Below are 129,637 nucleotides of genomic sequence, written 5' to 3' on the forward strand. Positions count from 1 at the left end.
GCCTGATGCATCGGGCGGACGTCCAATTGATACTATAAAAGAAGGGATTCATATTCCACTAATTTTTTCTATCACTTTCTTTTATGAAGTTAAATAATTTATTAAGTCAGAACATATAAGAGCATTCACAGTGTGACGGAATACTATAAAAGAAGGGATTGATATTCCACTAATTTTTTCTATGACCAGATATCTCCCTCTCTACGCTCTATTCTCTTATATGAGCCCCACTGTGAATGCTCTTTTATGTTCCGCCCCACTGTGAATGCTCTTATATGTTCTGACTTATTAAATTATTAACTATCGGACGGGCTATCGTCCGCCCACTGTGAATGCTCTTATATTTTCTGACTTAATAAATTATTTAACTATCGGGCGGGCTATCGTCCGCCCCACTGTGAATGCTCTTATATGTTCTGACTTAATAAACTATTTAACTTTATAAAAGAAAGTGATAGAAAAAATTAGTGGAATATGAATCCCTTCTTTTATAGTATTAATTTCGAAGCCAGTCCCACTGTGAATGCTCTTATATGTTCTGACTTATTAAATTATTAACTATCGGACGGGCTATCGTCCGCCCACTGTGAATGCTCTTATATTTTCTGACTTAATAAATTATTTAACTATCGGGCGGGCTATCGTCCGCCCCACTGTGAATGCTCTTATATGTTCTGACTTAATAAACTATTTAACTTTATAAAAGAAAGTGATAGAAAAAATTAGTGGAATATGAATCCCTTCTTTTATAGTATTAATTTCGAAGCCTGTCCCATTGTGAATGCTCTTATATATTCTGACTTAATAAATTATTTAACTTTATAAAAAAAAGTGATAGAAAAAATGAGAATTCCACCTTTTATAGTATTAATTTCGATTTGATGTTGTCGACAATCGCAAAATGAAATGAATTACGGCGTAGTATTTACTTGCAAGAGCTCAGGTGCTTCCATATTTTTCAATAATGCACACCCACTAGAGAATAAACCCCCAATCAGAAACGGATTTCATCACTCTCTCCTTAAAAAGTTGGTGTAAATTTAGGGATAAATACATATCTAATACAAAATGTTTCACATTTGTTTCATATTAGTATAAAAAGTTTGAAGTTTACATAATCATACAAAATATTTCACCTGTGTTTCAATTTAATATATTCCGTTACATGTATTTAAACGATATTAACTTTTCACTTATGTGACGTACAAACCATAAAACAATGATGAATTTTTTTGTAATAATATGAAACAATGATAAAACTTTTTGTACTATCATGAAACTATGAAACATTTTGTACTTCACATAGACAAAGAGTTAACGACATCCAAACAAAAATAGCGGAATGTACAAAATTGAAACACGAGTGAAACATTTTGTATGATTTATGTAAACTTCAAACTTTTTGTACTAATATAAAACAAATGTGAAACATTTTGTAAGTGTTATGTATTTACCCCGTAAATTTACACTTTGTAAATTCATACTCCCTCCGGGGTGCGTGGTTACTTGTTACTAATTTTCTTTTTGGTCCGTTTATCAATACTTTTTTTTAAAGGAGGATCGACGGTGGTTCCCCACCTACCCCCCGAAGTGACTCGGACCCCCGGCCTAACGGTCGGAGGAAAAGCGTCTTACCAAGACGCGCTTCGTTGTCAAGGTGGGACCCAATGGGTCCACCAGCCCCGCAGGAACGGGTCAAGGATTTTTCACCTCCCACAGCTCCTGGGTCCAGGCACGGGTACAAGCTTAATCACCTCCCGAAGCTCTGGAGTCAGGCCAGTGAATCCACTAGGATTCCCAGGGAAATTAATCCCCAAGATGCGCCTCCCAGGGGTCAAACACGCGACCTCTAGGATGACGCAGTATCCTTGCCTCCATTCTCAACCAGTTGAGCTAGGAGGCTTGGATGTCCGTTTATCAATACTTATCACACTTATATTTTACAAATTTTGGTAGTGAACCCCACTATCTATTATCTTATTTTCCCTCACATTTTATTACACTATAAAACTGGTGTATGCAGAAGTAGGATTCACGTCCCACTAACATTTTCAGCTCATTTTCCATAACATTTATTTAAACTCCTGCCGACAATTACTCCCTCCGTCCCACTTTAGCAGTCTCAGTTACTTTTTTATATTCGTTTTGTAAAAATGTTAATAAATAGTTAAAGTGAATAAATGGTAAATTAAGAGAGAATAATGTAGATAAGACTCTTCTCTATAATATTCTCTCTCTTCCTCGGGTCCAGGATTTTTCACCTCCCCCATTCTCTCTCTTCCTCGGGTCCAGGATTTTTCACCTCCCCCAGCTCCTGGGTCCAGGCACGGGTACAGGCTTAATCACCTCCCGAAGCTCTGGAGTCAGGCCAGGCACGGGTACAGGCTTAATCACCTCCCGAAGCTCTGGAGTCAGGCCAGTGAATCCACTAGGATTCCCAGGGAAATTAATCCCCAAGATGCGCCTCCCAGGGGTCAAACACGCGACCTCTAGGATGACGCGGTATCCTTGCCTCCCTTCTCAACCAGTTGAGCTAGGAGGCTTGGATGTCCGTTTATCAATACTTATCACACTTATATTTTACAAATTTTGGTAGTGAACCCCACTATCTATTATCTTATTTTCCCTCACATTTTATTACACTATAAAACTGGTGTATGCAGAAGTAGGATTCACGTCCCACTAACATTTTCAGCTCATTTTCCATAACATTTATTTAAACTCCTGCTAACAATTACTCTCTCCGTCCCACTTTAGCAGTCTCAGTTACTTTTTTATATTCGTTTTGTAAATATGATAATAAATAGTTAAAGTGGAGAAATGGTAAATTAAGAGAGAATAATGTAGATAAGACTCTTCTCTATAATATTCTCTCTCTTCCTTTGTCATTTCTCCACTTTAACTATTCATTATCATTTTTACAAAACAAGTGCATAAAAATAACCGGGACTGATAAAGCGGGACGGAGGGAGTAATTAATAGTGGACAGATGAGTATATATAGAATTGAATTATTGTTTCGAATTCCAGAAAAGAGATGTGGTGAAGGAAGGATTGTCATTTCAAAAACTAAAAATGGTGATTCAAGAAATAAAAAAGAAAAAGGAGGTAGGAAGCAGGTGTATATAAGTTGAGTTAGTTGTAGAGGGAGGTGGGAGTTGGTGGTGGGGTGATGGCTGAGTTTGGGAAATGTAGAAACATAAAAGCCTGCCTGCCACATCAAATCTCACCCCAAACATGGCAAAGCTTAGGAATTGACCATACTTTTCCCATTCCCATCTGCCCCCTCTCTTATAGTGTCCACTATAAGGCGGACACGCCCAATAGCCCCGCCCCAGTTTTTGTCAATAGCCCCAATTTTGTTGTCCATAGCCCCAAAATTTTGTGTCCGCCACTATGGTGGACACCTCCAATAGCCCCAAAATTTTATAATCAACTTTTATTTTATAATATTTCAAGTAATTATGAACAACTTTATCGGGCTATACGTAATTAGAAGAAGCCGACTATACGAATTAAAAATAAAAATAAAAATAAAAAATAAAAATAAAAATAAAATACAAATTAAAATTAAAATTAGGATTACACACTAAATTATATTTAAAATTAAAATCACACACTACATTGAATCTAGTACAAATCACTATCAAGTTTACACAACGCCACCACCTCCCCTACGTGCCCACACTTCTTCAATCAAATCGGCCTGCATTGTGTTATGTGATGTGGTCCTGCGCATATCAGCGAAGCGTTGGATCAAATATTCATTGCTCCGTGGTACGCCCATCTGGATCGGCGCGGAGGCGACACCGTGACTTGTACTTGCACCCTCTTCCGGCGCCCATCGCTCTGCCGCAAATCCTTCATCTTCTATTATCATATTCCGGCGCCCATCGCTCGGCCTGGTGTTGCACCTGTTGAATCAGAGCATTCCAGTTGTCTCTCCACAAATTGTTCATTTCCGACCCCAAATTGTAGTGAGAGAAATTTGTATAGATGTTGTGTTTGAATGGTGTGAAAATAATGAATGGAGTGGGGTGTATTTATAGGTGAATTGAAGTGAAAAAAAAAAAAAAAAAATCGCATGCAACCGCCGCGGCTAATGTCTCCACTATAGGCGCCGCGCCTATAGGCGCGGCTATTGCACCCCCGCCGCGTCCTCGCCGCGCACACGGCTATCGCACGTCCGCCGCATCTCGCCCCACTCGCCGCGTCCACCCCCGCGCCGGACACCCTTCCCACTATAACCCGCCCCGCTTCCGCCCCGCTTTTTCCCCCAGCGCGGCTATAGCCGCGCCTCATTATAGTGGACACCCTTATATTTCTCTCTCAAATACTCTTATACACACACACACACACTGCTTGAATTTGTCGCATGGGGCGCCACAAATGACTCTCATCGCACTTGTTCTTTCCACTACTATGACCAGATATCTCCCTCTCTACGCTCTATTCTCCTTCTTCTGCTTCTTTTGTTTCCATGGATTCTTCTCTGCAAATCACCACCACACTTCTTCGCTTTCAGGTCAGATTTTCATCTCTATATGTCAGATCGCCGCCAACCTAATCCTTTTCCCTGCCTTTTTGCAGACATCAATTTTCTATTCAATCTTAAAGCTGATGCCAATCTCTTCTTCAAGGTAAGCAAATCCCTCATCTTCTCCGTTTCAATAAATTATGATTTTGATGCTTAATTAGTTAGACCATTTTAATTTAAATCCCTATCTTGAATTGTCCTTAATAACTTTCCACTTGCTAGCTAATTTGCTCAAATATACATGTGTTATTTGATTACTAAAATGCTCCTCAATTATTAGAACTTTAGCCTCCAAGTTTAATCAAGCATTAAAATGAGGAAAGCATGTGGTGGAGGTCCATCTAGGAATCAAGTGTTTTATACGGCTGAATTACATAGTCCTTTTATTTGATTTTGATTTTGATTTGATAGATATATGTATCGTCTTGTCAATTTCTCATTCACATAGCTATTTCACCTGGAAGAATACGTTAGAAATTAAACATTTCCTAGAAAAGCATAATCTAATGGAGTAAATTAAAGAGTGACGAGGTGAGAGTTTTTGTGATTACTTTGATTTTTGCGCCAACACTACAATCTTCTGATCTGGGGCCCATGCCCATGCGCCACCTAGCCCAACATGACTTTCTTTTGCTAGCGGGAGCAGGGGGGGTGCACGTTTGTCGTCATTGTAAATTTTTAGATACCGCAGCGCGTGCATGATTTTGCTCCATCCCCGTGAAACCCTGGCCCCGCTGCGCACGTTAGCTCCTGCCAATCTCTAAAATATCTGTTTGTTACAGCTTCAGCTTTTCAATTTCCCCTTCTTTTTCGGACCTACTCTCGTGGTAGTACAATTTTAGGTTTTTTTTTCTTGTTTTGAACTTTTATTCAATTTTTTCTATTTTAATTGAACTACTACTATTTGGTTCGCTCAGTGTAAAATGCACCATCATATTTGAGTGTGTGTTGGGTGAAATATTAATCAAAATTAATGGTCTTGCACGTTCGCACCAAACGATTTAAAATCTTTATCTACCAAATTAAGTATGCATACAAATCAGTTTATATATATATATAAATAAAACCGATTATATGAAAAATAAACTTATTTGGAAAAAGAATTTTAAAAAATAGATAATGAAGTAGTATAATAATTTGGTGCAGAATATAGAGAAAAGCAATATTTTGGAGATAGGTGGAGGCCGAGTGAGAGGAAGCAGCATAGGGCCGAGAAGGCTACTACTGGGAGGTCCGGGGTCATCGCCACCACGTTGCGCGTGGAAATGCGGTGGATGCCTGCCGTGCAAGCCGGTGCATGTGCCGGTGCCGCCAGGGGGCCGGGTGACGACGGAGTACTACCCGGAGGCTTGGAGGTGTAAATGTGGCAATAAATTGTACATGCCCTAACTAGCTACTGCCCTTCTTCGGTTAATTTGCCATTAATTGAACGTCGATCTACTCTGATTAGTTTCTACTAATATTTTTATTTGCTTAGAAGCAAGAGGAGAATATAGTATTTCTATTAATTATTCAAATCACAGTTCGAATTTGTCGTCGCCATATATTACGGAGTACTTCATTTTTTCACGTTGCTCATATTCTTTGTAAACTATATATAACAAGTCAGAGCAAATGTGACATATGTTACTATTTAAGACCAATGTTGGAGTATTTTTTATTTTTTATTTTTTTTTGGGAGGGGGGAATGAGTTTTCAAAATGTGGACCACATAAAACAAAATAAATAATGTTAAATGGGGATTAAATGAAAATGTCACTTAAAAATGGTATCTAAATAAAATACTACTCTCTCCGTCCCTAAAGAATATGCACTTTGGGGTCGGCACGGATTTTAATACAAAATTGAGAAAGTAAGAGAGAGGTAAAGAAAAAAAACAATTAAAATATTGTTAGTGGAGAATGTGCCTCACCTCATTAGAGTGAAAATAGTTTCCGAAATTGGAAAGTGCATATTCTTGTGAGACGGACTAAAAAGAAAAGAGTGCATATTCTTGTGGGACGGATGAAGTATGTACTAACATACTAGAGTAGCATTTAAGGTTGTGTTATAGGCAAACTAAGCATCAAGAGAGATCTAGAAAATCAACGCCCAAGATTTAAAAATGCGTGTATGGGACATCGTGATGACATGATTTATTTGATACTCCAATTTGGTTCGGTTGGTTCCGGTGGGGTAGATTTGCCCTTTGATACTCCGTATAATGTTATGGTATGGGATATATTATGATTTTGCTTGAAAATAAAAATGTGTGTGAAATACAACGGTATAAAACATAGTTCTAATAATTTGCAATCACGAAGTTTAATGACTTCCAACAAACATGAATTCATGATATTCACATATCATCAACCTATCATGTGAAATCGATAAAATTATTTGGAAATTTATTGCTTTTACAAATTACAATGTCATCATGAGATATTTAATTCAATACTATCAATGAACGTGGAATTCAAAATAGCAAATTAATAAAGAACTAATAATATTAGTATGCTTTAAATGTAAGGAACGCCCTCCATGATTTCAAACGTAGGAAAATAGATTAACAGTCAGTAATTGATCGAATGAAAGTATCAGGAATTCAGGATGTATACAATAATAGTAACTTGACAAAAAATTCAAGCCAAAATTATATGCTAATTGATCACATTTACCACACATAATAAAATTGCACTCCTTGTATTAAGGAAAAAAAATCCAAGGTCCAGCTGCAGGTGATAAAATTGTTAATTTCAAATCCAGAAAAAAAGTGAAGGATAAACGGTTGTACAAGAAGGCCTCCCAAGCACAAAAGCCCGCGAACAACTCAAAACCGCCAATCTCATCCCATTGAATCTCTATATAACATGAACATACCTTCAAATTCAATCATTATATAGTTTAGTATATATTCCATTCTTTCCCATAAAATTTCTCCGCCGAATTTTTCAAATATTATTTGAATCAATTTTGAGGTCTCTAGGATCATATACTAATCCAAGAGGCCTCTCCGGCTTTCCAATGGCTGCTCTGTCGTCGGAAACCGCACTGTTCCAAAAGTATGAGCTCGGCCGCCTCCTCGGCTGCGGCGCCTTCGCCAAAGTCTACCTGGCGAGAGACGTGGCCACCGGGCAAGAAGTCGCCATCAAGGTCATCCACAAGAGCAGGCTGAGAAACGACGCCAACCTCATTGCCAACATCAAGCGCGAGATCTCCATCATGAGCAAGCTCCGCCACCCCCACACCGTCCGCCTCTACGAGGTCCTCGCCACCCGCAACATCATCTACATCGTCCTCGAATACGTCAAGGGCGGCGAGCTCTTCGCCATGGTCGCCAAGGGCCGCCTCACCGAGGCTCTCTGCCGGAAATACTTCCAGCAACTTGTCGGCGTTGTCAGCCACTGCCACTCCCGCGGGATCTACCACCGCGATCTCAAGCCCGAGAATCTCCTCCTCGACGAGGATGAGAATCTGAAGGTCTCTGATTTCGGCCTTAGCGCCATCCGCGACCAGGTCCACTCCGACGGACTCCTCCACACGCTCTGCGGCACTCCGGCCTACGTCGCGCCGGAGATTCTCGCCAAGCGTGGCTACGATGGCGCGAAAATCGACATCTGGTCGTGCGGCGTGATTCTATTCGTGCTCGCCGCCGGTTATCTGCCGTTTAACGATCCGAATTTGATGAATATGTACCGGAAGATCTACAAGGGGGAATTCCGGTGCCCTAAGTGGATGTCGCCGGGGTTGAAGAGGCTGCTCTCGCGCCTCCTCGACACGAACCCGAGCACGAGGATCACGATGGAAGAGATCAAGCTCGATCCGTGGTTCGCCAAGGGTTACAAAAACACGAAGGTTAGGGAGAGCGATTGCTTCGCGTTCGCTGCGGCGGAGCAGGAGAAGAGGCCGGTGGATATGAACGCTTTCGACATAATCTCGATGTCGTCGGGGCTGGATCTCTCCGGACTGTTCCAGGAGAAGCACGTGTCGTTCGAGGACGTGGAGAGGGTGACGGTGGAGGAGTCGCCGAAGAAGGTGATGGAGAAGGTGGTGGAGGCGGCGAAGGCGGAGGGGCGGGTGAGTCTGAGGCAGAAGAAGGAGTGGGAGGTGGAGATAGAGGGGCAGAATGGTAATGTGTTGGTGGGGATGGAGGTGTATCGTTTGAGCGAGAAGTATGTGGTTGTGGAAGTGAAGACGAAGAGCGGTGAATCGAGGTTGTGGAGTGACAAAATTAGGCCGCTGCTTATGCAGGAGGCGGCCGTCGCTTGTTATTAGGGAAATTTTGCTTGTGTAAATGTAGGAAAGGGTGAAATCAATTCCCCTGGATCGACTGTAAATCATCTACTACTACTACTATTGTTACTATTTTACTGCAGCTGCTTAATCGCGTCCGCCACCGATCGCCACCGGACTGTCACCGTAGTCCCAACCATCGGCACTCGAGATGCGTTTGCTTAGGAAAAGGTTGATTTGTTATTTAGTTGGACGATGAAAATATTGTGTAAATTGCTGTCCGATAATATTTTACATTGTCAATATACTAGTATTATGTATGTGTATTATATATACTACATACATTATAATTTTATTATATATACTGGAGTACTACTATATGAGGTGCGAGTAGCTTCGGTTATATCTATCTATCTATTGCCATCAAATAAAGCAACAGAGTCGACCATTGATACGTAATAGTCACGAACGGAGCTACTCCATATAATTTTTATAAAATGGACAAACTTATTGCATTTAGAAAAAAAAATTAGACGGAAAATTAATTTACCATTTTATATACAAAAACGAAAAAAACCTCTGGAACCCTAGCTACGTCGACCATAATACCCACGATTTTCTCAAAGTTTATTTGTTGATTTTATTATTGTAGCACAAATTGAGAAATGTTTAGGAGATGAAACTCTTGTGTGCGTGGGCCAAAGAAATGTATGTGGGATATGGTGTGTGGATGAAATAGTGTTGAAGTTAGTGGCCCAGCCCAATACACCTTAAGCCCAAGTGTCCCTAATTTTAACTAGTGTCACGTTGTGAACGACCCATTTCATTTTTAATTTAACATTGTCAATTAATCAACTTAAATTATTAATATTATCTTTAAATAAGCTTTCAAAAAAAAATAACAATTTACTAGATCACGAAAAATAAATTTTTATAAGTTTGTAATTTAAACAGCACACATATGTATTGATTAGAAAGTGTAATATTGAAAAGTCAAAGTTAGTACACTAAAGAAAAATAAAATGATAAACTGCACAATAAGTAAATAAAAATATTAATAGAACTTAACATAATAACTCATTGCAAACTGAAACAAGCATAATGTATACTTCTGAAGCGTCTAGCAACATTGGGAATTATAGAAACTTTATTCCATATAATAAGCTCCGCTTTAAATATTAACTCATCAAATTAAATATACTTTCTTATTTTTTATTGCAGAGTGTAATCTTCACTAACATTTATATAAAGCAAAGATGAATTATTCTACCACCACACTATAACATTATTTGCTACTTGAATATTGTAGTATGCTAGTATTATTTATCTCACGTCTATTTACGAGTTCTTGTCTGCCATTGTATATCTTCTCCTTCCGCTCTTTCTTTTTCGTTTTCTTTTTCTTTTTCTTTTTCTTTTTCTTTTTCTTCTTCTTCTAAATCATCATGTTATAGGAATTCAGAATTCTGTGGTATGTCAATTAATCACACACCCACATATTAATAAATTTTACTAATAAATAACCAATTTACTAATATTTACTTAAATAAAAAGAAACCTTAAAAATACTAGACTAAAAGAAACATTAAAAATAAATTTAAGAAATTGACCATGCGTATAGGAGGTGCAGTTCGAAAGAAATAAAATTAGGTTTTTCAGTTTAAATAAATTTACTATATTTAAATCAATATTAGTAGGTTTTTCTATTGTTCCCTGCGCGGCAACATTGCCTTTTCTGGCGTTAGACTTCCGTGGAGACAAAATATACAGTAGTCCGACAGTATTTTAAGCGCTCCCAGCAATTCATCAAACAGTTAGTGTGCATTCTCCTTTCTTCTACTACTTGCCAATTGAATTGAATCCAACACCCTATTAAATCATTTGGCTTAAGGTTTTCTACTAAGATTCTCTCTTTCTGGTTATCGTGCTACACTTCTCATGACATTAAGTTTTTTTTTTCTCGTCACCCCTAACCATTTCGTACCAACGTGTGTAAATGGAAACGAAATGGCTCGCTTGACGTACTGTTAGAGTTTATATATACATTTCTCAGTTTATTGATCTTGTTTTATGGTCAGACGAATTTTGTTTGCTGTTCTAGGATGATATATACAGTGTTTCTGCTTGTCAATTGGCATATGACATTTTTTGTTTATTTGTGTATAGTACTCCCTCGAACAAATGCCTGTGAGAAGGAGTTCAAATGAAGGTTCTTTTAAAGTTAGTAGAAAACTGAGGGTTAGGACAGGGAACTCAAAAGGCTCTGAGGATGGAGTCAGAACCCCACGGTCAAGGGATACTGGTGTTGGTAGAGGCCACAGAAAAGCAAGAGTTGCAACTGAGGGGTCAGAAGGGTCCAGTGGGGGTGTTAGGACTGGAGAGGGCAAGAAGATAGAGAGTAGAAGGTTGCAAAGCAGAGGAAATGGCAGTGATGCTGTTGCGTATCACAGTGAGGATGGAAGATTGAGCGATGTGCGTGGCAGAGGAAAAAGAGATTGGAAAACAAGGAGTGGGAACGGGGGGCTTGAACCGTTCGTTGGTGGGAAGTCAGGTCTGAAGAGGAAGAGAATCAGTGCTGATCCTAGATTAGTTGAGCAGGGAACATTCAATGGTAATGATAGAAAGTTGAAGTCCCAAACTAAAACAAATGTGCTCAACTCAAGTATGGATAATGGAAAGAGGCTGTCAAGATGGAAGGATTATGAGTCTGCAGACTCTAGTAGAAACCAACGGGTAACAAAGAGTCCTAAATTCAGTGGAAGTGAATCACTTGGAAGGGATTATGAGTTTAAGGACTCTAGCAGGAACAAGGCAGTGACAGAGAGTGGTAAACTCAGGGGAAGTGAATCACTTGATAAGAGAGGGCAGAGCGGTAAGATGGGACGTGCTGATAAGCCGAAGTATGTTAGAGACAATGGCTTAGGGAATGTAAAATCAAAGATAAGTGGTGACAGGAAAGCACCTTTGGACACACAAAAGGAGTTGAATCAGAGAATAAATGCAGTTAGTTCTGTTGACAAGCGTTACAGTAGAAAGGATCAGAGAATGAAGGCCTTGATTAATGGTTCGTCTATAACAGAGGGACCACCTAAGAAGAAAAAACGAGGTATCCGGATAGACCCTTATGATACATCCAACAAGAGATTGGATGATAGCGCATCTGATAAAGGTCAGTGTGGTTTTACTTCTGAATGGTAGCATTATCTATGTACCAGTCTAATATATTATTATTTCTATATTGCATATCATTTTGATACCTGTTCCTTTTTTTTCCTTGGTAAAGGATTTTGAGTTTCCAGAATTTAGCAACATGGATGTTACATCTTAGTATTTGCTTACCAGTGGAATTTTGACTTTCATTATCATGAGCTTTTAATCATTTATAAATTCATGAGGCAAATTATCCCTGGATTCTATTAAACCTAGAGATGGCTCATTCGGCTCCTACTGTCTTAGAAAGAAGCTTGTGATTTAGGATTTTGATGGCCCAAAACATATCCAAAATTTAATGGTATGGTATCAGATTAGGGATAACATCAATGAAGAAATAACTGGCTTCCCTTTTGTAAAGATATTCATCACCAGAACAGGGGCTGGCACTTTTAGTTTAGTGAACTGTGCCAAACTGTATTCTGGTACAAAACCATATATGAACTCTTGGGATGAACTTTTGGCTCTTTTGCTTAAGGTTGATTTCTGTGCATGATATTCAGGTACTAATCAGGTGAAAATAGATGAGACAGAAAGCATTGGTTCTGAAATGTCAAAGAATGCTCAATTTCGTGCCATCAGTCCTAGCTCCTCCATCCTTTCCTTCGTACAGGACAATGTAATAAGCCATTCAACCTATATATGTCCTTGGAAACTCTTACAGTTTCATTCTCAACTGTTAACCGCGTGATTCTCTCTTTCTTTTCTGGAAAATCATTATCCAGTTATTAGGACGCAGGCGCGAAATTGATTTTAAGAGGGCGGGCTACAACATTGAGCTTCCTGCTCCTTTAGACAACTTACCCTTCTCAACAACTCCGGAAAGAGAACGCATTGAAGTACCAGTATGGAGTTACTCTCATCCTATTTTCAATTGTTTTTACCATTTTCATATATGATATTGAAGTTAACAAAGGCTGAATGGACATTAATGATGGATTGTTGGAATATAAGACTGGAATATCACCACTCTTCAGACGTTCCTATTATTCTTGATACCTACCATCTTTTGCTCAACATGGAATTGGAACTTCTCTTGCTAGACAAATTAAGATATTCAATATTATGCTTTTATTGCAATACATGTTCTCCTTTTTTCCATTTTAAATACCTGAAGCAAGACTACCTGACGTGGTTGTATAAAACTGTTTTTGGATCTTACATTGAGTCCTTAATCTTGTTAATTTGATTACCTTGCAGGCATTTAGAAACAAATTAGAATTCTTTGCTGCTGCAAAGATTTCCTCATCATTTCCCCCTCCTGATCTTCCTGAGATTGCATTTGCAGGTATAATAGTTAATACTTAATATTAGTCACCTCCCTTCAATATAGATAAGAGTGCATAGTTGGTTTCTTCGAATTTGCATTTCCTTTATCAAAGTCCTCCATTTTGTTTCTCTTATCTCTTAATAGTATTGGCAAAAGAAAATTGAATGTATGAAAAACCAAAGTACAGATAAAAGATAATCATCTTAGGCTTCTAGTATTGTTGTCTTTCTTACAAGATAATTTGGATTTCAAATATTAGACGTTCATCTTCATTTCAGAATAAGTTGCTAGTACTTACTTTGGACTTTGGATTACACTGTTAGGCCGGTCAAATGTGGGAAAGTCATCATTGCTCAATGCATTAACGAGGCAATGGGGTGTTGTACGGACGTCAGACAAACCAGGCCTCACACAGGTGCTGCGTGTGTAGTTGCAGCTCAAACTTAAAATATATTTGACATACATTCTAACAACTTATCATCCTTTTGCAGAGTATCAATTTTTTTAATCTTGGACCAAAGCTATGTATGGTGGATTTGCCTGGATATGGTTTTGCTTATGCTAAAGAAGAGGTGAAGGAAGCATGGGAGGAACTTGTGAGTATTCTAACAACCACTACAACTTTGTTCCTATTCACATATATACCTTCAGCCATTTTGGGGTTTCTCGTAACTTGTTGATGACTAGTCGGACGTTCGGCCACTCCTAGATCTAGTTAAGATAACCGGTATATCAATTTCTTGAAAAGCCAACTTAGAAAAAGAGTAGAAAGGGAAGTCATTTTAAACTGGATTTTTTTGGGAAACTAAATGTTAATCATAATGGTGGTCAGCCACGTATATCAGTAGAAGGAATGGGAATTTAGATCTTGCTGTCAATGGTGAATGGATCAGTAATCATAGCATGATATGACTTATTGTCCTTCAGATTTATGTGAGGTATGTGATGGTTTAGAACAAGCTCAAGAAGCAAGCCGAATCACACACTAAACCTTGTTCTCTGTATGGGCAATGAAGCCCCTTGTTTTAAATTGTTAGTGCACAAATCCTTTATTGTACCTTTATCTGCAGTATTTGAAACCAATTTAGATAGAATGATACAAAAAAAGAATTTGTATGTTTGGATGCCCTCCCTTGCATAGATTTTGTTCGTTTAGGGATTAGTTCTATGAAATAACTGAGAAAAAACGTCTTTAACATGGAAAACAAAGTTACAGTAGATGCACATTATACGTTTTAGGGAGAATCAAAATAAACAAAGTTACAACGGATGTACAATATGCCTCTTTTGCAAATTTGTAACAAAAGATTTCAACCATAATGATTTAACTTTTGTTAGTGGTCTGGTCTGATATGCTGGTGATTTCTCTTTGCATTGTTTGATATGTGTTGTCAAGATGTTGGTTACACGCTGTTTCTTATAGGGACCAATCATGCATCCTTTGTAGGTGAAAGAGTATGTCATGACACGTGTTGGTCTAAAGCGAGTATGCCTTCTTATAGACACAAAATGGGGTATGAAGCCAAGGGATCTTGAACTTATTGATCTGATGGAAAGGTAAATAGATTATTTGCACGAACTCTGCCTCTGTTAGTTTCGTTTTCTGTTCCAAAGCTGCCTTACTCTATATATTTTACCTTGGGAAACAGTCTTCAATGCTAGACAGGCCAACTGCTAAAATAAGTTCATTATGTATATTTAGATTGTGTACAATTGTTTTTAGAGATTTGATGAGCATCATTCTGAAAAATACTTTTTGCTTCTAGTTTCTGGTAAATTCCACCAATAATATTTTTTATTACCCTTCTCCATCTTAAATGTGCAGGTATGAGACAAAGTATCAAATTGTTTTAACAAAAACTGATTTAGTTTTTCCAATTGATGTGGCACGGAGAGCAATGCAAATCGAAGAGGTAAGTCTTGTAGGTGTGTATTTGTATAGAAATCACATCCATATAAACTTTTCTGACTGGGGCAAAATCTTTGATCTTACAGAACCTCAAAGCAAAGAAATCTGCAGTTCAACCCTTGGTATGAACATCGATAATCAATCTCTTTACTGATCGTTTTATCTATAATATGAATCATAATTACAATAATATTGTCTAACTACAGATGATGGTAAGCTCGAAAACGGGGGCTGGTATCCGAAGCTTAAGGACAGTACTAGCTAATGTTGCCCGGTTTGTGCCACGCTAGAAGGCGCTTTTTGAAAGGTATTTGCTCATGCTGGATTTAGACTTAGTTACCCCCCATCTAATTGTGGGTCGAGTTAACAATTTTTTTTTTAAAAAATATGAGATGCTATAATATTTTTATAGCCATATAGAAGATGGTAAGTCTTGTATTTGACGAGGTTGTGATTTGGAGTTGCGTGAAGATTTTAAAATCAAAGAAAATGAATGCATTGATTCACAATTCCAACTTAATCTTTCATCACTATGTCACTTTTGTTATGAGTTGAATTCTTCATCATCAAAGTCGCTGTGTGGTTGGTAAGGTTAGGTTTTTTCTTATTTTTCTTTTTAAATTCGCCACTTAATTATTTGAGCTATAAAAAATCTTATTATTCTCCTGTCGACCATAAATTTTTATCTTGGAGTCAGAATGTCTTCTAAAATATTGAGTTTTATTTCTAAATTTTGCCGACTTTAGGAGTGGAATATTATAATATGCATTCGATAATAACATAAATATATGCTTCTAAATTTTGCTGACTTTAGGAGTGGAATCTTATAATATGCATTCGATAATAACATAAATATATGCTACTATAAACAATGGGGATGGATCAATTGCTAACTACTCTTTTAATTGCTAACTACAACTAATTTAAGACCATATGATTTTAGAGATCTAATAGTCTATAAATTGTCATGTGTAATTTTGTTTTTATTTTTTAATATTAAAAAGATAATAACAGCTATCAAATTTAGGGTTTAAGAAAACAATGTCAATAAAATGTATTAAATATATCAACATAAAGATATGATAATGTAAACACAATTTCATATTGACATTGTACAAATATTATATTGACATATTATATAAGATGCATTAATATAAAACTGTTGTATCGAAATTATGAAAATATATGAATATTTACGAAAATTTTATCAAATTTTCACATCGAAACATATGCATGTAGGATCCCGTTGGAATCCTTATAATATTATCTTTAATTTAATATATGTTGTGTAAAAATATAATTAAAATTGAGATAGTTATAATCATTTAAATTTTTGAGATATTTTTTAAAAGTTAGTTATAACTAATTTTTTGTTAATTGTCACTAATATACTTATTGATATTTTTTTACACTATATAGATATTTGTGCTATTGTTGAAATAAAATTTAAAAATATGTTTACAATAGAGGAATTCAGTAATTTTAGGATATTTCTGAAATAAAATTTAAAATACTCTTTAACTTGTCTTATGTATTTTCGTGTATTGCATATATACACTAATTGAGTACGACTTGGTAATGAATGATATAGTCACTCCCCCACATATACTTTAAATACTGTAGCAATAGATAAAAAATTAATAGAAACTAAAATGGATTAGGTATTTTTACAACAGAGTAAAAGCAAAATGAGGAAATGGTTTTGACTAATACCATTTGCTGCCAAAACAAAGTGGGAAGCCAAACTGAAAAAAAGAAACACTAATCACTAATGCAATACAACTCATTATACAGCATGTCATTCTGCTTTGCTACGTTTTCAAGTCAAATAATATAATTTCTTTATTAACACGCGTTTACAATTCAAGAAGTACTACTCCACTATTTTTCAATATTTTTATACTAATATTGCAGTAATTGAATCCAATTACAAAACTTCTATTATCTCCACAAATAGTCAAATAAAAAAACACTTATAACTAAGTAAAATTCAATTTGAACAATTTTTATAGTACTAGTACCTCCCATTTTTTTAAAATAGAAACTTTTGAAACTACGTGAATTTTAATGCACAATTATAAAAGTAAGAAAAAGATTGAAAGAAAAAATAATTGAAGCATAGTTAGTGAAAAAAGTGTCCTACCACATTAGAAAGAAAAAGTTTATTAAAATAAAACAATCTCTAATTTTAAGGGACGGACCAAATGGAATAATTTCTATTTTCAATGGTTAAATGGTTAATAAATGAACATTTCATTTTAAGCACTCGTTTTGAAAAAATGATAATAAATGGTTAAAGTAGAGAAATAGTAAAGTAAGATAGAGAATAGTATTGAGAACAGTATTATCTACCATATTCTCTATCTTACTTTACTATTTCTCTAACTTAATCATTTATTATCATTTTTTCAAAATGAGTGCTCAAAATGAAATGCATTTATTACTTTATAAATTACAATAAAATGTTATTGACATACAAATTAACTCTTATTTCAAAGTATGTAAATTAATTATGATAAATGTGATGTTGGGCATATAAATTCAAAATTGAATAGCTTTTATACTTCCTCCATATAAATAAACAAGTTACTGAGATCGATGGGGAAGCAAATTGCTTCCCAGAAAATACTTAATCAACCAATAATGTGATTATTCGTTTCACGGCATTTTATATGTCATTTCCTGTGCTATAATATGTTATAATAATGTGGATGGCTTAGATGATCATGTTTTATGACAGCTACATAAAGTTTGAATTGATAAATCATGAACATTAGGTGTGGTGTGCTTGCTTGACATTTCGCACATTCTCCTTGCAATGTTTAGTGGATGAGCTTTGACTTTTCTTTCTTTATTCTTTATTTGTAATGCGGTGGTTACATGGATGAATCTACTTTATGTTGGGTTTTGGTGTGGCTGGACCAATCATCGGCCCAAGTCATTATTGAGGACCGAACTCGATTAAGCTCGGCTAACACCGAACTCGATTAAGCTCGGCTAACACCGAACTCGATTAACCTTCTCCAACACCGAGCTCGATTAAGCTCGGCTACCAACCGTTGTATTTGAACAGCTCGTTCAGTTACAACGACTAGTTTTTCAGTTTTCAGTTTCACATCTTGTTTTTCTCCATATATTCGTGTGATTCAAGAAACTAGATAGAGAAGTGAATACACTTTGTGATTCTTGAGCTAGCTAGATGAGTGATCCACAATCGAGTTGTTTTCTCCGATTGAGTAGCGAGCTAAGTGATAGTGTGTTGTAATCGCCTTCGTTTGCTTTGTATTCGTAATAATATCGTCCCACATTTGTTCGTGAATCTCGCGTCGATTCTGTATTTGATTCTTCAAATTGGCGCCGTCTGTGGGAAAGAAATCGGCGCGATGTCTACGGCGAAATTCGAATTGGAGAAGTTTACGGGCAAGAATGACTTCGGTCTATGGAGATTGAAGATGAAGGCCGTGATGATGCAACAAGGGCTTTGGGAAATCGTCAAAAATGGGGAGGCCGACACCGCCAAGGGTACGGATGAAAAGGTCGATCCAAAGGCTCAAGAACTTCAACAAAAGGCGTATAGCACTCTGATCCTGAGTCTCAGCGATCGAGTCCTGAGGGAGGTTTCGAAGGAGGAGACCGCTGCGGCAGTATGGAGGAAGCTTGAGTCCATCTATATGACGAAGTCTCTTGCAAATCGCCTTCATCTGAAACAGAAGCTTTTCACCTTCCAGATATCAGAGGCGAAGAGCATCTTGGAGCAGCTCGAAGATTTTGGTAAATGCATGGATGATCTGGAGAACATCGATGAGCAGATCAAGGATGAAGATAAAGCACTTATGCTTCTCAATTCATTACCGAAGAGCTTCGAACAATTCAAGGACGCTATACTCCTTGGAAGAGACTCCAAGATCACCTATGAAGAGGTGTATTCGGCCCTGAAATTGAAGGATTTTCAGAGTTCTTCAACAAGACTGCGTGATCAGGCTGGGGAAAGCTTGAACGTGAAAGCCAATATCAAGAAACCTGAAAAATGGAAGAGGCAGGGTTCTGAAAAATGGAAAGGAAAAGGCCAAATGGAGTGGGATCAGAAGGAGTCCAGGTCTTGCAACTATTGCAAGAAACCTGGGCACATCAAGAAAAATTGCTGGGCCTTAAAGAAGAAGCAGGCTGATGGCAATTCTGATCAGAACACTGCTGACTGTGCAGCAGATTTGGAGCCGGCTCAGGTCATGAATGTGACTGAGAGGCCCATTGTAGACTCTTGGATCGTGGACTCCGGGTGCTCTTTCCACATATGCAGCCACAAGAATTGGTTTGAGAACCTGACTGAAGCACAGGGATCAGTCTTGCTCGGCAACAACCAGGTGTGTGTTGTTAAAGGCATTGGTAATATTCGTTTTAAGGTGCATGATGGTTCTATTAAATTGCTGACTGAAGTAAGGTATATACCTACTATTAAGAGGAACCTTGTATCTGTTGGTGTGCTTGAAATGAAAGGATTTTCTTGTGTTTTTTCTGGTGGGAGTATGAGGATTATGAATGGTGGTGCTATTGTTATGTCAGCCTCTAGGATAAATAGATTATATTATCTGGAGGCTGAGGTCATTGTGGGAGATTCCTATGTTGCTGAGGAACAGAATCTGGTGTTGTGGCACAAGAGATTAGGCCATGTGGGTGATAAAGGGCTTAAAGAATTGATCAAGAAGGGCGTTTTTGCATGTGATGATAGGGAGAGTGTAAAAATGTGTGAGTCTTGCTTACTGGGAAAGGGAAAGAAATTGCCTTTTGGCTCAGGAAAGCACAACTCCACAAGACCTCTGGATTATTGTCACAGTGATCTATGGGGTCCTAGCCCGGTTAATTCCATAGGTGGTGGAAGGTACTTCTTGAGTGTAGTAGATGACTATAGCAGGAAGGTTTGGGTATGGATCCTCAAGGAGAAATCAGACACATTCAGCAAGTTCAGTGCATGGTACAAGGCAGTTGAAGTTGAGAAAGGGCATGGCTTGAAGTGTCTGAGGACAGACAACGGGCTTGAGTTCCTATCAAGGGAATTTGATAACTTCTGTGTGCAAAGGGGAGTGAAGAGGCATAGGACAGCTCCGGGGAATCCACAACAAAATGGAACCGCGGAGAGAATGAATAGGACTCTCCTTGAGAGAGTAAGATGCATGATTTTTGAATCTGGAGTGCCTAAGAAATTCTGGGCAGAAGCTGTCTCCACAGCAGCCAAATTGATCAATAAATGTCCATGCTCAGCCATTGGTTTTGATACTCCAGATGGCAGATGGTATGGAAGCCTAGGAGGTTATGAGAAGCTTAGGATTTTTGGTTGTAGAGCCTTTGCTCACACAAGGCAAGGAAAGCTAGAACCTAGAGCACTAAAATGCATTTTCCTTGGCTACCAAGATGGTGCTAAGGCATATAGACTTTGGTGCACAGAAGAAGGGAATCAAAAAGTCATCATCAGTCGAGATGTCATTTTTGATGAGTCAATTATGCCATTCAAGCCTACTCTGCAGACAGTGACAACTCCAGAACCTGCTGGGGTCAGTTTTGATCAACTTGAACCAGAACATAGAGCCTCAGATGCTGCTGATTTCCAAGAGCCAATGATGTCCTCAGATGAGGAGAATGAGCAGCCTACTGATAATACTCCAGATGTCTCTGATCCAGAGCCACAAGTTCAGCAATATGCTCTGGCCAGAGACAGAACCAGAAGGGAAATCAGACCACCAGCAAGGTTCAGAGATGCAGATTTTGTATACTATGCCTTGTGTGTTGCAGAGGAGTTGGAGATCTCAGAACCAAGCACCTATAAGGAAGCTATTGGCAGCAAAGACAAAGAGAAATGGAAAATGGCTATGAAGGATGAGATAGACTCTCTCATCAAAAACAAAACTTGGATCCTAGTTCTCAGATCACAGATTCAACAAAGACCTATCTCTTGCAAATGGATTTACAAGAAAAAGGTGGAGGCCTCTGAGAATGATAGTATCAGATACAAGGCTCGCTTGGTTGCAAGGGGTTTCACACAGGAGGAGGGGATAGATTACACCGAGGTCTTCTCTCCTGTGGTGAAACACAGCTCAATAAGGATACTCTTGGCAATTGTGGCTCGGAGAGATTGGGAATTGCAACAACTTGATGTAAAAACAGCTTTTTTGCATGGTGAGTTGGAGGAGACAATCTATATGGAGCAGCCACAAGGATTCATAAGGCCGGGAGATGAGGATAAGGTCTGTTGTTTGAAGAGAAGCCTCTATGGACTGAAACAAAGCAGCCGGCAGTGGTACCTGACTTTTGACAGACAGATGGAGAGACTTGGCTTCAAGAAATCTGCCTTTGATAGCTGTGTTTACATAAGGTACAAGGGAGGTAAAACTGTTGCTTACTTGTTACTTTATGTGGATGATATGCTTGTGGCAGGCCCTAGTAAGGCAGATGTGAAGCAAGTGAAGGAGGATTTGGAAGAAGCTTTTGAAATGAAGGACTTGGGAAATGCAAAGAGAATTCTTGGCATGGATATCATAAGAGAGAGAGCTGCTAGGAAGTTATGGTTGATGCAGCATAGCTACATCAAGAAGATGTTAATCAAATTTCAGATGATTGACTCTAGAAAGGTATCAACTCCAACAAGTCCACACTTCAAGCTCTCTGTCAGTCAGAAACCAGCTAATGATCAGGAAAGGAAGTTGATGTCTAAGGTGCCTTATGCAAGTATTGTTGGGAGTATTATGTACATGATGTTGTGTACTCGGCCTGATCTGTCACATGCCATAAGCCTGACCAGCAGATACATGGCAGACCCGGGTAGCACACATTGGCAAGCTTTGAAGTGGATAATGAAGTATTTGGTGGGCACACAAGATTTGGGATTGTTGTTCTGCACAGCAGACGGTGAGGATGAGCTCATAGGCTACTGTGATGCAGACTATGCTGCAAATATTGATAGCAGAAAATCCCAATCTGCCTATATCTTCAAGCTCTTTGGTACAGCAATCAGTTGGAAGTCTAATCTCCAATCTGTGGTTGCGCTCTCTACAACGGAGGCAGAGTATATATCCTTAGCAGAAGCGGTTAAAGAAGCTAAATGGCTAAAGGGAATATTGGGGGATTTTGGTGTGGTGCAAGAGGCTGTAACTATCTTGTGTGACAGCAACAGCGCCATTAGCTTGGCCAAGCACCAGACTTTCCATGAGAAAAGTAAGCACATCGACATCAAACTTCATTTTGTAAGAGATGAGATAAGCAAAGGCGTGGTGGCAGTCAAGAAGGTCCACACCTCTGAAAATGCAGCTGACATGATGACTAAACCCCTACCAAGTGCTAAGTTCGAGCATTGTTTAGACTTGGTTAACTTGACTGCAAGAAGATGAGGGAATTTTGGTGAAGGTGGAGTTTTGGCTGGCCGGATGGTGGATGCAGCCAAGGTGGAGATTTGTTGGGTTTTGGTGTGGCTGGACCAACCATCGGCCCAAGTCATTATTGAGGACCGAACTCGATTAAGCTCGGCTAACACCGAACTCGATTAAGCTCGGCTAACACCGAACTCGATTAAGCTCGGCTAACACCGAACTCGATTAAGCTCGGCTAACACCGAACTCGATTAAGCTCGGCTAACACCGAACTCGATTAACCTTCTCCAACACCGAGCTCGATTAAGCTCGGCTACCAACCGTTGTATTTGAACAGCTCGTTCAGTTACAACGACTAGTTTTTCAGTTTTCAGTTTCACATCTTGTTTTTCTCCATATATTCGTGTGATTCAAGAAACTAGATAGAGAAGTGAATACACTTTGTGATTCTTGAGCTAGCTAGGTGAGTGATCCACAATCGAGTTGTTTTCTCCGATTGAGTAGCGAGCTAAGTGATAGTGTGTTGTAATCGCCTTCGTTTGCTTTGTATTCGTAATAATATCGTCCCACATTTGTTCGTGAATCTCGCGTCGATTCTGTATTTGATTCTTCACTTTAGGTCATCCGCAACGCGGTTTCTTATCCGTCTCTTAACCATCTCATCCATTAATTATTCATGGGCCCCACTGTACTTTTCACTTCATCTCTTAACTAAGAGACAGAACCTGCAACCCTCCATCTCTTATCCGTCTCTTAACCATCTCTTAACTTACTATTCATTCAATTTCATTTTTTATTTTTTTTCCAACAAATTCAATTAATAAAAAACACACTTCATTAAATAAAATAAAAATACAACTTAAAATCCTAAAAATATATATATAATTAAATTTGTGGCAAAATAAATAAATAAATAACATAATTTAAAATACAATTTTATAGAAATAAAAAAAACTACTCCGCCGGCGAATCATCTCCCGAAGGCGGTGGCGGTGCACTCAAGCTACCTGGAGGCGGAATACCAATTTGTCTTGTCATATACTCAATTCCGGCAAGATAAGCTTGATATTGTGGAGGCGTCATGCGGGAAGTGTCCGTCATCGTGACGGTCAAGTACATGGACAATAGGGTGTTCGAGCCCGAGCCCGCCTGGCTTGATTTGCCTCGGCCCTTCCTCCCTTTAGCCGCCTTCGCCGCCTTGGTCCCTTGCGGCCGACGGCGCACACGGGAGGACCACCCCCGCATAGTCTGTCGTGCCCTCAACCTCCTGCGAGGCAGCCTCTTGTGCGGCGCTGCCCGAACCGTCCCCACTAGACGAGTATTGGCCACCCACCGTGTGCTTCGTGCGCTTTGAGGTTGAGCCCGAGCTGGACCGCACACCGCCGACCCACCTTTCCTCGTCTTTGACTGCCTCCCAGACATCGACATGTCTGAATTCTTTGCCGGTGTCGTCGAAGTAGACTCGCAAAGCCGATCTTAGATTGTCAGTTACGATGGCTCCGCTTTGGTAATGAGCCGCTTTGTTCTTGTAGATGCCGCAGAATATTTTGACCTCCCTGTCGACTCGGTCAAAGTGAGCGCGAAGCATCTTCAATGTGCAGCGGCGGGACCCTCTTGGCTGGATCTCGTTGTAGGCCTCGGTGACATTTTCCCAGAAGCACTTCCGGGATTATTGATTCCCGACGATGGGATCGTACGAGACGCTGATCCAGGCGTTGTACACCGCCATCATGTCCTTGCGGCTGTACGGATGTCGACCTACATCCTCATCCTCCTCGGCCGCCTCCGCCTCTTCCCCTACGGCGTCGAATGCCCTGGAGCTTCCACCGCCTCGTCCTCCTTCCGGATGGGGTTCATCCGGATAATCCTCCTGAATTTGGGATAATCCTTGCGAATACCTCGGGGCGGAGGGACGAGCGTATGCATCCACATCAAAATGGGGTGGTTGGTACCCCCAGCGTCGACGAGCCCTAGGTGCCCGACGTAGACGAACCAGAACCGGAACCACCCAACACGTTGTACATGCCCCCCAGTCGCCAAACACGTTGATGTTAAACCCGCAGGAGCCGCCACCGCCATAGTTTCCGTCGCCAAACATTTTGTGATGAGGGGTTAGATGAAAATTGGAGAGGAAATGGAGATGATTTGGAGGATTTGATGTGTATTTGTGTGTGAAATGAGGATGAAATATGAGTATTTATAGAGTAAAAAAAAGGAAAACGGTCAAAAAACGGTAATATTATTGTTTTCTATTATTTATTTATTTTTTTAATTAAATTTGATTTTTTTAAAATGATATATTGCGTCAACGTGACGAAGCCCATTCGCGGGCCGACGAGTGGGCGTCACGCATGGTGCCGGACGGGTGTGGCGAGACAACCCGCGAGGTGTCTCGGTGGGACGGGTGTCTTGGTGGGACGGGCGTCTCGGCGAGACCAGGACGAGACGGGGCGCTGCAACGCGTCTCGCCGCCGTCTCGTCTCACAGGAATGAGATACGAGCCACCCGCGAGAAGCGTTGCGGGTGGCCTTAGGGCATCCACTATAGGGGCGGCGCGCCGGCCGCCCCCCTGCCGCCGTCGCCCCGCCTAACTATAGTGCGGGTAGCGTCCGCCCCGAGGCGGACGCAATTTTTGGGGCGGAAGGCCCTCCGGCGAGAAGAGTGCGAGGACACGTCGAGGGAGATGCGCCGCACCGATAGGGGCGCCGGTCTATAGCACGGCGCGGCGGATTGGGGTGGACGAATTTTTTTTTCATTTTTTTTATAAATTCAATTTAATTTACCTATAAATACACCTCATTCCCTTCATTATTTTCACACCATTCCAACTCTTCACTCATACTTTCTCTTACTAAAATTTGTGGATTCAATTGGTATTAAAAATGAATGGTTTGTGGAATGACGCGTGGAATTCTCTGATTCAAGAGGTGCAGAACCAAGCCGACGAGGAGAATGCGGCACGCGCGGCGGAATTGGTGGAGGCCGCGATCCCTCGTGCGATTACTCGTCGTCGCGTCTAATTTTAATTTATTTAACTATAGCCGTTTTTTTCTAATTACGTATAGTCCGATACTTTTAATTATAATTGAATTAAAATAAATGAAAAATGAAATAAAATGAAAAGTGGCTAAAAAAATGTTCACTATAGCTGCGGACACTTTTTTTTGTGGGCGCGGACAAATAAACTAGGGTTGTGGACAAAAAAAATGGTGGGGCTATTGGAAGTGTCCGCCTTATAGTGGGGCATTTGCCCCTCTTATTTTCCAACACATGTATATATATTACCTATTATAAATTTTATTTCATTCAATCTTTAACTAAATACCCCTCCTCAAAAATACTTAAAATTCCTTAGTATAAAAATTTACCCACCTCTCTACAAATTCCTAGCTCAGCTATTGGGTGGTTATAACCTCTTCATCATTAGTCATAAAATTGAACAACATGTAATTAATTAGACAATGACAATTGACATGGAACACACTACGTTTTATTTAAATAAAAAGATGATAAAAATTTAATTAAGAGTTTCAACTTCATTTTGGCACTTGAGCAATGTATATAAATTTGCCCACTTTAGTGGCCGTGCTTGAACCAATAACACACGCACAACTAGTACTAATTAATTAAATTTACATATTTATGTCTGCCTATTTTCAAATATCTTGTAAACGTTACAAAATAATTAAAGGCCTGCTTTGTTTGATACCTCTAATTATTAAATTTCTCTGTTCGGAAAGCATGAAATGCAATGTAGGAAATAAATCTAATCTCAATCAGGTAAAATTTAAGGATTTTCCTGATTTAAAAGACCCTCTCTATTCATTTTCTTGTTCTCTTTTTTCGTTCTCTGTGATCTTTCTCTTATGCAAGTCATATGCAATCATTCTATGACAATCTAGTAGTAAGCTTGTTGCCTTTTTTTTTCTATGAAATTATTTTGTGTGTGCTACATGGAATCCATTCTCAAATATAATGAGAGAGAGCAGGGTAAATAAAAAAAAATGTGTAATTAGATATATTTACAAAGGCCATAATTTCACTAGAAGCTGAAGCGGCTACGCTACATAGTAGTAGTAGTATTTTATAAATAATTAATGGGATATAGTAGTACTATCTGTGACACATTCTCTTAACGAGACTTGGTTATTATAAAGATGACTTTGAGCATATCAAATATATGCATCAATGATATTTCTGTATCTTGAAAATGTCATGCTGTGATTAATATTGTACAATACTTATTAAAATAGGGAAAAGATAAACGTACATAAATTCTACGTACATAATACCCTTAATTTTTTAATCGGACCGAACCGGTTTTATTTAAATCGGTTTTATTATCTTTTGTATTATTTATTTACTAAATTACCCCTTATTATTTTTATATCTTAAAAAAGTAATTTAATATTCAAATATCGCATCCAACTAAATCTCGTATGATCGATCATATCTAATGCTCACATTTCATCTTAAGTATATACATTTGCTCATAATACTGCCCTCCACGTCAAATTTAAATTTTCTGTTTCTCCTTTCTTCTCAGTCTTATCATAGCACCATTCCTAATTTTTTGCAGCCATCTCTCCCAATTAGATAAAACTTTTTTAATTAGAAAAAAATATTATGCATTCGATATTAAAAAAATTTACAAAAATCTTATTATATTAAAAAAAGGTTTCATTTCGTAATTAGACTTTATAAGTAAAGAAAGCATACAAACATTACCCTTAACATAATTATAATTTTGAATTTGTCAGTATTTCAATTTATAAGTTGAACTAAATTTTATAATCTATTTTAATCTATAAACTTAATTTAATTCCTGCAATGTATGACAAAAAATTAAACACACGATCAATATACAATATCACACTTATAATTTGCAAGTATTTTAAATTACAAATTTAAATATATTTTATAACATTATAAAATGATAATAAAAAAAAATGTACCATGCGTTTTCATACTTGTATGTTAAAAACAGGATTTCAGCCCATGGAAAATTGTGGATGATGAAAAAGAAGTTAGATTATTATATACATAACCGCAAAAAATATGGAAGATAGAGGAGAAAACTCAACTGTACACACTATTATCAATCAATCTATTATATATTTGAACTTTGAGGAGAGAGGAAAGAAAAGAGGAGAGGAGAGGAGACTACTCTCAGAGTATGCATAACGGTGGACGGACGGCGTCTGTCCGTCCGTGCCGCTAGCAAGAACGAGACTCGCCGCCGCTGCGCTCGCGCCGCTGGCACGGCGCTGCTCGCTGCATCGAGCACGTCAGTGCCAGCGAGCAGGCGACGTGGCGAGCAGCGATTGGGCGGAATTTTAATTTTATTAAAAATTCGGTATTTAATTTTAAAAATCGATAAATTTTTTTTTTCCAAATCCCAAAAATATGGCCGTTTTTGCCCGTTTTCTGATTTTTTTGAATTTTTTTTATTTTATTTTTCCCCAAAATCATCTATAAATACAAACATTCATCATCCATTCATCACTTCAAATCATCTTTAATTCATAATTCTCATACAAACTATCTACACCTTCATCTCTCACTCAAAACCTCAAATGGATTTCACCCATCTTATGGCGGAAGTGGAGCGCGAAGAACAATAATACTACGAACAACGTCGTGCCGCTTACGAAGCATATGCCGCGGCGAATACCCCCGCTCTTCCTCCTCAACAAACTAGATCAACTCGCCGCTACATCCATCGTGACCGGGAGGGAGCCCACGAAAGGCTCGTTGCCGACTATTTTGCCGACCAGCCGCAGTTTCCGGCAGATTACTTCAGGCGCTGTTTTGGCATGTCAAAGCGCTTGTTTATGCGAATTGTCAACACATTGTCTGCACGTGTTGAATTCTTCCAAACAGGTCCAGATGCAACCGGCCGGCAAAGTATCACGCCGTTGCAAAAGTGTACGTGTGCCATCCGACAACTCGCTACTGGGCAAACTACCGACCTCTTCGACGAGTATTTGCATATCGGTGAGTCCACTGGAATCCTTTCTCTAAAAATTTTTTGCGATGGCGTTCGTTCAGCCTTCGGTGATGAATTCCTTCGGGTACCCACTATCGATGATTGCCAAAGGTTGCTTCGTCTTCACGAATCAGTCCATGGCTTTCCCGGAATGCTTGGCAGCATTGACTGCATGCATTGGAGGTGAAAGAATTGCCCGACTGCTTAGAGGAGGCAACACTTAAGTGGTCACAAAGGCGGCGGCCCAACACTTATCCTTGAGGCGGTCGCCGACTACCGCCTATGGATTTGGCATGCATATTTCGGCGTTGCCGGATCCAACAACGACTTGAACGTGCTCTATTCTTCACCACTCTTCAATGATGTGATGAATGATGTAGCACCGGCGATCGACTTCACCATCAACGGAAATACATACCTCATGGGTTACTATCTCGCCGATGGTATCTACTCAAGGTGGTCGACTTTCGTGAAGATGCTCAGCAACCCGCACGACCCGAGACGGGTTCTTTTTGCGCAGCGTCAAGAGTCCGCGCGGAAAGACGTCGAAAGAGCCTTTGGGGTCCTTCAAGCCCTATTCAACATTGTGAAGGCCCCGGCTCGACTGTGGTACGTGAATAATATTGCCGACATCATGTTCACGTGTATTATCTTACACAACATGATTATAGCCGACGAAGGACCGATGGCGGCTAGCTTCTATGACGAGGATGAACCCGGAAGCTCAACCGCGAGGTCTCCCCCACGCAGAGATGTGCATACGACGGCGGGCCAGAGGATCGAGACAAGGCACACAATGCGCGATACCCGAACCCACATTGAGCTACAAGAAGACCTAATCAAACACATGTGGGCAAAATTCGGCAACGAGTAATGGTTTTTTTTAATTTTAGGATTTTAATTATGTAATTTTTTATTTTTAGGATTTTAATTATGTCTTTTTAAATTTATTTGTAATTTGTTATGTTATTTCAGTTTTTTTTAATGAATTTTCATATTATGAAAATGTTTTTATTTAATTAAATTTTAAATTGAATTGTGCTCGTCCTTGCGGAAGAGAACAGCTGTGGGTGTTGTGCTCTTGCCAGAGAGCGGACAGAAAAAGTGGGGACGGGCCCACAACCGTGCTCGCTGACAAGAGCACGGTTGTGGATGCTCTTACGATTTCATAAAAAAAGGGAAGAGAGGAGAGAGAAATAAGATAAAAACGCATAGTATACCATTTTTTTCATCATATCTATTTTGACCTTTTTCAAAGGATACATAAGTAAAATACCAATTTATTTAAAAGTAATTAAAAATTATGAACCATTATAAATGTGAAATACGTGAAAACTCCAATTATGTACCTAGAATTTATGTACATTTATCACGTACTCTTAAAAATATTGCTTTACTTACATCTTTTGCACGCAATAAAACGGAGTAGTAAAATAGATGATATCTAAAATGGATAGAATTTTTTTAAGATAAAATCAATAGTCAGTAATCAATTCGTTTCAATTAATTCTTCTCATTTTTGGTAATAGATAAAATGAGATTAATTTAAAGAGGGAACTACAAAATTAGTCCCTATGTATGGCTGATCGAACGCTGGAGGTACTCATATTTCAAAAAATACACCAGACACCTCTACGTATGAGTATAATTTCATTTGAAGTCATTTTCACTATTTATGGTCTTCCATGTCCTTCTCATCCTCTTTTTTTCCCAAAATGCCACTAAGGGCATTTCGGCCTTTCCAATCATTCATCATTACATTTCATTAATATAAATAAATATGAAATTATAAGAATATTGTAAAATAAATTATTAAAATATTAATTTTTATATAAACATAATACCAATAAATTATAAATACTAGAAATATAATACACATATTAACTGAATGATTTAATGGTAATTAAATATATTTTATTTTCAAATTATTTTCCTTATGAAATAATAATAAAGATTAAAGTATACTACTACTAATATACAAAAATTATTTCCCCACACTCTCTTAAAACTAATTTATACTAGGAATATATAAAAATTCTTATTACTATAATATTATCATCGCTAAAAATGGCTAACGGCAAGAGGGAGAAGATTGCAACGACCCCCATTTTCAATCTATTTTCAACTTCTCAAAAGTGTTAAATAATGGAAAGACCGGAATGCCCTTGGGTGGCATTTCGGAAAAAAATGAGAGGAATGATATGAAAGACCATAAATAGTGAAAAAGGACTTCAAATGATATTATACCCATACATAGAGGCATTAAGTGCATTTTTTTAAATATGAGCACCTCCAACATTCGATTGGCTATATATTGGGGCACGTCCAACATTCGATTGGCTATATATTGGGGCTAATTTTGCAGTTAAGTAGTTCACTCTAATTTAAAAAGCTTTATTACTAATTTATGCAAAAAGTAGTCGGTAGAGCAAAGTGAATTCTTCTCCTCGAGGTTTGATTTAGTAAACTATTGCAATAGAAAAGTTCAAATACAGTTGATCAATTATTTATCTAGAAACACTACTACTTTTCTGCATTCTTGTTATAAATTGAATTGATACAGGCATCAATTCAGACAGATAGGATTTGACTCGTCTCCCTACAAAATTAGATACTTAACAAAAAGATCAAAATTAATTTGACTTAATTTTTCCCCAAGAGAAAAGAACACATTAGTTAAAAACAATAATTTGGAGAATATTATTGAAAATTAGATCACCTACTACCACCAATCATATAGTAGTATACTACTACTATTTCAATTCATATTCTTTTCTTCACTCATTCACAATCATCCACAATTCTCTCTCTCTAAAACCAGAAGAGAGAGAAAGAGGAAGAGGAAGAGGAAGAGGATTCGGAAATGTGTCCGCTCAGAATAATTTTGATCTTCCTCTCTGCAACCCTCGCCGGATTCTTCGTTCTCAGAAACCTCAACTCCTCCCCTGACCTTACAAACGACGCTGTCGAAGAAGAATCCGAGTCCTCTGATTCCATCCCCCTCTCTTCCAAGGTATAATTCAACCTCTATTTTCTCAATCCAATCTCCAAATTTCTTTTTTTTTTTTCATTTAATTGCTAGAATGAACAAAATTGTCTTCTGAGGTTGATGATTTGCGCACTATTTGCACGCAATTACAAAGTAAAAATGAAAATGCCATGGAAATTGAGCTATGTTATGCTCATAATTGTTATTTTTCGTATGCAATGAGCTGATTTCATGCGCTATAATTAGGTTTGCACGGCGGTTGGGAAGGGATTTTGGACTTGCGTGGACATGGCAAGCGGCAGGTATCTGTGGAGGAATTTGGTTTCATCGAGATCTTCGACAGCGGCCAAGCTTTCTGCCGATTAATTAAATTGGTAATGTTGTAATTGTCCGTAGAGGTGATTCTCTTGTGGTCATTTCTTGTGACTGTGTGTCGATTCTCGATGACGAACCCTTCAAAATTTATACACGAGTAGTAATTGTTTTTATAGAGAGCTCACCATGAATTGTACTACCACTGTGCTGCTGGTATGAAATGATGATTATTTGTATAGTTTCAGTGTATAAAATGTATATCCCTTTCTTATTCTTTCCCACTTTTATTCATATACTTGGAAATATAATCGAAATGTAGAATACATTTTGTGGTATTTGCAAGTGAAGTTCTTTCTGTGTTACAAAGAAGTTCTTTTTATGCTTATGTTAAAATATGACAATGGACTCTTACTGCTTTTTGTTTTATGTTCCTTGTTTGAATTTACAATCTTCTTGGGTAAAACCTTCTCTTGTTAAGGAAAGTGGCGATTCTCTCTCGAACACATACTGATACACACACATAAACACACTTGTTATCCATGTCCAAGCATTCGAAATTAATGGTCAGAGCTAAAAGTGTTTATGTGCTCTAATTCCTATGTTTAGAACTTAGAAGGTATGTGCAGTTTGAAGTACTACTTGTTATCCATTATGAGTTTGAAAGTGAGGAATAATGTTGTAACTGAGGTTACCAATCAATAGATTGTAAAGCTGATTCCATCTTTTGCCTTGTTTGCACTATAAGAGGTCTTCGAGGACAATCAACTTGTAATCTTGCAGTAGTGTGTCTTCTTCAGTTACGGAGAAAGCCCTTTGAGCAGACTGCATATAATAGGTAGTTATGTGAGCAACGATTATATTCGGTCCTCCACCACATGAAACTGTGGGACAGGGCTTTTATAAGGATGTTTTGCAATTCAGGTGTCATTGACAAGGATGCTTGATATGAATAGGTTTGTAATCTGTGGCAATACCAGTAGTACTCCATAATTTTTGAATTGATCGGTACAGAACACTCTTATGAAGTAACTGTGTCATGGTGGGGATTATCTGAGAACCTTAAGCATTGATCTAATTGCTGATTTTTGGCTCTGGTCTCTCTCTCTCTCTCTCTCTCTCTCTCTCTCTCTCTCTCTTACTAATAAACATCCAAAGTAGATTGGTGACTTTCTTTGTTTGTTCTGAGTCTACATTAATGGTTGAACCTTGCTGTTTGGGATTGCTTGTTACTGTTTTCCCAATTGTGAGAAAATTTTTGTTCTTTTTTAACTACTAAGTTGGAAATACTGGACTCATGTTTCTGCTTAATTTCCTTCTACATGGAGATTACTGTAATATAAATGTGGCTGAGATCTTTTTTCTAAACTTCGTAATTTAATATTACAATTTCAACAGTCATGGGATATGAATTTGACTAAATTTATTGTTTAAATGACTATTATCAAGTAGTAATAAAGTGAGAGTAACTTTATATTTAGTACTATGAAACTAAAGTAATTAATATGGAAAAAGGAAGATGTGACAATTTTTTTGGATGGAGGGGTAATAATTGGAATTTTAATTGTCTTTTCATGGCTAAATTTTACTATTAAAGTTATTGACACAGCTGAGAGATTCTTAATTCTAAAATGATCGATGCGTCTCGCCATGTTGCTTATTGCGATATCAAACATAAAGAGACGAATACCAACTACGTCGAAACTTTTGGTGAAAATGAAGATTCTTGGATTTTTATTATTTTTTATTTTTATATTTGCGTTCCAATTGTTTCATTTTAAAAACGATATCCTATATTAATGAATATTCGAGGCATTTAATTTTGTACTAATAATTTGAAAGGAGATAACCTTAAGTGCAGCATTTCAATGATTTGTGCATTAGTGGACAAGTAACCCATGCTTTATCTTTTCGATTCTAAATTATTATTCTACAATTGAATTGAATGGGGAGGTAGACAATAAAGATGGAAAATCATATACACTATATGGATAGAATTTAATTAGGCAAAAAACATCTACATTTCTTTCTACTAATGTACTTTGTTTGATTACGACATTTTATAAGTTTTTGAATTATTAGATCCTTGTAAAGTTGTACCAATGCATTTTATTTCATTAGTTTTTTTTTTACAATTTTTGTTTTGTTTTATTAGATCTTTATATTAATGTATTTTTATTCAAGAAGTTTTTATACTTTATTTTTAATTTGGTTAGATCCTTATTTAATAAACTTCATAATTTAATTAACTTTTCTTATGTTGATTAAATTTATTTATTTTTTCTTTACTCATATTTATTTTTGAAATGATCTCAGTTGCAATTTCGACTCAAGAATTATTGGGAAGAAATAAAATTTTTATTGATATTGCGCATTATCAACTTATAAATTTATCAATTTTTATTAATTTTTTAATAGGTATTGCACAATTCAAATAAATAAGAGAAGATGGAAAATAAAAAAAAAATTGAAAAAAAAATTCAATTAAATTATGAAGTCCGTTAAATAAAGATGAATCTCTTAAATCAAAATGCATTACTAAGGATCTAATGAAATAAAAAACAATTATAAACAGAAAAGAAAATATAGGTAAATATTGTATATTGGCAACGGTCATATTTTTTTACGATAGAAATGAGGGTATCGATCGGATGAGTTGGTCAGTAAGGCATGGGGCGAACAAAGGCAAAAGAGCCCCAAATCACTGCGGCGGATCAAATCGGCAAAAATGGTGATGAAGAAGATGAAGATGATAAGGGATCGGGCTTCTTCGCCTGCTACTTGCTCACTTCTCTCTGTCCCCGCTTCAAAGGCCAAACATACATCGGGTAGGATTCCGATTCCGATTCCGATTCCGCCCAATTCAATCTATTGATTATCTAAGCTTCAAACATAATTTTATCGATTTATTTCTGTTTCTGCAGATATACTGTCAATCCACGACGGAGAATACGTCAGCATAACGGCGAAATAGGGAGCGGCGCGTGCCGCACCAAGAAGAAGCGCCCCTGGGAAATGGTGCTCTGCATCTACGGCTTCCCTACTAATATCGCGGCTCTTCAGGTCCTTCTTCTTTATCTTTGGAGATTTTGTTTCTGCAATTACATTAAAGCGGAGTTTGGGGGTTTCGTCCTTTTTCCTTTATAAGCTTTCCAAATTGGTTAATTTGTTGTTTCCATATTCAAATCGCGAGTTATTTTGTTTCAAAAAACAGTTTAGATATTTCTTGATGAATAACTGATCATTTTGTGATCCATATAGTCTTCTTGGTGCCTGACTGATTAATTTATTTGTTGAAGGTTTTTGCAAGGGTATTGATATGTAATTTCATAATCTGTTGCAATATACATGTCTGCTTATCTGCTACAAGTATTTGAAGTAACAACACTACTAAATGAATTTGACTTGATGAAAATTGTTTTGTGGCAGTTCGAGTGGGCGTGGCAACACCCGTTAGAATCTCTAGCGGTCAGGAAGGCAGCTGCAGGTTTCAAATCGATATCTGGACTTGCCAACAAGATTAAACTGGCCTATACAATGCTAACCCTTCCTCCCTGGCAAAGGTGTGAAATTTGTTGCTTGTACATGGCAAATTCTGTTGCTAAACTTGAGAGTGTTCTTTGTTTTTGTTTTTAATCCCGTCTATATTCACGACTTTCTATGGTTTGTTTCACTTTGTCAGTACATGGCAAATTCTGTTGCTAAACTTGAAAGTGTTCTTTGTTTTTGTTTTTAATCCCGTCTATATTCACGACTTTCTATGGTTTGTTTCACTTTGTCAGTTTGGACCTCACGCTGAACCTGTTCTCAACAAAATACCGACAGCATACCTCCGGCTGTCCAGCCTTGCCCGAGCAGATGCGGACCCAAGTCAGTTCCATGGACGAGTTGCCATGCTACAATGAAAATGTGCGTATGAATGATGAATGGGATGATTTTGAAAGTGAGTGCATTTTGCATGAACTGAAAGATAAAGAATCAACTGGAGCAATGAGGGAACAAGAAGTTCACAATTCTCGTAGCTATCATGTTTCCGAAGAAAACTTTAGCCAGCAGACAAATCATGCTAGTCCTGAATCAACTGGACCAATGAGGGTTCACTATTCTCCTAGCTATCAAGTTTCTGAACAAAACTTCAACCAGCAGGTAAATCATGCTAGTCCTGAATCAAGTGGATGCCAGGCAAGAACATGGGTGGGATCTCAATCCAATTCGTCCCCTGCCAGAACGTTGTGTTCACCTTCTAGCTCCTTGTTTGCTGAAGAGAAACAGAGTCCCGGGTTGGGCAAGCTAACTACAGTATCAGACGAGCCAGAAATTGACAAATATCGAGTGTTGATCAGTACTGACATCAGTGGTCACGACGTGGAGGTCATTGATCTTTTCACGCCTTCACCTTGTTACATGGAAAAGTCAGGCAGCAAGAAGAGGAGAAAGCGGCCGAATCTGGGCCCTGAGGTGATTGACTTGACCAATTCTCCCATCTTTGTATAATTAGTGATGATGTAAATCCATAACCATAATGTATTATTCATCAAGGTTGTATTTCAATGAGCATGATTTGTGTTGAAAACTTGAAATGGCTTATGATAAAATTATAATATCACAGCTCGTATATTGCTTTATCGTTCAAACTTAGATTATTAACTATTTCAATAGCATGTGCAGATGTGACCAACCTAAGTACTTTTTTGGCGAATTAATGATGGTTTTTAACAAAACTACCTTAAAATTCGATCTCATAAATAAAACTATACTTAGCAATGATTTTTAAGGTAGTTTTATTTATGAGATCTCACAAAAAAAATCATTTCAATACTCACGAACCTTAATTCGCCAAAACTACCTTATACACGGGATCATGATTTATGTGTAGACAAAAAAAAATCATTTCAATACTCAATAGTTACCCGAGTGCTACACTTGAATAAAAAAAACTATCAGAAAACTTGCCAGTTGGTGAAGATCAAGGTAGTTGTTCTTGCAGCAGCACCAGCTGCTGCTGTAAGTGGTCTTGATTTGGCTGCTGCTCTGAATGTTGCTCCTGCGATGATGATGATGATGATGATGATGATGATGGCAGTAGGAGCTCGTTCTGTTGCCGGTTGGGCTCCGGTTGAGGCTGTGGTTCGCCTTGCCAAGCCCAAACAATGTTTTGCAGGCCAGGTCTAATAGACTCGTCAAACATATTCTGATACTCCAGCGAATCTCCACTGGTTTTCTTGATCTCAACCATATGAAAGTCCGGTGTGAGCATGAAGATCTCTGCATCAATCGACAAATACCCCTTTTTACCTTCCTCGGTTCCTTCGAACTTAAACAACCCGGCGTCCTTTTTACTTATCTTGAGCTTCATGCGCTTGGCAAGTTCTTCCAGCTTCGATATGATGACAGAGGCCGGCTGCAGTGAAATGAATCTAGCTTCTTTCTTTACAGAAGGCTCCTCAAACAGTCTAGATAGGTCGAACCCAGCAGAGAGGGATATGATATCGAACGCATTAAGGTTCGTGAGTCTGTTGTCTGGTGATGTACTGTCATGCTGGCTCGTGGATGTGCTGCTTTCAGCATCGTTGCCTTCTAAGTTAGAGCTCAATCCCATCTTGAACCAAGTGCTTTCCTTGATCTTCGCAATTGAAGTCCGAGTCATTGGATTCGGATCCAATATTCTTAAAAGCAGCCTTCGCGCCTCGGGAGAGATCCATTTAGGGCATTTGAAGTCGGCCTTCCCGATCTTTCTGTACAGCTCCATCAAATTTGAGCTATGAAATGGAAGATATCCAGAGAGCAAAACAAAAAGAATCACCCCACAAGACCAGATATCGGCTCTGGCGCCATCATAGCCCTTCCTGCTGATCACTTCAGGGGCGACGTAGGCAGGGGTCCCACACGTTGTGTGGAGAAGCCCGTCTTGGCGCCTTGATTCTGCTAGCGCACTCAAGCCAAAATCGGAGATCTTCAGATTCTCATTCTCGTCCAACAATATGTTTTCAGGCTTCAAATCTCGGTGGTAGACGCCCCTGCTATGGCAGAAGTCGACTGCATTTATCAACTGATGGAAATATTTCCGTGCTAGATCTTCCTTTAGCCTCCCTTTCGCGACTTTGTTGAATAGTTCGCCTCCTTTAGCGTATTCTATCACGAAGTAGATCTTTGTCTTGGTAGCCATGACCTCGTAAATATGAATTATGTAAGGATGCCGGACCAATCTCATAATCGTTATCTCCCTCTTGATTTGATTTATGATCCCCACCTTTGTAATCTTTTCCTTGTCTATAACTTTAATGGCTACACTCTGTCCCGTTTGTAGACTCCTTGCGTAATAAACTTTTCCAAATGTGCCTTGCCCTAATAGCCTTCCTAACTCATATCTATGCATCAACACATTACTCTTACTATCCATACTGAGAAACTACAGAAAAAACACTATAATAATCTATTCCTTATTCGCCTTTGAAGAGTTAAATTGTGAAGGCCGTGGAACGTGATGAAGGGCTCAACCATCTTCACCCAAGATGCCTATCAAAGAAGCGGGGAGTTTAGGAGTTGACAATAATCTTGAATAAAAAGCATGCATGCTGTCCACTCTATCTTCTTCACTCTCGTCCACATGAACGAACAGCAATTCCTATAAGGCCAAGTCTTTGTAATCCTTAGAATTATGAGTCCAGTTCTGCAAGAACATTTTTCAGCATACCCCGACTCCTCTCTTTAAGAAGACCAGTAAGGGAGAAACTGAAAAGTTCGGTGATAACTTAATCAACGTTAACATGTTGTTAGAAGAGGAATTTCACAGAATCAGTCAAGTTAAGCATAGACAGGAAAAACAATAAATTGCATAACATTATGAAGATTTAAAGCATGCAAGAGGTGGAAAGAGATTTGATTGTATTGATGATAAAAGCACAGATCATGATCAAGAAATCATTTATACTACATAGACAACATTAAAATCATAGCTAGTGACTCTCTTGAAGACCAACCAAATCTAAATTATGTGAAGAAGCTATCCTATTATCTTGTAAAACGTTAGCAACATCAAAGTGCCTTACATATTTAGATGCTAATCTAAAAATGGTAAACTTGATTCTGAAATGGAAGGAGAAAACTAAGCAAAAGCAGCATACAACAACACTAGCTCAGGAAAAAAAAAATACTATGCTATGATTTTCAGTCATTATTCCTTTAAACAATCGAATGTATGTATGAATTGAAGAAAGCCCTCAAACTAGTTTTTTTCCTAGTTTTTAACCTTCATATTCAATTTCTAACTCCACATTTTCCTCCCACCCAATTTCTTATTCAGAAATGAATTTAGGTCTAATAACCACTAACAAGAAATACCTAAATCATCATGGTGTCAATATTTATTCTCATCTGACGCAAGTACAATTAAAAACGAAGGAAAGAAAGCTGATATGGTTGGCTCCCTTTTTACAGTATCAAGAAAAAGGCTAGATTTTTTTTCATTATTGAGTATGAACAACGAATGGCGACCAAAAACATGAGAGGAAAGTCAATATGAATACACAGAATTCACTAAAAAATAAGACAAATTCACAAACCATTTAACAGAAAATATCAGAAAACACCCAAAAGAAGAGGCAGATATTGGGACAATTGAGAGAAAAAAAAAACAGAGGCGGCATTGGGAAGCTAAAATCATTCGCATTCGATCGCATCCATAGATTGTGAAGGAATCAACAAGAATCAATAATTGGTTACCTTGATTTGTGTTTCCCCCGCGCAGAGAGAGAGAAAGAGAGAGCTCGTGATGTTGGTGTAAAGCAACGCTGTGAGTTGTGATTGAAATTAAAAGAAGATCGAATCTGAGTTCGGTATTGTGTCCCCAGAACTGTGGATGCCACCAATTAAACAATCTCTTGTCTAAATAAAAACATCTTCAACTTTTTTTTTAGCTAATAATTTGATTTATTGTATTCGAATTATAATTAGATTTCATAAATTTATTCATATTTTAACTTGTCAGTAATTTGCAAATTAAATATTATTACAAAGATTCAATGTCCATGCCGCAGAAGAATATGTGACTAAATTAGGCGAAATTGAGTTCGAGGAAGATCTTGACTATTTATTATGATTCCATTTCCACGGGTACATTTAAACCTAACAAAACGACAAAATAGTATAAATTATTGTAGACTTGTACTATTCTACATTTAACCGGAATAGATAGGCCAAGGTAGCTCTAAATTTTCAAAGTTTGCGAGATCACATCATTTTTTTCACCTATCATTTTATAAATGTGAAATCATTTATCGATTTTTTAAAAAATGGTAACTTTTGAAACGCGTCAGAATATATAGATTACACATATAAATAAGCTTTATGGTACAGCTCCGATTTAAACAAGCCACTTACGTAATAATGCCACATGATATGCTATTTAACGCCTGTGTCTCTGTCAATTGTCATACACATGTACATTGGTGTCACTGTCACCTATCCTGGAGGATACCTGACTTGGGCTGGCCCACTGTAACATGGGCCCCTAATAAATCAAACTTATTGGGCTTTTCTGATGGGCTTTGGGACACACTATATATATCTCGAATTTCACTTAAATTCTCAATTTTCACAATGTAGTAAAGCATATTGATAGGTATAGTATGCGATACAAATACAATCAGGTTGCATAAATAATTGAATGAGAAACCTTCTCATAAATCAAACCACACGTACATAATAATACTATAACAACTAACAAGCATAACTATAATACAAATTGTTGCTTTCTTGAGCTTCCCGCTTCACTACATATATAAAATTAAAATCACTCCTCACTCATTCAAATCCCTTATTATTATTATAATTATAATTGAGTTGGCAATGAAATCGGATCAGTTGATTTTCCTGCAGTTGGTTCTGATCTGGCCGTCGGTTCCTGTGAGGGGGCTGAGGCCACCCATCTTGATCATGGCCGTGGCGAAATCGGCGAAGAAAGCCGGCGGATTATTGGTGTAGGCGGTGACGTGAGCGTCGGTGGAAGCGCTGCCGCCGAAGAGCTCCTGGTCGGAGTGCAGCAGGCCCCTGTTGGCCTGCAGATTCTTGAAGTAGGCAGTGTCGAACGAGACCGGGCTGGCGGAGTCCAGGGGGGAGAGAGTGTCGTCGCTGCCGTTTAAGGGGCAGTTGGATTTGAGGGACGTGGCGAATGAGGCGTAGATGTTGCTCTCGTTGTAGATACGCCCTCGGAACACCGAGCATCTTGCTTGCCCTATTGTGTGAGCGCCTGTTGCATTTGCATACATAATTATATATCTCATTCATTGAAGCGTATCTGGAGTTCAACCCAACATCTCAACATCAATTAGTGATAAAAGAGCGGCTCTTAAGTTGATATCTCTTAACATGAGAATGTTTCAATATTTTATAACTACTTTTTTTAGTTACTTAAGGATGTTATATGTTTTTAAATATACTACCTTTGATTTTTTTTTAAAAAAAGTCTTCAATATTGGTGTCCTAGAAAAGCACAAGATTAAGGGTTAGTGGGATTGTGTCTTCAATTTAAGGACGTTTCTTTGCGCTCTCAATTTTAGTTATTTTCAGTATTTGTAACGCAAGTCTCAAATTTTGTATCCTTATAATGGCAGTTTGTTGTCACCTGAAAGGGTAACCAGTTCTTTGGGTGTGAAGCCTTTGTTGGAGAAGGCGGAGATGAGGTCAGCGACATCCAAGGATGGCGACGGGATCTCTGAGTTGGCAGCGTCGTAACTGGCGGTGGTGGAATCCCTCCTCCCTAACTGAACAGCCCAAGAAGGTCCGCTCAGCTGCAAATACACACATATATATATATATATAGTTAGTTATTTTGTGCGGGGAAATTTATGATAGATAGATAGATAGATAGATAAATACAGCGACAACAGAATCGCGGGCAGCAAGGGCCAAAATATCGGCACAAGAAACGAGTTGAGGGCAGATGGCTTCGAGCTGGGACTTGATGGAGTCGATCACCTCAAAGCCCCTCAGCGAGTTGTTATTGGGGCCGGCCGTTTTCTCTCCGGTGAAGCTCTCGGTGTCATCTAGAAGAACCGATGCGTCGCATCCCTGTTGGTTTATTCAATGTAGTTAGTTAATGCATGGTGACCTTGGCAATTAGTAAGAAATATGGATGAGAGAGGGAGAGAGCGTGCATTGACGAAGCAGTCGTGGAAATGGAGGCGGAGCAAGGAAGCTCCGATGCCGCGGTCCTTGAGAATAGCGGTATAGACAGCAGCTTTGATGGTGGTTAGAGCTTTGGGGCAAGATGTGGCGTAGGGGTTGTGGGAGGATAGTTGGGCTCTACTTATCAGTATCTGCTGCTGCAAAAATAACATCATTACTATCATTACTGAGCAACGCTTCATTCCCATGCTTGATTCTAAAACTACCTGCTATTATCTATCTATTATTTGATGGAAATTTGGTTGTGCTAAATGCTCTACTTCAACATGGACTATATATAGTGGTTGCGGGCATCCCATTTCAGTGCCTTCACTCATCATCCCTTTTATTATTACTTCTATAATATACATGAGCCATTAATTTAATTAATTAGTTTTGGATTAATAACTCCTTAATGAAATTTAATTTACATATAGGGTTTCATCTGATTTGCAACTCCAACATACATTTATTTTGTAATCAGAATGTGGAATCAAAATTAAAGGAATTAAACACATGTTCAATTGCGTGACAACCATATAGGGAGTATAAATATTGATGCCGCCAACAAAACTATACTTATTAGATAATGATAAATAAGTTGAGCCAAATTTATGTGTTACTAATATTCAGGGTTAATTATCTATAAATACGTGAATTAATATTTCTGATTTTTAATCCACTCTATTTCTAGGTATGAGAAATACATGGTCTTATAATTATTTTAGAATTTGTACAAGTTCAAATTTCATTGGTCAATAGCTAATTTTTTTTGAATGGGTTGAAATCAAAATTTGAAAACAATTCTTGTATCAATTTATAGCTAGGTAATTAATCCTAAAACCTATTTCCATTGTCCCGATAATGATTTTGGAGATTAATATAAGGATTTATGATTTTTATGGTAAACTATACAAACATCTCCATCTCATTCAAATTGACACATTTTTATTCTTAGGTCATCTTATTCTAACTGACATGTTTTTTTAATTAAAATGAAATCACTGTTTCTACATTATTCTCTCTCCACTTAATTCATAAAACAATAGTACTCTTGGTGCCGGATAGAAAAAAGTCAAATACTCCACTTCTGATGGGATTGTGGGACGGAGTTAGGATGAGATGATTATGGGATCCTAGTTTTGTGTAAAATACATTACTGCTACATAACAACAATTTAATAGAATAATACAAATAAAAAAATAAAGATGCGTTATAAAAGTTTGAAACTTCAACCCAACAACTGAAGGTGATGGTCGTCGTTTTCATATTTTGACTTTACATGGATATACATCGTACTTTCTGCCTAAAATTTTATCATGTTGTGAATTTAGATGATACATTTGGCTTTCACTTTAGTTAGTTGGGTAATCATTGTATATTAGTATACACGAGAGTTTATTATGACTATAATTGAATCCCTTATGTAAATTAGCCACTGATTACATATAGAAATAGGAGTATTAACTACAGGTATCAGCCGTAAACACATTAACAGTAATATTAATTTTCCTTTCCTTGTAATGTAGTAGATGAGCAATGAGCATACATTCTCTTTGATGAGGTTTAAATATATTTTTGCATGATTAGGGCATTAGCAATAAGGCCGCATTTTGGGGACTTTTATTGCAGGTGTCAATATTTTGCGGCCACCAGAAAAAAAAACAGTCGCACCTGCAGCGGTCGGGCGCCCGGCATAGCGGCTATTTTTCCAGCATTATTGGAGGCCGTTTTCAACAGCAAAATCCGGTTGAAATCAAATTTTTAGTTTTCTGTTTTTAAAAGTTTTAATAGTAGTATATTATTTCATCTCTAAAACCTTCATTCTTCTTTTATTTATCAGGTGACAATTGAAGTTTAATTTATGAGGTTTAATCAAATAAAAATATTATAATGTAGTGTTTTTAAAATCGTATTGGTATTTTAATCTAGAGGGAACATCATTTTTTGGTCCACGAACTTTGCCAAAGTATCATTTTAGGTCCGTGAACTTTGAGTTAGTATCATTTGAGGTACTTTTTACTATTTCCAAGTTTTTTGGACGAAAATACCCTCAATACATTAAAGTGTATATATTTTTAATAAATTTATCATATACTCATATTTTTTTATAAATATCTTTACAATATATTTTTGGCAAATTTTCTAAATATAATTTGACCTTAAATATTATCACTTAATTTTGTGACATGCAAGTAAAATTGCTTCTTCAATTTTTTATATTAATTTTTTTAAAAAATGAATAAAGAACTTTCTTTAATAATAAAAAATTCAATAAAGATCTTTTTATAAATATCTTTACAATATATTTTTGACAAATTTTCTAAATATAATTTGACCTTAAATATTATCTCTTAATTTTGTGACATGCAAGTAAAATTGCTTCTTCAATTTTTTATATTAATTTTTTTTAAATTGAATAAAGAACTTTCTTTAATAATAAAAAATTGAATAAAGATCTTTTTATAAATATCTTTACAATATATTTTGACAAATTTTCTAAATATAATTTGACCTTCAATATTATCATTTAATTTTGTGACATGCAAGAAAAGATCTTTATTCAATTTTTTATTATTAAAGAAAAGTTCTTTATTCAATTTTAAAAAAAATTAATATAAAAAATTGAAGAAGCAATTTTACTTGCATGTCACAAAATTAAGTGATAATATTTAAGGTCAAATTATATTTAGAAAATTTGTCAAAAACATATTGTAAAGATATTTATAAATAATTATGAGTATATGATAAATTTATTAAAAATATATATACTTTAAGGTATTGAGGGTATTTTCGTCCAAAAAAACTTGGAAATAGTAAAAAGTACCTCAAATGATACTAACTCAAAGTTCACGGACCTAAAATGATACTTTCAAAGTTCACGGAGCTAAAATGATACTTTGGCAAAGTTCGTGGACCAAAAATGATGTTCCCTCTTTAATCTATGTTAGTATTTGTTTTTTAAACTGAAAATTAAAAGAATAAAATATGAAAAATGATGAAATAAATTGCAGGTGTTGTAGGTGAAATTAAAAATACTAACGTGATAGGAGAAATATGCTTGTGACCAGGGACGGAGCTAGGGATTCTATATAGGTGGGGCAAAAATACATATAAAGATATTTTCAGAATTAGAGAAAGGGCATATATAGAGAATATTTCAAAAAATTTAAAAATTAATAATTAAAATAGTATAAATAATTTTTTTCAGCTGGGGCAATTGCCCCTTGTGAGGCTCATATGGATCTGTCCCTGCTTGTGACTGATTTTAATGCCTTTACAAATAGTGAAAATCAATATTAAAACCGGAATATTGAATAGTAGATGAGCATCATAGCATGCATATATTCTCTTTGATGTATATTCATTTTGAGGGGTGCATTACCCTCCTTATCACTCCCTAGTATAAAACATATGACTAATATAATTCATTGGATCTATTAATCTAATGGCTTTGATTAAATGTCAGTCGGTACATTATGATACTAGTTTCGTACATCATAGGGCAAAATTGGATACAAACAATTATATAATTCAGTTTAAAAAATGCAACTCCATGATTTCAACGTAAATTATGATTCTGATTCTTAATATCAATTGACACCATTCTCTCTCCCCCATTTCATCTCTCACGTCTCCCTCAATTCTACTCTCCACCAAAACCCTAGCCGCCCTAAATTCGCAAAGAAAAACAGTTTTCTCCTCCATTTGTCGCCGTCAAGACGAAGTGAAATACACACTAGGCCGTAGTCTCTGTATATCTCGTCGGTTTATGGTTTTTTTTGTGACGATGAGCAAACAATCGTCTAGTCTTTCTGCAGACAACGAAAGCAGGTAATTTTCACTCTAATCACTCCCTCGATTTCTTGTTCCGTGAATCGTGATTTCGCTACTCACGATTGAGCTTCTAGTAATTAGTGTTTTTCTGCAATTTTCGTTTTGATTTCGTAGATTTTTGGCGTTTTTTGTTCTTTTGTTCAACATTGATTCGAATATTATTCATCATCACTTCATTCTGATGTTGTACATTATTTTTGGATTGTATACATTATTCACACAAATTGGTACATTATTGCACTTTGATGTTACATCATTTGTTTTTTTTTTGGGTTATAAAATGCCATGATATATTAGACGGTATATACATATTTTGCATACAAAAAATTTGTACATTAGTGTGTAAAACAATGCTACAACACACATGCATACTTGTATGACTTAACAACATCATTTAGATAGTTTAGTACATCAATTAAGCCTGATTTTATGCATCATGTTTTGTTACATCATTTAGTTACATCTGTACATCATGTTCCATTACATTATTAGCCATATATGTACATTAATTGATATTGCATTGTATGTGTTTCTGAATAGGTTCAACGAGTGCAAGAATCGATTACGAGGACGACTTGGACAACGACATGCTTATTGCATTAGCGCAACGACTGATATTAAAGATGTTCAAAGATGTGCTACATTATTATTGTGTTGTAGTATGTCATGTACGAAAATTGTATTTTAATGTATATGTCACCTACTGAGTAATGTAGATTAAAATTTGTTTGATGATGGGCAGAAGTTATATCCATTCCCCCAAGGTTTAAGTAGTCCATGGGGCTAGGGTGTAGTACCAACCAGTAGCACAACGTTCACTAAGGGCAAGGAGTTAGAGCCGTTCTCATATGGTTCAATTATTTATTGTTTGGTGTAGTAGTAATTGTACATTAATGTGTAGGGTTCATACATTACAAGACTACATTAAACTACTTCTTACGTACATTATTATAACATTTTCATACATTATTATACCGTTTACGTACATAAAAAAACAATAAAAACAGAAATTATAGACAAGCGTTGGTAATATGCCCTAACTCGATGGGTTACTAAACCCATAGGGGAAAGGATTTATCTCCCTACCCTTGGTGAATGTATCGTTAGTGAGTCGGTACTACAACCTAGCCCAATGGATTGCTAATCCGCAATGGTATGGATTCAACGTGCTGGAAGACATTAAACTACTTCTGACGTACATTATTATAACGTTTTCGTACATTATTATACCGTTTACGTACATAAAAAACAAACAATAAAAACATAAATTATAGACAAGTGTTGGTAATGTGCCCTAGCTCAATGGATTACTAAACTCAATGGGAAAGGATTTATCTCCCTACCCTTGGTGAAGGTTTCTTTAGTGAGTCAGTACTACAACCTAGCCGAATGGATTGCTAAACCCCAATGGTATGGATTCAACGTGCTGCAAGACATTAACCTACTTCTTACGTACATTATTATACCGTTTTCGTACATTATTAAACCGGTTACGTACATCAAAAACAACAATAAAAATAGAAATTATAAGCAAGCGTTGGTAATATGCCCTAGCCCAATGGATTACTAAACCCAATGGGAAAAGATTTATCTCCCTACCCTTGGTGAAGGTTTCTTTAGTGAGTCGGTACTACAACCTAGCCCAATGGATTGCTAAACCCATATGGTATGGATTCAACGTGCTGCAAAACATTGAACTACTTCTTACTTACATTATTATATCATTTTCATACATTATTATACCGATTACGTACATTATTATACCATATTCGACACAATCAAGCTAATGACGAAAATATGCTTAATTTAAACAATATTTATGTATAAAGATGCTGCAAAATCAATAAGATAATCAACTAAAATATTTAAAATTAAGAGAGAAAAACAAATCAATGCAAAATAACTACCAAATCATGGGAGGAGTGAATTATGGAATGAGAATAACTACTCAAAATGTCAACTTACTTTTCTACCCTTTTCACTTTTTTTTATTGTTTATATTAATTTCATATGACACAAATATAGACCATTAGAAGACAATAATCAATAGATTAAAAGAGTTTTCCATTTTAACAACTTTTTATACATTAATTTGAATAGATCCCTTCATTTTGATGTATATAGTTAATGCGGGGAAAACCAAATTTTATGAATGATCCCAAATTGCATGGTTAGTGGAGCCCAAACCAATTCTGGAATAATCATGCTAAAAATAGTAGCGTTTGACTATTCAATGTGAACAAGATGTTTGCAGGAATCTGATCTTTATACGTATGGTTATTATTGTTCTTTGTCTCTTTCTCCTCTATATATTGTGAAATTCCCCCCACTCCCGACGCTTCTAATATCAGGCAGAGCAATATATATTATTGATGAACTTGGAAATGTATAATTAATTTGTCCATAATTTATTTTAACGTTACGTCAATCATGTTAATTTGGTCACAACTTATTACTTACTACAACCAAGCTTGACTAAGATTTTCCTTCTCTCCAGTTAATCCTTTAAATATGAGATATATGGTTAAGGCATTCCTTAAATTGTTCCCTTTGCTCAATTAAAGAGAGAGAAAGAAGTAAGTTGTTATTTTCTAGCTCGCTCCAACAAAAGGGGGCAACCTACGCCAATTATTTAAGGTGTTTCGGTTAAATATGTTCTTGTGCAAATCAGTTCTAGTGCATGAACATGAAAAAGTTGGGAGTAAAACAATTCAAGTGTTCATCTTCTCTCGTAATCTGTTGGAATTTTTTGTACTATTACTTTTCTCGATTAAGTTTGTGGGGCGGGTGGGAGAGAGAAACTAGTCACAGGGTGGTCTGATATTTATAATAATTTATAGAGACAATGGAAAAAAGTCCAAAAAAGTTCACATTGAAAATAACAGAGTTGAAGTTGGAGAGGAACTAATTACGTTGAAAATGGCGTTAATGGTATCCAACTCTTATCTTGATATAAAGTAAATCACTAGTTTGTCAAAGTCAAACTCTGCCATGGATAGTGGAAGTGAATGCAAATATCAATCAGCTACCAATTGCCACTAAAACTTAAATCAAATAAAATAGAGAAGCAGATGCAGAAATATTAATCACTTCTTTAAAATGATGGTTTGCATTAAGCAATTTTTCTATCCAGTGAATGTAACTTATTTTACTGGTACAACATCTATAAAATACAATGAATTCAACTCAACATCATCATCCTGCTCACTGTGTTCTATGCTCTAACAATATGACATAAAATTGGCAACCATTAGCAGCATTTTCGCATCAAACTTCAACTGGCAAACTATTAATGCTAAAAAGTGACATTTTCAAATCAAAATACGAACTCCTCCTGCTCAGCTGATCCATTTGATCCCTTATCTTTCATAGCTCGTAGGGATTCTGCTGTTGAGTCGCTGATGTTCAGTAGATACTGTACTCTTGCTACTTTCTCAGGCGCCTGATCGCTTTTCATGTACACGAGGAAGAGGTCTGCCAGTTCCTCAGGCACCTCCCATGACACGGGGGTTGCGGGTACAGCCTTGTCGCAGGCTAACAAGTCGTTCAGGGAATTAACCTGCAATAAGACAGAAATTTAGTCAAGCAACACTTGTGTTGAGACTATTGTAAGATAGCAGAATGTAACTAAACTTGTGCCACTTACCACTCCTTGATTGTTTCTCTGTCGTAGCAGCGCTACTGCTTGAACAAGAGAATTCGATAATCTAGCCTGGGCAAGTTCATGAACAACTTGTTTGGCCTTCTCAGCATCGATGTTGAGATCCTTCGGAATTCTCTCATACACTTCCTCATCGTCAAACTCTCCAGTACCAGATGAGAAGATAGCATCAATAGTCTTTTTGAAGAGATTCTCCCGTAAGCTTCCAGTGATCATGTTGTCCACATCAACTCCATTTTCTTTCAGTTCTCTGATTTCCTTTATGCTAAGCCTTCCCCGGCCAACAGCAGTTTCAAGAGCTGCTGACAGTTTTGTTGTGGTTATATTTTTTATGATCTTTTGGGCATACTGAGGTGGCAATCCGACATTCTTCTGCAACTCGTTAAGTTGCTCAATCCTATTTTTGGTCAATTGTCCATCGGCCAAAATAACCTCAGCTTCCTGCCTGAAAGCCTGTTCAGCTAAACCCCGATGAACATCAACAATCTCCTTGTCAGTCAAACCAAGTATCCCACCGAGTTGGTTTAACAAAACATACTCTGAATCATCCTTCTTCGTAGTGATTTGAGCTCCAAATGGAATCCTGGTAACTTCACCGGTTAGACAATACATTAAGTATGTTTTGTAAAGGTCGTTTCTATCCCTTTCAGGAAGGTCATCTCTAAGATTTATCTCCTTCTGACTAGCTTTCCCAGCAGTGTTCTCCTTGCTTGGTCGTGCTTTTCGGAGTGACTGCAAGGATTCCCATTCCTCATCATCCTCTGTCTGTTGTTCCTCCTTCGCAGTTGGGTCTTCAGGTGGACTATCAGCAGACTCTGTCTGCTCCCCTTTGATATCCGCAACTAGTTCCGTGACAACCAAAGTATTGAAAGCTATCATCTTCTTTAGTTCTTTTGCAGATTCAGTGCGGCTACCAGCAGCCCTTGCCCGTTGAATGTAGTTGATGAAAATCCTGCGGACCTGAATGTAACCAATTAAAATAGACCACATCAGAGACATTCCACTATGTATGGTTAAGACTCAAGAAATCTTTTGAGAAGACATCATGCTCCCAAAAATAGTATGCAGCACCAAGGATCATGGACACTTACTGCTTTACCGGCAATAGACATTGCAACCTCCCTAGTCAAGCGCAAACCAAAGGCAGCTTTCCTGACAGCCTTCTTAGTCTCCGCATCATATCCATCTACACCAGAAGCAATTGCCTCCTTGACAAGCTGTAATATTCATGCAGCCGTGAAAAAAAGCAGAAAATTATGACATCCAAGAATTGGCAACATTCAATCGCATTGAACAATTACTTAGCGCCACAAAGTGTTGCTGGATAGCATAATTTATTATTTTGCAGATTCTAAGAAGAATTGAAGGAAATGAATAAAGAGAAATCACCTTCTCAAATACACCACCGCAGATATCTGCATGAGCTGCTTCTACTGTTTGCTTTGGAATGCAGAACATAATCTGTATCTGCTCCAAAGTTTTTACATCATCGTCACTGAGTTCACCTTTATCAGTTACCAGTTGCTGAAGTTTTCTCCGGTAAATTTCTACAGGTAAAGAAGATAAATTCTTTCAAAAACACGTTAATAAAACTTGTATAACAAAGGACTTTCACAAGTTATATAATCAACTAAAAATTATGAGAAACTAAACTATAATGCCTTTTATTATTAAAACTCAATATAAATAAACCTTCATGTATCTCTATGGCCTTCTCTGGATCAAAGTGCAGCTCTTCACAAAGATTCTGAAGATAGGCAGCTTTACTATCCGCCTCCATCAGATCACCACTAGATACGGCCTGCTGAAGACGTCTACGATAAACTTGGATTGTAACTTCTAAAGTTATTGACTCTGCTTCTCGTCTTCCTAAACCAAATATATTCTTCAATTGATTCAGTGCAGCAAGCTACAAAAAGAACAAAAAAGATGAGGTCAATAGACAGGTAAAACAACAAATTTGAAAATGAGTATTGCATGTAAAATGTTTATACCCAGAACATATGATAATCTAAAATCAACAGTATAATCATAACAGCAGGCAGCTGCTTATACAGCAATTATGGCTGTAAATACAGAACAGTGAACATTAGCAAGTTACTCTTCCAAGTTCAGGTTTTATTGAACTTAATAAATGCACCATCATATCCTTCACCATGCATAAACAAATTTTACAATTTTATGAAATAATATGAGACAGTAACTAACATCAGAAAGTATGTTAAGTTCTAATATGAAATATAAAAACTCAAACCAAGTGACCCAAGTAGCCCAAGTATACTGAGTCAGCCAATGGTTTGTTACTGCATCATATCTTCTTTCCAGTCCAGCGAATAAGAGAAGGGAAATATGAGAAGTACACTGAGGGCACTTTTGTCTTGCACGGGAAGACTAACTTTGGTTTTGGCAGTTATGAATATTTTAGCGTATCCTTATCCTATGTGTCCCTTTTCAGGATCCTAAAGGACATTCTTGAAAATCTAATTAAGGAACTTCTAGATGGACATTCTCATTCTCATTCTCATCTTGTTGCACTGGAGACCGTCACTAAATTGGACATTGTCAGTATGAGAAATATGGCGTTAGTCAAATGAAGGTGCACTTAGTTGCGAAAGTCTTTGAGAATCAAGTATAACAGCAAGAAAATAGATGATATACTTATTTAGCTTTTTATATGGCTTTTAGGAGCCTACACACCTTTTCATCTTCCATGCGACCCCCTGATAAAGCATCTGACACATATGCTTTGTATAGAAGCTTCAAGTCATCCATTTTCCGGTCACCATCATACTCCCCACCTGAACCAAACAAACATAAGCTAAAGTTCAACACTTCCGATAGGAAAAAGACTGTGTCACTATCACATTGAACTAAAGGGTTCTCATTTAAGCATATCAAGTGATGGATAACAGAAAAGCATAAAACAATGGCCTTAGAGAGGGGATGCGAAAAATTGCTTAGACAAACCTATTAAAGATATGGCACCAACCCCACGAGCAAAGCGACTGGCATCAGGGTGGTTCTTAAGTGAGATCAATTTATTATTAAAAGCTAGTATTTTATCAAGCTCCTCAATCACAGGTTTCCTGTCAAATGCACACACTAGGTTAGCAAAACATGTTTCGAAATTTTTGGTACTGTGACCAACCATAAAGTTATTTATATCCATACAAGGTTAACATAGTAACTATGAATATAATCATAAGACCACTGCCACCACCACTACAAGTATTTGGAGCAAATAAGACTGTTAACCAACCTGACCCACTAGAAGAAAATTTGCATCACCAATAAATATTGCAGATTTGTAGAGTTCAAATTTCTAAGTATATAAGATTGTTCATACACAGCTTTAGTTCTGGACTTCAATATGCTGACAGCTGCTGAAATACTTTTCTCCACAAGTTTTCTTGTATGCTCCCTAAACAAGTCTTCAGCAAGCTACAAAACAGAAGAAAGCACTAACAGTGAAACAACACATAGTTACATAAATCATGACATGTTAAATATCGAATAATTTGTATATCACTTTTTGGCACTCAATCTTTTACATCTATAATAAAGAATCAGAGATGTGATCAAAGACATGGAGAATGACATCATAAAAGAATGTACCTGATCAGATAATCGATAAAGGAGTTGCGCTTCCCTAAGGCTTATCAGTTGGCTCTCATCAACATCTAGAAAACAATCCAAGCCATCAATTGTTGCAATTTCATCAGCTTAGTACTTATTCTTAAGTATGTAACACAGCCAACAAAAAGGAGACCGAAGTGGAACCATATAAAGCTGTAAGAGGTCATGGCGAGAAAAAATAAACTACACGGTGAATAGATAACAATAATAACAAATGTATAGAACCACCCAGTTGAATAGGATCTACATTGAATGCCTTAATTATCAGAAAATCATCAGTTTCAGTTTTAATAGGACAAAGGGAGTATATGTTTTTCGATATGCTGCTTATCGCAATAGTCATGTCAGCATAGTCTAGAAACTTGAGAAAAATCAAGAGCATACAGATGGCAGGGTGGTAATCAAATAAAGGCTTTTGGCATAATGTAGCAAAAACTAAAAATAGTCTTTCCTTATTGACATTTTCAGAGATCTGCAAACCATATTGAACAGTGTGCTACCTTGGGAAATTGGTGCAAGCTTGAAAGCATACAATCTTTGGGCATTGTCACGGACAGCAACCTCTACCTGATACACAAGAATTTAAGGTTATATGATATAAAACACGAGAAACAAGTTTTAAACAACTGTGGTCAAGCGGATATAAAACTGGCATGACAAGACACAGTGTAGACAATTGACATAAAAAATAATGAAAACAGATGCTACCTGAGAATCAGTGACCTTGAACACACGTTTCCAAGGTAACAAGAAACCAGATGCTTCTCCAAACACAAGATTAGAGACATAAACCAGCTTCTGAAATGCCTGCACTAGAAACATTTAACTGGTCAAGCTCTATCCTTGCAAATTCAAATAATCATTATAGCTGTTATATTCAAGAGACTAAACTACACCATACCCGACGTTGTTCCATATCATCATCACGATCCCCAGTTTCAAGTCTTTGCCTGAAAATCCGCCTACCAATCTGAGAAACAGTGGATTAACACCTCAAAACAACTAAATCTCCATTTCCAATTAAGAAGCATCAATTGAACTGACGTTGGTAAATTCAAGCTTGGTTAATCTATTACCAAACCAGATCCAAGATTAATCTATCAAATATATTCAGCTTATGAGTTTGTCAAGTTAGGCCTAAACTTTGGCAAAGTATACTCAAATTAGATATTCATCCTATTATCCTATAGGCAAAACATTTGTGTGGTTCTTCAAAGCATACATATATACTAAAAATTCATCCCTTCATCATAAATAACTTTCTTATATAGCAATATTCTTATTAAAAAAAGTACAGAAATACATAAAATAAATATCAGACGACTCAGATTATATCTATATTTTGAGCTACCTAGTGAGTCATTGATGAGCTTGTTGGTGAGCTAAAAACCAAGGAATGTCAAGCCATACTTGACTTGTTTATGTTAACAAATCTCATTATACAAGACCAAACAATGTTCTAAACTGAAGCTTTACAAGTAGCTCGGCTCATTCACAGCCATAATTAACCATTGAGCGTTCTAAATAGCACTAGATGAAACACTACCTCCATGTGCATGGCTGCCGCATCCGGGTCATCAATGCCCAATGAGTTTTTGTAGTTAATAATGGTCTCAACTTCGTCACCTTTGAGATCTTCATTTCCAGGAGGAAGGACAGAAGATACAAATCTACAAAGCAAAAATTTGATCAATAAGCTTTTATATGGGTACTGAGTCTACTGACAGACTGCTCTGTGTTGTGTGCATCATAATGAGCAAATACTATTGCTTACCGACAATAAATATCACAAAGCTCCGCATTGAAAGACTCATTCTGTTTGCTAACACCATATCTGGAATATTTCAGAATTATAAAATAATTACAACAGAAGTAAGAAATTGAAATAATATAGTACTAACAAATTTCAGAAGCCAAACTGAGCAAGGAGGCAAGGATGAAAAGAAAGAGAGAACAGACACAAACCACCTTTAATGTGAATTAGTTTCTACTCTTATGCAAGACTATGTTGAAAACCTTACATGTGAGCATGCTTGATTGTATATCACATCCAACCTCAAACTCAGTACTACATCCAGTATCCATATGATTAGGAATAATTAGCCTTCAATAAGTATTTACAAAAGCAAGCTGCAACAACAATGTACCCATTATCTACCTAACACCGGTGCTTGACAGCTACTAGACATAATTACATTGCTCCTGTGCACAATTTTCATTCACAATATATCGGAAATAGACTTCACGAGATACACAACCAATTACGAGAGTAAATATATCTTCCAAAATTTTTCACCAGTTGCAACAAAAATTAGCATCATTGACGGCATAGAATCAGAAAATCAACCATTTTAAAAACCTAACATCAAAAAGCGCAAACAGAAATCCAATTACTTTTTCGCAATGGCTTCAACATCTTCCTTCTTAACAGCCCCAGGACCACCACATTCCACCACATAATTATGCAAGCTAGTGGCCGCAACCTCCGGCACACACGAATTCAACGCATAGGCCGCGCCAGCGCCGGCAGCACCAACCGCCACGGCACCACCGATGGCGGCATTGCGGGAGCCACCGAACCTCGAGCCGAGACCGTATCCAGCAGCAGCCGCGGCAGCAACGATCAGCACGGAGCTGGCAATTCGGACGGGAGGAGACAGTGCATCGACGACGGACTGGACGGCGTTGAGCTGTCGCTTCTCTCCGACTAGATCAGGTTTGACCGAGGATTGGTCGGTAGAGCACCGGATATCGCAGATTTTATAGCGATGGCGGCGGAGATTGAGTGATGAGAAACGGAGGTGGGCGGTGGTGGATAGAAAGGGGGAGAGAAGAGGGGTGTTGGGGCAGGGCGAGGAAGGAGGTGCTGTGAGCAGAATTGAAGGATTCATGGTAAATTGATTAGTATGTGGCTCCTTGAAATAGTGGGGGAGAGTAGAGAGAGAGAGAAAGAGCTAAGAGTAGTAGTTCATAGGGTTTTAGATGAAGTGAACAGAACAGTGGAGAGTGTAAAGAGATAGGAGGCGGAGAAGAAGATAAAAACTCTTACTCAAATTGGAAACCTGCGATCCGACCCGTTTTCTACGATTCTTTCAAGCTAATTGGGCCGGGCTGGAGCGAATCCATATCCGATTTGTTCAGTGATTAAGTATATGGGCATGTGACAGCAAAATGTTAGGCATTGCATTTGAAAGGCCATCATCCAATCTTCAAAACTCACTTTGATGCCCGGCTATGTATAGCAGCACATTGGCAGCGGATTTTGAAGGAGACAAGATGGCACGTTAATTCGCACACCAGATGATACTCCTCATCAAAGTTAGCCACCTTGAATAGGTAAGACGACTAAGGTCATCCGCAACGCTGTCTCTTATCCGTCTCTTAATCGTCTCATCTCTTCACTATTCATGGGTCTCACTGTACTTTTCATCTCTTAACCATCTCTTAACAATCTCATCCATTGACTATTCATTCAATTTCATTTTTTATTTTTATTTCCAACAAATTCAATTAATAAAAACATACTTCATTAAATAAAATAAAATTACAACTTAAAATTCTAAAAAAATAAAAAATCACATTAATAAAATCCTAAAAAATATAAAATACATAATTTAAAATCTTCCGCTCACTCTCTCTAAATTCAAAATCTCAAATGGATTCATGGATGGATTAAATTTGGGAGAAGAATAATTTTTTGAGATGAAGAATGTAGAGTGTTTGAGTGAGAATATTGAGTTTTTTTTTAGTGGATTAATTTGTACGAATGATTTGATATTTATATAAGTGATTGAGGGCTTAAAAAATCAAAAAATAAATAAATATTTTGTTAAAAAGCGGCTATAAACGTTTGGCTAGTATAATTTTGGAATTTTTTTTTATTTTTCAAATTTTTTCTGAATTTAAAAAAACAATAAAAAATACATTTTCAACGGAAATAAACGACGTCCACTCGCGGGCCGGCGAGTGGGCGTCACGGACGAACCGCAGCTCGCCACGTCGCCAACGCGCGTGGCGAGACAACTCGCCAAGTGTCTCTCCGCGACGAGTTACGGGACGGCCTGGGGACGAGACGGAGCCCGCAACGCTGTCTCGCTGCCGTCTCGTCTCTCTGAGACGAGATAGGGACCGCAACGAGACGCGTTGCGGATGCCCTAAGATATAGGTAGTTGCTAGAAGCACAATTGAGGGTGTTTTGGGGGCCGAAACCTGAATTTAGAAAATTGAAAATTTTGATATTATTTCGGTTTTCTTGTATAGTGAAAAAGTAAAAATATTAATCAACGATATTAATATTTTTTTTATTTTTTAACAATATTTAAGCATTTTAATCAATAGTGTTGCAATATTGATGAGAAATACATCGTTTACGAGTAGTTGTGAGTATTCGGGTTTCCATTTGATTTTTTGTCCAACCGAACCGAAATCGGAAAATCAAAAATCAAACTACAAAAGCCAAACTTGACCGAAAAATTGAAAAAAATTGAACCAAATTTCAAAATTTTAGTTTGGTTCGATTCGGATATTTGATTTTTAATTTTTTTGCTCAGGCCTATATATAAAAACACAGGGCTAGGTTTTCCTAAAAAATTCGTCGGCAGCGTCCACTTGCATGGTCAAGCATTTGAGGGATTTTGAAGATTAGATGTTCAGCTTTAAAACCCTTTGCCGCCTTTCGTCCTATGGGCTGAAATATGAGTTGAAATTATTATTGTGATTTACATAGAATGAAACTCAATCATTGTTGCAATTTAACATCTCCGTCAATTTTTGGGAAAAAATGGACTAAAGTAATACTCTATTAGACCATCCACAGTAGAAATAGCCCAACAATAGCTCAGCCATAGCCTAGCCACTGCCACATCATCACCACTAAAAATCCTCCTGCCACATCATCAAAACAAGCAAATAGCCCAGCAATAGCCTAGCCACATAATATCCACATCACTATTAACAAATATATACAAAATGAAATAATTAACAATCACACAATATACGAAATTTAATTTACGAGACATATACGGGAAAAGTTTAATAATAATATTAAAATTTAAAAAAGTACAATAATTTTAAAAAATACATTAATTTAAAAACAAGTGGTGCGAATGAAAATGATGAGCAAAGCGCGTATATATAGTGTTTCGGGAAAAAAAATTTAAATTTCGCGCTAGGCGGTGCGCTGGGCGATCCGGGCGCTGCAATAGCGCCGAGCGGACCGCCCAGCGCTGCGCGGTTTCTCTCTCCATTCGCCCGCTGGGCGACTGCAATAGACCGCCCAGCGCCGGCGCTCGGCTGGGCGGCATTGTGGATGGTCTTATACATCCTCCATCCCATAAGAGTATACATTTTTAATTGAACACGAGTTTTAATTCAAATTAGTAAAATAAGAATGCAGTAGAATGAAAAAATAATTGAAATATTATTAATGGAGAATAGTCTCACCTCACTAGAGAGAAAAAAGTACATACTCTTATTGGGACGGACTAAAAAAAAGAGTGTATACTCTTGTAATCTTGTTTAGAGAGAGTAATGTTTAGAACCTAAAGCTAACAAACATAATATTCTTAACAAAAATCGTTAAATTTTAATATATTTAGTCATATATTATGTATACGTGGAGTAGCATTTAATAGAAAATAGCATTTGTTGCATTTAGTCATTTTTCAAAAAACTTTTGAATTTAACCACAATTGTGTTGACAAATTGTGATCAAAATATTATTTACATTAAAATTTAATTTATTTTAGTCAGTGCACTTTTATATCCTCAAGTTCGAAACTAATTGACCAATTACGTGTGGAAGTAGTACTACACACTCGATGTTGCAAGTTTGAAGATGCATATGTTCGAATCTCACTAATGTCTTTCAAGGTTAAGTCAAACAATATGATTTGGAGGCAATTGCATAACAACATGATTTTCCCGCTAAAATTAGAGATTTCCCAATTTACAAAGAAGGTGTGAAAGGAAAGGTTAGATTAGATGGACAATAGTCAGCCTAGCACGGCACAAAATGATGGACACATGAAACGGTAAGAATACGTGTAGGTTTGTGTGGACGTTACGTTACATCTCCCACTAATCCATAAATCTTGTCTTAATTCACCACAATACTACCATTAATGGCAAAGGCTGGTGGCCTCTACAACTCCACACTTCTTTACTACACACCACAATTTTATTAGATGCATATATATGATCTCCAGACCTTCCATCTTACCACCCTACCTATTATTTTATATTTATGGCATCTTAATTACTCTGTATTGGACTGCTACTTAATTAATAAATATCTCTATTTTTTAAGTTTAAATTATTAGCTCTACGATTCATAATTCACAAACCCTTAATCTCTAAAAACATGCATGCATGCATGCATTTTTGGTCTTTTGGATATTTTTCTTACATAGTATTTCCATGTTAAAGTAATGTGTTGAGTACAAATGAGCTTGTCTCATACGTGTAACACAGATTAATGAAGTACTAAAATATAGCACATGTTACATGGAAAAATCTGGCTCGGTTTTCATGTTGATTTATATTTTATATGATATTAGTTCACCCACTTTATAATGAATTAAATATATTAGGTCGATGTCGCTGTTCGTAGAATAGCGTCAGTGTGATTATTATATCCATCTCGATTTAATCGATTAAACGAATAATTATAAAATTTGAAAATTCGTATGTGTATCCATGTTGCATTGTTGCGTTGCACCATGCAAACAAGCAACATACGTAACTAGAGTGGTATGATTGTTATTCATAAACTATATGTATATGAATATACGGGTGTAAAGTGGAGTTGTGATATATGCAAAACTCAATAGTATACCTTATTGCATAACACAAAACTAAAAGAACGGATGTCATATTTAGGTATCAACAGAGGTTATTGTTAGTTTATGTTTAGGTTATTTTAGAATGACGACCTAAAATAATTTAAAAAATAACTTCAAATTTGAATATATTTTTCAATAATCTAAAACTGAATAATAATGATATAGGTATAAAATGCATGATTTTTTAATATTAATTTGGCAAATATAATGGTTAAGATTTGACATGCTTTTGTATTAAGATCAATTCTTATTTTGATCAAAATCCTATACATGTGATTGCATATGCATGTTAATATTTGGTTTTTCTATAAAAATATTAAAACAATTAACGTTTTTCTTTCATACTCGAAGACTCAAAGAAGGGATAGGATAAATCGAAGGTAGATCAATTTAATAGTTTGAATTTAACTAAGAGCTACTCTAACATGCCATCGGCCGTCGCCATAAATAACCAGCCATTAGTGACCACTTAATTACCTAATAAAAATTTAATTGTTGCAAACGAGCGGTCATGGGAGTTTTTTTCTTTAATTAATCAATCAATCAGGTTTCTCATCTATAGTCTTCTCCAAATTAATTTCTTCTAAGTTCTAGTAACTCTGTTTATTCAAAAAACATTAAATATTTTTACCCCTTAGTTCTTCTTCTCTATATGTAATTTTCATGTCCGACCTTTTAGTTTCATTAAACGCCAAAAGATCACCCCTCACATAATCATACCAACAACTACTTGATAATTACGTTAATACTTATTTGAACCAATGTTTTCGTTTCCATAATTAGTAACATCTATCTATAAATATATAAAAGGGGAGTTTTGGTGATATTTACATCAATGTCATTTTAATAATAAATTTATTTATTAATTAAAACTACTTTTTAAGAATAGCTTATGGTTTGAAACGTCAAAAAATAGACATTTATTATTGATATCATTTGTAACAAATGACATTAATGTCATTTTAATAAAAAAGTTATTTATTGGTTAAAATAGTTTTTTATTAATAGTCCATGATTTAAATAGGTGGAGTATTTTTGTTGTAAGCGTTTTGCTTTTCACATTCCAAAAACCACCGTGACCTTTAATTAGCATTTCTTCACTAAGCATTTCACTACAAATATTAAATTTAACGTAAATTATAGTAAACGTTTCATATGTAAATATTAAAATTATGTTGAAGATGGTTGGAAACTAAAAGGTCATTGTTATGAACTGTGGAACTTGAAAGGTTAATTATTTTTAATTTTTGTCTATAAATACATGTTCTTTCATTGTTATTCATATTTTCATTTCTTGTGGACATTGTTGGGGTCCGAGGAATTACAGGAAAAATATCGACATGAGCCTCCCGAACCTTGTCGACGCGGAGGACACATCGATGCAAATGGCGATCGACTATTTCATGTATGTGGCAGTGTTGGAGCCATAGATCTAAGTTTTTTTTGTGTTGTTTTATGTGATTTCACCATTAGTGTAGTTATATTCAAGATGTTTATAGTTGCTCGGTTAGTTGGTTGACACTGACAGAGTATCTGTATTTTGTGCATGGTAGTAAAGGCGTGACAAATTTAGGATTTGAATCTCTATCTTTTTAAGGAGTTTCTCTATAAAAAGTTGTACGTACATTAAAATAAGCTGGAAGGATGATGGAATAAGGAAGAAGTAAGGTTTAGGCTTTTTCGGTATTCGAATTATTAGTGTGATTACTAATTAGTCGTAGTTTTTAGTTGATTAGATTTATTCTTTTAGTTAATTGGGCTATTTGGCTAATTAAGTATTTTTTTATTGCATTGCAATCCGTACTAATTTATATATCCACCATTTTGGTTAATTTAAATCGCGGTAATTATATTAACCATTTTGGTTAATTAAGTATTTATTTATTGTATTACAGTTCGTACTAATTTATATATTCGCCATTTTTATTAATTTAAATCACGGTAATTATATTACTCTTATGTACTTTACGTTTGTTAGTTTAAATATTTTTTATTGCCTTGCAATCCGTACTAATTTATATAACCACCAATTTGGTTAATTTAAATCACAGTAATTATATCTTAATCTGTTTTATTTGAAAATATCTTAATCCGGGCATAGCACGGGTGTGATACTAGTTTCAATAAATTTAGGGCTCCCGCACTTTCGAATCGATTCTCCAATTATTCTATTAAATGTTCGGAGTTGATCATGGCTGACCAACCCATTTAACAATAACATAGTCTACTTGTTAAAATATGAGTATGCAATTCTCTATTGCTTATCATGGTTAACAGTGCAAAAAATCGAATCCCCTAGTGTATAATCAATTAATCTTAAGTAATATTATCGTCCTACAAATAACTAGATAGGTAATAAATAGATATAAAAAATTATAAATCTGAACTAAATTAACATCATAATTAATAATTATAAAATCAAACGAAATTACTAGAGTTAGAAATTCAAGAGGAACAAATTCAACAAAATGATATTTAGTTGACTACTAGAGCGAGATAGGCATAATCATACAGGTATAATTTGTTTTTGGTGGGGCTGTGTGTATATTTAGTATATTTAAAATTCTGAAAGGAGATTTTTATTATGATTTATTTTGATGATGGTGATTATTTTATAGTAAATTACACAAAATAGTATTCAATAATAGTATTATTATAAGAATAACAGAATTTTTGGTATGGGTTTAACTTTCTTTTACTTTCTTGGAATGACTGAACTTATTAGTAATTACAAAATCTTTAGTTATTAGACAACATAACTAATCTTATTCATCAAAAATCTGCATTCAAAATAAAAACCCTAATAACCAAAAATGAAATTAAACAAAAATAGATAATTAAAAATAAACCTGGAAATATAGAAAATTATCTTTTTCGGCCCCTTAATGTGTTAGATGACCGAATTTCAAGTCATTTCGCACATAAAACATTGTTGGCGCGTTTTTGGCTTCGTCGGCATCGACTACTCGAATTGTGATTACTAATCTTATTATGAAAATATAGCACTTCCTCCATCCACAAAAAATAAACTAATTTTACCATTTTAGGTCATTCACCGATAACAGGTCAATTCTATAAATATAGAAATTTAAACAATGTATTAACCATAAACATCATCTTATAATATGGATCTAGTCCACTAAAACTAGTAGTAACTAGTACTATTACTTTACGCATGCGTATTAAAACTCGTACCATTTACGATTTTGTCTATATTTTAGATAGAGAAAACATATTATTGACATCATTAGTTACGTATACACACCAAAAATGAAACAAATTTCATTTGTATTTAACGTGCATTCATTCCCCTATAAATACAGTACCACTCCATCAAAGAAAAAGAAAAAGGAAAAAAGCAAGCCACAAACATAGAAATAGAAATAAATAACCCATCCATGCATTGAAGTGCAAGTGTTGAGTGAGAGCATGGCCATAGAATGGCTAACCCTAGTCGCCGCAATCTGGCTCCAATCCATCAACGGCACCAACTCCAATTTCCCGGCCTACTCCTCCGAGCTTAAACGCATCCTCTCCACCTCCCAGCTCAACCTCAACAACCTCGCCTCCGCCAACGACGCCGGTAAGCTCTTCGGCTGGATCTCCGGCGTCGCCGCCGACCACCTCCCCCTCTGGCTCGTCCTCCTCATCGGTTCCCTCCTCGGCCTCCTCGGCTACGGCCTGCAATTCCTCTTCCTCACCTCCCAATCCCCCCACCTCTCCTACCCCCTCCTCTTCCTCCTCACCGCCCTCGCCGGCAACGGCATCTGCTGGATCAACACCGTCTGCTACCTCCTCGCCATCCGCAACTTCCCCCTCGACCGCCAGATCGCCGTCGGCCTCTCCACCAGCTACATCGGCCTCAGCGCCAAGCTCTACACCGACATCGTCGACGTCATCGCCGATTCCAATTCCCCCTCCGACCGCGCCAAGGCCTTTCTCCTCCTCAACGCCGCCCTCCCCCTCCTCGTCTGCCTCGCCGTGGCCCCGCTCGCCCGCGGCGCCGTCGTCGGGAAGTCTAAGCGCCTCTCCAGAGGCTTCTTCGCGATGTTCGTCATCTCGATGGCCACCGGAGTCTTCGCGGTGGTCACCAGCCTGAAAACGGTGGTGGCCGGGGCGCTCCCGAGCTACGCGATCCTCGCAGGGATGGTGGTGATTCTGCTGCTACCGCTGGTCGTGCCGGCGGGGGAGAAGGTCACGGAGACGGTGCGGAGGAGGTGCTTGATCGCGGTGCACCACGACGACGGCGGAGTGGCAGCGGTGGTGGAGAAGGATGTGGAGAGTGATGGTGGGGAAGGCGTGGGGGTTGTGGATGAGATGGGGCCGTTGGTGATGGTGAGAAGGGTTGAGTTTTGGTTGTATTTTTTTGTGTATTTGTTCGGAGCCACGCTGGGTTTTGTTTTTGTCAATAATTTGGCGCAAATTGCCGAGTCGAGGGGGTGTTCAGGGACTTCCTCGTTGGTCTCGCTCTCGGCCGCCTTCAACTTCTTCGGCCGTCTCCTTCCGTCCTTCCTCGATTACTTTTTTCCAAGGTATGATCACCTGCCCCTTTCTACACATTCCAGTCTTTTTTTATGGTAAATTGTCAAATAAATCATAAAAAATAATCGAATCCTCGCGAAAATATGTCAGTTGATTTTAAACACGTCACCCACTGCAAAAGTTGAGTTAATTAACATAGTTAATGCATCCAACTATTCAAAACTGGTTGCGAAATGTGTTAAGAACGGGTTAAGAATGTAACCTATCTAGCTATAACAATTTATTTGACAATTTGTCATTTTTTTTATATAAATGTGTTTCATTTTGGACACATGCAATGATGAAAAATGGAGTGAATGAATCAACTACTGCCTAATATTATGTCCACGTGTGATAGATTATAAACACAAATTAAGGAGTAGTACACGTATGTTCTTCTCTTCCTTAATTCTTAATAAGCCATAATAGCCGCATATTACAGAAATTGACTTGATTATGCAAGTTAATTGGTTTACAGTAAAACTAGAGTTTCATGGTTCGTATAAAATGATGTATCCAACAATTATTATTGGTGTACGTACGGTACTGATTATAGGGTTTAAATGCTCAATGTGTCAGCATAATGAGTTAGTTGGTATATTAATTGAGCGGTTGAATATATCTATGGTTCCACCACCTTGAGGGAATGAAAAGTCAAATATATCGACTACTAGTCTCTCTGTTTCAAGATAAAGATTTATGTGAGCTGATACATATTCTTGTACATGAGTTATGATTTGTGGTGATGAATTAATGTAGGAGTAAGCGGTTGTTGGTGAGTAGAGCGGGAGCCATGGGAGTGATGATGGGTCCAATGTGCGGAGCTTTCTTTCTGCTATTGAATGAAGAAGACGCGTCTTTATATGTGGGGACGGGCATCATAGGCATATGCACTGGCGCGATTACATGCATTTCTGTTTCCACAACTGCAGAATTGTTTGGAACTAAGAATTTCGGAGTGAATCACAATATTCTTGTGTCCAATATTCCAATAGGTTCCTTCTTGTTTGGGGATTTTGCTGCACTTCTCTACAATAAAGCAAGAAATCATAATTCATCACTTTGCATGGGACAAAATTGCTACCGCACCACTTTTATTTTATGGGGTTCTTTGTGTTGTTTGGGGACTTTTTTGGCTTTTATTCTGCATTTACGGACCAAGAAATTATTATGCTCACCTAAGATTACTACACAGAGCGTAGCTTAGTGATCAGATTTTGTAACACACACATATATATATATATATAGATAGAATGTATATATATTGGTTTATAAGTTAGGATTTATATAGGCACTTAGTTTTCTAATCTATTTTATTGGTCAATGTAAATGATAGATATGATCAAATATCGATTATTGATGTTCAATATGTGACGGTTCAACACAGTTTGGAAGTATTTATTTGATTGCATCAAAAAGTTGTATGCATACAAAGACATGAAATTTATCTAGATTCACATTTTGAAATGTGTTACAGTGTAATTTTTACACGATGGATTCGGTACATATATAGCAGTGAATTGATGTACTGACGATAATCAGAGTACTGACAATAAAAACATAAGTATTTAAAGTGTGTTGGATCAGTAAATGACTTGCACCGAAATATACAACTCATTTGCATTTAGCTTAGATACGAGTACAATTATATTAGTACTTCTACAACTTAATTTTGTCACAATACACATACTTACTCGTTGCACTCAAGTGTAAATAATTTAATATTTAATGCACGTACTTATACATGTTTTCTAGTGTTATTAGTGTCAAAATTATTTGGAATTATTTCAAGCCCTTACCAAATTGATGTAAATGAAAAATAAATGACAGAAATTGAATAATTATTAGGGGCTGAAATTGAAGAAAAAATAAAAGAAAATTTGCTAGTACAAAATAGGAGTACTAGTTTGAGAGAGGATATTAGAATTTATTGGGGACCGTAAAGGTTTTATCGCAATTATCCAGAGATCTAAAAGTTAAAACGTGGAGTAGCTCTTAATAAAAAATTGAAAAAAAAATACTATATAATTTACAATAATATGTAGTAGTAGTAGTAGTATTATATTATCTTATTTTCAATTATTCGAAAATATTGAAATGTTTGGGAGAATATATTGATAACATAGCATTTTATCATATCTATCTATAGCCCAAAATATAGTCACTCACTCACATAATAGATGTCACACTTTTCTTTTTAGTTTGTCCCACAAAAGATATCACATTTCATTTTTAAAAAAAACTTCCTCTCACATTAATATAAATATATTATTTTCTGTTTCTACCTAACACACAAAACATCTCATAAAATTCCGTGTCATTTCCCAAGCGTGTCATCTATTATGGGACGGAGGGAGTACGATATAAAAGACACAAAATAAGCGGTCTCTTGCCTCCCAGGCTCCCAGCAAATTATAAACACTTCTTGTTGCATATTAGCACCAACCTGTATGTAATGACAACCTTATTCATTACAAGCGGAAAATATTATGACATCCAAAATAAAACATGGGAGACTAGCGCATGACATCAATAATTCAGTTGTACCCAAAATCCTAGATTGTTAATAATCCCAACCCCCAAACAAATTCAGGGCATTATACTAGTATGTCCAACCACATTAACCTGAAACGGTGGTATCCTATCTCAAACAAAACGCATACACTTTTGAAGTTGGTTCTCTGGTGTAAGGCAGCATGCTCCCAACCTTCTTCTGAATGCTGGATATCCTAAAAATTCAAACTCGACTTTCCCTTGACTGCGAATATTTTAGCATTTGTCTTTTGAGTGTCACCTCATGAAAGGAACTAAATATCTCATCTCTGTTCCATTTCCATGAGACAAGTAGAAGATCTTTTTCCAGTTTTCCTCCGTAAATGCATCATGTTTCGCTAGTCTTTGCCTGTTGAATAGAGTGTTATTTGCAAAGTTCAGATCAAAAAACAGCACGTCGTTCTTTGTTTCAGGTAAATCAAGGAAAAGAGGGAAACATATCATCCATCCCCAAAGGCTTTACAAATCTTGAAATTTTTATCATACATAATCCCATATTGGAAACTAAACATGTCATACTTTATGGTAGAGTCAAGGGGATACTTCCTCACAATTCTACTCAGTTGCAATGGTTGCGATGAACCCAAGTTATAGCTATTTAACCTCAAGCTCTTCCCCCAACATAAAAATTAATAATACAGGTCATATCCACAGTTATCATAGACATCAAGGAAATGAACATAGATATTAGTTATAAATGGATCCATCACAATTACTTGCAGTAGCAAGGATCTGCAGTTACCAGGAATATACTCAAATAGAACATTATGACCCTCACATATGTTGGTCCAAACTGGAGTAGCAACACTATATATCTAAAATTTGGCTTACATGAACAAATATATATACATGCTTGTGACGCTGTGAATCGATTCTAGTAATTCTATGTGCAATCTCATATTTAGTCAGCGACTATTTACTACCTGTACTTGGAATATCCTTTCTAATTTATATGTAAAAGGCCTTTATTAACTGTCAACTAGTATCTCTGAGTATTGTTGATTGAAACTTTTGGACTGACTGGTGATTGGCTGATTGCAAATACCAAGGTGTAGTGTATGAAAATTTTCCAATGAATTATTCACTACATTGTTCTAATTATCCTTTTACCACTTAACTTTCTACAGTGTGTATTCTTTTCAACATATAGGATCCAAGCATTTTAATTTTCTAAATAATGATGATTGTCATATAGGGAAGCTTAAAATTAAGGGATGGGAACGTGTTTGCATGAGTTATAGTAAGTTCCCGCATCCCAGAACTACCTAGCACAGGCTTCACTAAAACTAGCATGCATGATCTTGCCCAAGACAAGAGAGAGTAAGGATTAAAGGAAGAAAAAAAAAAGTCCTACGTTATCTTTTCAGCTTATAGGATCCAAGCATTTTGACTTTTCTAAATCAATGATGATTGTCATATAGGGAAAGCTTAAAAGTGAGGGATGAGTATGTGTTTGTTTGAGTTAGAGTTCCCGAATCCCAGGACTACCTAGCGCTAGCTTAAATAAAACTATCATGCATGATCTTGCACAAGAAAGTGTAAGGATAGATGCATCTATATGCAGTTACTTAAACCTGTAAATGAGACAACATACGTTTTTATATATATATACAGTTATGCTCAATTACAAGTGAAGAGGAGCAGACCTGAGATAGTAATGGCAGACGGTAGCGGCCTCATCCAAATTGTACCGAGGGAGAAAGATTCGAGCATCAGTAGGAACATCTGGTAATTCTTGACGCAATTTTCCAACAGCAGTTGAATGAGAAAAGGCACCCACCATCATATCATCATGCATCATTGACCTGAATGCATTGACCTACAAAGGAATGTTGACAAAAGACATCGTGTAAAGTGAAAAGTAAATCAGGTTGTCTGCATATAAAGCAAACGATAGGTGTGCATGCGTTGGAGTGGAACACTCTTTGGGAATTTAAAGAATTCTTAATTGCACCCAAATTCATTATTTTTTAAAACACTTAAATCCATTCCTCCCAAGTCCTACGTAAGCCAGATTTCTAAGACATTGTGGTACTGTGTACACCACAATATGACGGTATCACCTATAGGAGTTTCAGACAAATATACAAGGGGACACTCTGAGAAGATTAAGAAAGTGACGAAGAAGAAAACATAATACTGAATGAAGTCAAAACAAAGGTAACAGGTGCCACTTCACTCTCGGACTTTGTATGAGTGTTCAATGAGTGGTGTACGGTGGACTTAACCACAGTGCCACAGTTGATCCATGATCTAATTTTTTCCAGTATTGGTAGCTTTATTTGTAGAAAAGGCTGTGTCTTACAGGGTTTAATTGTTCCAGCCCTTTGTTCTTTATGGCTGGAAAGTGAATAAGAGAATTTATTTAGAATGAAGAAGATTCTTCAGAGGTGTCAGGTGTGTGATACAGTTATATTTATATAATTGGTACCAAACCAACTGACTCTTAAGGTCGTTTAGATCATTAGGAAATTGACAATGATTGTACTTGGACTGTTTTTGCCTATGAGGTTCCCCATTCCTGTAAGCTCCATTCTTTTCAAGTTGCTTCTTGTACAAATAAACAATCAAAGGACACCAGTTTAAATATATTGTATGGCAATAGTAGTTATTATAGAATATGTTATAGCACGTTATTAAGCACATATATATAATACAAGAGACTAAGCTAGAGTAGGTCACATAACCGATGTGGGATACTTATTCTACTAACATAATCCATAACTATAGTAGTGTAGTAGTAACATTTCTATAAACGTGTATGGTAAGACAAAATCAGGTAAAACTGTGAGGCAATGCGGTATAATATCCAAAAGTTCAAAATTAAGACGCAGCATCTCAGTAGGTCCTAATGTACAAGAGGATCTATTTATCTATGTCGCTTGCAATTCTAAAACCTGATTTCAAATATATGGAATGAATTTCATCTTACAGAACAAAAATTTGTCCAGTATTACAACATGCAGCTTATGAATTAATTAATTATCTTGCCAGGATCTATTATATTGTCACCAAATACCGAAAGTTACCTTCTTTTCCTCTTGCAGCAATATGAAAATTCAAAAGTAAAAAAGGGATCGTCGTAATTATATAGCGAAAAAACCAAGTATCATAGCTTAAACAGCCCAAGATTTAACATAGTAGAACTAGAGTTTTCCAAAAGGTGATTCAGTTCAAACATAGTGTCCCTGGACCATATAATAGTACATCTCTACTTGAGAAAGGGAAACAAAGTCCCCAAAGTTGTCTCATCCTGGTCCACTAAATTGAAATATATACACAGCTAGCATTCAAATATCCAGACAAATAATCACACGGCAAATTGAAATTTTCCAATTATATATTTATAGATCACAACTTACAGTAGCAACTTCTCTAGCATGAATGGGTCGAACAGAACGATCAGTCACTGGCTCCTCAAAGTCAGTAAATGTGAACCAATTATTGTACTGATCAAAAGCAACAGCAGCCGGTTAGTAGAAGATGCAAATAGATTCCAAAATGCAAACAGTCACTCTGTAAACAAACTATGAAGTTGAAAGAATCCTCACTTGATCAATTGCAATAAGAACAGGGACGCTAGTCACTTTAGATAATTCCTTCCTCAATCTAACCACCACTCCAACAGCAGCATGTGAGTCTTTAACTCCAGCCTCAACTAGCTGGGAAAGAGTTGTCCCTTCAAGAATTTGCATCTTATCCCTACCTTTTGGCCAGCCAACACCAGCACCCTCTCCCAAAGGAATAGGATCAAGTATTTTGCATGTTATACCTTCCAATAAAGACTTATTGAACTTCAAGAAATCCTGCAATAAACAGCCAAGAAACCAGAGTCGATATTAATAACAAGAAATGGATTCAAACACAATCATTTTTAACAAAAGAAACAAACACAAGTACTATTTAATGACTTCAACTGAAGAGGAAAGTTCTGTGATTAAGAAACTGCAGGAGAATAACTATAAACTGGCCAGAGTAATCACAATAAAATCATTGTTACGTAGAGATGCTACTGAAAGACCCAATTTTGAAGTCTTGTGGCTTTTAACCGATGAATTGTTTGTAAAAGCAACCTGATGTCAGCAAGTAAAGAATCGTATGCAACATCAAAAATGCAATTAAGAAATGAATTATAGTGAAATAGTGTCATCTGTAATCTGTATTAATGTTTTACAAGATAGAAAGAAAAGTGAAATCAAATTTGAATATTTCTTACTTTTAGAATGTTTACAGCCTGCACAGGGGTATCCCACAGATTAGTCTCAGGATTTTTATAGAATAATCCACCAAGTGCCCAGTCTCGGCCTCGAGGGACATAAAGCACAAGCCAACCTTCCTTGCGGGCCCAGTTAACAAGCATTGCAAGTACAGTACTCTTCCCACAACTCAAAAGGCCATCTAGTACAATTTGCTTTTTTACTTTATGACCTGCTATTTAAGATCATGGAAATTACTCATTTTCAAATGAAACTAGAGCACCAAAAGAGTTTTAGTAGTTCTTCTATTTGAAAGAATAAAAAACAGTAGATAAGAACAACTTCAAACATAAAGTACACCACAAGTGACTGTGTAGACACATGACACTGAACTGATGATGAAGAAAATCTCTCCATTGGAGTAATTAGAAAATACTCATGACAATAAACAAAGAAGGGGGGAATGACCTTTAGACTTGGCTGCTAATGAAGGATCAGCAGCCTGCCTGAAATTATCCCGAAGTTCAATGAAGCACCGCCGCACCAACAAGGCACTCCTGCATGATTCCTCGAATTCCTTCACCATTCCCAATGGAAGCCCCTCTGGCAAAACCTCGTTTAACTCCTTCATGCTACAAAACATATCAAATACATTTGCACCTACCAATCAAATTTTGCTACTTCACATCCACACGGGCAATGTGTAAACAGCACATGACATATTGAACTGATCATAAATGCCACACTTTGCAAGTCAGTGAGATATTCAAATCAACAATCATCCATTTGCATATCACCACATATCAGAGTTTTAGAAAACCAACGAAACAGCTCAATCCAAAAATTTGTCACCACATCAATGCCGTATATACAAACCGCTTTCAATTTTTAGGTCAGCTCAAACGCGATGAAAATATATTTCCCGACGGCAAATAACAAAATGAAATCAGTTAAGAGCAGAAAATTCTCAAACCTACATTGGGACCAATAAACGATTTTGAGTTATTTAAACAGCAATGTACTACCTGAATCGAAAGTAATGGTTGACATCATTATCAGTGAGGGACGAGAGGGACGGAGCGGAAGTGAAGAGAGAACGGCCATTGGGGCCCACGTCAAGGGCGGGATTCTTCTCATCCTCCGCTAGCAGGCGGCGGCGGAGCTCGGCATCTTGTTTAGCAATAGACTCGGGGCTCGCCACCAGCACTTCTTCAGGCTTCTTATCCTTTAGATCGGATTTGGACTGTGTTTTCTTATCGAATTTTGGCTGGGTTTTCTTTCCTTTGCTGGAACCACCTTTAGCTTTAGGGGTTTTAGAGGCCATGTTCCGGCAATTGGTGAGCTGCCACTGAGATTGCCGGAGTGGTGAGGCGGCGCCGGTAGTTGCTCGGAGGAGTGATCGGAGCAACATATTTACTTCTTGATTATTATTTTTTTGTTACAGATAAGCTGCGGTTTTCGGTTTATGGTTTGGGGTTTAGAAACAGAGTGATGTAGAGACGAAGGGTATTTTCTGGGGTGTATATTCACGCCCAATTTTGGGTAATTACATATTTTATACAAAATATTTTAGCTTTGTTCCACCTTAGTACAAAAAATATTAAGTTTACCTATTATATACTAAAACTTTATTAAGTGTTTTAAGTTAATATATTCCGTTAAATATTTTAAACACTGTTAATTAGTTTTAAATTTGTCCAATTTATCATCATAATTATAGAATAATTAGAAATTTAATACAATTAATCACTCTAAAAAATAACAGTCAATATCAATTCTTCCAGCAATTGATCGAGTTTTAAAAAATTTTGTCTCTCAATATACTCTATTGTTTTATAATGTTCTTTATAGAATATAGTATAAAATAAGTTCATATTTCATCTTTATAAAATGACTAATTTGAGCTTCGAACAGTTAAAAAGTCAATATTTATTTTTTACAAAAAAATTCTATGAGAAAGCTTAGAAAATAAAATGCAATTCCCTAATTTGATGGTGAAAAGTGGTGAATTTTTCTTTGTATTTTTCATTTTTGTAAGTAATAAAAATAATTGTTTGATATAGTTAATGGAATGTTTTAATTTAAAACTTTTTGTATGAATCTGAAACACTGGTGAAATTTTTTGTATGTATGATACAATTAGAAGTAACGGTGTTAGTGAGGACTTGACGGAATGTATTATTTTGAAACACTTAATAAACTTTTTGTATGTAATATGTAAACTTAATATTTTTGTACTAAATTGAAATAAAGGTAAAACATTTTCTAAGAGCATCCATAGTGGGGCGGAGGATAGCCCGCCCAATGCATCCTCCGCCCTATCGTCGGCCACTGTAGGTGGGCGGACGATGCTTCCCCCATCGTCCGCGCCATATCAGCCAATTTTTGCATCTTCCGACCTATCCTCCGCCCCATTGCGGGGTCCGGACGATGCAACACATTTTCCTTTTTTTTAAATATTTTCTTCAATATATATCACCATTTTTTTACTTCATTTCACATCTTTCACTCCACTCTCTTCCTCATCTCAATTTTTCTCTAAATTCAAGAATGAATCCCGATGATTTCCATATTTGCAAACATAAAAATAAAAAATAAATACTAATAATAGGGTTTGCCTTTAATTTGTGGTGTTTTTATATTTATTTTGCTAATTGATATATTTACAAACATAAATAAATAAAAAATAGGTAGTAGTTAAAACTATAGGGCGGGCTATAGGGCGTCTCACTGTAGATGGATGGGATGGAGGAAAAAATGCTGATATGGCGGAAGATAGAGTGCCCTATAGGGCGGGCTATAAGGTGCCCCATCGTGGATTAACCCCAACTTTGCCATAAAGTCTGCGACTAGTGGCTCAATTTAAATGCATAGAAATATGAGAAAGAGCTGAATCCAATTTAATTACCCGTGGCCCATTTGGTTTATAGTTTAGCCCAACGGAGAGGCCTACGTCAATGTCCACATCAAGATCAACAAGGTCGAGAAGCTCGACGGAGAGGCCTACGTCAATGTTCGCAAGGGGAATTTGAGTCGGCAACGGTCACAAAAACGAAACGCTTCAACAATTCGGAGGGCAAAATGGTACAAATGTCTCGTTTTCAGCCTAATCGTGAAATGCCCCAAATCTTATACCTGCTCACCACCGTGATACACTTGACACGGATCGGCTGATAGTAGGGCTGAAACCCGGCGGAGAATCCCGGGTCGCTGGATTGGTGTTTGCCCTACCAAACGACGGAAATGGCGTGAAGGAAAATGTGTTTCAGGGTGTTTCTGAGCTACCCCTAAGGGCACGTTTGATTGGCCTGTTAAGATATGATAGGATTGTATAGTTTTACCCCAATCTGTATGATTTAATTATGACTTAGAGTATCTTAACTAATGTTTGGTTGAGCAAGGCATATCCACGACAGAATTATACGTCTGTTTGATTTGGAGTGACTATATATGTATACAAAAATGTATTGCCAAGACTAACCTTATTATTTTTTGGGTATTACGATAATATCCCTAGAATCGCTAATGTTGTGGCGCTTATTTTTTGGGTGTCCCCCGCTCAATTCATTCTCTCAGTTTCTCACTCTACCATCTTCTACACTGGACTGCTGCGTGCGAGGAAATTCAAGGAAAATTGGTGTCGTCGCTTCCCAGGTAACAAACGATCTCTTCACGAATGGTAACTTACAGTAACTGCTTGTGTATTCATTTGAACGGTTTAACATAAACTCATTCCATTATACATGATTCACGATTGTTGGTGTACGCTCTGCCTATGTGAAATTGATTTCATGATTATTGTTGATTTAGTTGAAATAATTGCAATATTCCTTATTTCCTTCAAGATTTACCTTGTTCCCAACTTGATATGTGATATTGAATTGGTGGTTATGAACTTGAGCTTAGTTTTCCGTTCTTGTGCTTGTATCCCTTCTAGTGTTCGAAATGGTCAGTGGACAGGGGAATAGTCATGACAACGAAGGGAGTCCCTATGCAGAGGGTAATTTTTTCAACTCCGCTGCCAGACTTACATGTATTAACCCTGAAACGTACAAACTTTCATGTTTAGACACATCCTACCTTATTTCAGGTAGCACTCCCATTGGCAACAGTAGCGGCGTCAAGGGTGATCGGTCGAGGCGTTGTTGGTCAGCCCGTGAGGAGGCCGCATTTATATCAACCTTGAAAGAACTGAATGCAAACAAGTGGAAGGCGGACAATGGCTACTGGGCAGGGTATTTAACTCGCTTGGCAGAGACGATCCGTCGTGAAATACCAACATCAGATATTCGTGCACATCCTCATGTTTACTCAAAGGTCACTACTTGGAAAAGGAATTATTCCTCACTTGTAGCGATGATGAATCGAAGTGGAGTTGGGTTCAACAACAATGGAGACTTCAAGATAGATTGTAGTGATGAACAGTGGGCACAAATTGTGCAGGTATTTGGCTAATTCCAACTTTTTATATAGACTGATGTTGTTCATTCAAGCATATGTTTGGTCTGGCATAAATTTCAACAAAGTAAATTAAGTGAAATTTTTGCATTGATTACTATTTGCTTTGTTTGCTGAAATCAATTCCCACATAAAGACAACAATGCTAGATACATGAGGAATAAATCATGGCCTTTGTGGAATGAATGGCAAGAGGTCTTCGGAAAGGATCGCTCTGCGGGCTTACGTGTGTGTGATACCCCAGATGCAGTCAACAAGATCTACGGCAAAGCAACTTCTTCCAATGCAAATTCTGGAACCTCTCCACACATGACATTGGAAGAGTTGTTCCCAGATGAAATGTATGCCGACGGTGTTCTTCCTGAAATGGTGGACGAGAGCCGCCCCTCTACTGAAGTACCCGCTGCAACTGTTGTGAACAAGGCTCCCAAAAAAAGAAAGACAGATGATAAGATGGATAGAGTCCTTCAATTGATGAATCAGATTCGTGAGGATACTAATGAGCGTCTGAAGGAAATCTCCACTAGAATTGGCTATGAGTTCTATTTAAGTACGAAGAGGACAGAAGTGTTCGAACAGCTGAATGGTATACCAGGTCTGACTCTTAAACAACAATTCTACATTTCGAAAAAACTTGTCAAGGAACCAGAGATAATGGACCTATTTAGGGGTTTACCAGAGGTGTCTCGGCCAGCCTTTGTCCTGGACCTCCTGGAGATCGATGAAATGATCTGATCAATGTGGCATCGTGATCCACCGGTGTGGTAGTATTTTGTCATCTATAAACATTCTAATGTTATGGATCGCTAGCATATCAATATTTTGAACTAAACTATGCCTATGTATTGATCTAACTATGCTCTTTTGGCTTATATTACTTTGTAAGTCAAACTTTAGCATTTGACAGTATGAATGTGTGAACAAACTTATGTTATGTGGCTTATATTACTTATGGTTTATGATGATGCTATCTCAATTTTTATTTGTAGCTGATCATTTGTGATTCAATATTTGAAACATTTCCTTGAACCTCTCTTCTAGTCACCAAGCACTATACCTTAGGTAAAATAGTGCATTGTGATCGACTTCTAGTGGTGTGAAAACCATGTGAAACAGCTGCAGCAAAGGCACCAGAAACTCCAGTAGAAAAACTAACAACTACTGGCGATAATGGACCAACTTCACTGGCATAACCGAAGAATATTTGTAAAAAGTGAGGCAAAAAAATTAGCAGATCATTTAAGCATTGTTCTAGTTATATCCTACATAATTTACAACAAGGCTCTATACCAGAAGCTAAATTATTGCTTAAAAAAATTCATAAAGACATATCTTTAAATCAGAAACTAAATAATGCTTTGAATAACAACATTAATATGAAACTATGAAAATAAATAATGTTATCTACACTGCGATTATGGACATAGCTATCACAGATTGATATCGATATTATTTTTTTGCAAAGAGAACCAAACAAGAATTTTTGAGGTATTAGCAACCAAATTTGCAAATGAAGTATTAACAGAAAAAATAGGAAGACTTTAAATTTTATGTGGCTTGCAATACTTATGGTTTATGTTATCCCATATTTTTTATTTGCAGGTGAACATTTGTGATTCAATATTTGAAACATTTCCTTCATTATTTAATACTTGGAGTCATGTAAAGCACATGCAAATAATCTAATTTGAGTCATTTTTGGGGCTATCACATCAAAGATAATCGCAAATTCAGAAAACCAACAAATACAATATAGCATTACTAATAAATAATCCAGTTACTACTTGATCGGTTAATGAAATAACAAAATAAACTTCAAATTGTTTACAAAATAAACAATATATGTAGTTTACATCCTAGTTCGCTCGTCTCACATTGCTTGCGCTAGGTCGTCCCTCATCTTAGTCCATGCAGCAGATGGTTCAATATTGCAAATGTGATCAATCACAACATCCTCGTCTTCAACTCCCACGCCGTCATACGTGTCAGTACCCAATTCCTCCTCAATTGGGTCCACCTCCATATGAGTACGGATGAAATTATGAAGTAGGAAACATGCGATAATCAACCCAGTTTGAACTTCTATTGGGTAGAAACTTGCACTTCGAAGTATACCCCAGCGCATTTTAAGCACTGCGAAGGAGCGCTTGATGATATTCCTTGCCTTCGTGTGCCTGAGATTGAACAACTCCCTGGGTGATTGAGGGGCTGCATTCCCGGGACCCCACTCTTTCAAACGGTACCGAACACTTTTGTACGGTGTTACAAATCCCTCACAATTGGAGTAAGCATTGTCGCATAAATAATAACAACTTACAAAACGAAACATCAACATCCAAATGCACTAAATCAAATATCTTGCACACTACATCATTTCCTAATAAAAATTTGACCACTACAGTCATACCTTCTGGCACCTGTAAACCAAGTGGTCTGCTGACTGCGTCACGTAATATTCTGGAATCCCCCGCCGACCCTTCCCATCCTGGCAACACGTATATAAATCGAAGATGCTGATCACAGACGGCAAGCGTGTTTGTTGTTATTTGCCCTTTTCTGTTACGGTACCGTGGAATATCTGCAAGAGGGACGCGAACATTGATGTATGTCCCATCTAAAGCTCCAAGGCATCCCTGCAATATTAATGATTCAATTACATACAATTCACAAGTCATTTTGTATACTGCATATAAAGAAACACCAACTTAAAAATCATACCTTAAACCACTTCCATCTTGAATCGGTACACTCATCATCAATAGGAGTAGGTTGAACTAAAAATAAGGAGTGTTGGGAGAGCACACCACGAAGCACGAGATGAATGTACCTTGATACAGTTTGCGAAGAGCGCATGAAATCATATCCAACAATTCGTGTCTTCTTGTGGTGAGATAGAATATACAAAAACATGGCTACTTGCTCCTCTACTGTAACGAATTTTTGGTCAATTAAACCACTCCTATCCCTAAGAATATGACATAACCGACCAAATGTATTCCTATCCATCCGTAAGTTGTCAATACAAGATCGATCCGTGAGACGAACGAGCCTGTCCAAATACTTTAAATGTGCAGGCATCCTATCAACCATTTCACCGATGTTTCCCTACCTTGTCGTTTTCTTTTACGAGAGTTAGTTCCAATCAATGATAGAATCATGCGTACAAGGAGAAGGTTTATTTGATGGTTCCTTAATATTTCTTCTACCAAAAGCAAAACCGTGGTCAATTCTTCAAGTTTGCTTGCCTGCATTGAGGTACACTGTTTTACAATACTCATCCCATAGAACACAATCAGAATTCAAATGTGTGTGTGTGAGAGAGCCTTTGTCTGTATGCAATGCTATAGATATAGTAGAAATGTTTGATACCAATAAAAAATCATTCAAAAATTGAAGCTAAAACACCCAAGGTTGCAATAAAATGCCAATAATAAACACACAACCGGCCAAATTTTGCAAAAAAATCTAAAAGTGAGAGGCTTCTGTAAATACAAATCTGCGGGTAAATCCACCTCCGTAACAGAGATAATACCTTGCGAATTGGAGCTTGGTCGGACATGGTGTTTTCCGTCAACAATATAGATGAGTTCAGATGCGAATCCCGTTTCGAATCTTCCCAAACAGCAGGTCCTCGCTCGATTCAATCTCGGAGGAGAATTAAAACATTTTAGGAGGTGAAAATTTGGGTAATTACATAATTGACAAACACGAGGGAAGACCTTACAGATCTGTGATTTGCCGGCGGTGGTAAACCCGTATCAGTCGTCAATTTGAACGTCGTCTTCTCCAAATTCAGGTGGAGAGACAAGGACTTGGAGGGGCATAAAGGTCTAAAGCAGTAGGAGCAGTGTATCTGAGAATTTGTGTTTTCTTCTGTCGGACGATTTTATGAGTATAGCATAATATGGGAGGGAGTGCATTGCTATGTGAATTTTAACCGGGTCACATTTTTATACCGGATCTTATAGATAGTCTAACATGGCAACCAAACACCGGGAAAGGGTGTATACAGACTTCTATATAGGGCTAACAGCCCAATCAAACGCGCCATAAGAAAAAACAAAAGCGAGGATAATTTTTATGAGTGTGAACACATAGTGTGAATGCAAAATAAGAAAATAAATTAATTTGAAAATACAGTGCAAATATAAAAAAAAGTCTGAAATTTCATAACATTATTTTTGAGAGAGAAGACAATTTCTGGAGAGATATATAGCCGGAGAGAAAAGAGAGAATGTTCACATTTTAAGTCTCGTGTTCCCACATAATCAATTCATCGCCCAATCCATTTTCTCCTCTGCAACTATTCATGTCTTCTGTCTCTTTCACCAGTCTCCTCACCTCCGACCACCACTCTACCACCACCTCCTCCGCCGTGAGCAGAGGCCTCGGTGATCGGATAGCTGAGAGGACTGGCTCTGGTGTTCCCAAATTCAAGTCCCTGCCGCCGCCTTCGCTGCCGATAACTCCCCTCTCCGTCGCTTCGCCTTCTTCCTGGTTCGCTATTCCACCCGGCCTCAGCCCCGCCGAGCTTCTCGATTCTCCAATTCTTCTTCCCGCTTCCAATGTCAGTTCCTGATTATTTCCTTATTTCTCATGCGTTTCATAGCTTTTTATGTTTAGCTGAGTTTTTACCATTTGTAAACGCAGATTTTGCCGTCTCCGACCACCGGGACTTTTCCGATTCAGGATTTCGGTTGGAAGAGTGGTTCCAGTAGAAACGATATCAAGCTCGAACACAGCAACTACTCAGAATTCTGTTTCCAAACCCAAAAGCCTTTGCCGTCTTATAATTTGGTACGTCTAATTTCTTCTATTTTTGTTTGTTTGGTGCTCGATTGATCTATGTTCTCATAATCTTATAAAAAAAACAGTTGAACCAGGGTGATGAGAGATGGAATTACCAACAGTCCGCCAATCCAAACGATCAACACAAACCAAGCGCGAAATCGGAAATCGATCAAACGCCGAGCTACTCGCCGGAAATGGCTGCGATCCAAGGAAACGATCAAAGCTGCAACACCGCGCAAATAGAATACAATCACTACAATCAGAAGCAAGCATCGTCACAGAATCGTAAGTCAGATGATGGCTACAACTGGAGGAAATACGGGCAGAAGCAGGTGAAGGGGAGAGAAAATCCGAGAAGCTATTACAAGTGCACCTTCGCCAATTGCTCGATGAAGAAGAAAGTGGAAACGGATTTAGACGGACGGATCACTGAGATCGTCTACAAAGGCAATCACAACCATCCCAAGCCTCAATCCACTCGAAGATCGTTGTTGTCTTCTTCATCGGCTTCTTCATCCGTACACCACCAGTCCTACTCTGCACAAATCTCCGAGCAATCGTACGGCCAGGAGAGGATCGATTCTTCCGTCGCAACTCCCGACAACTCGACGATTTCGATTGGGGATGATGAGCTGGAGCAGAGCTCGCGCAAGAGTAGGTCCGGTGGAGATGAGATCGACGATGAAGAGCCTCGTACCAAGAGATGGTACATATATATCCCCAATTGAAATTAGGGTTTATTTAATTAGGGCAAATTGGGCTAATTTTGATGGTGTGTTTGGCAGGAAATGCGAGAGTGAGAGTGAATGCGTTTCTGCAGTTGGAAGCAGGGCAGTGAGAGAACCCAGAGTGGTAGTTCAGACGACTAGCGACATTGATATCCTCGACGATGGCTACCGATGGAGAAAGTATGGGCAGAAAGTGGTGAAGGGGAATCCAAATCCTAGGTAACAAAATTTGTATAATTTGTGAGGAATTTGCATTACTTGTATCATTTTGTTGATATTGAGTTGTTGGTGATTCTAGGAGCTACTACAAGTGCACGACTCCAGAGTGCGCGGTGAGGAAGCATGTGGAGCGGGCATCTCAGGATCCCCGGTCAGTGATAACAACGTACGAAGGGAAGCACAACCACGACATCCCTGCTGCTCGTGGTAGTGGTAGTGGTAATGGTTATGGCAGGCTGAGCAGCAATGCTGGTGCAGCCATAAGGCCGACCCCATTGCCAAATAACGGTATGAGGCAGCCCATGATCGATGGCTATGACATGGGAAGCTATGGCTACTCGAGTTTTGGAACCTACGACACTACACCGTTTTCGAGAGCCAAAGATGAGCCTAAAGATGACTTGTTTCTCGAGTCATTGTTGTGCTGAATTGAGATCAGATCACTATGTGTTGTTGTGTGCAGAAGAAAACTATTTAACTGATGGCTTGAAATTCCTGGTTTACACAATTTGGGTTTTGAGAGGGTGTATTTTTTTATTAGGTGTAGGTTTCGAATTATTGATTGTTCATTTTTTTGGGTTCTTGATATTTGTTTGTAATGCACATACATATATATATTTCTTGTACATCCCGAGAGATATAGTACTCCTATATATTACTCCGCAATTTTCACAAGGATATCATTTTTTATTCTGATCTGTTATAATTGAAAAAAGTAGTAGATAAATAAACGATATGCGGCTCAAATCAATGATTAAAAAAAGAGTGTGATAACTAAATCTAAAGCCAATCCTAGACTATTAACTAATCAAATTTATTTATATTAGTAAATGCCGACTTGACTTTGATGAAGAGATATATTAGAAAACTGGATATACATATTTTGATAATTTATGGTTATACATAAGTTAACATCAGTGACAAATACACCATTTAACTGGCACATAGATATAATATCTTTGTGATAGTACTACTATTATATATGTGGGTGAGGAAGATAAGAAATAACAATAGTAAAAAGCGAAAATAAAAAGAAGTTAGAGGCGTAGCAGGAATTGAAAGTTTAGTGTGGTCATTGGTGGCGTGCGATGGATGGGCAGCAGTCTAATTTGAATGGGTCAAAATATTATTAGGAGTTACTTCGCGCGCACGGTGGTGGGTGGGTCAATGTCACATTGTCACCCCCGCGCTGAATAGAAGCTTCTACTCCATTTACTATTATTAATAATACCTTTTTTTATTATTTTATTATTTTTTTTATTTATCCATCTACCCATAAAGTGTCACTTTGTTGAAAAGACATTTTTACCCTTTTTTGGCGGGAAATTTCGAAGCACATTTGGTTACCTTTTGGTCATTTTAAAACCTGGAGTTGCTGTGTACTTATTTTTTTGGTCCATTTAGCTGCTTGTCTATTACAAATAATACACTATTAAATGCAAAAATTGTGTCTGCACATGTGAATCTGTGAAAATTTAATAAACAATGTAAATTCCATGTTCCGAATGCTGCTGAGATAGTTGTGCTCATGTTATATTCACCACTCCTTCCATATGTACCTGATAATAAAAATCACATTTGTTAGGTGGTTGATTATATCTAAGAAATAAAGTATAGTCATTCTATATAACTTTTTGTATTCATCTGTGCAGTACACGTTGTGCAATATTTTTTTTAATTACAAACTCAATAATGTCATAAACTAACTGACAGAAATCATATATTAAATAGAAATGCAAATATTGCCATAAAGAATCATGAAATTATTATCTTAAATCAATTAACTTTAAATGCAAATCATGACATAAAGAATCATGAAATTATTACCTTAAATAAATTCATAACCTTTGCACTTAGACTGTGAGAGTTTCAATTTTCTCATCCTTAAATCCTTTGGTAACCTGTGTATAAAACTATAATTGTTAGTATATTATCTTCTGTAAATCTGTTCCTAGTCATTTCATAAAACTGTTATTGTTAATATAGTGATACAAAGTATCTAACCTTTGTACTTCAAAGTGTGTAGAGATACATAGTTTCTCATCCTCAAATATTTGGTAATCTATGCATAAAACTGTTATTATTAGTAAATTAGTAATACTAAAGCATAGATGAAAGCAATATATGTAAAGAGTAGTGTATTAACATTAGCACAACCATATCCAAAAGTTATAATACAGAAATGGTGTATAAATAAATCTCCATATTGCTTTCAAAGATGTAATAGATCTATTACCTTTTGATTATATAACCTTTGCTTTCAAAAGTTTCCTAATCCTTTGTCTTAGTATTACTAATACAAAAGCAATTTTCAGGTACACCTAATCATGAATTGTTGTTAAAAGTTGGTACTCTTGTGATGTTGTTAAGGAATATAGATCACTCGAAAGGATTGTGTAACGGCACCAGACTGATAATTACGCGTTTGGGTGATTATGTTTTGGAGGGATAAGTATGGGTGGCCATAATGTTGGTCATAAAGTTTTGATTCCCCGAATGTCTTTAATACCATCTGATCTAAGGTTGCCATTCAAATTCCAACGACGACAATTTCCTTTGGATGTGTCGTATGCAATGACCATTAACAAAAGTCAAGGTCAATCTAGGTCAATCTATGTCTCATGTTGGATTATTTTTACAAAAACCAGTCTTCAGTCATGGACAGTTGTATGTTGCTATATCTAGAGTTACGAGTCGTGGAGGTCTCAAGATTTTAGTTTGTGGAGATGAAGAGGATAATAGAAGCGATGCTACTGTTAATGTTGTTTACAAAGAAGTTTTTCAAAACTTATGAACTATTGGTTGGTTTGCTGTTGTTTTCTAATTCTTCTCTTTAATCTCATACTCATTGATCATTAGTCATACATCTCTTATTTGTCATTTATTTTACTCCACTTATATAAAAAATTGTATAAAATTGTATAAAATTGATTGCCGAATATGAAATATTTCATTTATAGTTGATGAGTAAATTCTTCATTTATTATAAATGTTTTATTTATAATCACATTTATGTTTTTGTAAATCTTTATATTGTTTTCACTTCTTAATTTCTATATTTCATTAAAATTTATATTCATTATTTTAAAAATTATATGGCCCGTGCATAGCACGGGTGTAAATACTAGTTCCATTAAAAGAGTTGTGGAAGTTTGGGGGTTCTCTTGATTTGATCTATCTCGTCCCCTTTCTCTATACACACTTGAATTGAGAAAAATGAGTGTGATAGTTTGACTTGATGTTAATAATTGGGTGATTAATAAAGGTATTAATGGATGAATTGGGGATAAAAAATAAAAAAATATAAAAATTTGAAAAAGGTCATAGAACGACCATAGTTTGGGATCTGGATTTTTTTAAAAATTTTTTTTTTAAATTTTTTATGAATTTCTTTAAATACTTAATAAAACGGATAAAAATGGCGTCCACTCACTAGAGGGAGGGAGTCACACCACGTGGGGTGGGTGCGTGTGTTCTTGCCGGTGAGCGGCGCATGTGTTCTTGCCGATGAGCGGTGGGTACTCGCATGCGTGCACTAGCACGAGCCCAATGGTGAGCTCGCAAGCTTGCCATGACAATGGCACGAGCTCGCTCTTAGCTAAGGCATCGGTGAACATGCTCTGAATATTATACTCATGTAAAACATACAGAATAATCGATGTCTCAAATTTCATAACGTTACTTTTTTGTTTTAATTTATTTATACACTTCATTTAGTTATCTAACATAAAATGAAAGCGATATATCCTCCACAATCTACCTTTAATTTAGATGTCATATTGCATATAAAAAAATAAATTTATTTATCTAATGTAAAGAGAATTGACTAAGCAAATTTTCTTAATTTTATCTTCTTCTTTTCTTTTTTTAAATTCTGGGATTCAATTTTCTGACTTTATAATACTAGTTCTTATTCAAAATCTATGGTGTAACATTTAATTTATTACAGAGATAGCTATAACGATAAGCGTAATCACACAAATACCCTCCATTCACTCTTTTTCACCCAATTCAATCATACATTAAGGTCCAACTTCTTCACTCAATTCAATCATACATTAAGGTCCAAATTTTTTTCAATCATCAAAATTTCAGTTACTACATTAATTCTGATAACTATCATGTCATTTATGTAGAGCTTGATAGTCTTACTAATTTTGACTTGATACTTAATCGCAAGTTCAAGTGCAAAGAGAAATTAATGAATTGGATTTATTTACAATTAAGTTTTTCTTAGATTTAAAATTTTCGTGTGTGATATCTAGTTTTAAAATGAATTAAAAAATGGTTGTGGCATCTTAGTATGTCATATTTACACCCAACGTCATGAATGAATAATATTTTCTTTAATAATTTTATTAATAATGTTCTAGTTATGATAAACAACATAGATAAGAAATTATAGCGGAATCAAAAGATGATATATTATACTCCCTCCGTCCCCAAAGAATATGCACTTTGAGAACGACACAGATTTTAATGTAAAATTGGTAAAGTAACAGAGACGTAGAGAGAAAAAGTAATAAGAGTATTATATTAGTGGAGAATGAGTCTCACCTTATTAGAGAAAAAAAAACTTTCCAAAATTAGAAAGTGCATATTCTTGTGGGGCGGACTAAAAAGTAAAGAGTGCATATTCTTGTGGGACAGAGGGAGTACCTAGTACTCCATTTTCTTGTTCTAGCCCGCCACTACTTGAAATTTTACATAAATTTTTCTCTTTTTCCTTAATTTCATAACACAAAATTTAATATAAGAAGATTACTTTTGAGAAAGCACAATCCCTGCAAATAAATGGGACAAAATATTTTCTCACATTCGATGTACTAAGAATTCCTTTAATTTTTTTTTCCTAAATCTTTATTCATTTTTCACGTGCTAATTAAATTCATTTTCACAAACCACAGGCCATATAACTCGAATTCATGAAGAAAAACATGCAAATTTGATGAATACAAAGTGAACATTTGATGTGCAAGTCAGTCATACCTGAAAATTGTTATGTCAAAAATTGAATATGTTGTAATCTCATCATCTTTATTTAGCTTCAAACTCAGAGGTGAAATTTTCATAATTATGTCAAACTGAATATGTTGTAATCTCATCATCTTTGTTTAGCTTCAAACTCAAAGGCGAAATGTTCAATAAATGATGAGAAATGAATTAACAAAAATAGACATTTATAGATGATCATACATACACCAACACTAGACACGGTGAAACGAGTCGAAGTCATCTTTGCAATCGCTATAACGCGACGATGAAATATAGCCGCTGGCAACGGGTTGGACGTTGGCGTACTTGCCAATATCCGCCCCCGCCGGCTGCTGTTGCACAACGAGCACAGAAAAGTGGAAATCAGGATTAGCCAGCATGTCTCCAATGACCCCAAGCTCTGGACACTCGCTCCATTCATTAATCCCAGCCAACATCTCTGACTCGGCATCGTGGGATCGCCCCACCACGCATAGATCAAAATCGTAGTCCTTGAGCGATCCAATAACCGTGGTGGTGTCTATGGCATCCTTCACAAGCTCCTCCTTGTAGTTGATCCTATGGTAACCTATCGTCTTAGCCTTGAACTGGTTCACCATCTCAATCTCCACGTTTTGTTGGGTGTACTTGGCATGGTCCCACGGCCGTAACCAGAGGAAGGTGATGGTGACATTATGGTTGTGGATGAAGCCGGTGCATAAGGCAAGGGCCTCACAGTCATCCATGCCACCTAGGAAGAGAAGGCACACATGGAAGCTTTGATTCGACTTATGGTTGACGAGGAACTGGCCGCGGTCGACTAGGATGGCCACAGAGCAGGGGGACTTATCCATCACATTTTGGTTTACCATCCTCACGGAAGGGGAGGATAGGCCCACGGTGCCATCCATGGTGTACTCCTTGTGGAAGGGAAGGATAGCGATGTTGGCGATCTGGTCGGCAGCGAGGGTGCATACGTCGTCATGCATGCTGGCATAAGGGGAGATAGAGGTGAAGTGGCGGACGACCAAGTGGCCAGCAATCCTGTCTGCTAGAGAGTTAAGGGCTTTGGCGGCTTGGTTGGAAGTGATGTCGGTGGTTTGTTCGAGGACGGCAGCCCCTCTGCCCTTGAGCTCCGTGAGGCTAAGGGCGAAGAGGGCGATGGGCCTGTTGCCATGCATGGCATCGATGAAAGAGAGGATGGTGGGGATGCTGTCTGCATCGTGGATGCAGAGCAACATCCGCAACTCGTCGTTGGGCTGGTTTAACATGATGGAGTTCTTGCAAAGGCCTAGGTATCGTGACGATGGGTCGTAAAGGTGTGCTATTAGAGGTCTGGCTATTCCAGTCACCAACAATGATGACAGTAGCAACAAGGAGTATGCTTGACGTCCTATGACCTGTACAACAAAAGCAACATTATGGACTAAGTAGAGAAGAGAAGAGAAGAGAAGAGAAGAGGAGAGTGAGTGACCCCATCCTCGAACAAGGTGATGTAGAGAGCTGCTTCGATTGCGCCTTTGCAGCACATGATGAGAGCGAGGGCGCAAGCATCTCGAGTCGGCAGCTTGTAGTAGAGGGAAACGATGAAAACTGAAAGGAACTTGCAAGTGTAGCATATGAAAAGAACTATCCCATATGCAAATCCGGAAAAAGCATGGATAGATGAAACATCCACTATGAGACCACTAATAACAAACTTGGCGGGAACAAGCAACCCAATGCTGAATGTCTCCATCTTATCCGCAAACAATCTCCCACCATCTGGAATCAAAACACCCAAGATGAACGTCCCAAGCCCCGCGGGTTGCCCCAAAACCTCTGATCCCAAACTGCATATCAAGACCACCACCACCACAACAACAAAATGCGACTCCTTGATCTGATGCCCCTCGGAAACACGTTTAGCTACGAATGTGATCATGGGACGGAGTATAAACAAGATGACCATGAAAAATAAAATGGCACAGATGACTGACATAATCACTTCAAACCGCCTTGTCATCAAATACACAACCAGTCCACCAGAAATTATAGAGATGCAGTAGTTGCAGATATCGCTCACCACGGATGCCAGGGTGGCCATCCTTCCAATCTCCGAGTTGAGAATGTTGAGATCGGTGAGCAGGCTGGTGATCACCGGGAAGGAAGATATAGCCGTTAAACTCGCTACGAAAGGGAGACATATCACTGTCTCGGGGTCGAGATCCATGGTGTTGGTCACCAGAAAAGTGACACCCAAGCCGATAGCCAGAGGGGCTACGAAGCATGAAACGCCAATCACCACTGCGTATCTTTCCACCTTCTTCACCAAGTTTAGATCTACATGAACTCCTATTATAAACAAATACAAGATGAACCCTAAGTCCGCCGAAGTTTCTAGAATTTGTCTTCCTGACGCAGGAAATATCTTATCGCTGTAAGCTCTAATCCGCCCGAGACAAGACTTTCCCATGATGATGCCTCCCTGATACAGATGATCAAACACATGATTTGGATATGGATGTGGATCTGAAAGGAAGACTAAGGGGTAATAATTCTTACGATGAGTTGTGCGCTGACCATGCCTTGCTTACAAGGTCTGAGGAAGAGCCAGACGAGACTTGTGACGAAGAAGATGAGACAAAACTGCGCCAGGAGAAGTGGAACGGTGTAGGAGAAGGGATCTCCCCCGAACCATGTGCTTCCTTGTGAATTTGTCATGTGGATAAATTGACATATCAATATATCTTCGCCCCCACTTGGCGCCTCCACAATGCCTAACGTAGATGAAGGCGACATTTTTCATGAATTCTTTTTTTTTATCTTCAAGGAAAAATATGATACCAAATCTGAGAGAGAAGAATGAATTAGTTTGTTGGCATACTATTTCCCCAAAACAACAAACTTGATTAATGTTCACTAAGTTTTATAGTATGGGGCAAGGATGGATATGCATGAGACAAGGAAAATATACCTTCAAAAATTATCTCTATCTATCATCAAATTGTGGACATGAAAACTCATTTGGTTCTACTATTATTAGTTTCCACAATATTAGAGAAATCGTACAATTTTCTAGCAAGATTCTTGTTATTTTTAACATAATTGTTTAATTATTTGTTTAGAAAGCCTAGTAATAACAAGAGGCCCAATTCCTGAATTTGTTAGAAGTTACTCTCTCCGTCCGCCATTAGGAGTCTAATTTTTTGGTGGCACGAGTTTTAAGAAATGTGAAGAAAAGTAGGTGGAAAAAAGTTAGTGAAATATGAGTCTCCACTTGCATATATTAGTTTTAAATAAAAATGTGAATGTGATGTGCGACCCTATTACCATTTATATTAAAAAAAGAACCGGGACTTGTATTCGCAGACTGAGGGAGTATATAGTATTAGGACTATATCCAATCATACACCAAAACTCAATTTTGGTGTATAAAACATCTCCAATCATACATTGAACTCAAACCTATTTTGGAAATTTTCTATCGAACAATATTATAAATGGGGTACAACACCAAATATGGTGCTACAACAAAATTTTTATTAAATATGGCAAATTAGCCCATTATTATTAAAATAATGTGGACTAAAAAATGAATAATAAAATGAAAAAAGCGTAATCTAATAGTTCGACAAATCGTAACTAGATCATTCAATATTGTCAAAGTACGGAGAAATGTTCTAGTTGCATCGCCATTTTGGTGAACAACATGCATCTAAAAGATGTGGAACGTGCATTTAGTGTTCTCCAATCACGTTTCGCAATTGTAGCAGTATCAGTGCATTACTAGGATAAAGAAGTATTGCATGACATAATAATTACATGCATAATTTTGCATGACTTGAAAGTTGATGATGAGCGTGACTTTAGTTCTCCGTTTAATGTTGTGACGACGACAAATGAAAATGTTGGATTTCAAAAGTGCTTGACTCGATACGCCGTAGTAAGAAATAAAAATATTCATCTGAAACTTCGAAATGCACTAGTTAAACATTTATAGGAACAATAAACAAATTTCGAGTCTTGAATTTTAGTTATTTTATATGTTTATTGTGATATAATATATTTTTTGTAATTGTGATATTTTTAAATGTGTTTCAATTTTTGTTTTAATTTTGTTATAGCATGTTTAGTTATTTTAATTTTCAATTTAATATAATTTTTTAATAAAGTGTTGTGGTGTATAATTTAAATAAGTACGTTGATATAATTAAAAAATATAAAAGTTAGATGAATGTAAAATATTACTCCAGTTTAAGCTTTAGAGCATCCACAACGGTGGCCGTCCCGGCGGATGGGAGGGACGGATACGGACGTCCGCTGCGGACACCGAAGTTCTGCGGCATTCCGACGACGTCCGTCGGGACGTCTGCCATTGCGAGTTCCCGACGGACGTCCCGATTTTTATTTTTTTTTAAAAAAATCTATATATATGGCTCGTTGAACATTATTTCATTCGCACCACTTGTTTTAATGAGTTTTTCTCTCTCTACTTTTTTTATATATCCAGAATGGTTAGTGGTAGTGGTAGTGGTAGTGGTAGTGGTGCGGGTGGTAGTCGTGGAATTTCTGATGACGTACGTCGGAGAATTAGAGAACAGTTGCGGGTCATTACGTCCAGTGAGATAAACCGCGCGATACAAGCGTCCTTGTAGCAGCAGCAGCAGCAGCCGGCGGTACCTCGACCCATCCATCGTCGAACTATAGTACCCCGAGACCACATCGCTGCACACCGTTGATTGTATGAGGACTACTTAGCTCTGGAGCCGCGGTTTGGGGAGAACAGGTTCCAGCGACGTTTTAGGATGCATCGACCGCTATTTCTGCGTATCGTGGGCGCTTTAGAGCGTCGATACGAGTATTTCAAGATGAGGGAGGATGCGGTTGGTAAACCTGGTCACACGCCCATACAGAAGTGCACTGCCGCAATCAAGCAGCTGGCATACGGAGGTGCGGCCGACATGTTCGATGAGTACCTCCACATCGGCGAGACAACTGCCCGTGATTGTCTGAAGTATTTTTGTGAGGGCGTTAGGGAGATATTCGGGGATAGGTATCTTCGGAAGCCTACCCCCGAAGATTGTCAGGCTCTGATGGATATGCACGAGAGTTAGAACGGGTTTCCGGGAATGTTGGGCAGCATAGATTGTACGCACTGGGAGTGGAAGAACTGCCCCGCCGCCTGAAAAGGGGTGTACACTACCGGTTTTAAGGGCAAGAATCCCACAATGATCCTTGAAGCGGTAGCTGACTACCGGCTGTGGATTTGACATGCGTATTTTGGAGTAACCGGGTCGAAAAACGACATCAATGTCCTCCAGTCATCGCCCCTTTTGAACGACCAGTGTATGGGTGTTGGTCTGGTCGTCAGTTTCGTCGCCAACGGCAACCAGCACAACATGGGCTATTATTTGGCGGATGAGATATACCCTATGTGGCCCGTCTTTGTGAAGACGTTCAGATGCCCCACAGAAGAAAAGAAGGTCTATTTTGCCGGTCGTCAGGAGGAAGCGCGCAAGGATGTGGAGCGGGCATTTGGTGTCCTCCAGGCTCAATAGGCGACAGTGAATGGTCCATCACGGTTGTGGTATATTGACAGTATCGCTGATATCATGTACGCATGTATTATCATGCTCAACATGATTATCGGCACTGACTGATTGAGCCAATGATGATGTTGATGCTGCCAGTCCAAGCTTCGACGTGGCCACCGCCAATGTATGTATGGGGATACCCCATGAAGAGGCTGATCGAGTCCGTGCATTTGCCGACATGCGCCAACGACAAGTCCATATTCAACTCCAGAACGATATTATTGAAAAGATATGGACGCGGAGGGGTAGTCGTTGATATTTAGAATGTAATTTGTTTAGACTTTTTTTTGTTGAACTGTATTTTTTTTAATTTTTATTTTATGAAATGTACTTTTTATTTTTTTATTTAATTCCGTAAATTGTTTAATTCCGTAAATTGTTTAATTTGGTGAATTTGTGAATTTTTATTATTGTGGGATGTCCGTCGGGATGTTCTTGGGGATGTCCGCCGTTGTGCAGTGGGATGTCCGTATGACGTGGCAGTGCAGTGGGATGTCCTTTTGACGTGGCAGGAGGTGTTTTTGGGAAGTCTGTCGGGATGTCCGCCGGGACATCCGTCCCACCGTCGATGCTCTTAGAGCATCCACAATGGCGGCGAGCAGACCGGCTAGCCGGTTCCAGACGTTGGCCGGTCCCCTCGCCGAACCATTGTAGTCGGCGAGTGGAAAATCGGCGAGAAAAACGGCGAGCGCACGCCGATTTTCGGGCGCTGGCCGATGCTCTCGCCGATCGGCTGGCCGCCATTGCAGGCTCCCATCAGCGAGCGATCGGCCAGCCGATTTATTATTTTTTTATTTAATTTTCAAAACACTATATATACGCGATTTGCACGTCATTTTCATTCGCACCACTTGTTTTAATGAGTTTTCTCTCTATCTTAATTTATGTACAAGAGCAACAACGCGAAATGGAGCACAACAAAGAGTCTACTCCATTGACGAGCGGGTCTCAAACTCCCACGGTACCTGTGGGAAGTGGATGGGGTCCGATGGCCGGGTACTACAACATGTACCCTTGGCAGCAGATGATGCCCGAGATGGCATCCCGGGGTAGTATGTCGGGATGGCAGAGAATGCAGGGCGGGCAGGGCTTACCGGGGATGCAGATGATGCCGGGGTGGGCACCTGGGGATGCAGGGGACGCCGGGGGGACAATATCTATCGCTCCAGTTTTGATTTTTTGACTGCTTCTTCGCACATATCAACCCCATCGGAGACGCAGTTCACTGGGTGTGATACTTTCTCCTTAGAGGAGTTGGGGTCGGGGATGAGGACACTCCCGTTCAAACGGGGGGAGTAGGGTGGGGTCGGGGTGCGCCAAAGAAGAAGAAGGGCAAGGGGAAGGGCAAGAGGGTGGTCGGCAAGTCGTCGCAGTCGGCTGATGACGACAGCCCGACACGGAGGAAGTGGACGGATGCGGAGAACGCCGCGCTGTCCAAGGCGTAGGTGAGTGTTTGCGATGATCCCCTCGATTCGAACAATTAGATTATCGTCAACTTGTGGGCTAAAATATCAGCAGCCTACAAGGCATTTTGCCCGGAGGGGAGGGCACACAGCGGGGAGGAGTGTCGGAAGGGGTGGACCGAATCAGGGCTGCGGTCTCACGATTTTCGGGCTTGTACACCAACGCCCTCCGCATGCAGACCAGTGGTCAAACTGACGAGGACTGCAGGAGGATAGCGGAGAAAGCCTTCCCCGTGCCCGGGCTTTATAAGGAGTTCACCTACTGGAACTGCTATGAGGTGCTAATGGACTCCGAGAAGTTTCGGGCATGTGTCGATGCTGGCTGGCCGAAGAAGCAGCGACTGAACTACACCGGTGATTACAGCGGCGGCGGCAGCGGCGGTTCCCACGACCTCCCCGAGGATGTTCAGGAGTTCCTGTCCCCTCCCGCGTTTACTCGCCGCACTCGCCCGGTTGGTCAAAGGCGGGCGCGACGGGCTCGCCAGGGGTCCCAGGAGGTCCAGTCGGAATCCCCCCTGTAGGCAAGTCGACAGCCGAGCTCGCCTTCTTCGCGCGTCAACAAACACAGGCTTAGATGTACAAGATCTTAGCTGACTGGAAGACTGCAACTGACCCCGAGGAGAAGAGTTTTCTTCACTCAATGCTCGTGAGTATGCAGGTCGATTTGGATGCTGCCGCGGCACAGTTGGGTGGCTCAGATGTCGCAGATTTGGGGGTCCCGGATAGTGGCGACAACGGCGGCAACGACGGCGACGACAGCGAGGAGTGAGGCGGAGGCGGGGGGGTCGTGTGTGGAAGAGGATTTTTTTTTAAATTAATGTAAATTTTTTTAATTTTAATATTATTATTGAATTTTCCCGTATCTGTGTCGTAAATTTAATTCCGTATTTTGTGTGATTGTTAATTATTTATTTTTATAATTTTGTTTATTGTGGCTAGTCTATGGCTAGCTTATTGCTTGTCTAGTTGGTTGTCCTGATGATGTGGCAGGAGAAGTTGTGGCTACTGTTGATATAGTTGTGGCTAGCCTATGGCTGGTGTATTGCTACTGTTGATATGATGTGTATTGCTACCGTGGATGTTCTTATTCTAAAGTAAATAATTGAAGTGAAACTATGTTGCTGAGCTGAGACCCAATTAGCCCTTGTTTCTGTTTCTTCAATTTCCGGCGATGAGCGAAAGCCTCTCCTTCTGATTCTTCTTCTCAATTCATTCCAACGAATCCTTCTCGCCGACCTTGCATCTCGTCTCGTCGCTACTCCAGCCGCCTCTCCTATTGCGTGTCTCCATCAATCGCCCAAACGCCGGCGGCGGCAGTATGCCTTCTCTTAACTAATGGATTCAGTCAGTCAATAAGGTCTAATATCTTTGGATATTTTAATCTCAAATTGATCTTCGAATTGCAAATGCTCGTTTTTACTGTTATCAATTCCGCGATATCAACTTCTCAGTATGAGTAAAAAAAGTGATAGGATTGGATTGTTGTTGGCGGGAAATTGCAATCTCTACTAACAACTATTCAGCTTTATGTAAGCAATACATGTGATGTTGCTGGACGAGTTGTGTTGGTAGATTGTGATGGCTCAAGCACCAAGTTCGGCAAGCTCGCCAAGCTCGGCAAGTTCGGCAAGCTCGTCAAGCTCGGCAAGCTCGTCAAGCTCGGCAAGTTCGGCAAGCTCGGCAAGTTTGGCAAGCTCGTCAAGATCGGCAAGCTCGTCAAGTTCGGCAGCTCGGCAGCTCGGCTGTTATGACAACTCGTTTCCGGCAGCCGTTAGATCTGTTTGTTAGTCAAGTTTTAATCCTAGCCGTAGGATTGAAACTAGCCGTTAGTTTTAGTTTCTGTTAAATAGCTTTTTTCAGTAGTTAGTTTTACATACTGTAGCTCATCTTCTCGCTCTCGTTTTTCTCATTCCAGTGAATAAAATTTCCTTTACAATTTCATTCCAATCTTCAACCGATTGATCTTGCTACTCAAATCGTTCCTCAATTGTTTACAAATTGGCGCCGTCTGTGGGAATCGGGAGGCGCGATTGATTTCTGATTTGTTCTTTCGGTGGTGAGATTGGAGGGTGTTATGGCTTCTAGGTTTGAGGCCGAGAAATTCACGGGTAGGAATGATTTCGGCTTATGGCGGATGAAAATGCGGGCTATGCTGATTCATCAAGGCCTTGCTTCGGCGTTGGAGGCGGGCGGAAAGGAGGACAAGTCGGAGAAAGGGGAGAAGATGGATCTTGACGAAAAGGAGATCCTTAAACGAGCTGAGATCGAGGCGAAAGCTCATAGTGCAATTGTGCTATGCCTCGGGGATAAAGTTCTTCGAGAGGTTGCAAAAGAAAAGACTGCAGCCGGAATAATCGCGAAGCTCGAAGACTTGTACATGGCTAAGTCCTTGGCCAATAGGCTGCTCATGAAGCAGCGGTTATACTCCTATCGATTCTTGGATGATAAAGGGATATTGGAGCAACTTGAAGACTTCAATAAGGCGGTCGATGATCTTGAAAATATCGACGCCTCGATAGGGGATGAAGATAAGGCAATATTACTTTTGAATGCTCTGCCGAAGTCATTTGATCAGCTACGAGATGCCATATTGTATGGCCGAGAGGGTACTATCACCCTTGTTGAAGTTCAGTCGGCCATAAGAGCAAAAGAAATTCAGAAGTCAGGCTCTAAGAATCCAGAGGCTATGGCTGAGAGCCTAAATGTCAAGAAGTTCAAGGGAGTCAAGAGGTTTCAGAAGCCGAGCCAAGAAAATCAGAAAACTCCATCAAATAATCAAAAGGAAACCCGCTCATGTCATTGGTGCAAGAAGCCGGGTCACCTCAAAAAGGATTGCTTCGCATGGAAAAGAAGGCAAGCAAATGGTGGTGGAAACCGTGTTCCATCCACTGACTGTGTTGAGGAAACTGATGTGCCAGAAATTCTGAATGTGATGGAGGGTGGTCTGGGAGGATCTTGGATCATGGACTCGGGGTGTAGTCTGCATATGAGTCCGAATCTTGGCTGGTTTGAGGAGATCCAAGAGATGACTGGATCGGTTATATTGGGCAACAACCAAGTTTGTACCATCCAAGGTATAGGCAAGATCAGGCTGAGAATGCAAGATGGATCTGTGAAGATTATAAGTGAAGTGAGATATATACCTGATATCAAGAGGAATCTCATTTCACTTGGGCTTCTTGAACGCAAGGGATATACATTCTGCTCTACTGGGGGAAAAATGACAGTTTCCAAGGATCAAAGAGTGGTGATGGAAGCTGAAAGGAGGGGAAGCTTGTACTATCTACTGGCTAGTGTTGAGATCCCTACTGCACAGGCAAATATTGTGAAGGCTGATGACTTCAAAATCTGGCATATGCGGCTTGCTCATGCAGCTGAGGGAAGCATTAAGGAGCTGGCCAAGAAGGGGATTATACAAAGTTCTGGGCAGATGGACACTACTCCATGTGAGGAATGCATTTTGGGTAAGTCCAAGAAACAGCCCTATCCCAAAGGCAAGCACACTTCCACATCCACTCTTGATTATGCCCATAGTGACTTGTGGGGTCCTGCATCTGTGGTGTCAGTAGGTGGAGGGAAGTATTATATGAGTATCATAGATGACTACTCTAGAAAAATGTGGATATACATTTTGAGAGAGAAATCAGAGGCTTTTAGTAAGTTCAAGCAATGGTGCCTGGAAGTGGAGAAGGAGAAGTCAGTGGTTCTTAAATGTTTGAGGACTGATAACGGCTTGGAGTATCTCTCCAAAGAGTTTGATAACTTTTGTAAGGAGAGGGGAATTAAAAGGCACCGGACTGTACCTCTGAATCCTCAGCAGAATGGCATAGCAGAAAGGGCAAATAGAACCATATTAGAGAGGGTGAGGTGTATGCTCCTCTCATCTGGACTTGAGAAGAAGTTTTGGGCTGAGGCTGCATCCACGGCTGTGAAACTTATCAACAAATGTCCCTCATCAAGTATAGAGGGAGACACACCTGATTTAGATGGTATGGCAGCCATGGAGATTACACCACATTGAGAGTGTTTGGCTGCAAGGCATATGCTCATCTCAAACAAGGGAAGTTGGATGCTCGGGCTATTAGGTGTGTGATGTTGGGATATCAACCTGGGGTGAAGGGATATCGTTTGTGGTGTGTAGAGCCAGGGAATCACAAGATTGTGATTAGTAGAGATGTTGTATTCTCTGAAACTGAAATGCCTTTTCTGGATAAGAACAAAGTGATAGTTGAGAAGCCTGATTCTGTGACTGATTCTGTTGATAAAGCTGACTTTGAGGTGGAGCATGGGAGGCATGAGAAACGTGGGGAGAGTGAAGAAGTCACTGAGCCTCAGAGTGCTCAGAATGAGACACAAACACAGCCTCAAGATAATCTGGAAAACTACCAGCTGGCTAGGGATCGAGTCAGAAGAAAGATCAAGCTGCCATCAAGATTTGATGATTCTGAGATGCTATTTTATGCATTATGTGTGGCTGAAGATGTTGAGTATATAGAGCCATCCTCATATAAGGAAGCAATGGAGAGCAAAGAATGGGAAAAGTGGATGAAAGCAATGGTGGATGAAATTGATTCTCTACTGAAAAATGGCACTTGGATATTGGTTGAGAAACCTGATGGAAGGAAGGTTATCAGCTGTAAATGGATATTCAAAAAGAAGCTGGAAGGTGCTGAGGGTGATCAGATCAGATTTAAAGCCCGGTTAGTGGCTAGAGGATTCACTCAAGAGCATGGAGTTGATTTCAATGAGGTCTTCTCACCGGTTGTAAAGCATTCTTCCATTCGAATGTTGCTGGCTTTGGTTGCTAAGTTGGATCTGGAATTGGAGCAGCTTGATGTGAAAACGGCCTTCTTACATGGAGGACTAGAGGAAACAATCTACATGGCCCAGCCTGAGGGCTTCATCAAACCAGGGAATGAAAATAAAGTATGCTTGCTGAAAAGAAGTATATATGGTTTGAAGCAGGCTAGTAGACAGTGGAATAAGACTTTTGATGATTATATGATCAAGATTGGTTTTCAGAGATCAAGTTATGACTCCTGTGTATATGTCAGAAAAAGGGGCATACATCCTACATATCTTCTACTTTATGTAGATGACATGCTTGTTGCTGGAGCTAGCAGGAAGGCAGTGCAAGAAGTGAAGGATGAACTCAATGCTGCGTTTGAAATGAAAGACCTCGGGCCAGCAAGGAGAATCTTAGGCATGAACATTATCAGAGATAGAGCTAAAAGGCAATTATGGCTCACACAATCTGATTATATATCAAAGTTGCTGAAAAGGTTCAAGGTGGAGAATATGAAGGCAGTGGCTACTCCACTAGCAATGCACTTCAAGCTCAAGGCTGATCAGAGGCCCAACAGTGAGGCTGAGTCCAGAGAAATGATGAAGATACCCTATGCTAATATAGTAGGGAGCATTATGTATGCTATGATCAGCACCAGAGCAGATATAGCACAAGCCACAAGTGTTGTCAGCCGGTTTATGGCAAATCATGGAAGAGAACATTGGATTGCTCTCAAATGGTTGATGAGGTATCTAAGGGGTGCTGGGGATGTAGGCATTCTATATGGAGTGAATGATGGAGGTGGAGCTGATGCTATTGTGGGATATTGTGACTCGGACTTTGCTGGTAACTTAGACAACAGGAAGTCTCAGTCGGCATACATATTCACAATGTTTGGGTCTGCTATTAGCTGGAAATCAAGTCTCCAAAGTGTGGTGGCACTTTCCACAACGGAAGCAGAATTTATCTCACTTGCTGCTGCAATCAAAGAAAGTTTCTGGTTGAAAGGAATGTTGTCTGATCTTGGGATTGAGCAAGGGGCGATAGCAGTTGGCTGTGACAATAATAGTGCCCTATTTCTGGCCAAGCATCAAGCTTATCACGAGAGATCAAAGCACATTGATGTGCGGTATCACTTCATCAGGGAGGAGATTGAAAGAGGCAATGTGAAAGTCTTCAAAGTTCATACTTCAGAGAACCCGGCAGACATGTTAACTAAACCATTGCCTAAGGAAAAGTTTCTGCTATGTTTGAAACTAGTGGGACTAGAAAGGAAGAGTTTGGTTGGTGATTGAGCAATCAAGGTGGAGTTTGTTGGTAGATTGTGATGGCTCAAGCACCAAGTTCGGCAAGCTCGCCAAGCTCGGCAAGTTCGGCAAGCTCGTCAAGCTCGGCAAGCTCGTCAAGCTCGGCAAGTTCGGCAAGCTCGTCAAGCTCGGCAAGTTTGGCAAGCTCGTCAAGATCGGCAAGCTCGTCAAGCTCGTCAAGTTCGGCAGCTCGGCAGCTCGGCTGTTATGACAACTCGTTTCCGGCAGCCGTTAGATCTGTTTGTTAGTCAAGTTTTAATCCTAGCCGTAGGATTGAAACTAGCCGTTAGTTTTAGTTTCTGTTAAATAGCTTTTTTCAGTAGTTAGTTTTACATACTGTAGCTCATCTTCTCGCTCTCGTTTTTTCTCATTCCAGTGAATAAAATTTCCTTTACAATTTCATTCCAATCTTCAACCGATTGATCTTGCTACTCAAATCGTTCCTCAATTGTTTACAAGTTGGATGAGCTTTTACAATTAGTATGGATTTATGTCGCGCTCGACCTATTTTGTTGACAGGAAATTCTTTTTTTTTAGTTTTTTCAAGAACGGTTAAATGTGAGGCTGATCGATATATTTTTAATTGTTGATATGTGTTGAAAAAGCTGAAATTTGATTGTTTGTGGTAGAAAAGCCTGCTCAGAGATGTAATTTTACTAACTCTTGCTCAACAAATTGAGAATTTGTGAAGATTGAAGTTAAGTGTTGAATTTGAGAAAAGTAGCTGAACAATGGGCTTGTTCCAGATTAACCGCTCCTTGCTTCGTATCGAGTTTATTTTGGTTTTGTGATAAATTATTATTCTTTACAGAATTTGAAGTGTTGGTGTGCAAATAGTACTGTTTGAGCTCATGATTGATAATTGAGGATATACTTATAATTCATGCCTGCCCAAAAATTTGAGTTATATTAGATCTGGCTGTGAAGGTTTTCATGTCCAGCTCCTCTGTTTAGTGTTAGATCCTTTCAAAATATTTCTGAGTCCACAACGGCTGCTTTTTAGTGCGAAATTTGTGAGCTATTTTACTGTAGGTGACAGAGATCTGTATTTTCATTCGTTTTGCATTCATACTACGGACCTTGAAACAGTTGTAGGCAGAGAGGTATATGTATCACATGAAACCTGCTTTCATATTTTTGTGTTATTGATAGATATTGTAATGACCCAAATTTATAAAGTCGAAGATAGAAATAGAAATAAAATTTAGAATTTATAGTTATATGTATTATATTGACGTACTATTTTATATACTATGTTGACATTTGTTGTTGTACGGAAAAATTTTCAATTTTCAATTTTTTTTTCAAATTTTGACATCGGAACATATGCAAGTGAGATCTCGTTAGAATCCTTATGAAATTATCTTTAATTTGATAGTATATGTTGTGCGAAAGGATAATTTAAATCGAAAAAATTATATGCGTTTTAAAGTTATGTGATATTTTTCAAAAGTTAGTTACAACTAATTTATTGTAAATTGACCTTAACACCTTTATTGACGTTTTTTGACTGATAGTCTAGGCTTTTGATTTGAATATCTAAAGACTATTATTTAATTGTAGTTAGCATTAAGTTAGTAATATAACACTCTCCTATGCATTAATTAGTAAGATTAGAAAATGAAAATAGAAACAAAAATACTAATGGAGTAAGCTAAAATGTTTTGGAAAGAAAATTATTAAGAACGAAATTTGAAAAATGTTTTGAAAAGAAAATACTAATGTACATATCTTTGGGAAATTAATGGAAATGGAGTAAGCTAAAATAAAACATGGAGGAAGGGAAATAGAAAAAAGTAAGGAAAGGAATAATAGAGCAGTGGTTGAAACGCATAATCTTGTGAATGAAACGCATCTACAATTCCCTTTTCCCTTTTTCTTTTGTTTAATTAAGTTTTTAGTTATTAGTAGTATAATATTTTTTATATATAAAAAGTCAAAATACTTTAAATTTTGTTTGATTTTATAAAGTAAATGGCTTACCAATTTTATTTATCATATCATATTATAGATTTTATGTTTTTGTTATATTTTTATTTTTTACAGAAATGTACTAATATCTAATGTGATAAAATTTTAAATAAAAATATAAAATGTGTATAAAATAAAAAATAAACATATTATACAAGAATACGTCAGATAACAAAATTATGTTAAACTATGCTAATAGAAAGAGATTTAATGATTAAAGGTTTGATGACTAAAAATATTAAAGAAGGGAAAAAAAGAGAACGAAAATGTTGAAAAGGAAAATGGAGATAAAAAAACAAACCTGCGTTTAATGCCAAGACTTCTGCGTTTTAAGCACAGTATGGTGTGCTGTGTTAAATAGAACAGCAGAGGATCCAAATCCGTTTTCTCTCTCACAGTAAAGCTCGCCTCCACTCCACCTCTGTTCTCACTGTCTGGCCACCGCCTCGTCGCCGCCAGCCCACACGATCAGTCTCTACCCCAAATCCCTTTCAATTTATCCATCCTCATAAATTCTTGGAATTGAAGGTTTGAGTTTCCTTCCAACATGTTGTTTTTGCTTTTAAAACTAGTATTGAGCCTTATAGTGGGCGATTTGGACTCTGGGTATGAGAAGGAAGAATAATGAAAAGTCAATTTTAAAATTGTTGGCTGATTTTTATCGATGGAATATGACTTTAGAATGATTGTAGCATGATTAATCATGAAAATAGCATTTAATTTCAATTTGTGATAAAATAGAAAATTAGGGTTATTTGAATTGGGGATTTTATATTTGTGATAATTGTGCAATTTAACTTTGAAATTATGCAATTGAAGTCATGTGATGATATAACAAGTATGATAGTGATAGAAAAATATGATTTTTGGGATAATATGATGGCCATAAGCCTACGACTTTAACTTGACAGATTTTTGATTAATTTGTTGAAAAACTGGTTTTGGGACAGGAAATTGTAAGGGCGCTGCCCAGTGCTTAAGGAAGAAGATGAAGTTACAGGCTTAGGTTTTGATGTTGGGCTGGAATGTATAATAAAATTAATTGGCCCATTAGTTTTTACGAAACAATTTAAAAATACTCCTCTTTAATTCATGACCGAATATTTCTCACTACAGATATTTCACCTAGGGTCTCTCGCTGCTTTTTTTTATATTGACAGGTAATGACTCATTTATTGGCAATTATCATTAATCCCCAAGAAGTAATACTGTGATTGATCAAATCGATAGTCATTAGTTCTATAATTCTAACTCATATAATTATTTCTTTTTTCCGCCTACAAAATTATACTATCAATTTATAAATTCTAATTCATGTTTCAATTTTGTGTGGTGCATGAATTTAGTTCCTCACATCATCAATTTATGTTTCTATTATTTGTATTACTCTGTATTAGATGGTGTTCTCTTTATTTTTGATTTGTTTACTTTATTTTTTATTTTTTTTATATTAATTGCTAATGAGAGTAAGAGTTTAGGGGATATAGTTTCATACCATAAAATGGTAACGTTTAAAAAAATTTATAATCTTTATAATTTTATGGTAAATAATTATATAATTTTTTTATCAAAGTGTCTTAGAAGTTTGGTGTATAGTTTCCAGTGTTGTTAGGGTCGAGGGTCGCACCGGGTCGATAAGGTGAAAATTCGGGTCGCGAGTCGACGAGTCGACTGGGTCGAGAGACCCACTAATCTGCACACAAAATTCAAAAAGAAGATGAAAGTTAGAACAATACCTTGATTAAACAAAGGAAGGAATAGATGAAGGGTGGCTCTGTATATTTGTTTAGGAATGAAGAGGATGAATTTAGGGTTTGAAAAGCTTGATGGTGTTCATGCATATATATAGATAAAAACGAGTGCAGTCAGAATATAAGTGTGAGAGATTTTTGAAAATCGGAATATAAGTGTGAGAGATTTGAAGAAAAACGTGTGCAGTCAGAATATAAGTGTGAGAGATTTGAGGAAAAAAGGCTGAGATTTGAGAGGAGCACACTGTTGAGATCAGAGAGGAGAAAAACGTGTGCTGCTGTTGAGATTAGTGAAAATCAGAGCAAAAGTGTGAAAGATTTGAGAAAATCAGCAGACTTTTAGGTAAGTTTTTACTTTTATACTTATGTTTATTTTAGTAAAAACAAATCAGCATTAAAAAGGAAAAGATTCAGAGAATAAAGGTCTAGGAATTACCTGTATCTCGACCCGGCGGCGACCCTCTCGACCCAGGCGACCCTCTCGACCCGGGCGACCCCGTACCTCGATCAACCCACCCATGTTGGGGCGGTGACGGTCTCGACCCGGGCGACCCGGGCGACCCGAGCGACCCGGGCGCCATTTTGACAACACTGATAGTTTCTCACTTGAGAAAATGTTGTTCTCTTTAACTTTTGTAAAAAGGCTATAAGTAAGAATTAAATATTCTAATACTATTATTTTTAAAAATATATATATCTTTATATTATTCATTTTTATATTTCAGCACCGGCTTGTTTATACTTCTGGTTCCGTCACTGGGGATTAGTATACAATCTGAAAATTCTATTTTAGCCACTAAAATGTGAGCATGGAGTGGTTTTAAACTCTATGTAGTAGCTTGTGAAATCATAGACTAATTTTAAATAATGAAACTTATCTTCTTGATGGAATTTAGGATAATATCAAGTATGGGCTGCCTTGTTAATGCAATAATATTATGTGGTTATTTTGAAGATGAAAATTTCGTTGATAACAGAGGACTTTTCGGACAACCTATATGTTTGGATCAAAGTTGAAAATTGTGTTTTGGCTTATCAATTTGGCCTGGGAATCACCTTCTTTATATAAAATGAGTAGGAGTATGAATTATGATGAAAAGAATGAACCTTGAGATGTACTATAGTTTGGGACAGCCTTGAGAACTCAGTTTTTCTGGGATTTCTTATTTAGTTAAGTTGAACTACCTATTGACACTTTAACTTAGTATATGTGATGCAATGACATTATTCTGTAATGTGAATACATTACGAGCTTCTCACCTCCTATCTCTCCCTTTTGCTTAGTAAAGTGGCGAGGTATCTCGCTTGATGGGCAGCGGCGCGTGTCAAGTTACTATCTCTTTTTCCAGTAAAGTTGAAGTGTTACACGTGGCATACTTAGTTGAGGTTTTTTTTATATATATAGTTGATAGGTTTTTATTTCTAGCAGGTTTGGTGAATTATTTACTACTGTGCAAGAGTTGTTATGTTTTAAAAAAAATGTACACGGTAGAAAGACATGTTTTTAATAAGAGGTTAAGCGCATCAAAACGTTAAACGTGACACCACTTATTTGATTTAATTAATTGAGTAAGGGTGTTCCATATATGATATGCTTGGTCCTTACATGCTATGAGATAAATTATAGCAAGCAGAATTGTTGATTACACAAGATCACAAATATATGCTTGCAAATTTTGTGTTGTTGTCATGTTTTCATAGTCTAACCTTGCTTCACATTTCTACCTTTCAGGGTTATATATCTAAATTCACTTGACGGGTAGAAACCAACAAGCATTCCATATGTGATACTTGCAGAATGCCGAATGCCATTTTCTGCAATTACATCAGGCAGTTGCAGAGATATGCACCAAGCATCTCCTCGTTCTTCATTGTTGTCGAAATTCCAAAAGCTTCTTGTTCATACTCTTCAGCACCCATTAATCGTGATGAAGAAAGTGAACGAGAGTATGGATACAGACAAAATGACCATGAAACAAAGGAGAAAGCAGAACCTTCTATTGGCTCTCCAGCTCGAATCCAAAAGTTGATAGCTTCTCAAACAGATCCACTTCTGGCAAAGGAAATCTTTGACTTGGCTTCACGTCAGCCCAACTTCCGCCATTCCTATGCTACCTATCACACCCTCATTCTCAAACTGGGCCGCTCTCGCCATTTCTCTCTCATGAATGCCGTCATCTCAAGCCTCAAGTCTCTTGATTATTCCATTTCCCCTTCTCTCTTTACCCACATCATCCAAATATATGGTGATGCAAACCAACCCGAGAAAGCTCTCAAAACATTCTATACAATTCTTGAATTCAATATTAAGCCCCGTCAGAAACACCTCAACTGCATCCTCGAAATCCTCGTTGCCAACAGTAACTTCCTCCGCGCTGCGTTTGACCTTTTCCGGGCTGCCCACAGATATGGAGTCCCCCCTAACACAAATTCCTACAACATCATGATGCGAGCCTTTTGCCTGAATGGCGACTTGAGCATTGCATATACTTTGTTCAATCACATGTTTAAGCGTGATGTTCTTCCTGATGTGGAGTCATATCGGATTCTAATGCAAGCACTGTGCAGGAAGAGTCAGGTGAATAAAGCTGTTGATTTACTGGAGGACATGCTAAACAAAGGGTTTGTGCCCGACAGTTTAAGCTACACCACTCTTTTGAATAGCTTGTGCAGGAAAAAAAAGCTGAAGGAGGCGTATAAGCTTCTTTGTCGGATGAAAATGAAGGGATGCAATCCTGATATTGTCCATTATAATACAGTTATCTCAGGTTATTGCAAGGTAGGGTGTGCTGCTGATGCCTGTAAGGTTCTTGATGACATGTCTTCAAATGGGTGCTTACCAAATTTGTCATCATATCAAAATATAGTGGGGGGCCTGTGCAATCAGGGCATGTACGACGAGGCCAAGAGGTATATCAAGGTAATGGTGTCCAAGGAGTTTCGTCCACATTTTTCAGTTATACATATGCTTGTACAAGGCTGCTGTAAACTTGGTAAACTAGAGGATGCTTGTGAAGTGTTGAGTGAGTTGTTGAGGCATGGGAGCGTTCCACATACCGACACTTGGGGTGAAATTGTAGCGCGGATCTGTGAGGAAGAAGATGCAGAAGCAATAGAAGAAGCCTTAAAACAGACTGTGAAGGTGGAGATTAAGTCTGATACTAGATTAGTAGATGCTGGTGCTGGCTTGGAGGAATACTTGATGAGGAAAATAAAGAGTAGGTCTAGGCCACGATAGTCGCGGTTGCTCAGTAGGTCAAATATACTGTCAAGGCAACTGAAGCCCAAATTGTTCTGTAGTTCTAATGCTCAAGTTATATTTGTAAGTTTTGCCTTATAAATTCAAAGTGCATTTAGCATAATTCGCAGACATCTCATGCGCACGCAGTCAAGCTGACTTATTAAGTTGAGGTTGGAGTCTGAGAAAGGGAAGTGTGGATGGTTTAGTCAATTTATTTATACACAGGAAACTTGACATGACATGACATGACATATATGAACTAACAATTACTAGTATTTGCCAGCTCTTCATTATCGTTTTTCAATCTCTTTCAACTTTATTAAACCAAATAAATATCTATGGTTTCTCTCCATCACGTACCTCATTTTGGTACAAACATTGACTATTGTGCGCAATATTAATAAGGGTGGTACTTTAGTAACATAATTCGATTTGGTTAAAGGGTCTCAATCAAATATATATACAACTTCATATTAAATCTAATTCATACAGATCATTACATAATATACTGGCTTATAATCGTGTTCAACCAAATTCTTCCATCCAAAACTCAATTTATTACCACATACATTTAGTTTGACCATATTCAACAATGTACTTTCCAAGTATTACCACATATTTTGGTCCCAGCAATGTTATTAATGGTTTAATAATTATCGTAATTCCATGTCTATCCTGCCCTCACTTCCAAGAACTTAAATCAAAATCCAATGTATATAGACTATAGTATTTATTTTAAGACGATTATATCCTTAAGCCTTAAATCTTAGTAAATGCTAAGCAAGGCTCTTAAAAGATAAAGCTGGAGACAAAAAAACAAACTCAGTTTCCTTTCAAAATATAATTATGAGACTTGGGTTTCAATCGAAATTCCCCACGACACAATATAGCCTGTCATTACTTCTTTTGTTTGAATTTTTTAAGCAATATCCAAATTTATTTATACAAAAAATATATCTAAAAAATATCAAATCTAGACCCCCCACTCATTGGCTCCCTCTTTTTTTCTTTACTTATTAATATTATCCTTCATTTTCTATCTTTTCAGATTGTTCATTTATTAAAAATATATTACACAATATAGTTGTAGCACCTATTATAATCTTAAAATTTATATCATAGTAGTAAATAACTAAATAGTACTGCATTAATTAATAATATTGTGATAGCATGCAGTCATTTGTATTTCATTGAGACTATTAATTTATAACAACTCATAATATTATAATATGTCAAACATAATAATCCCTAATATTAAAAATTCTAATAACGATTTATAGTGTATAAATTAATAATATCAAGGGTCGAAAATAAAACATTATTAATCTTAAGATGTTACTATATCACATGATAATATAAAATTTGACAAGTGTATAAGTTAATAGTATATTATTACGACATTATAATTGAACATTTAGATTTTTTATGTATACACAATATGCAGTGTCAATTTTTACATGTATAGTATGATCCTACATTTGTGATACTACTATAGATTAATTATCAATGATAGTTGTATTATCAATAATTATAATTCTGTTAACAGTTTGTTATATTATATAACTATAGTATGATATTTTATAATTTAATATTCGTAATCTACTTATAATTAAACTTCAATTATTTATTTCTAATTGATCTTTAATGCAACTAAAGATTAATTATTTCGATCGTATAATTTGATATTCAAATTAATTTTCATTCATTTAAGTAATTTAGATCATGAGTAGATTTTCGATTTAATTGGGTGTCATCTAGTATTAGATTAGATAGGAGATTTGAATTGATCTTCAATTTAATGAAGAATTTTTATTGGTCTTAGATTTATTTAATAATTTGGGATCAAATATTTTCAAGTATTAAATAACACCACAATGTAAAATCAAAGAAAAACATAAAAATAAAAATAAATGACACTGAAGAGAAAAAAAATACACGTAAAAGATGAAAAATAGAATGTTTAATTGACTTTCCAAAACTTATGATCTACTCCATTATTTTACTATTATTATTTATATTTTATGTATGATGTTTTGATTTTTTTACCATTATTAATATGCTAAATTGTAGTAATTGCTATCCTTTGTATATATCCCAGTGTGGATGTACTTAAAAAACAATTAATTTTAAAATTGCAATATATTTTCAACTTTGTGTTGCCACGTGGCACGCAACATGCAATATTGTAAACAAAAACATGAAATATACATTTGTGGAAGTTGTAAATGGATTTTCACAAATTGCATTTTAGTTATAGGCATATTGTAGATGGATTTTCTGCAGATTCTCGGTGTCACAAAAGCATGTTTCAAAGGAACATCAATTGAATCTTCAATAAAATTTAAGTTTGATTGAACATTTACTTGTTCAGTTCATTAATTGAATAGAATGATAGAAGATGAAGTGAATCCCAATTGAATTTTATAAATTTTAAAATTGTTCAAGTGAATCAAATATCTATTGAATCTAAAATCAATTGGAAATTTTCGATATTAGATCAGTTATTAGTTATTTGATAATAATTATAAATTGCGACACCACATAACATAATTAGTACTCCACTATAGTTTTGCTAAAACCTATAATTATCGGATAGTTGCGACAATAACAATAGTAACTCATAATATTACATGACTCCATGTTGTAATAATATATTAGCAACAATATATTGATATGAAGTTGTATTTATAATTTTTAATATTTGATATTATTATTGGTATTGTCAATATAACCTATAGTATATTCTTGTAACAATTTTAAATGGTATCATAATATAGTTTATAATAATGATATAAAGCTACTCATATACCATTACGGCCAAACTCCTATAAGTAGTACAATGACCTTTAAATGTATTTTGCATTTAAAATTTATCCATGTTATCTATATAAGTCAATATTATTACTATTATATGTTATTATTAGTATTATTAGCAAGTTTAGTTATTGGTGTGTAAGTTGTATTATGTCATATAATAGTTATTTTTGCAATAATATGATAATTATATAATAATAGTTATTTTTGCAATGTAACAAATTAAATTATTTTACATAATACATTAGCATCTAAAATACGCAATAATTTATAATATTAATATGTGACTTATATTTACAGTTTAGAAGACATTATCCAATTCTAATACAGTATATAAGTACACTTTATATGATATGCAATACAATTATATAACTTTGCACATTCATGAAAATTGATTACCAAATTAGAATAGCTAAGAGTAACATTATATTTATGATTAGTTGATCTTATTAAACTAGATCATAAAATATATATGCAAGCATATATATACTACTTATTACCACAATTTATTTATGATATATTGTGATGTCTCTTAGTTAATAGGTATGATATGATTATTTCCAATACAACATACATATAATTTGACATAAATTGTGCATAAATTATTCGTAAAGTGTGCATAAAATGTCATTAACTTTTATAATTATTTATAAAAATGTCATTGTGTGGCTGACCACATTATGACTGCATAACATTACTCAACTATAAAATAGAGCTAAAATCAGTTTTAGCTTTTTCTTCACTAAAATCAAGGATCACGCCAATAATTTGAAGTTTTCTATATTGCTAGATTTTAACATAATATTCCATTTAATTAATATCGGCTAGGTGTTCATCAAAATATAATATGATAGGCTGGCAATTTTCGATATTATATAAAAATCCGACATGAATACACACGAAACTAATAGGTTTTGAGTCAAATTTTATTGGGTTTGTGTTCTTATCAAGTTGATCTGTTTAAAATTCAATAATTCTAGACTAGATTTAGGTTGCCCATTAAAAAATAATATTATAAATTTATTTTTATTTTATTTTATTGGAGTCTATTATTCTCTATGTCATCATATACTGTGGTAAGATATAGTACTATTTCTTTGATTAATTGATGAATATAATTGTTTTAGGTGATTGAATACAATAATTTGAAAATGAATAAATGGCGGCGCGTGGACGCACAGTTATAGAGCTATCATCGGCGGCTAATGCTCCGATCAAACATATGTGATGAATGATTATTTGAGATGAGTGCCAGCTAAACCATGATTACTTTCCGTGTGAGAAGTCATTATTAATTAGGGACACCATTATTAATGTTTTTGTTTGCTCCTACATCCCAAAACACAAGTCCCATTTTAAACTTCCAAAACAATTTGAATTCACAAACTTTAAGCCATCCACGACGCTGTCACTATACCATCCCTTAAAACATTATTTGCGGGCCCCACTGTACTTTTTTACTCCATCCCTTAACTAAGGGACGGAACATGCGATCCTCCGTCCCTTAAACCGTCCCTTAAATTACTATTCATTCAATTTCATTTTTTTATTTTTTTTCCCACCAAATTTAATTAATAAAAAACACACTTCATTAAAAATAAAATAACATTACAACATAAAATAAAAATACAACTTAACATTCAAAAAAATAAAAAAAGACATAATTAAAATCCTAAAAAAATAAAAATGACATAATTTAAAATACAATTTTATAGAAAATAAAAAAACTACTCCGCCGGCGAATCATCCCCCGAAGGCGGTGGAGGTGCCCTGACGTCACTTGGAGGCGGGATACAAAGTTGTGCCGCCATAAACAGGACTCCGTTAAGCCAGGTTTCGTATTGGGTGGGCGTAAAGCGGGAAGTGTCCGCCATTGTGGCGGTCATGTACATGGACATAAGGGAGTTCGAGGGTCCCCCCGAGCCCGCCTGGCTTGATTCGGCTCGACCCCTCCTCCCTCTAGCCGCCTTCGCCTCATTTCTCCCTTGTGGCCGACGGCGCCCACGGGAGGACCCCCGGCATCGTCTGCCGGGGTCTCCTCCTCCTGCGAGGCAAACTCTTGTGGCCCGATGCCCGAACCGCCCTCACCAGACGAGTATTGGCCACTCGCCGTGTGCTTCGTGCGCTTCGAGGTCGAGCCCGAGCTGGACCGCACACCGCCGGCCTACCTTTCCTCGTCCCTAACAACCTCCTAAACATCGGCATATTTGAATTGTTTGTCGGTGTCTTCGTAGTAGACCCGCAAAACCGACCTCAGAATGTCAGCTCCTGTGGCTCCGCTTTGGTACTGAGCCACTTCATTCTTGTAGATGCCGCATAATCGTTTGACCTCTCTGTCGACTCGGTCAAAGTGAGCGCGGAGCATCTTATATGTGCGGCGGTGGGTTTTTTTTGGCCTAATCTCGTGGTATGCCTCGGTGACCTTTTCCCAGAAGCACTTCCGGGGTTGTTGATTCCCGACGATGGGATCGTATAAGACGCTGATCCAGGCTTGTATACCGCCAGCGTTTCTTTGTGGCCGTACGGATGCCGACCTAGATCCTCCTCCTCCGCCCTGGAGCCTCCCCGCCTCGGCCTTCTTCCGGAATGGGTTGAACTGGATAATCCTCCCGAATCTGGGATAATCCCTGCGAATACCGCGGGGCGGAGGGACGGGCGTATGCATCAACATCAAAATTGGGTGGTTGGTACCCCCCGGCGTGCCCGAACCCTGAGCGCCCGGCGTCGACGAACCGGAACCACCCAATGTGTTGTACATGCTCCCCCAGTCGCCGAACGCGTTGAGATCCCACGCGCCGGAGCCGCCACTGCCGGAGTTTCCGTCGCCGTACATTTTGTGATGAGATGTTAGATGAAAATTGGAGGGGAAATGGAGATGAATTGGGAAGAATAGATGTGTAGTTGTGTGTGAAATGAAGATGAAATAGGAGTATTTATAGAGTAAAAAAATAAAAATAATAAAAAAAGGAAAAAAGTCTCTATTAACGGTAATATTACCGTTTAACATTTATTTATTTTTTTATTTTTTTATTTAATCTGATTTTAAAAAATGAATTATTGCATCAGCGTGACGATGCCCACTCGCAGGACGACAAGTGGGCGTCACGCATGGCCTGGGAGCGCCACGTAGCCTCGGCGCGTGGAGAGCCGTCCCGCGTTTCGTCGCGGCGGGACGGGTTGCGTGACGGGACGAGACGCTGCAACGCGTCCCGCCCCGTTTCCGTCACTGCGGAACGAAACACGCCACCCACATGACGCATTGCGGGTGGCTTTATACTTCCCCCTACCTAGTCTATATTATTCCAATAATATTTCTATTGCTATATACATTGTCTTTTCATCATACTGTAATTTATTTTTCCTTTTGATAATTGTTACAGATCATCTATGTTGCGTTGGTTTGTATGATAAGGTTTGGAACTACAAAAATAATAAATGGTGGTAACCTCAATCTATATTAGATTACTTTGTCAACTAACAATATTAGCCAAGACTTGTCAATTTTTTTTAGAAATTACAGACAACACATACACAAATTGGATCATTTAATTATTGAGTTTTATGTAGATTCATCGTACTTGCAAGAGTATAATTTGTCTGGTTCACCAATTGACTAGAAGCATAGTAATCACTAATTATTTACTCAAGTAAGTAACAACCACAAGTGTCCTTAGTCACATAATTAAACTGTAAATAAAATTAATTTGTATAGTATTACTTCATATCTTAATAGTACTAGTTTTCATAACAACACAATTTGATTAATTTTTTTCATATCTATTAACAAAAAATAGTAAAGATTTATGGTTTATGTATCTAAGACATTTTACGCACAAAATCAAAGAGAGAACATAGTTGCTGTAGAATACTCGTGTCACCATTAAACTTATATCCAAAATGCACAAACTTTTGTGGAAATGAGATATACAAATCTTGCCGGACGAAATTACAATGGAAAATAAAACAAGGAAATTACACTGAAACAACTGAAAACAAAAATTACATGGAAAACTTGTGGAAAGTGGTAAGCCGAGTCGAGGAGTCCTATATCCGCAAGACGAGATACGCACCGGTAGTGCTCTCAGTTTGGCGTGTCGTCCCCAAAGATAAAACGGCTTCGTCTCTGAAGTAGCAGCACCGCTAGCAACAGAGCTCCGGCGAACGGGAGTAAGGCGGGGGCAGAGCTTCGACGGGGAAGATTATGCAGAGAGGGAGAGAGCGTGTATGCAAGATGCTTGTGTATGTTATATTTTGAATGCAATGGATGCATGTCTATTTATAGGTCAAGTCCACCTGCAGGGCATTGATGGAGTCAACAGCCATTATGTGTGCCATGATGGCTTGACTGTAACCGTCGGGGGTTATTGACTGGTGCACTAGCCAGTGGGAGCTGAAGAGACACGACGCACTTGGACATGCTACACGACGGGATACACCATGGACCGTCGGGGGTCCATCGGGGAACTTTTGTCTCCCGTTATGCGTCGGGGTCCAGCGGGGACCTTTTGTCTCCCGTTGTGCGTCGGGGTCCAGTGGAAACCTTTTGTCACCCGTCATGCGTCGGGGTCCAGTGGGACCATGACGTGGTCCAGGACCCGCCGGGGATAGCGTGAAGTTTGGGATGATCTAAAAAGAACAAGCGGGGCTCGAACCACGCTCAACGACCAGCTCCAAAGAACAGCCCAAAGACCACCCAAAGACCAATTGTCAAGATCCAAGACACAAGGCACAAGATACCCGAGGCACGGGACACGGTGCACGACGCGAAGGTCGCGAACGGGCGGCGGCGGCGCACGCGCGCGTGCGAGCGTGTGGGCTCTGTCACCCGTCTTATTCCACGATAATTATTACACATGATAATTCATCTGATTAAATACTTCATCAAAGAAGTTTATCATCCCCGATGTGGGATAATTAACACCTAGTTAATTAATCCATTAGTCTTTTCACATAGCTCATTTCTAGCTTTATTGTGACCAACTTTAATATATTATTTCTCATTCACTGGTAATCGGATTTGAGAAAATGAATATACTACGGTCATCTACTCGGAATGTAGATCGGCATTATTGCATTTAATTTCATAAAATTAAATGTCTTGTAACATATATTATTAGTCAAAGATCATTTGACCAAGCACGATTCCAACAATCCCCCACATGAGTGGAAATTGCCAAATGCATATGTATGCAGACACAAGATCTACCCTCAAGAGGTATGTAAGCATAAGGATAGGTAGTTTTTGGCTTTGAACCATCCATAGTCAACACCATCGGATACACATGCAGACTAGTTGCGCGATGCTTTGAACTATTCCTCCACGGCGTGCACCGAGACAATGATGTTAACACTTAAACACCTCAACCTCATCCGTTCTCAAGTTTTGTGTCCATTTCAGGCCTTGGACACCACTTCGGATTCATAAGTGTATTGTTTGAAGCGGCCCCACTTCACACTTACATAGGTGATTCCTCGTTAAGTATCTTGCCATACTCGGTCTCATTGAAAACTTCATTTCAACGAGATCCTTTAGGGATCATTAAAAGTCATAGACTTAACCTCACCACTAGGTAAGTTCTACAACACTCTATTGCTCTCTAGGGAATAGATATAGATGAGTGTTTCACACGAACTCTCATAGCTTAGTTTTCCCATTGAACCTAGTTCTTGGGATCTCCAGTCATCATGGTTGGGTTACCACTATGACAATTCTTTAGTTTGTGGATTTCAAACTCATTCCATCTAGCAATTTATTCATTTGATCACGATTTAACCCTTTGGTTAGCAGATCCGCTAGATTATCCAATGACTTCACGTAGTCAATTGTAATCACCTCTATTGTGATCAAATGTCTCACAGTATTATATCGTCGACGAATGTGTCGAGACTTACCATTATACAAGCCACTGTTTGCCCTCCCAATAGCGGCTTGGCTATCACAGTGAATTAACACTGGAGGCACGGGCTTTGACCAACATGGAATATCTTCAAGGAAGTTTTTAAGTCATTCGGCTTCTTCCGTCACTTTATCTAAAGCTATGAATTCAGATTCAATAGTGGATCGGGCTATACATGTCTGTTTCGTGGATTTCCACGAGACAACACCACCCCCAAAAGTAAAGACATATCCACTTGTTGAAAGTGAGTCTTTGTTATCGGATATCCAATTTGCATCGCAGTACCCTTCAAGTACCGGGGGTATCTCGAAAAGTGTAGCCCATGATTTTGAGTATACTTAAGATATCTCAAAACTCTTACAAGAGCTTTCCAATGCTCTTTGCTTGGATTGCTCGTATAACGACTCAACTTGTTCACGGCGCAAGCAATATCAGGTCGAGTGCAATTAGTAAGATACATGATGCATCCAATGACCCGTGCATAATCTTCTTGTGCAACGGGCTCACCCCAGTTCTTGCTCAAGTGAACATTGAGCTCTATAGGCGTCTTAGCCGGGATGCCATCATAGGCATTGAACCTCTTTAATACTTTCTCAACATAATGAGATTGTGTTAATGTGATTCCTTCGGATGTTCTTAGAATTTTCATTTCAAGAATTACATCGGCTAGACTCATATCCTTCATGTCGAAGTTTCTCTTTAACATGGCTTTCGTGTCGTTAATCACTTAGGTGTTACTACCCATGATTAACATATCATCAACGTAGAGATACACTATAATGTATCCATTATCAGTGTTCTTAATGTAGACACATTTGTCACATTCGTTGATTTTAAATCCATTTGATAACATCACGTTATCAAATTTCAAGTGCCACTGCAACGACGCCTATTTCAATCCATAGAGGGATTTAACCAGCTTGCATACCTTTTTCTCTTGTCCAGGTACTACAAAACCTTCAGGTTGTTCCATATAGATTTCATCTTCAAGGTCACCATTTAGAAACGCAGTCTTAACATCCATTTGATGAATCTCAAGATTGTGTACAGCAGCAATCGCGAGAAGCACTCGAATTGATGTAATCCTCGTTACAGGTGAGTAGGTATCGAAGAAATCGTACCCTTCCTTTTGTTTAAAGCCTTTGACTACCAGTCTAGTTTTATACTTGTCCACTGTTCCATCGGCCTTAAACTTTATTTTAAGGACCCATTTGCATACTAAAGGTTTAGCACATTCAGGTAGATCAACCAACACCCACGTGTGGTTTAGCAAAATTGAATCAATTTCACTTTGAACAGCTTCTTTCAAATGCAACCCGTCTGGGCCAGCAAAGACTACTTTTATAGATGTTGGTTCTTCATCCAACATAAATGCAATATAGTCAGGACCAAATGTCTTTGGTGTTCTGACTCTGCTACCACGTCTTAGTACCGCATCGTTTGGATCATGCCTTGTTCGCTTGCGCGATTCAGGCTCTTCATCCACTGATTTAGAACTAGTGGTTTCATCCTCAATTCTCGTCTCAAAATTGGGTGCAATATTTTTCTTGTCTTTGCGAGGAAATATATTTTCAAGAAATACAGCATTTCTTGACTCGATTGTTGTTCCCACGGTCACAGTCGGTATTTCAGACTTGTGGACAACGAATTGATATGCACTACTATTAAGTGCATACTCAATAAAGATACAATCAACCGTTTTAGGACCGATTGTAACTTCTTTGGGCGGAGGAACCATTACCTTAGCCAAACACCCCCACACTTTGAGGTATTTGTAGGATGACTTCTTTCCCTTCCACAGCTCTTAAGGAGTAACGTCCTTACCTTTGGGTGGGATTTTGTTTAGGATGTAGTTGGCTGTCAAAACAGCTTCCCCCACATGTTCTAGGGCATCCTCGAACTGATTAGTAACGCATTCATCATCTCTTTGAGAGTTCGATTTTTGCGTTCTGCAACACCATTAGATTGTCATACCACTTGCGTTGCATAATTCCTCAAACGGGGCTACGTATTCACCCCTTCTATCACATCGAATCATTTTGATTTTACCTCCAAGTTGATTCTCGACTTCGTTCTTATAATTTTTGAACGCTTCTATTGCTTCGTCTTTACTTCTTAAAAGATAGACATAACAATATCGTGTGCAATCATCTATGAATGTGATAAAATATTTTTTACCACCTCTCGTTTGCACCAATTTAAGGTCACATACGTCCGTGTGAATTAATTCAAGGGGTGTTGTGTTCCGTTCAACCGAATGAAACGGTAACTTAGTCATTTTCGCCTCAAGACAAGTTTCACATTTGTTTTGAGTTTCTACTTCATTTACCTTTAGTAAATCTAAACTTACTAATCTTTTAATGACATTTGGATTTACATGTCCCAATCTATTGTGCCACAAGTTAGAACACTCAACCAAGTAAGAAGAAGTAGATGCATTCTTATTATTAGCCAACGGCTTAGGGACATGCGTACTACTACACTAAGCTTGAAAAGTCCGTCGGTTATAAAACATTTTCCGAGTGACTTTCCAAACTTGTACAAAGAAAACCTATCAGATTCAAATACAAGTTTAAACCCCTTATTCACTAGTATTGATCCTGACACTAGGTTCTTGCGGATGTCCGGGACGTGTAACACATCCTTCAAAGTGATGGTGACGTCGGACATCATCATGAGAATCACATCTCCAATGACGAGGACTTGAGACGAGGCTTGATTCCCCATATTGATCTTTCTCCCTTCAACTGCTGTGTAGGAGGTGAACTTGCTCTTATCGGCACAAACGTGGGCAGTAGCTCCAGTGTCGATATACCAGCCACCTTTGTTATCAACAAGGTTGACTTCTTCCGTGACCACAGCAACAAGGTCACTTTCATCCCAGTCCTTGAACTCTTTTTCAACAACGTGGGCAGTCGGCTTCTTCTTCGGCTTGTGGCAGTCCTTGGAAAAGTGGTCAGGTTTGCCACAGTTGTAGCAGTTTCTTTCAACCTTCCTCGCAGGCTGCTTCTTCTTGCCCTTGTCCTTTGCAATTGGACGGGAGCGTTTGTTGGAGGGACCGCCCCGCTCCAACAGATTGGCCTTTGCAACATTTTGGCCATGACCCTTAGCCAATTCATCGCGTTTGCGCACGTCTGACTCGATGCGCAGCTTCACGATCAAGTCTTCAAGATTAATCTCCTTTTGCTTGTGCATAAGGTAGCTCTTGAAGTCCTTCCAGCCGGGTGGAAGTTTTTCAATGACCGTGCCCGCCGTGAAAGCTTCAAGCATGGCCATTCCCTCGACGGCGAGGTCGTGAATGATGAGCGGGAACTCTTGCACTTGGTCCATGATTGATCGGGAATCGACCATTTTATAGTCCAAGTACTTGGCTATTACAAATTTTTTAGTGCCCGCATCATCACTACGATACTTCTTATCTAGCATTTCCCACACTTGTTTTGATGTGGGAACAGTACAATACACGTTGTAGAGACTATCATCTAAAGCACTTAAAATAAAGTTTTTACAAAGATAGTCTCTTTTGCGCCAAGCGTCATACTCGACGTACATCTCGACACGTGCCTCGTCCTCTCTTGGCGGGGTTGGCTCGTTTTCCTTGAGAAAGTTCACGATGCCCAACGTTGTTAGGTAGAACAATATTTTATGTTGCCATCTCTTAAAATCCGTTCCCATGAACTTCGATGGCTTCTCGGCGGGTGGCATCATCCTTGGTGCCGAGTTTGTCCCATGAAAGGGACCAAGTTCGTTGCCCCCGTAGGAGCTAACAATTGGGTGGGACACAGTACCCCCATACTTGCGTGGAGCATGGAGGCCCCCGCATTTGTGCCGACCCCGATGGATCCAGCACCCGTGCTGCGCCCAAAGGAGCTAGCACTCCCGAAGGATCCAACACCCGTGCCGTGCCCGAAGGCCCCGACACTCGACCCTATGAGGGATCCAATGGAACCACTGAAAGTGGAACCGACCGATCTACTCGAGGTAAATCCGCAAACCGTCCCAGAGAGGTTGTCAAACACCCAAGGGGTAGTTGAGGAAGAAGTTGAGAAGCCATGAGTCGGAATCATCGTTATGTCCGACGACGTGTTGACGGGTGCAACGGGGGACACAGTGGATGGAACGGTGGTAGCAGCGGTAGACGGGTCAGTCGACATCTCCAAGCAAAGGTGTTGATTTAGTTCAGTTGGTGTGTGTAAACTCCGTTAGTGGCAAGAATATCTCGTCTTGCGATTGTTGTGAAAATGAGCTATACAAATCTTGTTGGGCGAAATTACAATGGAAAATAAAACAAGGAAATTACACAGAAACAACTGAAAACAAAAATTACACGGAAAACTTGTGGAAAGTGGTAAGCCGAGTCGAGGAGTCCTCTTTCCGCAAGACGAGATACGCCCCGGTAGTGTTCTCGGTTTGGCGTGTCGTCCCCAAAGATAAAACGGCTTCGTCTCTGAAGTAGCAGCACCGCTAGCAACAGAGCTCCGGCAAACGGGAGTAAGGCGGGGGCAGAGCTTCGACGGGGAAGATTATACAAAGAGGGAGAGAGCGTGTATGCAAGATGCTTGTGTATGTTCTATTTTGAATGCAATGGCCCCGGTAGTGCTCTCGGTTTGGCGTGTCGAGCCCCGCTTGTTCTTTTTAGACCACCCCAAAGACCAAGGCACAAGGCACCCGACACCTTGGACACGGTGCACGGTGCACGGCTCGCGGGTCGCGGGCAGGCGGTGGCGGCGCGCGCACACCTTTGTCACCCGTCTTATTCACGATAGTTATTACACATGATAATTCATCTGATTAAATACTTCATCAAAGAAGTTTATCATCCCCGATGTGGGATAATTAACACCTAGTTAATTAATCCCTTAGTCTTTTCACATAGCTCATTTCTAGCTTTATTGTGACCAACTTTAATATATTATTTCTCACTCACCGGGAATCGGATTTGAGAAAATGAATATACTATGGTCATCTACTCGGAACTAGTGATGTCAATCGGGCCAACCCGTTCGGGTTGTCGGGCCATTCAGGTACGGGCTATTCGGGTTATGATTTTTTCGGGTTATAAAAGTTCAACCCTAACCCTTTGGGTTTCGGGCTAACCCACCTGATTATTCGGGCCAATATGTATTTTTAATTCTTATAATATTTTCAAAAAATAATACGTATTTTAAATTTTCTTTAATTATATACATATTTTTAATTAATCATTCAACAATGAAATACATATTTTTAATTTTCATTAATATTTTTAAAAAAGATTAAGTTATTTAAATTTAAATAACTTATTCATTACATAATTATTTACAAAATATCTATCAATAGTATGTTTATGTTTATGTATTTAAAACATAAATCAACAATTTCTTTTAAATTAAAACATAAATCAATTCGTAGAAAATTGAATAAAATTTTCATAACGTGAGAGGTGTATCGTAGATGTAACAAAAATATTTTGAATTGTTAAAGAGTCAATTATCAAGATGCTAGCTAATTGGAGTAACTCTAAGTTTTCTTGAATTATCATTGGTCAAATTTAATTTATTCCAGCTGTAAATAAGTCAAATAATAATTTATCTTTGTTTTAAGAATCATCAAAGTACGCATAATTTAATGACGAAGCGGCGTCAAAACACTTTGCACTATTATATTGGAAATATACTAAAAGAAAGCTTTTATATACGAGTATTTATGAATCCATGAACCACATAGTAATTTTTTCGTGATCTTATATAGTCGGTTGACGTATTTGGATTTTGCATTGTTTTAGAGGGTTTTCTTGAATGATTTTGATTATATTTCTATATTTTGGTATGTTTACATGTTTGTTGAGAAATAATAGAAAATTGATTAGAAAATGTACACAAAATATGTGGCTGTGCAGCAGCCTTGTTTGAGTCAATGTTTCTCGCGATTTTGAAGTCTGATAAACCACTAATACATATCATTCTCTTCGTCTTCGAAAGAGCTTCGCGTGGATATACTGCACACCTCAATCGGAGCTTTGTAGAGAAAGTTATGACCGTTACAAAAACTGCTCGTTGTGCAGAAACTTTCAACCCGACGGGCCGACCCGTAACCCGAACGGGTCAGCCCGAATGGCCCGATTTTAAATTCGGGCTGCGAAATTACAACCCTAACCCTGTATTTTTATCGGGTTATTCGGCCGGCCCGCGGGTTCCGGGTTACATTGACATCCCTACTCGGAACGTAGATCGACATTATTGCATTTAATTTCATAAAATTAAATGTCTTGTAACATTTATTATTAGTCAAAGAATATTTGACTAAGAATGATTTTAACACAAACATCTATGAATTTTATGAGAAAGTGGGAAAATATTATTCTTAAAAGTGTACATTACAGGGAAGTACACCTCAACATTTTATCGATTCTTGTTGAGGTAAAAATTAAGAAATAACCTTTTCCCAAAAAATTCAAACAAGAAAGGAGAAAAGAGAGATCATCAACTATCCACATTTTATAATCCAAAAAAAAACGAGAGAGAAAAAAATAAACCCCCAATAAATAATAAAGGGGTAAAAAAATGTGTTTCCAAATATTGAATTTTTCATAAACTAGTCCTCAGAAATGCTCTCAAGATAAGGCGTCCAAGCAACTCCGGCGTTGCTTCTGCTCCGGTGGTGGTGCCGCCTCGACGACTGCTTCTTCTCCGGCATCTTCACGGTGACGATCGCCGGCTTCTCTCCGACGACGACCTCCGACGAGTTTTTCCGGCAGGGGCTGAGTTTTTTGAGGATTTGATTGTTTTTGTGAGCGGGAAGCGAAGAAGAGGGAATCAGGAAATAAATGGAGCCCCGTTTGAGGTCGGATTCGGGCGAGAGGATCAGGATCCGGCGGGCCATGCCTTGCGAGCACGGCTTTGTGAGGAGGTGATTCGGGTTGTTTTTTAGGATCTCTCCCGCCGTGACCCGACCCGTTATCTCGTCAACCGACCCGTTCAAGTGCACTATCCGGATCAAGTCTAGCGCCCCGCATGGAAGAACGCATGCCAAACAACACCTTAGGCTGTTTCCCATATTTGATTTTTCAAAATTGGATGAGATTGATTAGTGATTTTCCCTCTCTCTCTCACTCACTAGACTTGTTTGATTTGTGATAAGAGTTTGAATGTGATTGTGGAATGGAGTTTATATAAAGGGGGTGAGGGCCAAAGGATTAATTAATTAGTTATTAGATCATGCTTTCAACTTGTTTTACTTGTTAATTTATGATCCATGGCTTAATAAAATATGCTTCTTTGATTGAAAGGTACGTCAACTTTAACATGCACTCCATGTAAAAAGATTCGTGTAGCATTTGCAATTTGGATTATTACTAACATTAGATGTTTGTACATATAGGAATATTGGTTTTAAAATTATAAAATTGAGCAAATTTTGATATATTTTATTAACTTTAAAAGTGGTGTTAAAAATCATAAACTTTTAGCGTGTGAATTTTCACAACTCGGTTCAAATAGACATTTTTCGGCATATTTTTGTCCTATGTGACTAGTTGTGTAATCTATCTGCCTTAATCTGAATTATGCATGAATTTGTGTCATTTTGATGCTCTCATTCTGGAATTCGACGTTGAATAATACATGCCTGATAAGATAAAATGTGTCTCGAGGGTCTGTTACGTTCGAAGAATGACACGCTGTGAAAAAATTGACATTGATCTTAATATTTGTGATTTTCAAGAACACTTTTAAAGTTCGTAGGAAATACCAGAATTTGTCTACAGTTTTGAGTAATTTTTAAGATCAATTTTATCCCTTGTAAATTTAAAACATGACGGCTAGTTTGAGGAGATCGGAAATAATTAATGTACTTGAATTATAAGTTTAGCAACTTATAAACTGTTGGGATTAGCATAACTTATATGTTAATTTAATTTTCTTCTCGAAATTGTTTAGCTTCAAACATGGTGCAATCGTACATCTTACACGGTAAAATACGTCTAATGAAGTATTTAAAACATAAGTATATGATAACAATATATATTTACTAGTTATATGAGTCAATAATTTGAAATGTGGGATGTTCAATTGTTTAATCTCTGTGGTGCTTGCTATATAAATAGTTAATTCGAAAGTTTAGGGCTCATTGACGGCCAAAAGTTGAGTCAACTTTTCCACCATGATTTAATTTGTTCATTCGCTCATCATGTAGTACTAATTTTTTATGTAGTAATAACAAACACTACAAAATTATGTACATAACACAAACATAGAGTTATATTGGCATCCTAACACAAGTTTAATTCTATGTTATAATAGTCATAAGAAATTAAGTGTGGCAAATTGTTGACGATGCCAAGTCACCAAATAGCCAGAGAAGAGTTTGGAATATTGACTTCTCGTATTTAATTTCTCTATCGACTTCGGAATATTGACTTCTCGTATTTAATTTCTCTATCGACTTCGAATCGACAGTTTTCTTATTTAATAAATATTATGACTAAGTTTTCCATATTATTCCGGATTAGTTATATCATTCATTAATCAATGCAACTTATTAGACCCCATCCAATAATGATGTACTATGTACTTTGAGTCGTATTTATATATTTTGTGTATATATTTATCTTTAGTAGAATTTACTTTGAACGAACGAAATATAGAAAAACTTATATAAAGACATATAGTGAGATAAAGAGAAAAACAACAAAGCATTAGAAAAAATAAAAATCATTTAATCAATGTATGGAGATATATATAAGAGCATCCACAACGGTGGTGAGAGTGAAGGCGGCCGTCCGTGCCAGCGGCGAGGACGAGGACCGCCGCTGCGCTCGCGCCGTGCCAGCGAGCAGGCGACGTGGCGGCTTATGATTGGGCAACGGCATAGCCGTTGTCTTTGAATTATTTTTTTTTATTTTAAAAATCGTTTTTAAATTATATAAAATGATTAAATTTTTTTTTCCAAATCCCAAAAATATGGCCGTTTTTTTCCCGTTTTTTCTGAATTTTTTTGATTTTTTTTTTATTTTTTTCCCCCAAAATCATCTATAAATACACACATTCATCATCCATTTATCACATCAATTCATCTCCCATTCATCTCTCATTCTTAATTCTCATACAAACTATCAACACATTTATCCCTCATTCAAAACCTCAAATGGATTTCACCCATATTATGGCGGAAGCGGAACGCGAAGAACAAGAATACTACGAACAACATCGTGCCGCTTACGAAGCATATGTCGCGGCGAATACCCCCGCTCCTCCTCCTCAACATACCAGATCAAATCGGCGCTACATTCATCGTGACCGGGAGGGAGCCCACGAAAGGCTCGTTGCCGACTACTTTGCCTACCAGCCGCGGTTTCCGGCAGATTACTTCAGGCGCCGTTTTCGCATATCAAAGCGCTTGTTCATGCGAATTGTCAACACATTATCCGCACGTGTTGAATTCTTCCAAACAGGTCCAGATGCAGCCGGCCGGCAAAGTATCACGTCGTTGCAGAAGTGTACGTGTGCCATCCGACAACTCGCTACTGGGCAAACGGCCGACATCTTCGACGAGTATTTGCATATCGGTGAGTCCACTGGAATCCTTTGTCTAAAGAATTTTTGCGAGGACGTTCGTTCAGCTTTCGGGGATGAATTCCTTCGGGCACCCACCACCGATGATTGCCAACGGTTGCTTCGTCTTCACGAATCAGTCCATGGCTTTCCCGAAATGCTTGGCAGCATTGACTGCATGCATTGGAGGTGGAAGAATTGCCCGACTTCTTGGAGGGGAAAACACTTGAGCGGTCACAAAGGCGGCGGCCCAACGCTTATCCTTGAGGCGGTCGCCGACTACCGGCTATGGATTTGGCATACATATTTCGACGTTGTTGGATCCAACAACGACTTGAATGTACTATATTCTTCACCACTCTTCACTGATGTGATGAATGGTTTAGCACCGGCGATCGACTTCACCATCAACGGAAATAGCTACCACATGGGTTACTATCTCGCCGATGGTATCTACCCAAGGTGGTTGACTTTCGTGAAGACGTTCAACAACCCGCACGACCCGAGACGGGTTCTTTTTGCACAGCGTCAAGAGTCCGCACAGAAAGATGTCGAAAGAGCTTTCGGGGTCCTTCAAGCCCGATTCAACATTGTGAAGTCCCCGGCTCGGCTATGGTACGTGAATAATATCGCCGACATCATGTTCACGTGTATTATCTTACACAACATGATTATAGCCGACGAAGGGCCGAGGGCGGCTAGCTTCTACGACGAGGACGAAGCCGGAAGCTCAACAGCGAGGTCTCCCCCACGCCGAGGCGAGCATACGACGGTCGGCCAAAGAATCGAGACAAGGCACACAATGCGCGATACCCGAATCCACAATCAACTACAAGAAGACCTAATCAAACACATGTGGGCGAAATTCGGCAACGCGTAGTGGTTTTTTTAATTTTTAGTATTTTAATTATGTAATTTTTAATTTTTAGGATTTTAATTATGTCGTTTTTATTTTATTTGTCATTTGTAATATTATTTAGGTTTTTTAATGAATTTTAGTATTATTGAAATGTTATTGTTTAATTGAATTTTAAATTAATTGTGCTCGTTCTTGCGGAAGAGTACAGCTGTGGGTGTTGTGCTCTTGCCAGAGAGCAAGCTGCTGGCAAGAGCACGGTTGTGGATGCTCTAAATATAAACACTTGAGTCTCCCCAAAAATTGTGACAATAAATGAGGTCGATTAGAAAAAATAATTGGTAATTGTGGTCAATAAATGATTGGATTGAGGGGTAGAATTCCCCAAGTAAAATGCACTTGTTAATCTATATGCGTAGTTCCAAAGCTTCCAGTTGTCTTTGAATCCAACCCCAATTTAATAATGGAGGTTTGTTCGTTTTATAGTTGCATGTACCAATGTTGCAAAAAATAATGATTTTGGTGGTCTTATTTTTAAGTGAGCTTAAATCAAGTAATTTAAAAAGTTATGGCTACATTCATCCTTTCTGCCAACAAACTCAAGAAACTAAATTTTATTGTTCAAAAATACTGGCATCGCGAATCGTGGTCCAGTTTGTAATGTTCCCTCTCTCTCTCTCTATCTGACTAAATATCTATTCCAGATCTACTGATTATTTATAGTTATAAGTCATTTGATTCAAGAATCTAAATTGGGGATGTATTTTGAGGAATGAGTTACATGTGGATGTCATACTACAATATAAGTATTTTCCAAACTAAACTCTTTGAGATCTAAATACAGGTTACTAACTGTTAGGGTAGTCGACGGCAAATTAATTTGTTAATGTATGTTGTGAGCATACTCTGCATGGATTTTTATTTGGATCACTCTCAAAAGGAAGCAAATTAATTAGAGATGGACAATACGTATATATAGTTTCTAACTTCTTTCACTCATTCGATATGAGATGTGTTTGTAACCCAACAAACCTTCCCTACAAACTTATTCCACATCGAGTACGCTATCGAAACAAATCGAGACATTACGGACCCGACTTGAAATTGGGTCATCATGGACTCAACTCGAAGATGCATCATTCAGGGCTCGCCCCAAGCCTCCTTGGCCCCGAGACTCGCATCTCCAACCATTTATAAAAACTCAAATCCATTTTAGTGTAAATGACACATCAAATATGATTTTACCCCAATTATTTATACTAAACTCAAACTTAAAAAAATATGCTCTATAGTCTTTACTCACAAAATTTGGAAAAAAATGGTTTTCTTTTAGTGTAAACCTAAATATAGGTACTATTTTTTACTCAAAAACTAAAAATGAGATTGATTTAAGGTACCATTGGAGCTAATCGTCTACCTCATTTTAAGTTTTAGTGTAGCATTGGAGATAGTCTGATACCACTAGTCAGGACCGTCGACTGCACATTAGTTTTATGTTGTCCATTTTTAGCCAAGTTAGCCTGCAAAGATTTATTTTTCAATCACTCTCAAAAGACCTTAAACTAATTTCAGTTGGCACCATTTATATATAACTTTCAACTCACTCAGCTAATGTGGGATGAGATTATAAACCAACCATATTTTCATGTAAATTTCATTTGGTCTTTGCTGTGTTTGTTCAGTTAGCACAATTTAACTTAGTCTTGAATATGCTACAAAATTTTCACCTGAAATACCTAAATTTTCCAAGATTTTTATGGAGTATACCCTATATGATTGTATGATTTCGCATCTTAATTAATTGACAGGCCAGGGGAACGGCAGACTGAAAATACAATACTATAAAAAAACGAATTAAATGTACGAGTTAGTGAAATATATTCATTTTAATTTATTAATCTAAGGATATAAATTTGGAGTATGTAATTATCAATGCAATGAAGCTTCGTAGCAATTAGGCTGCCGGCGCACCGACCAGAAGACTCATCATTAGGCATCAATTTCTTTATTGAAAAGAATACACACAAAATTTAAATCTAAGGATATAATGATTCAAGGAATTAATTGCACGGGGTCATATTCTAAATCCAAATTAATTATACAGCTCAGCAAGCCCAACCTTATTTATCAATTATCATCATCTTTTCAATCTGGAATTGTACGAACATTAAACTTAAACCTACACTAGTATTTGTGGGGTTTCAATTCTAGAGCACATTTTAGATATCCAATGAAATAGACTTCATAAACCCAATTCACTTGAAATATTCTACACTCGTGTTTGAAATCATTTTTATAATTCTAAAATTTAAATATAAATGATACGTAAAAATTATTCTCACCAATGACATCGTTTTTGCAAAACCAATCTCCATCAAAAAACCAATCTCCATCAAGAAATCTTAGGAGTAATCAGGGACGGATCTAGCTTATTGCTAGATAGGGCAAATGCCCGTGCTCATATTTAACTACATATATATAAATATAACTTTGATATAACTATTTTGTATTAATCTTCCATTAATTGTCCCTTCTTGAATGTTTAAATTATTTTCATATATATTTTTGCCTCTCTTACTAAAAATTTCTGGTGGGATGAGTAATTGCATATCCTCAATATTTCAATTGCTATTTGGAATATTACTACTAGCTAGTACTTCTTATTTCACTTTACCGTACCCTTTTGTCAATGTGTACGTACTTGGTTTTGCATATTTTTCATAAAAGTACTTGGTTCTATCATTGTTTCTGTATAATTTAGTTTCTAACACCAAACCAGATCCAAATATTTATTCGTCTACTTTAGGAGTAATTATGAAGCATACTGCGAGGGAGTAAAATTTATTTGTTAGGCCATCCACAATAGGAATAGCCCAGCAATAACTCAGCCATAGCCTAGCCACTGCCACATTATCAGCACTAAAAATCCTCCTGCCACATCATAAATAGCCCAGCCACATCAATAGTCACATCACTAATAACAATTATATAAAATGACATAATTAACAATCACACAATATACGGAATTTAATTTACGAGACATATACGGGAAACATTAATAATACTATTAAAAATTTAAAAAGTACAATAATTTAAAAATATTACAATAATTAAAAAAAAGTACAATAATTAAAAAAAAGTACAATAATTCACTCCTCGTCGCCGTCGTCGTCTCCTCCGTCGATGTCGCCTCCGTCGCCGTCGCCTCTACTCCCGGCAGCTTCCCTCCGTGCCGCCTCCAAATCCTCTTGCATGCTCAGGAGCAATGTTTGAAGCAAACTCTTCTCCACGGGTTCCACCGCCGCCCGCCATTCGGCCATCGTCTTGACCATCTCAGCGCGCGTTTGTTGACGCGCGAAGAATTTGAGATCCGGTGTGGATTGGCCAAGGGGGGATGCCGACTGGACCTCCTGTGAACCCCCGGTGACCCCCATCGCCTCCCGTTGAGCCCGCATGTGCCCAATCGGGCGAGTACGGCGAGCAAACGAACGAGGGGTCGGGACCTCCTGGGCCGTCTCAGGGAGGTCGTGGGAACCACCGCTACTGCCGCTGAAATCACCGGAATAGTTCAGCCGTTGCTTCTTCGGCCAGCCAGAGTCGACACTTACTCAGAACTTCTCGGAGTCGTTCAGCACAAGATAGCAGTTCCAGTAGGTGAAGTCCTTGTACACCCCCTTCAGGGGGAAGGCTTTCTCCGTTATCCTCCTGCAGTCGTCCTCAGTTTGCCCACTGCTCATCATGCGGAGGGCGTTGGTGTACAAGCCCAAAAATCGGGAGACCGCAACCCTGATTCGGTCCCACGCCTTCCGGCAATCCTCCCCATTGCGTGGCCTCCCCTCCGGGCAAAACCTCTGGTAGGCTGCTGCTATCTTGCCCCACAAGTTGACGATCCTCTGGTTGTTCGAAACGAGAGGATCATCGCAAACACTCACCCACGCCTTGGACAGCGCGACGTTCTCCGCGTCCGTCCACCTCCTCCGTACCGAGTTGTCGTCCTCACACGGCTGCGAGGACTCGCCGACCCTTTTCCCTTGCCTTTCTTCTTTAGGGCGCCCCGACCCCGCTCTGCACCCCCCATTTGAA

The 129,637-nt window shown here is 37.9% G+C and overlaps 14 protein-coding genes and 1 long non-coding RNA gene across 22 annotated transcripts; 8 read left to right on the forward strand and 7 right to left on the reverse strand.

The window, feature by feature from the left end:
• Positions 1–4,297: 4,297 nt before the first annotated feature.
• Positions 4,298–6,105, forward strand: LOC121743750 (EPIDERMAL PATTERNING FACTOR-like protein 6). Its single transcript, XM_042137110.1, has 3 exons — positions 4,298–4,524; positions 4,590–4,639; positions 5,683–6,105. Exons 1-3 carry the CDS (start codon positions 4,389–4,391, stop codon positions 5,923–5,925), a joined length of 429 nt encoding a protein of 142 aa, XP_041993044.1. The 5' UTR covers positions 4,298–4,388; the 3' UTR covers positions 5,926–6,105.
• A 1,139-nt stretch (positions 6,106–7,244) lies between these two features.
• On the forward strand, positions 7,245–9,108 carry LOC121743749 (CBL-interacting serine/threonine-protein kinase 11-like). The gene has a single exon (XM_042137109.1). It carries the CDS (start codon positions 7,540–7,542, stop codon positions 8,788–8,790), a length of 1,251 nt encoding a protein of 416 aa, XP_041993043.1. The 5' UTR covers positions 7,245–7,539; the 3' UTR covers positions 8,791–9,108.
• A 1,255-nt stretch (positions 9,109–10,363) lies between these two features.
• Positions 10,364–15,657, forward strand: LOC121746213. 4 transcript variants are annotated; one of them, XM_042140146.1, is made up of 11 exons: positions 10,367–10,639; positions 10,915–11,917; positions 12,462–12,577; positions 12,684–12,803; positions 13,159–13,246; positions 13,552–13,643; positions 13,720–13,824; positions 14,676–14,785; positions 15,054–15,141; positions 15,224–15,259; positions 15,344–15,657. In XM_042140146.1, the coding sequence occupies exons 2-11, from the start codon at positions 10,930–10,932 to the stop codon at positions 15,425–15,427; spliced, it is 1,827 nt and encodes a 608-aa protein (XP_041996080.1). In that variant the 5' UTR covers positions 10,367–10,639; positions 10,915–10,929; the 3' UTR covers positions 15,428–15,657. The 4 variants fall into 4 exon arrangements, with proteins under 4 accessions (XP_041996082.1, XP_041996080.1, XP_041996079.1 ...); XM_042140145.1 differs by having other exon boundaries at positions 10,367–10,561; XM_042140148.1 differs by lacking the exon at positions 12,684–12,803 and having other exon boundaries at positions 10,364–10,561.
• A 16,174-nt stretch (positions 15,658–31,831) lies between these two features.
• Positions 31,832–32,860, forward strand: LOC121744068. The gene is made up of 2 exons (XR_006038467.1): positions 31,832–32,620; positions 32,739–32,860. It is a non-coding gene; the product is annotated as an uncharacterized LOC121744068 (long non-coding RNA).
• Positions 32,861–34,404: 1,544 nt separating this feature from the next.
• LOC121744067 (structure-specific endonuclease subunit slx1-like) lies at positions 34,405–36,416 on the forward strand. Its single transcript, XM_042137509.1, has 4 exons — positions 34,405–34,610; positions 34,707–34,845; positions 35,212–35,345; positions 35,565–36,416. Exons 1-4 carry the CDS (start codon positions 34,453–34,455, stop codon positions 36,274–36,276), a joined length of 1,143 nt encoding a protein of 380 aa, XP_041993443.1. The 5' UTR covers positions 34,405–34,452; the 3' UTR covers positions 36,277–36,416.
• Positions 36,417–36,647: 231 nt separating this feature from the next.
• On the reverse strand, positions 36,648–39,639 carry LOC121744066 (CBL-interacting protein kinase 18-like). Of its 2 annotated transcripts, none has more exons than XM_042137507.1 (2): positions 39,505–39,639; positions 36,648–38,514 (listed from the first exon to the last, which is right to left on the reverse strand). In XM_042137507.1, the coding sequence occupies exon 2, from the start codon at positions 38,180–38,182 to the stop codon at positions 36,749–36,751; it is 1,434 nt and encodes a 477-aa protein (XP_041993441.1). In that variant the 5' UTR covers positions 38,183–38,514; positions 39,505–39,639; the 3' UTR covers positions 36,648–36,748. The 2 variants fall into 2 exon arrangements, with proteins under 2 accessions (XP_041993441.1, XP_041993442.1); XM_042137508.1 differs by having other exon boundaries at positions 36,648–38,533; positions 39,505–39,626.
• Positions 39,640–40,410: 771 nt separating this feature from the next.
• On the reverse strand, positions 40,411–42,222 carry LOC121744421 (cationic peroxidase 1-like). Its single transcript, XM_042137942.1, has 4 exons — positions 41,937–42,222; positions 41,659–41,850; positions 41,405–41,570; positions 40,411–41,029 (listed from the first exon to the last, which is right to left on the reverse strand). Exons 1-4 carry the CDS (start codon positions 42,153–42,155, stop codon positions 40,641–40,643), a joined length of 966 nt encoding a protein of 321 aa, XP_041993876.1. The 5' UTR covers positions 42,156–42,222; the 3' UTR covers positions 40,411–40,640.
• Positions 42,223–48,855: 6,633 nt separating this feature from the next.
• On the reverse strand, positions 48,856–56,114 carry LOC121744420 (protein TIC110, chloroplastic-like). The gene is made up of 15 exons (XM_042137941.1): positions 55,475–56,114; positions 54,855–54,914; positions 54,627–54,750; positions 53,982–54,050; positions 53,789–53,887; positions 53,581–53,647; positions 53,060–53,124; positions 52,791–52,885; positions 52,412–52,530; positions 52,142–52,242; positions 51,137–51,353; positions 50,834–50,991; positions 50,536–50,661; positions 49,430–50,404; positions 48,856–49,342 (listed from the first exon to the last, which is right to left on the reverse strand). The coding sequence occupies exons 1-15, from the start codon at positions 55,969–55,971 to the stop codon at positions 49,100–49,102; spliced, it is 3,015 nt and encodes a 1,004-aa protein (XP_041993875.1). The 5' UTR covers positions 55,972–56,114; the 3' UTR covers positions 48,856–49,099.
• A 7,119-nt stretch (positions 56,115–63,233) lies between these two features.
• On the forward strand, positions 63,234–65,853 carry LOC121745058 (protein NUCLEAR FUSION DEFECTIVE 4-like). Its single transcript, XM_042138821.1, has 2 exons — positions 63,234–64,454; positions 65,203–65,853. Exons 1-2 carry the CDS (start codon positions 63,352–63,354, stop codon positions 65,648–65,650), a joined length of 1,551 nt encoding a protein of 516 aa, XP_041994755.1. The 5' UTR covers positions 63,234–63,351; the 3' UTR covers positions 65,651–65,853.
• A 1,000-nt stretch (positions 65,854–66,853) lies between these two features.
• Positions 66,854–72,702, reverse strand: LOC121745059 (28S ribosomal protein S29, mitochondrial-like). Its single transcript, XM_042138823.1, has 7 exons — positions 72,218–72,702; positions 71,661–71,824; positions 71,213–71,424; positions 70,548–70,802; positions 70,359–70,445; positions 68,643–68,815; positions 66,854–67,345 (listed from the first exon to the last, which is right to left on the reverse strand). Exons 1-7 carry the CDS (start codon positions 72,601–72,603, stop codon positions 67,234–67,236), a joined length of 1,389 nt encoding a protein of 462 aa, XP_041994757.1. The 5' UTR covers positions 72,604–72,702; the 3' UTR covers positions 66,854–67,233.
• Positions 72,703–77,806: 5,104 nt separating this feature from the next.
• LOC121744329 lies at positions 77,807–79,321 on the reverse strand. The gene is made up of 3 exons (XM_042137834.1): positions 79,183–79,321; positions 78,369–78,895; positions 77,807–78,283 (listed from the first exon to the last, which is right to left on the reverse strand). Exons 2-3 carry the CDS (start codon positions 78,738–78,740, stop codon positions 77,924–77,926), a joined length of 732 nt encoding a protein of 243 aa, XP_041993768.1. The 5' UTR covers positions 78,741–78,895; positions 79,183–79,321; the 3' UTR covers positions 77,807–77,923.
• Positions 79,322–79,831: 510 nt separating this feature from the next.
• LOC121744998 (probable WRKY transcription factor 26) lies at positions 79,832–82,026 on the forward strand. The gene is made up of 5 exons (XM_042138733.1): positions 79,832–80,217; positions 80,301–80,447; positions 80,525–81,147; positions 81,227–81,388; positions 81,468–82,026. The coding sequence occupies exons 1-5, from the start codon at positions 79,960–79,962 to the stop codon at positions 81,814–81,816; spliced, it is 1,539 nt and encodes a 512-aa protein (XP_041994667.1). The 5' UTR covers positions 79,832–79,959; the 3' UTR covers positions 81,817–82,026.
• A 4,525-nt stretch (positions 82,027–86,551) lies between these two features.
• On the reverse strand, positions 86,552–89,180 carry LOC121742921 (cation/H(+) antiporter 14-like). Its single transcript, XM_042136054.1, has 3 exons — positions 88,907–89,180; positions 87,837–88,829; positions 86,552–87,762 (listed from the first exon to the last, which is right to left on the reverse strand). Exons 1-3 carry the CDS (start codon positions 89,141–89,143, stop codon positions 86,596–86,598), a joined length of 2,397 nt encoding a protein of 798 aa, XP_041991988.1. The 5' UTR covers positions 89,144–89,180; the 3' UTR covers positions 86,552–86,595.
• Positions 89,181–101,637: 12,457 nt separating this feature from the next.
• LOC121742922 (pentatricopeptide repeat-containing protein At4g01400, mitochondrial-like) lies at positions 101,638–106,578 on the forward strand. Of its 4 annotated transcripts, XM_042136057.1 has the most exons (3): positions 101,753–101,993; positions 102,582–102,625; positions 104,949–106,578. In XM_042136057.1, exon 3 carries the CDS (start codon positions 105,015–105,017, stop codon positions 106,452–106,454), a length of 1,440 nt encoding a protein of 479 aa, XP_041991991.1. In that variant the 5' UTR covers positions 101,753–101,993; positions 102,582–102,625; positions 104,949–105,014; the 3' UTR covers positions 106,455–106,578. The 4 variants fall into 4 exon arrangements, 3 of the variants coding, with proteins under 3 accessions (XP_041991991.1, XP_041991989.1, XP_041991992.1); XR_006038164.1 differs by lacking the exons at positions 102,582–102,625; positions 104,949–106,578 and adding an exon at positions 102,416–102,575 and having other exon boundaries at positions 101,638–101,993; XM_042136055.1 differs by lacking the exon at positions 102,582–102,625 and having other exon boundaries at positions 101,754–101,993.
• Positions 106,579–121,481: 14,903 nt separating this feature from the next.
• On the reverse strand, positions 121,482–122,384 carry LOC121744149. The gene has a single exon (XM_042137596.1). It carries the CDS (start codon positions 122,201–122,203, stop codon positions 121,742–121,744), a length of 462 nt encoding a protein of 153 aa, XP_041993530.1. The 5' UTR covers positions 122,204–122,384; the 3' UTR covers positions 121,482–121,741.
• Positions 122,385–129,637: the final 7,253 nt, after the last annotated feature.

The sequence above is a fragment of the Salvia splendens genome, chromosome 8 (genome assembly GCF_004379255.2).
Source record: "Salvia splendens isolate huo1 chromosome 8, SspV2, whole genome shotgun sequence".
In the NCBI taxonomy this organism is placed as follows: Eukaryota; Viridiplantae; Streptophyta; class Magnoliopsida; order Lamiales; family Lamiaceae; genus Salvia; species Salvia splendens.

What these genes read in the sequence shown, in the direction of transcription:
- LOC121743750 (XM_042137110.1), top strand. Translation starts at nt 4,389, where the DNA reads ATGACTCTCATCGCACTTGTTCTTTCCACTACTATGACCAGATATCTC. An exon ending in CCACACTTCTTCGCTTTCAG is followed by an intron (nt 4,525 to 4,589) that starts GTCAGATTTTCA and finishes GCCTTTTTGCAG; the next exon opens with ACATCAATTTTCTATTCAAT. An exon ending in ATGCCAATCTCTTCTTCAAG is followed by an intron (nt 4,640 to 5,682) that starts GTAAGCAAATCC and finishes AATTTGGTGCAG; the next exon opens with AATATAGAGAAAAGCAATAT.
- LOC121743749 (XM_042137109.1), top strand. Translation starts at nt 7,540, where the DNA reads ATGGCTGCTCTGTCGTCGGAAACCGCACTGTTCCAAAAGTATGAGCTC.
- LOC121746213 (XM_042140146.1), top strand. Translation starts at nt 10,930, where the DNA reads ATGCCTGTGAGAAGGAGTTCAAATGAAGGTTCTTTTAAAGTTAGTAGA. An exon ending in CTTATTGATCTGATGGAAAG is followed by an intron (nt 14,786 to 15,053) that starts GTAAATAGATTA and finishes TTAAATGTGCAG; the next exon opens with GTATGAGACAAAGTATCAAA. An exon ending in GAGCAATGCAAATCGAAGAG is followed by an intron (nt 15,142 to 15,223) that starts GTAAGTCTTGTA and finishes TTGATCTTACAG; the next exon opens with AACCTCAAAGCAAAGAAATC.
- LOC121744067 (XM_042137509.1), top strand. Translation starts at nt 34,453, where the DNA reads ATGGGGCGAACAAAGGCAAAAGAGCCCCAAATCACTGCGGCGGATCAA. An exon ending in AAAGGCCAAACATACATCGG is followed by an intron (nt 34,611 to 34,706) that starts GTAGGATTCCGA and finishes CTGTTTCTGCAG; the next exon opens with ATATACTGTCAATCCACGAC. An exon ending in CTAATATCGCGGCTCTTCAG is followed by an intron (nt 34,846 to 35,211) that starts GTCCTTCTTCTT and finishes GTTTTGTGGCAG; the next exon opens with TTCGAGTGGGCGTGGCAACA.
- LOC121744066 (XM_042137507.1), bottom strand. Translation starts at nt 38,182, where the DNA reads ATGGATAGTAAGAGTAATGTGTTGATGCATAGATATGAGTTAGGAAGG.
- LOC121744421 (XM_042137942.1), bottom strand. Translation starts at nt 42,155, where the DNA reads ATGGGAATGAAGCGTTGCTCAGTAATGATAGTAATGATGTTATTTTTG. An exon ending in CCCGCGATTCTGTTGTCGCT is followed by an intron (nt 41,571 to 41,658) that starts GTATTTATCTAT and finishes GTGTATTTGCAG; the next exon opens with CTGAGCGGACCTTCTTGGGC. An exon ending in AGAACTGGTTACCCTTTCAG is followed by an intron (nt 41,030 to 41,404) that starts GTGACAACAAAC and finishes CAAATGCAACAG; the next exon opens with GCGCTCACACAATAGGGCAA.
- LOC121744420 (XM_042137941.1), bottom strand. Translation starts at nt 55,971, where the DNA reads ATGAATCCTTCAATTCTGCTCACAGCACCTCCTTCCTCGCCCTGCCCC. An exon ending in TGGTGCCATATCTTTAATAG is followed by an intron (nt 52,243 to 52,411) that starts GTTTGTCTAAGC and finishes TGTTTGGTTCAG; the next exon opens with GTGGGGAGTATGATGGTGAC. An exon ending in GGCCATAGAGATACATGAAG is followed by an intron (nt 50,992 to 51,136) that starts GTTTATTTATAT and finishes CTTTACCTGTAG; the next exon opens with AAATTTACCGGAGAAAACTT.
- LOC121745058 (XM_042138821.1), top strand. Translation starts at nt 63,352, where the DNA reads ATGGCCATAGAATGGCTAACCCTAGTCGCCGCAATCTGGCTCCAATCC. An exon ending in CTCGATTACTTTTTTCCAAG is followed by an intron (nt 64,455 to 65,202) that starts GTATGATCACCT and finishes GAATTAATGTAG; the next exon opens with GAGTAAGCGGTTGTTGGTGA.
- LOC121745059 (XM_042138823.1), bottom strand. Translation starts at nt 72,603, where the DNA reads ATGTTGCTCCGATCACTCCTCCGAGCAACTACCGGCGCCGCCTCACCA. An exon ending in AACCATTACTTTCGATTCAG is followed by an intron (nt 71,825 to 72,217) that starts GTAGTACATTGC and finishes TATGTTTTGTAG; the next exon opens with CATGAAGGAGTTAAACGAGG. An exon ending in AGGCTGTAAACATTCTAAAA is followed by an intron (nt 70,803 to 71,212) that starts GTAAGAAATATT and finishes TGTTTATTGCAG; the next exon opens with GATTTCTTGAAGTTCAATAA.
- LOC121744329 (XM_042137834.1), bottom strand. Translation starts at nt 78,740, where the DNA reads ATGGTTGATAGGATGCCTGCACATTTAAAGTATTTGGACAGGCTCGTT. An exon ending in CAAGATGGAAGTGGTTTAAG is followed by an intron (nt 78,284 to 78,368) that starts GTATGATTTTTA and finishes TTAATATTGCAG; the next exon opens with GGATGCCTTGGAGCTTTAGA.
- LOC121744998 (XM_042138733.1), top strand. Translation starts at nt 79,960, where the DNA reads ATGTCTTCTGTCTCTTTCACCAGTCTCCTCACCTCCGACCACCACTCT. An exon ending in TTCTTCTTCCCGCTTCCAAT is followed by an intron (nt 80,218 to 80,300) that starts GTCAGTTCCTGA and finishes TTGTAAACGCAG; the next exon opens with ATTTTGCCGTCTCCGACCAC. An exon ending in CTTTGCCGTCTTATAATTTG is followed by an intron (nt 80,448 to 80,524) that starts GTACGTCTAATT and finishes TAAAAAAAACAG; the next exon opens with TTGAACCAGGGTGATGAGAG.
- LOC121742921 (XM_042136054.1), bottom strand. Translation starts at nt 89,143, where the DNA reads ATGTCGCCTTCATCTACGTTAGGCATTGTGGAGGCGCCAAGTGGGGGC. An exon ending in TGGTCAGCGCACAACTCATC is followed by an intron (nt 88,830 to 88,906) that starts GTAAGAATTATT and finishes CATCTGTATCAG; the next exon opens with GGAGGCATCATCATGGGAAA. An exon ending in TCACCTTGTTCGAGGATGGG is followed by an intron (nt 87,763 to 87,836) that starts GTCACTCACTCT and finishes TTTGTTGTACAG; the next exon opens with GTCATAGGACGTCAAGCATA.
- LOC121742922 (XM_042136057.1), top strand. Translation starts at nt 105,015, where the DNA reads ATGCCGAATGCCATTTTCTGCAATTACATCAGGCAGTTGCAGAGATAT.
- LOC121744149 (XM_042137596.1), bottom strand. Translation starts at nt 122,203, where the DNA reads ATGGGAAACAGCCTAAGGTGTTGTTTGGCATGCGTTCTTCCATGCGGG.